The sequence below is a fragment of the Phyllobates terribilis genome, unplaced genomic scaffold (assembly GCF_046119375.1).
Source record: "Phyllobates terribilis strain yellow unplaced genomic scaffold, ASM4611937v1 Scaffold_15__1_contigs__length_34870131, whole genome shotgun sequence".
Lineage (NCBI taxonomy): Eukaryota > Metazoa > Chordata > Amphibia > Anura > Dendrobatidae > Phyllobates > Phyllobates terribilis.
The window spans coordinates 3,838,122-3,982,300 of NW_027362775.1; positions in this window are offsets into that span (position 1 = coordinate 3,838,122).

Below are 144,179 nucleotides of genomic sequence, written 5' to 3' on the forward strand. Positions count from 1 at the left end.
TGCGACCTTCAAGTCTCTTCCAAGGGGCATTTAAACCGTCTTGATAAGCTGCTGCGACCTGCATGTCTCTTCCAAGGGGCATTTAAACCATCTTTTTAAGCTACTGCGACCTGCAAGTCTCTTCCAAGGGGCATTTAAACCGTCTTGTTAAGCTACTGCGACCTGGCTGTCTCTTCCAAGGGGCATTTAAACCGTCTTGTTAAGCTACTTCGACCTGCACGTCTCTTCCAAGGGGCATTTAAACCTTCTTGTTAAGCTACTGCGACCTGCACGTTTCTTCCAAGGGGCATTTAAACCATCTTGTTAAGCTATTGTAACCTCCACCACTTTTCCAAGGGACATTTAAACCGTCTTGTTAAGCTACTGCGACCTGCTCGTCTCTTCCAAGGGGCCTTTAAACCGTCTTGTTAAGCTACTGTGACCTGCATGTCTCTTCCAAGGGGCATTTAAACCATCTTGTTAAGCTACTGCAACCTGCAAGTCTCTTCCAAGGGGCATTTAAACCGTCTTGATAAGCTGCTGCGACCTGCATGACTCTTCCAAGGGGCCTTTAAACCGTCTTGTTAAGCTACTGCGACCTGCATGTCTCTTCCAAGGGGCATTTAAACCATCTTGTTAAGCTACTGCGTCTGCATGTCTCTTCCAAGGGGCATTTAAATCGTCTTGTTAAGCTGCTGCGACCTGCATTTCTCTTCCAAGGGGCATTTAAACCATCGTGTAAGCTGCTGCGACCTCCACCGCTCTTCCAAGGGGCATTTAAACCGTCTTGTTAAGCTACTGCGACCTGCACGTCTCTTCCAAGGGGCATTTAAACCGTCTTGTTAAGCTACTTCTACTGCCACAGCTCTTCCATGGGTCATTTTAACCATCTTGTTAAGCTACTGCAACCTGCACGTCTCTTTCATCGGGCATTTAAACAGTCTTGTTAAGCTACTGCAACCTGCATGTCTCTTCCAAGGGGCATATAAACGGACTTGTTAAGCTACTGCGACTTGCACGTCTCTGCCAAGGGGCATTTACAATCATCTTGTTAAGCTGCTGCGACCTGCATGTCTCTTCCAAGGGGAAATTAAACCTTCTTGTTAAGCTACTGCTACCTCCACATCTCTTCCAAGGGGGCATTTAAACCGTCTTGTTAAGCTTCTGCGACCTGCACGTCTCTTCCAAGGGGCATTTAAACCGTCTTGTTAAGCTAATGCGACCTGCATGTCTCTTCCAAGGGGCATTTAATCCGTCTTGCTAAGCTACTGCGACCTGCACGTCTCTTCCAAGGGGCATTTAAACCGTCTTTTTAAGCTACTGCGACCTGCACGTCTCTTCCTAGGGGCATTTAAACCGCCTTGTTAAGCTACTGTAACCTCCACCGCTCTTCCAAGGGGCATTTAAACCGTCTTGTTAAGCTACTGCGACTTGCAAGTCTTTTCCAAGGGGCATTTAAACCGTCTTGTTAAGCTACTGCGACCTCCACCGCTCTTCCAAGGGGCATTTAATCCGTCTTTTTAAGCTACTGCGACCTGCACGTCTCTTTCAAGGGGCATTTAAACTGACTTGTTAAGCTACTGCGACCTCCAACGCTCTTCCAAGGGGCATTTAAACCATCTTGTTAAGCTACTGCGACCTGCACATCTCTTCCAAGGGGCATTTAAACCGTCTTGTTAAGCTACTGCGACTTGCACGTGTTTCCCAAGGGGCATTTAAACAGTTTTGTTAAGCTACTGTAACCTCCACCACTTTTCCAAGGGACATTTAAACCATCTTGTTACGCTACTGTGATCTGCACGTCTCTTTCAAGGAGCATTTAAACCATCTTGTCAAGCTACTGCGACCTGCATGTTTCTTCCAAGGGGCATTTAAACTGTCTTGTTAAGCTACTGAGGCCTGCACATCTCTTCGAAGGGGCATTTAAACCGTCTTGTTAAGCTGCTGCTACCTGCATTTCTCTTCCAAGGGGCATTTAAACAGTCTTTTTAAGCTACTGCGACCTCCACGTCTCTTCCAAGGGGCAATTTAACCATCTTGTTAAGCTTCTGCGACCTGCACGTCTCTTCCAAGGGGCATTTAAATCGTCTTGTTAAGCTAATGCGACCTGCACGTCTCTTCCAAGGGGCATTTAATCCGTCTTGTTAAGCTACTGCGACCTGCACTTCTCTTCCAAGGGGCATTTAAACCGTCTTGCTAAGCTACTGCGACCTGCACGTCTCTTCCAAGGGGCATTTTAACCGTCTTGTAAAGCTACTGTAAGCTCCACCACTTTTCCAAGGGGCATTTAAAACATCTTGATAAGGTACTGCGACCTGCACGTCTCTTCCAAGGGGCATTTAAACCGTCTTGTTAAGCTACTGCGACCTGCATGTCTCTTCCAAGGGGCATTTAAACTGCCTTGTTAAGCTACTGTGACCTGCATGTCTCTTCCAAGGGGCATTTAAACGGTCTTGTTAAGCTACTGCGACCAGCACGTCTCTTCCAAGGGGCATTTAAACTGTCTTGTTAAGCTACTGCGACCTTCAAGTCTCTTCCAAGGGGCATTTAAACCGTCTTGATAAGCTGCTGCGACCTGCATGTCTTTTCCAAGGGGCCTTTAAACCGTCTTGTTAAGCTACTGCGACCTGTATGTCTCTTCCAAGGGGCATTTAAACCCTCTTGTTAAGCTAATGTGACCTGCATGTCTCTTCCAAGGGGCATTTAAACCATCTTGTTAAGCTACTGCGAATTGCACGTCTTTTCCAAGGGGCATTTAATTCGTCTTGTTAAGATACTGTAACTTCCACCACTTTTCCAATGGGCATTTAAACCGTCTTGTTAAGCTACTGCGACCTGCACGTCTCTTCCAAGGGGCATTTAAACCGTATTGTTAAGCTACTGCGATCTGGATGTCTCTTCCAAGGGGCATTTAAACCGTCTTGTTAAGCTACTGTGACCTGCACGTTTCTACCAAGGGGCATTTAAACAGTCTTATTAAGCTACGGCGACCTGCTCGTCTCTTGCAAGGGGCATTTAAACCATCTTGTTAAGCTACTGCGACTTGCACGTCTTTTGCAAGGGGTCATTTAAACCGTCTTGTTAAGCTACTGCGATCTCCACCGCTCTTCCAAGGGGCATTTTAACCGTCTTGTTTAGCTACTGCGACCTGCGCGTCTCTTTCAAGGGGCATTTAAACTGACTTGTTAAGCTACTGCGACCTCCAATGCTCTTCCAAGGGGCATTTAAACCGTCTTCTTAAGCTACTGCGACCTGCATGTCTCTTCCAAGGGGCATTTAAACCGTCTTGTTAAGCTACTGCGACTTGCACGTGTTTCCCAAGGGGCATTTAAACAGTTTTTTTAAGCTACTGTAACCTCCACCACTTTTCCAAGGGACATTTAAACCATCTTGTTATGCTACTGTGACCTGGACGTCTCTTTCAAGGAGCATTTAAACCATCTTGTCAAGCTACTGCGACCTGCATGTGTCTTCCAAGGGGCATTTAAACTGTCTTGCTAAGCTACTGCGGCCTGCACATCTCTTCGAAGGGGCATTTAAACCGTCTTGTTCAGCTGCTGCGACCTGCATGTTTCTTCCAAGGGGCATTTAAACAGTCTTGTTAAGCTACTGCGACCTCCACCGCTCTTCCAAGGGGCATTTAAACCATCTTGTTAAGCTACTGCGACCTGTACGTCTCTTCCAAGGGGCATTTAAACCGTCTTGTTAAGCTGCTGCGACCTGCATATCTCTTCCAAGGTGCATTTAAACCGTCTTGTTAAGCTACTGCTACCTACACATCTCTTCCAAGGGGCATTTAAACCTTCTTATTAAGCTACTGCGACCTGCACGTCTCTTCCAAGGGGCATTTAAACCGTCTTGTTAAGCTATTGTAACCTCCACCACTTTTCCAAGGGACATTTAAACTGTCTTGTTAAGCTACTGTGACCTGCTCGTCTCTTCCAAGGGGCCTTTAAACCGTCTTGTTAAGCTACTGCGACCTGAATATCTCTTCCAAGGGGCATTTAAACCATCTTGTTAAGCTACTGCAACCTGCAAGTCTCTTCCAAGGGGCATTTAAACCGTCTTGATAAGCTGCTGCGACCTGCATGTCTCTTCCAAGGGGCCTTTAAACCGTCTTGTTAAGCTACTGCGACCTGCATGTCTCTAGCAACGGGCATTTAAACCATCTTGTTAAGCTACTGCGACCTGCATGTCTCTTCCAAGGGGCATTTAAACCGTATTGATAAGCTGCTGCGACCTGCATTTCTCTTCCAAGGGGCTTTTAAACCATCTTGTTAAGCTGCTGCGACCTCCACCGATCTTCCAAGAGGTATTTAAACCATCTTCTAAGCTGCTGCGACCTGCATGTCTCAGCCAAGGGGCATTTAAACCGTCTTGTTAAGCTACTGCGACCTCCACCGCTCTTCCAAGGGGCATTTAAACCGTCTTGTTAAGCTACTGCGACCTGCACGTCTCTTCCAAGGGGCATTTAAACCGTCTTGTTAAGCTACTGCTACTGCCACCGCTCTTCCAAGGGTCATTTTAACCGTCTTGTTAATCTACTGCGACCTGCACGTCTCTTTCAACGGGCATTTAAACAGTCTTGTTAAGCTACTGCAACCTGCATGTCTCTTCCAAGGGGCATATAAACGGACTTGTTAAGCTACTGCGACTTGCACGTCTCTTCCAAGGGGCATTTAAACCATCTTGTTAAGCTGCTGCGACCTGCATGTCTCTTCCAACGGCCATTTAAACCCTCTTGTTAAGCTACTGCGACCTGCACTTCTCTTCCAAGGGGCATTTAAACCGTCTTGTTAAGCTTCTGCGACCTGCACGTCTCTTCCAAGGGGCATTGAAATCGTCTTGTTAAGCTAATGCGACCTGCATGTCTCTTCCAAGGGGTCATTTAATCCGTCTTGCTAAGCTACTGCGACCTGCACGACTCTTCCAAGGGGCATTTAAACCGTCTTGTTATGCTACTGCGACCTGCACGTCTCTTCCAAGGGGCATTTAAACGGCCTTGTTAAGCTACTGTAACCTCCACCGCTCTTCCAAGGGGCATTTAAACCGTCTTGTTAAGCTACTGCGACTTGCACGTCTTTTCCAAGGGGCATTTAAACCGTCTTGTTAAGCTACTGCTACTGCCACCGCTCTTCCAAGGGTCATTTTAACCGTCTTGTTAATCTACTGCGACCTGCACGTCTCTTTCAACGGGCATTTAAACAGTCTTGTTAAGCTACTGCAACCTGCATGTCTCTTCCAAGGGGCATATAAACGGACTTGTTAAGCTACTGCGACTTGCACGTCTCTTCCAAGGGGCATTTAAACCATCTTGTTAAGCTGCTGCGACCTGCATGTCTCTTCCAACGGGCATTTAAACCCTCTTGTTAAGCTACTGCGACCTGCACTTCTCTTCCAAGGGGCATTTAAACCGTCTTGTTAAGCTTCTGCGACCTGCACGTCTCTTCCAAGGGGCATTGAAATCGTCTTGTTAAGCTAATGCGACCTGCATGTCTCTTCCAAGGGGTCATTTAATCCGTCTTGCTAAGCTACTGCGACCTGCACGACTCTTCCAAGGGGCATTTAAACCGTCTTGTTATGCTACTGCGACCTGCACGTCTCTTCCAAGGGGCATTTAAACGGCCTTGTTAAGCTACTGTAACCTCCACCGCTCTTCCAAGGGGCATTTAAACCGTCTTGTTAAGCTACTGCGACTTGCACGTCTTTTCCAAGGGGCATTTAAACCGTCTTGTTAAGCTACTGCGACCTCCACCGCTCTTCCAAGGGGCATTTAATCCGTCTTTTTAAGCTATTGCGACCTGCACGTCTCTTTCACGGGGCATTTAAACTGACTTGTTAAGCTACTGCGACCTCCAACGCTCTTCCAAGGGGCATTTAAACCATCTTGTTAAGCTACTGCGACCTGCACGTCTCTTCCAAGGGGCATTTAAACCGTCTTGTTAAGCTACTGCGACTTGCACGTGTTTCCCAAGGGGCATTTAAACAGATTTGTTAAGCTACTGTAACCTCCACCACTTTTCCAAGGGACATTTAAACCATCTTGTTACGCTACTGTGATCTGAACGTCTCTTTCAAGGAGCATTTAAACCATCTTGTCAAGCTACTGCGACCTGCATGTTTCTTCCAAGGGGCATTTAAACTGTCTTGTTAAGCTACTGCGACCTGCACATCTCTTCGAAGGGGCATTTAAACCGTCTTGTTAAGCTGCTGCGACCTGCATGTCTCCTCCAAGGGGCATATAAACAGTCTTGTTGAGCTACTGCGACCTCCACCGCTCTTCCAAGGGGCATTTAAACCATCTTGTTAAGCTACTGCGACCTGCAAGTCTCTTCCAAGGGGCATTTAAACCATCTTGTTAAGCTGCTGCGACCTGCATATCTCTTCCAAGGGGCATTTAAACCGTCTTGTTAAGCTACTGCGAACTCCACGTCTCTTCCAAGGGGCATTTAAACCATCTTGTTAAGCTACTGCGACCTGCACGTCTCTTCCAAGGGGCATTTAAATCGTCTTGCTAAGCTAATGCGACCTGCACGTCTCTTCCAAGGGGCATTTAATCCGTCTTGTTAAGCTACTGCGACCTGCACTTCTCTTCCAAGGGGCATTTAAACCGTCTTGTTAAGCTACTGCGACCTCCACCGCTCTTCCAAGGGGCATTTAAACCGTCTTGTTAAGCTACTGCGACTTGCACGTCTTTTCCAAGGGGCATTTAAACCATCTTGTTAAGCTACTGTAAGCTCCACCACTTTTCCAAGGGGCATTTAAACCGTCTTGTTAAGCTACTGTGACCTGCATTTCTCTTCCAAGGGGCATTTAAACGGTCTTGTTAAGCTACTGCGACCAGCACGTCTCTTCCAAGGGGCATTTAAACCGTCTTGTTAAGCTACTGCGACCTTCAAGTCTCTTCCAAGGGGCATTTAAACCGTCTTGATAAGCTGCTGCGACCTGCATGTCTCTTCCAAGGGGCATTTAAACCATCTTTTTAAGCTACTGCGACCTGCAAGTCTCTTCCAAGGGGCATTTAAACCGTCTTGTTAAGCTACTGCGACCTGGCTGTCTCTTCCAAGGGGCATTTAAACCGTCTTGTTAAGCTACTTCGACCTGCACGTCTCTTCCAAGGGGTATTTAAACCTTCTTGTTAAGCTACTGCGATCTGCACGTTTCTTCCAAGGGGCATTTAAACCATCTTGTTAAGCTATTGTAACCTCCACCACTTTTCCAAGGGACATTTAAACCGTCTTGTTAAGCTACTGCGACCTGCTCGTCTCTTCCAAGGGGCCTTTAAACCGTCTTGTTAAGCTACTGTGACCTGCATGTCTCTTCCAAGGGGCATTTAAACCATCTTGTTAAGCTACTGCAACCTGCAAGTCTCTTCCAAGGGGCATTTAAACCGTCTTGATAAGCTGCTGCGACCTGCATGACTCTTCCAAGGGGCCTTTAAACCGTCTTGTTAAGCTACTGCGACCTGCATGTCTCTTCCAAGGGGCATTTAAACCATCTTGTTAAGCTACTGCGTCTGCATGTCTCTTCCAAGGGGCATTTAAACCGTCTTGTTAAGCTGCTGCGACCTGCATTTCTCTTCCAAGGGGCATTTAAACCATCGTGTAAGCTGCTGCGACCTCCACCGCTCTTCCAAGAAGCATTTAAACCGTCTTGTTAAGCTGCTGCGACCTGCATGTCTCAGCCAAGGGGCATTTAAACCATCTTGTTAAGCTACTGCGACCTCCACCGCTCTTCCAAGGGGCATTTAAACCGTCTTGTTAAGCTACTGCGACCTGCACGTCTCTTCCAAGGGGCATTTAAACCGTCTTGTTAAGCTACTTCTACTGCCACAGCTCTTCCATGGGTCATTTTAACCATCTTGTTAAGCTACTGCGACCTGCACGTCTCTTTCATCGGGCATTTAAACAGTCTTGTTAAGCTACTGCAACCTGCATGTCTCTTCCAAGGGGCATATAAACGGACTTGTTAAGCTACTGCGACTTGCACGTCTCTGCCAAGGGGCATTTAAAACCATCTTGTTAAGCTGCTGCGACCTGCATGTCTCTTCCAAGGGGAAATTAAACCTTCTTGTTAAGCAACTGCTACCTCCACATCTCTTCCAAGGGGGCATTTAAACCGTCTTGTTAAGCTTCTGTGACCTGCACGTCTCTTCCAAGGGGCATTTAAACCGTCTTGTTAAGCTAATGCGACCTGCATGTCTCTTCCAAGGGGCATTTAAACCGTCTTGCTAAGCTACTGCGACCTGCACGTCTCTTCCAAGGGGCATTTAAACCGTCTTGTTAAGCTACTGCGACCTGCACGTCTCTTCCTAGGGGCATTTAAACCGCCTTGTTAAGCTACTGTAACCTCCACCGCACTTCCAAGGGGCATTTAAACCGTCTTGGTAAGCTACTGCGACTTGCAAGTCTTTTCCAAGGGGCATTTAAACCGTCTTGTTAAGCTACTGCGACCTCCACCGCTCTTCCAAGGGGCATTTAATCCGTCTTTTTAAGCTACTGCGACCTGCACGTCTCTTTCAAGGGGCATTTAAACTGACTTGTTAAGCTACTGCGACCTCCAACGCTCTTCCAAGGGGCATTTAAACCATCTTGTTAAGCTACTGCGACCTGCACATCTCTTCCAAGGGGCATTTAAACCGTCTTGTTAAGCTACTGCGACTTGCACGTGTTTCCCAAGGGGCATTTAAACAGTTTTGTTAAGCTACTGTAACCTCCACCACTTTTCCAAGGGACATTTAAACCATCTTGTTACGCTACTGTGATCTGCACGTCTCTTTCAAGGAGCATTTAAACCATCTTGTTAAGCTACTGCGACCTGCATGTTTCTTCCAAGGGGCATTTAAACTGTCTTGTTAAGCTACTGAGGCCTGCACATCTCTTCGAAGGGGCATTTAAACCGTCTTGTTAAGCTGCTGCGACCTGCATTTCTCTTCCAAGGGGCATTTAAACAGTCTTGTTAAGCTACTGCGACCTCCACGTCTCTTCCAAGGGGCAATTTAACCATCTTTTTAAGCTTCTGCGACCTGCACGTCTCTTCCAAGGGGCATTTAAATCGTCTTGTTAAGCTAATGCGACCTGCACTTCTCTTCCAAGGGGCATTTAAACCGTCTTGCTAAGCTACTGCGACCTGCACGTCTCTTCCAAGGGGCATTTTAACCGTCTTGTAAAGCTACTGTAAGCTCCACCACTTTTCCAAGGGGCATTTAAAACATCTTGATAAGGTACTGCGACCTGCACGTCTCTTCCAAGGGGCATTTAAACCGTCTTGTTAAGCTACTGCGACCTGCATGTCTCTTCCAAGGGGCATTTAAACTGCCTTGTTAAGCTACTGTGACCTGCATGTCTCTTCCAAGGGGCATTTAAACGGTCTTGTTAAGCTACTGCGACCAGCACGTCTCTTCCAAGGGGCATTTAAACTGTCTTGTTAAGCTACTGCGACCTTCAAGTCTCTTCCAAGGGGCATTTAAACCGTCTTGATAAGCTGCTGCGACCTGCATGTCTTTTCCAAGGGGCCTTTAAACCGTCTTGTTAAGCTACTGCGACCTGCATGTCTCTTCCAAGGGGCATTTAAACCATCTTTTTAAGCTACTGCGACCTGCAAGTCTCTTCCAAGGGGCATTTAAACCGTCTTGTTAAGCTACTGCGACCTGGATGTCTCTTCCAAGGGGCATTTAAACCGTCTTGTTAAGCTACTTCGACCTGCACGTCTCTTCCAAGGGGCACTTAAACCGTCATGTTAAGCTGCTGCGTTCTGCATGTGTCTTCCAAGGGGCATTTAAACCGTCTTGTTAAGCTACTGTGACCTCCACCGCTATTCCAAGGGGCATTTAATCCGTCTTTTTAAGGTACTGCGACCTGCACGTCTCTTCCAAGTGGCATTTAAACCATCTGGTTAAGCTACTGTGACCTGCACGTTTCTACCAAGGGGCATTTAAACAGTCTTATTAAGCTACTGCGACCTGCTCGTCTCTTGCAAGGGGCATTTAAACCGTCTTGTTAAGCTACTGTGACTTGCACGTCTTTTGCAAGGGGTCATTTAAACCGTCATGTTAAGCTACTGCGACCTCGAACGCTCTTTCAAGGGGCATTTTAACCGTCTTGTTTAGCTACTGCGACCTGCGCGTCTCTTTCAAGGGGCATTTAAACTGACTTGTTAAGCTTCTGCGACCTCCAACGCTCTTCTAAGGGGTATTTAAACCGTCTTGTTAAGCTACTGTAACCTCCACCACTTTTCCAAGGGGCATTTAAACCATCTTGTTAAGCTACTGTGACCTTCACGTCTCTTTCAAGGAGCATTTAAACCATCTTGTCAAGCTACTGCGACCTGCATGTTTCTTCCAAGGGTCATTTAAACTGTCTTGTTAAGCTACTGCGACCTGCACATCTCTTCCAAGGGGCATTTAAACCGTCTTGTTAAGCTGCTGCGACCTGCATGTCTCTTCCAACGGGCATTTAAACAGTCTTGTTAAACTACTGCGACCTCCACCGCTCTTCCAAGGGGCATTTAAACCATCTGGTTAAGCTATTGCGACCTGCACGTCTCTTCCAAGGGGCATTTAAACCTTCTCGTTAAGCTACTGCGAAGAGGACGTCTCTTCCAAGGGGCATTTAAACAGTCTTGTTAAGCTACTGCGACCTCCAACACTCTTCCAAGGGGCATTTAAACCGTCTTGTTAAGCTACTGCGACCTGCACGTCTCTTCCAATGGGCATTTAAACCGTCTTGTTAAGAAACTGCTACCGCCACTGCTCTTGCAAGGGGCATTTCAACCGTCTTGTTAAGCTACTGCAACCTGTATGTCTCTTGCAAGGGGCATTTAAACCGTCTTGTTAAGCTACTGCGACCTCCACGTCTCTTCCAAGGTGCATTTAAACCGTCTTGTTCAGCTACTGCGACCTGCACATCTCTTCCAAGGGGCATTTAAACCTTCTCGTTAAGCTACTGCGACCAGCACGTCTCTTCCAAGGGGCATTTAAACAGTCTTGTTAAGCTACTGCGACCTCCAACACTCTTCCAAGGGGCATTTAAACAGTCTTGTTAAGCTACTGCGACCTGCACGTCTCTTCCAATGGGCATTTAAACCGTCTTGTTAAGCTACTGCGACTGCGTGTCTCTTCCAAGGGGCATTTAAACCGTCTTGTTAAGCTACTGTGTCCTGCACGTCTGTTCCAAGGGGCATTTAAACCATCTTGTTAAGCTACTGCGACTTGCACGTCTTTTCCAAGGGGCATTTAATCCGTCTTGTTAAGATACTGTAACTTCCACCACTTTTCCAATGGGCATTTAAACCGTCTTGTTAAGCTACTGCGACCTGCACGTCTCTTCCAAGGGGCATTTAAACCGTCTTGTTAAGCTACTGCGACCTGGATGTCTCTTCCAAGGGGCATTTAAACCGTCTTGTTAAGCTACTTCGACCTGCACGTCTCTTCCAAGGGGCATTTAAACAGTCATGATAAGCTGCTGCGTTCTGCATGTCTCTTCCAAGGGGCATTTAAACCGTCTTGTTAAACTACTGCGACCTCCACCGTTCTTCCAAGGGGCATTTAAACCGTCTTTTTAAGCTACTGCGACCTGCACGTCTCTTCCAAGTGGCATTTAAACTGTCTTGTTAAGCTACTGTGACCTGCACGTTTCTACCAAGGGGCATTTAAACAGTCTTATTAAGCTACTGCGACCTGCTCGTCTCTTGCAAGGGGCATTTAAACCGTCTTGTTAAGCTACTGTGACTTGCACGTCTTTTGCAAGGGGTCATTTAAACCGTCATGTTAAGCTACTGCGATCTCCACCGCTCTTCCAATTGGCATTTTAACCGTCTTGTTTAGCTACTGCGACCTGCGCGTATCTTTCAAGGGGCATTTAAACTGACTTTTTAAGCTACTGCGACATCCAACGCTCTTCCAAGGGGCATTTAAACTGTCTTGTTAAGCTACTGCGACCTGCACGTCTCTTCCAAGGGGCATTTAAACCGTCTTGTTAAGCTACTGCGACCTGCATGTCTCTTCCAAGGAGCATTTAAACCGTCTTGTTAAGCTACTGTGACCTGCATTTCTCTTCCAAGGGGCATTTAAACCATCTTGTTAAGCTACTGCGACTTGGACGTCTTTTCCAAGGGGCATTTAATCCGTCTTGTTAAGATACTGTAACTTCCACAACTTTTCCAATGGGCATTTAAACCGTCTTGTTAAGCTACTGCGACCTGCACGTCTCTTCCAAGGGGCATTTAAACCGTCTTTTTAAGCTACTTCGACCTGCACGTCTCTTCCAAGGGGCATTTAAACAGTCATGTTAAGCTGCTGCGTTCTGCATGTCTCTTCCAAGGGGCATTTAAACCGTCTTGTTAAGCTACTGCGACCTACACCGCTCTTCCAAGGGGCATTTAAGCCGTCTTTTTAAGCTACTGCGACCTGCTCGTCTCTTCCAAGTGGCATTTAAACCATCTTGTTAAGCTACTGTGACCTGCACGTTTCTACCAAGGGGCATTTAAACAGTATTATTAAGCTACTGCGACCTGCTCGTCTCTTGCAAGGTGCATTTAAACCATCTTGTTAAGCTTTTGCGACCTGCCCGTCTCTTCCAAGTGGCATTTAAACCGTCTTATTAAGCTACTGCGACCTGCTCGTCTCTTGCAAGGGGCATTTAAACCGTCTTGTTAAGCTACTGCGACTTGCACGTCTTTTGCAAGGGGTCATTTAAACCGTCATGTTAAGCTACTGCGATCTCCACCGCTCTTCCAAGGGGCATTTAAACCGTCTTGTTAAGCTACTGCGACCGGCACGTCTCTTCCAAGGGGCATTTAAACCGTCTTGTTAAGCTACTGCGACCTGGATGTCTCTTCCAAGGGGCATTTAAACCGTCTTTTTAAGCTACTTCGACCTGCACGTCTCTTCCAAGGGGCATTTAAACAGTCATGTTAAGCTGCTGCGTTCTGCATGTCTCTTCCAAGGGGCATTTAAACCGTCTTGTTAAGCTACTGTGACCTGCACATCTCTTTCAAGGAGCATTTAAGCAGTCTTTTTAAGCTACTGCGACCTCCACCGTTCTTCCAAGGTGCATTTAAGCAGTCTTTTTAAGCTACTGCGACCTGCACGTCTCTTGCAAGGGGCATTTAAACCGTCTTTTTAAGCTACTGCGACTTGCACGTCTTTTGCAAGGGGTCACTTAAACCGTCTTGTTAAGCTACTGCCATCTCCACCGCTCTTCCAAGGGGCATTTTAACCGTCTTGTTTAGCTACTGCGACCTGCACGTCTCTTCCAAGGGGCATTTAAACCGTCTTGTTAAGCTACTGCGACTTGCACGTGTTTCCCAAGGGGCATATAAACAGTTTTGTTAAGCTACTGTAACCTCCACCACTTTTCCAAGGGGCATTTAAACCATCTTGTTAAGCTACTGTGACCTGCACATCTCTTTCAAGGAGCATTTAAACCATCTTGTCAAGCTACTGCGACCTGCATGTTTCTTCCAAGGGGCATTTAAACTGTCTTGTTAAGCTACTGCGACCTGCACATCTCTTCCAAGGGGCATTTAAACCGTCTTGTTAAGCTGCTGCGACCTGCATGTCTCTTCCAAGGGGCATTTAAACAGTCTTGTTAAGCTACTGCGACCTCCACCGCTCTTCCAAGGGTCATTTAAACCATCTTGTTAAGCTACTGCGACCTTCACGTCTCTTCCAAGGGGCATTTAAACCGTCTTGTTAAGCTGCTGCGTTCTGCATGTCTCTTCCAAGGGGCATTTAAACCGTCTTGTTAAGCTACTGCGACCTCCACCCCTCTTCCAAGGGGCATTTAAACCGTCTTTTTAAGCTACTGCGACCTGCACGTCTTTTGCAAGGGATCATTTAAACCGTCTTGTTAAGCTACTGCGACCTCCACGGCTCTTCCAAGAGGCTTTTTATCTGTCTTGTTTAGCTACTGCGATCTGCGCGTCTCTTTCAAGGGGCATTTAAACTGACTTGTTAAGCTACTGCGACCTCCAACGCTCTTCCAAGGGGCATTTAAACCGTCTTGTTGAGCTACTGCGACCTGCACGTCTCTTCTAAGGGGCATTTAAACCGTCTTGTTAAGCTACTGCGACTTGCACGTATTTCCCAAGGGGCATTTAAACAGTTTTATTAAGGTACTGTAACCTCCACCACTTTTCCAAGGGGCATTTAAACCATCTTGTTAAGCTACTGTGACCTGCGCGTCTCTTTCAAGGAGCATTTAAACCATCTTGTCAAGCACCTGCGACCTGCACATCTCTTCCAAGGGGCATTTAAACCGTCTTGTTAAGCTGCTCCGACCTGCATGTCTCTTCCAAGCGGCATTTAAACCATCTTGTTAAGCTACTGCGACCTGCACGTCTCTTCCAAGGGGCATTTAAACCCTCTTGTTAAGCTACTGCTACCGCCACTGCTCTTCCAAGGGGCATTTCAACCGTCTTGTTTAGCTACTGCAACCTTTATGTCTCTTTTAAGGGGCATTTAAACCATCTTGTTAAGCTACTGCGACCTCCACGTCTCTTCCAAGGTGCATTTAAATCGTCTTGTTAAGCTTCTGCGACCTGCACATCTCTTCCAAGGGGCATTTAAACCTTCTCGTTAAGCTACTGCGACCTGCACGTCTCTTCCAAGGGGCATTTAGACAGTCTTGTTAAGCTACTGCGACCTCCAACGCTCTTCCAAGGGGCATTTAAACCGTCTTGTTAAGCTACTGCAACCTGCACGTCTCTTCCAATGGGCATTTAAACCGTCTTTTTAAGCTACTGCGACCTGCATGTCTCTTCCAAGGGGCATTTAAACCGTCTTGAAATGCTACTGCGACTTGCACGTCTTTTCAAAGGGGCATTTAAACCGTCTTGTTAAGCTACTACGACTTGCACGTCTTTTGCAAGGGGTCATTTAAACCGTTTTGTTAAGCTACTGCGACCTCCACCGCTCTTCCAAGGGGCATTTTAACCGTCTTGTTAAGCTACTGCGTCCTGCGCGTCTTTTTCAAGGGGCATTTAAACTGACTTGTTAAGCTACTGCGACCTCCACTGCTCTTCCAAGGGGCATTTAATCCGTCTTGTTAAGCTACTGCGACCTGCACGTCTCTTCCAAGGGGCATTTTAACCGTCTTGTTAAGCTACTGCGACCTGCGCATCTCTTTCAAGGGGCATTTAAACTGACTTGTTAAGCTACTGCGACCTGCACGTCTCTTCCAATGTCATTTAAACGTCTTTTAAAGCTACTGCGACCTCCACCGCTCTTCTAAGGGGCATTTAAACCATCTGGTTAAGCTATTGCGACCTGCACGTCTCTTCCAAGGGGCATTTAAACCATCTTGTTAAGCTACTTCTACCGCCACTGCTCTTGCAAGGGGCATTTCAACCGTCTTGTTAAGCTACTGCAACCTGTATGTCTCTTGCAAGGGGCATTTAAACCGTCTTGTTAAGCTACTGCGACCTCCATGTCTCTTCCAAGGTGCATTTAAACCCTCTTGTTCAGCTGCTGCGACCTGCACATCTCTTCCAAGGGGCATTTAAACCTTCTCGTTAAGCTACTGCGACCAGCACGTCTCTTCCAAGGGGCATTTAAACAGTCTTGTTAAGCTACTGCGACCTCCAACGCTCTTCCAAGGGGCATTTAAACCGTCTTGTTAAGCAACTGCGACCTGCACGTCTCTTCCAATGGGCATTTAAACCGTCTTGTTAAGCTACTGCGACTGCGTGTCTCTTCCAAGGGGCATTTAAACCGTCTTGTTAAGCTACTGTGACGTGCACGTCTGTTCCAAGGGGCATTTAAACCATCTTGTTAAGCTACTGCGACTTGCACGTCTTTTCCAAGGGGCATTTAATCCGTCTTGTTAAGATACTGTAACTTCCACCACTTTTCCAATGGGCATTTAAACCGTCTTGTTAAGCTACTGCGACCTGCACGTCTCTTCCAAGGGGCATTTAAACCGTCTTGTTAAGCTACTGCGACCTGGATATCTCTTCCAAGGGGCATTTAAACCGTCGTGTTAAGCTACTTCGACCTGCACGTCTCTTCCAAGGGGCATTTAAACAGTCATGATAAGCTGCTGCGTTCTGCATGTCTCTTCCAAGGGGCATTTAAACCGTCTTGTTAAGCTACTGCGACCTCCACCGTTCTTCCAAGGGGCATTTAAACCGTCTTTTTAAGCTACTGCGACCTGCATGTCTCTTCCAAGAGGCATTTAAACTGTCTTGTTAAGCTACTGTGACCTGCACGTTTCTACCAAGGGGCATTTAAACAGTCTTATTAAGCTACTGCGACCTGCTCGTCTCTTGCAAGGGGCATTTAAACCGTCTTGTTAAGCTACTGCGACTTGCACGTCTTTTGCAAGGGGTCATTTAAACCGTCATGTTAAGCTACTGCGATCTCCACCGCTCTTCCAATTGGCATTTTAACCGTCTTGTTTAGCTACTGCGACCTGCGCGTATCTTTCAAGGGGCATTTAAACTGACTTTTTAAGCTACTGCGACATCCAACGCTCTTCCAAGGGGCATTTAAACCGTCTTGTTAAGCTACTGCGACTGCGTGTCTCTTCCAAGGGGCATTTAAACCGTCTTGTTAAGCTACTGTGACCTGCACGTCTGTTCCAAGGGGCATTTAAACCATCTTGTTAAGCTACTGCGACTTGCACGTCTTTTCCAAGGGGCATTTAATCCGTCTTGTTAAGATACTGTAACTTCCACCACTTTTCCAATGGGCATTTAAACCGTCTTGTTAAGCTACTGCGACCTGCACGTCTCTTCCAAGGGGCATTTAAACCGTCTTGTTAAGCTACTGCGACCTGGATATCTCTTCCAAGGGGCATTTAAACCGTCGTGTTAAGCTACTTCGACCTGCACGTCTCTTCCAAGGGGCATTTAAACAGTCATGATAAGCTGCTGCGTTCTGCATGTCTCTTCCAAGGGGCATTTAAACCGTCTTGTTAAGCTACTGCGACCTCCACCGTTCTTCCAAGGGGCATTTAAACCGTCTTTTTAAGCTACTGCGACCTGCATGTCTCTTCCAAGAGGCATTTAAACTGTCTTGTTAAGCTACTGTGACCTGCACGTTTCTACCAAGGGGCATTTAAACAGTCTTATTAAGCTACTGCGACCTGCTCGTCTCTTGCAAGGGGCATTTAAACCGTCTTGTTAAGCTACTGCGACTTGCACGTCTTTTGCAAGGGGTCATTTAAACCGTCATGTTAAGCTACTGCGATCTCCACCGCTCTTCCAATTGGCATTTTAACCGTCTTGTTTAGCTACTGCGACCTGCGCGTATCTTTCAAGGGGCATTTAAACTGACTTTTTAAGCTACTGCGACATCCAACGCTCTTCCAAGGGGCATTTAAACCGTCTTGTTAAGCTACTGCGACCTGCACGTCTCTTCCAAGGGGCATTTAAACCGTCTTGTTAAGCTACTGCGACCTGCATGTCTCTTCCAAGGGGCATTTAAACCGTCTTGTTAAGCTACTGTGACCTGCATTTCTCTTCCAAGGGGCATTTAAACCATCTTGTTAAGCTACTGCGACTTGCACGTCTTTTCCAAGGGGCATTTAATCCGTCTTGTTAAGATACTGTAACTTCCACCACTTTTCCAATGGGCATTTAAACCGTCTTGTTAAGCTACTGCGACCTGCACGTCTCTTCCAAGGGGCATTTAAACCGTCTTGTTAAGCTACTGCGACCTGGATGTCTCTTCCAAGGGGCATTTAAACCGTCTTGTTAAGCTACTTCGACCTGCACGTCTCTTCCAAGGGGCATTTAAACAGTCATGTTAAGCTGCTGCGTTCTGCATGTCTCTTCCATGGGGCATTTAAACCGTCTTGTTAAGCTACTGCGACCTCCACCGCTCTTCCAAGGGGCATTTAAGCCGTCTTTTTAAGCTACCGCGACCTGCTCGTCTCTTCCAAGTGGCATTTAAACCATCTTGTTAAGCTACTGTGACCTGCACATTTCTACCAAGGGGCATTTAAACAGTATTATTAAGCTACTGCGACCTGCTCGTCTCTTGCAAGGGGCATTTAAACCATCTTGTTAAGCTTTTGCGACCTGCACGTCTCTTCCAAGTGGCATTTAAACTGTTTTGTTAAGCTACTGTGACCTGCACGTTTCTACCAAGGGGCATTTAAACAGTCTTATTAAGCTACTGCGACCTGCTCGTCTCTTGCAAGGGGCATTTAAACCGTCTTGTTAAGCTACTGCGACTTGCACGTCTTTTGCAAGGGGTCATTTAAACCGTCATGTTAAGCTACTGAGATCTCCACCGCTCTTCCAAGGGGCATTTAAGCCGTCTTTTTAAGCTACTGCGACTTGCACGTCTCTTGCAAGGGGCATTTAAAGCGTCTTGTTAAGCTACTGCGACTTGCACGTCTTTTGCAAGGGGTCACTTAAACCGTCTTGTTAAGCTACTGCGACCTCCACGGCTCTTCCAAGAGGCATTTTAACTGTCTTGTTTAGCTACTGCGATCTGCGCGTCTCTTTCAAGGGGCATTTAAACTGACTTGTTAAGCTACTGCGACCTCCAACGCTCTTCCAAGGGGCATTTAAACCGTCTTGTTGAGCTACTGCGACCTGCACGTCTCTTCTAAGGGGCATTTAAACCGTCTTGTTAAGCTACTGCGACTTGCACGTATTTCCCAAGGGGCATTTAAACAGTTTTATTAAGCTACTGTAACCTCCACCACTTTTCCAAGGGGCATTTAAACCATCTTGTTAAGATACTGTGACCTACGCGTCTCTTTCAAGGAGCATTTAAACCATCTTGTCAAGCAACTGCGACCTGCACATCTCTTCCAAGGGGCATTTAAACCGTCTTGTTAAGCTACTGCGACCTGCACGTCTCTTCCAAGGGGCATTTAAACCCTCTTGTTAAGCTACTGCTACCGCCACTGCTCTTCCAAGGGGCATTTCAACCGTCTTGTTTAGCTACTGCAACCTTTATGTCTCTTGCAAGGGGCATTTAAACCATCTTGTTAAGCTACTGCGACCTCCACGTCTCTTCCAAGGTGCATTTAAATCGTCTTGTTAAGCTACGGCGACCTGCACATCTCTTCCAAGGGGCATTTAAACCTTCTCGTTAAGCTACTGCGACCTGCACGTCTCTTCCAAGGGGCATTTAGATAGTCTTGTTAAGCTACTGCGACCTCCAACGCTCTTCCAAGGGGCATTTAAACCGTCTTGTTAAGCTACTGCAACCTGCACGTCTCTTCCAATGGGCATTTAAACCGTCTTTTTAAGCTACTGCGACCTGCATGTCTCTTCCAAGGGGCATTTAAACCGTCTTGAAATGCTACTGCGACTTGCACGTCTTTTCAAAGGGGCATTTAAACCGTCTTGTTTAGCTACTGCGACTTGCACGTCTTTTGCAAGGGGTCATTTAAACCGTTTTGTTAAGCTACTGCGACCTCCACTGCTCTTCCAAGGGGCATTTTAACCGTCTTGTTAAGCTACTGCGTCCTGCACGTCTTTTTCAAGGGCCATTTAAACTGACTTGTTAAGCTACTGCGACCTCCACTGCTCTTCCAAGGGGCATTTAATCCGTCTTGTTAAGCTACTGCGACCTGCACGTCTCTTCCAAGGGGCATTTTAACCGTCTTGTTAAGCTACTGCGACCTGCGCATCTCTTTCAAGGGGCAATTAAACTGACTTGTTAAGCTACTGCGACCTGCACGTCTCTTCCAATGTCATTTAAACCGTCTTTTAAAGCTACTGCGACCTCCACCGCTCTTCTAAGGGGCATTTAAACCATCTTGTTAAGCTACTGCGACCTCCACCGCTCTTCCAAGGGGCATTTAAGACGTCTTTTTAAGCTACCGCGACCTGCTCGTCTCTTCCAAGTGGCATTTAAACCATCTTGTTAAGCTACTGTGACCTGCACGTTTCTACCAAGGGGCATTTAAACAGTATTATTAAGCTACTGCGACCTGCTCGTCTCTTGCAAGGGGCATTTAAACCATCTTGTTAAGCTTTTGCGACCTGCACGTCTCTTCCAAGTGGCATTTAAACTGTTTTGTTAAGCTACTGTGACCTGCACGTTTCTACCAAGGGGCATTTAAACAGTCTTATTAAGCTACTGCGACCTGCTCGTCTCTTGCAAGGGGCATTTAAACCGTCTTGTTAAGCTACTGCGACTTGCACGTCTTTTGCAAGGGGTCATTTAAACCGTCATGTTAAGCTACTGCGATCTCCACCGCTCTTCCAATTGGCATTTAAGCCGTCTTTTTAAGCTACTGCGACTTGCACGTCTCTTGCAAGGGGCATTTAAAGCGTCTTGTTAAGCTACTGCGACTTGCACGTCTTTTGCAAGGGGTCACTTAAACCGTCTTGTTAAGCTACTGCGATCTCCACCGCTCTTCCAAGGGGCATTTTAACCATCTTGTTTAGCTACTGCGACCTGCACGTCTCTTCCAAGGGGCATTTAAACCGTCTTGTTAAGCTACTGCGACTTGCACGTGTTTCCCAAGGGGCATATAAACAGTTTTGTTAAGCTACTGTAACCTCCACCACTTTTCCAAGGGGCATTTAAACCATCTTGTTAAGCTACTGTGACCTGCACGTCTCCTTCAAGGAGCATTTAAACCATCTTGTCAAGCTACTGCGACCTGCATGTTTCTTCCAAGGGGCATTTAAACTGTCTTGTTAAGCTACTGCGACCTGCACATCTCTTCCAAGGGGCATTTAAACCGTCTTGTTAAGCTGCTGCAACCTGCATGTCTCTTCCAAGGGGCATTTAAACAGTCTTGTTAAGCTACTGCGACCTCCACCGCTCTTCCAAGGGTCATTTAAACCATCTTGTTAAGCTACTGCGACCTTCACGTCTCTTCCAAGGGGCATTTAAACCGTCTTGTTAAGCTGCTGCGTTCTGCATGTCTCTTCCAAGGGGCATTTAAACCGTCTTGTTAAGCTACTGCGACCTCCACCGCTCTTCCAAGGGGCATTTAAACCGTCTTTTTAAGCTACTGCGACCTGCACGTCTCTTCCAAGTGGCACTTAAACCGTCTTGTTAAGCTACTGTGACCTGCACGTTTCTACCAAGGGGCATTTAAACAGTCTTATTAAGCTACTGCGACCTGCTCGTCTCTTGCAAGGGGCATTTAAACAGTCTTGTTAAGCTACTGCGACTTGCACGTCTTTTGCAAGGGATCATTTAAACCGTCTTGTTAAGCTACTGCGACCTCCACGGCTCTTCCAAGAGGCATTTTAACTGTCTTGTTTAGCTACTGCGATCTGCGCGTCTCTTTCAAGGGGCATTTAAACTGACTTGTTAAGCTACTGCGACCTCCAACGCTCTTCCAAGGGGCATTTAAACCGTCTTGTTGAGCTACTGCGACCTGCACGTCTCTTCTAAGGGGCATTTAAACCGTCTTGTTAAGCTACTGCGACTTGCACGTATTTCCCAAGGGGCATTTAAACAGTTTTATTAAGCAACTGTACCCTCCACCACTTTTCCAATGGGCATTTAAACCATCTTGTTAAGATACTGTGACCTGCGCGTCTCTTTCAAGGAGCATTTAAACCATCTTGTCAAGCAACTGCGACCTGCACATCTCTTCCAAGTGGCATTTAAACCGTCTTTTTAAGCTACTGCGACCTGCACGTCTCTTCCAAGGGGCATTTAAACCCTCTTGTTAAGCTACTGCTACCGCCACTGCTCTTCCAAGGGGCATTTCAACCGTCTTGTTTAGCTACTGCAACCTTTATGTCTCTTGCAAGGGGCATTTAAACCATCTTGTTAAGCTACTGCGACCTCCACGTCTCTTCCAAGGTGCATTTAAATCGTCTTGTTAAGCTACTGCGACCTGCACATCTCTTCCAAGGGGCATTAAAAACTTCTCTTTAAGCTACTGCGACCTGCACGTCTCTTCCAAGGGGCATTTAGATAGTCTTGTTAAGCTACTGCGACCTCCAACGCTCTTCCAAGGGGCATTTAAACCGTCTTGTTAAGCTACTGCAACCTGCACGTCTCTTCCAATGGGCATTTAAACCGTCTTTTTAAGCTACTGCGACCTGCATGTCTGTTCCAAGGGGCATTTAAACCGTCTTGAAATGCTACTGCGACTTGCACGTCTTTTCAAAGGGGCACTTAAACCGTCTTGTTTAGCTACTGCGACTTGCACGTCTTTTGCAAGGGGTCATTTAAACCGTTTTGTTAAGCTACTGCGACCTCCACCGATCTTCCAAGGGGCATTTAAGACGTCTTTTTAAGCTACCGCGACCTGCTCGTCTCTTCCAAGTGGCATTTAAACCATCTTGTTAAGCTACTGTGACCTGCACGTTTCTACCAAGGGGCATTTAAACAGTATTATTAAGCTACTGCGACCTGCTCGTCTCTTGCAAGGGGCATTTAAACCATCTTGTTAAGCTTTTGCGACCTGCACGTCTCTTCCAAGTGGCATTTAAACTGTTTTGTTAAGCTACTGTGACCTGCACGTTTCTACCAAGGGGCATTTAAACAGTCTTATTAAGCTACTGCGACCTGCTCGTCTCTTGCAAGGGGCATTTAAACCGTCTTGTTAAGCTACTGCGACTTGCACGTCTGTTGCAAGGGGTCATTTAAACCGTCATGTTAAGCTACTGCGATCTCCACCGCTCTTCCAAGGGGCATTTAAGCCGTCTTTTTAAGCTACTGCGACTTGCACGTCTCTTGCAAGGGGCATTTAAAGCGTCTTGTTAAGCTACTGCGACTTGCACGTCTTTTGCAAGGGGTCACTTAAACCGTCTTGTTAAGCTACTGCGATCTCCACCGCTCTTCCAAGGGGCATTTTAACCATCTTGTTTAGCTACTGCGACCTGCACGTCTCTTCCAAGGGGCATTTAAACCGTCTTGTTAAGCTACTGCGACTTGCACGTGTTTCCCAAGGGGCATATAAACAGTTTTGTTAAGCTACTGTAACCTCCACCACTTTTCCAAGGGGCATTTAAACCATCTTGTTAAGCTACTGTGACCTGCACGTCTCCTTCAAGGAGCATTTAAACCATCTTGTCAAGCTACTGCGACCTGCATGTTTCTTCCAAGGGGCATTTAAACTGTCTTGTTAAGCTACTGCGACCTGCACATCTCTTCCAAGGGGCATTTAAACCGTCTTGTTAAGCTGCTGCAACCTGCATGTCTCTTCCAAGGGGCATTTAAACAGTCTTGTTAAGCTACTGCGACCTCCACCGCTCTTCCAAGGGTCATTTAAACCATCTTGTTAAGCTACTGCGACCTTCACGTCTCTTCCAAGGGGCATTTAAACCGTCTTGTTAAGCTGCTGCGTTCTGCATGTCTCTTCCAAGGGGCATTTAAACCGTCTTGTTAAGCTACTGCGACCTCCACCGCTCTTCCAAGGGGCATTTAAACCGTCTTTTTAAGCTACTGCGACCTGCACGTCTCTTCCAAGTGGCACTTAAACCGTCTTGTTAAGCTACTGTGACCTGCACGTTTCTACCAAGGGGCATTTAAACAGTCTTATTAAGCTACTGCGACCTGCTCGTCTCTTGCAAGGGGCATTTAAACAGTCTTGTTAAGCTACTGCGACTTGCACGTCTTTTGCAAGGGATCATTTAAACCGTCTTGTTAAGCTACTGCGACCTCCACGGCTCTTCCAAGAGGCATTTTAACTGTCTTGTTTAGCTACTGCGATCTGCGCGTCTCTTTCAAGGGGCATTTAAACTGACTTGTTAAGCTACTGCGACCTCCAACGCTCTTCCAAGGGGCATTTAAACCGTCTTGTTGAGCTACTGCGACCTGCACGTCTCTTCTAAGGGGCATTTAAACCGTCTTGTTAAGCTACTGCGACTTGCACGTATTTCCCAAGGGGCATTTAAACAGTTTTATTAAGCAACTGTACCCTCCACCACTTTTCCAAGGGGCATTTAAACCATCTTGTTAAGATACTGTGACCTGCGCGTCTCTTTCAAGGAGCATTTAAACCATCTTGTCAAGCAACTGCGACCTGCACATCTCTTCCAAGGGGCATTTAAACCGTCTTTTTAAGCTACTGCGACCTGCACGTCTCTTCCAAGGGGCATTTAAACCCTCTTGTTAAGCTACTGCTACCGCCACTGCTCTTCCAAGGGGCATTTCAACCGTCTTGTTTAGCTACTGCAACCTTTATGTCTCTTGCAAGGGGCATTTAAACCATCTTGTTAAGCTACTGCGACCTCCACGTCTCTTCCAAGGTGCATTTAAATCGTCTTGTTAAGCTACTGCGACCTGCACATCTCTTCCAAGGGGCATTAAAAACTTCTCTTTAAGCTACTGCGACCTGCACGTCTCTTCCAAGGGGCATTTAGATAGTCTTGTTAAGCTACTGCGACCTCCAACGCTCTTCCAAGGGGCATTTAAACCGTCTTGTTAAGCTACTGCAACCTGCACGTCTCTTCCAATGGGCATTTAAACCGTCTTTTTAAGCTACTGCGACCTGCATGTCTGTTCCAAGGGGCATTTAAACCGTCTTGAAATGCTACTGCGACTTGCACGTCTTTTCAAAGGGGCACTTAAACCGTCTTGTTTAGCTACTGCGACTTGCACGTCTTTTGCAAGGGGTCATTTAAACCGTTTTGTTAAGCTACTGCGACCTCCACCGCTCTTCCAAGGGGCATTTTAACCATCTTGTTAAGCTACTGCGTCCTGCGCGTCTTTTTCAAGGGCCATTTAAACTGACTTGTTAAGCTACTGCGACCTCCACTGCTCTTCCAAGGGGCATTTAATCCGTCTTGTTAAGCTACTGCGACCTGCACGTCTCTTCCAAGGGGCATTTTAACCGTCTTGTTAAGCTACTGCGACCTGCGCATCTCTTTCAAGGGGCAATTAAACTGACTTGTTAAGCTACTGCGACCTGCACGTCTCTTCCAATGTCATTTAAACCGTCTTTTAAAGCTACTGCGACCTCCACCGCTCTTCTAAGGGGCATTTAAACCATCTTGTTAAGCTATTGCAACCTGCACGTCTCTTTCAAGGGGCATTTAAAACGTCTTGTTAATCTACTGCGACCTGCACGTCTATTCCAAGGGGCATTTAAACCGTCCTGTTAAGCTACTGCGACCTGCATGTCTCTTCCAAGGGGCATTTAAACCGTCTTGTTAAGCTACTGCGACCAGCAAGTCTCTTCCAAGGGGAATTTAAACCTTCTTGTTAAGCTACTGCTACCTCCACATCTCTTCCAAAGGAGCATTTTAACCGTCTTGTTAAGCTACTGCGACCTGCACGTCTCTTTCAACGGGCATTTAAACCATCTTGTTAAGCTACTGTAACCTCCACCTCTTTTCCAAGGGGCATTTAAACCGTCTTTTTAAGTTACTGCAACCTGCACGTCTCTTCCAAGGGGCATTTAAACCGTCTTGTTAAGCTACTGCGACCTGCAAGTCTATTCCAAGGGGCATTTAAAACGTCTTGATAAGCTGCTACGACCTGCATGTCTCTTCCAAGGGGCATTTAAACTGTCTTGCTAAGGTACTGCGACCTCCACCGCTCTTACAAGAGGCATTTAAACCGTCTTGTTAAGCTACTACGACCTGCACATCTCTTCCAAGGGGCATTTAAACCATCTTGTTAAGCTACTGCTACCTCCTCCGCTCTTCCAAGGGTCATTTAAACCGTCTTAATAAGCTACTGCGACCTGCATGTCTCTTCCAAGCTGCATTTAAACCATCTTGTTAAGCTACTGCGACCTGCACGTCTCTTCCAAGGGGCATTTAAACCGTATTGTTAAGCTGCTGCGACCTGCATGTCTCAACCAAGTGGCATTTAAACCGTCTTGTTAAGCTACTGAGACCTTTACCGCTCTTCTAAGGGGCATTTAAACCGTCTTGTTAAGCTACTACGACTTGCATCTCTCTTCCAAGAGGCATTTAAACCGTCTTGTTAAGCTACTGCGACCTGCACGTCTCTTCCAATGGGCATTTAAACCGTCTTGTTAAGCTACTGCTACCACCACCGCTCTTCCAAGGGGCATTTAAACCATCTTGTTAAGCTACTGAGACCTTTACCGCTCTTCTAAGGGGCATTTAAACCGTCTTGTTAAGCTACTACGACTTGCATCTCTCTTCCAAGAGGCATTTAAACCGTCTTGTTAAGCTACTGCGACCTGCACGTCTCTTCCAATGGGCATTTAAACCGTCTTGTTAAGCTACTGCTACCACCACCGCTCTTCCAAGGGGCATTTTAACCTTCTTCTTAAGCTACTGCGACCTGCACGTCTCTTTCAACGGGCATTTAAACCGTCTTGTTAAGCTACTGTAACGTCCACCTCTTTTCCAAGGGGCATTTAAACCATCTTGTTAAGCTACAGCAACCTGCACGTCTCTTTCAAGGGGCATTTAAACCGTCTTGTTAAGCTACTGCGACCTGCATGTCTCTTCCAAGGGGCATTTAAACGGTCTTGTTAAGCTACTGCGACGTGCACGTCTCTTCCAAGGGGCATTTAAACCGTCTTGTTAAGCTGCTGCGAACTGCATTTCTCTTCCAAGGGGCATTTAAACAGTCATGATAAGCTGCTGCGTTCTGCATGTCTCTTCCAAGGGGCATTTAAACCGTCTTGTTAAGCTACTGCGACCTCCACCGTTCTTCCAAGGGGCATTTAAACCGTCTTTTTAAGCTACTGCGACCTGCACGTCTCTTCCAAGTGGCATTTAAACTGTCTTGTTAAGCTACTGTGACCTGCACGTTTCTACCAAGGGGCATTTAAACAGTCTTATTAAGCTACTGCGACCTGCTCATCTCTTGCAAGGGGCATTTAAACCGTCTTGTTAAGCTACTGCGACTTGCACGTCTTTTGCAAGGGGTCATTTAAACCGTCATGTTAAGCTACTGCGATCTCCACCGCTCTTCCAATAGGCATTTTAACCGTCTTGTTTAGCTACTGCGACCTGCGCATATCTTTCAAGGGGCATTTAAACTGACTTGTTAAGCTACTGCGACATCCAACGCTCTTCCAAGGGGCATTTAAACCGTCTTGTTAAGCTACTGCGACCTGCAAGTCTCTTCCAAGGGGCATTTAAACCGTCTTGTTAAGCTACTGCGACCTGCATGTCTCTTCCAATGGGCATTTAAACCGTCTTGTTAAGCTACTGTGACCTGCATTTCTCTTCCAAGGGGCATTTAAACCATCTTGTTAAGCTACTGCGACTTGCACGTCTTTTCCAAGGGGCATTTAATCCGTCTTGTTAAGATACTGTAACTTCCACCACTTTTCCAATGGGCATTTAAACCGTCTTGTTAAGCTACTGCGACCTGCACGTCTCTTCCAAGGGGCATTTAAACTGTCTTATTAAGCTACTGCGACCTGGATGTCTCTTCCAAGGGGCATTTAAACCGTCTTGTTAAGCTACTTCGACCTGCACGTCTCTACCAAGGGGCATTTAAACAGTCATGTTAAGCTGCTGCGTTCTGCATGTCTCTTCCAAGGGGCATTTAAACCATCTTGTTAAGCTACTGCGACCTCCACCGCTCTTCCAAGGGGCATTTAAGCCGTCTTTTTAAGCTACTGCGACCTGCTCGTCTCTTCCAAGTGGCATTTAAACCATCTTGTTAAGCTACTGTGACCTGCACGTTTCTACCAAGGGGCATTTAAACAGTATTATTAAGCTACTGCGACCTGCTCGTCTCTTGCAAGGGGCATTTAAACCATCTTGTTAAGCTTTTGCGACCTGCACGTCTCTTCCAAGTGGCATTTAAACTGTTTTGTTAAGCTACTGTGACCTGCACGTTTCTACCAAGGGGCATTTAAACAGTCTTATTAAGCTACTGCGACCTGCTCGTCTCTTGCAAGGGGCATTTAAACCGTCTTGTTAAGCTACTGCGACTTGCACGTCTTTTGCAAGGGGTCATTTAAACTGTCATGTTAAGCTACTGCGATCTCCACCGCTCTTCCAAGGGGCATTTTAACCTTCTTGTTTAGCTACTGCGACCTGCGCGTCTCTTTCAAGGGGCATTTAAACTGACTTGTTAAGCTACTGCGACCTCCAACGCTCTTCCAAGGGGCATTTAAACCGTCTTGTTAAGCTACTGCGACCTGCACGTCTCTTCCAAGGGGCATTTAAACCGTCTTGTTAAGCTACTGCGACCTGCATGTCTCTTCTAAGGGGCATTAAAACCGTGTTGTTAAGGTACTGTGACCTGCATTTCTCTTCCAAGGGGCATTTAAACCATCTTGTTAAGCTACTGCGACTTGCACGTCTTTTCCAAGGGGCATTTAATCAGTCTTGTTAAGATACTGTAACTTCCACCACTTATCCAATGGGCATTTAAACCGTCTTGTTAAGCTACTGCGACCGGCACGTCTCTTCCAAGGGGCATTTAAACCGTCTTGTTAAGCTACTGCGACCTGGATGTCTCTTCCAAGGGGCATTTAAACCGTCTTGTTAAGCTACTTCGACCTGCACGTCTCTTCCAAGGGGCATTTAAACAGTCATGTTAAGCTGCTGCGTTCTGCATGTCTCTTCCAAGGGGCATTTAAACCGCCTTGTTAAGCTACTGCGACCTCCACCGTTCTTCCAAGGTGCATTTAAGCCGTCTTTTTAAGCTACTGCGACCTGCACGTCTCTTGCAAGGGGCATTTAAACCGTCTTGTTAAGCTACTGCGACTTGCACGTCTTTTGCAAGGGGTCACTTAAAACGTCTTGTTAAGCTACTGCGATCTCCACCGCCCTTCCAAGGGGCATTTTAACCGTCTTGTTTAGCTACTGCGACCTGCACGTCTCTTCCAAGGGGCATTTAAACCGTCTTGTTAAGCTACTGCGACTTGCACGTGTTTCCCAAGGGGCATATAAACAGTTTTGTTAAGCTACTGTAACCTCCACCACTTTTCCAAGGGGCATTTAAACCATCTTGTTAAGCTACGGTGACCTGCATGTCTCTTTCAAGGAGCATTTAAACCATCTTGTCAAGCTACTGCGACCTGCATGTTTCTTCCAAGGGGCATTTAAACTGTCTTGTTAAGCTACTGCGACCTGCACATCTCTTCCAAGGGGCATTTAAACCGTCTTGTTAAGCTGCTGCGACCTGCATGTCTCTTCCAAGGGGCATTTAAACAGTCTTGTTAAGCTACTGCGACCTCCACTGCTCTTCCAAGGGTCATTTAAACCATCTTGTTAAGCTACTGCGACCTTCACGTCTCTTCCCAGGGGCATTTAAACCGTCTTGTTAAGCTGCTGCGTTCTGCATGTCTCTTCCAAGGGGCATTTAAACCGTCTTGTTAAGCTACTGCGACCTCCACCGCTCTTCCAAGGGGCATTTAAACCGTCTTTTTAAGCTACTGCGACCTGCACGTCTCTTCCAAGTGGCACTTAAACCGTCTTGTTAAGCTACTGTGACCTGCACGTTTCTACCAAGGGGCATTTAAACAGTCTTATTAAGCTACTGCGACCTGCTCGTCTCTTGCAAGGGGCATTTAAACAGTCTTGTTAAGCTACTGCGACTTGCACGTCTTTTGCAAGGGATCATTTAAACCGTCTTGTTAAGCTACTGCGACCTCCACGGCTCTTCCAAGAGGCATTTTAACTGTCTTGTTTAGCTACTGCGATCTGCGCGTCTCTTTCAAGGGGCATTTAAACTGACTTGTTAAGCTACTGCGACCTCCAATGCTCTTCCAAGGGGCATTTAAACCGTCTTGTTGAGCTACTGCGACCTGCACGTCTCTTCTAAGGGGCATTTAAACCGTCTTGTTAAGCTACTGCGACTTGCACGTATTTCCCAAGGGGCATTTAAACAGTTTTATTAAGCTACTGTAACCTCCACCACTTTTCCAAGGGGCATTTAAACCATCTTGTTAAGCTACTGTGACCTGCGCGTCTCTTTCAAGGAGCATTTAAACCATCTTGTCAAGCAACTGCGACCTGCACATCTCTTCCAAGGGGCATTTAAACCGTCTTGTTAAGCTGCTGCGACCTGCATGTCTCTTCCAAGCGGCATTTAAACCATCTTGTTAAGCTACTGCGACCTGCACGTCTCTTCCAAGGGGCATTTAAACCCTTTTGTTAAGCTACTGCTACCGCCACTGCTCTTCCAAGGGGCATTTCAACTGTCTTGTTTAGCTACTGCAACCTGTATGTCTCTTGCAAGGGGCATTTAAACCATCTTGTTAAGCTACTGCGACCTCCACGTCTCTTCCAAGGTGCATTTAAATTGTCTTGTTAAGCTACTGCAACCTGCACATCTCTTCCAAGGGGCACTTAAACCTTCTCGTTAAGCTACTGCGACCTGCACGTCTCTTCCAAGGGGCATTTAGACAGTCTTGTTAAGCTACTGCGACCTCCAACGGTCTTCCAAGGGGCATTTAAACCGTCTTGTTAAGCTACTGCAACCTGCACGTCTCTTCCAATGGGCATTTAAACCGTTTTTTTAAGCTACTGCGACCTGCATGTCTCTTCCAAGGGGCATTTAAACCGTCTTGAAATGCTAGTGCGACTTGCACGTCTTTTCAAAGGGGCATTTAAACCGTCTTGTTAAGCTACTGCGACTTGCACGTCTTTTGCAAGGGGTCATTTAAACGTTTTGTTAAGCTACTGCGACCTCCACCGCTCTTCCAAGGGGCATTTTAACCGTCTTGTTAAGCTACTGCGTCCTGCGCGTCTTTTTCAAGGGGCATTTAAACTGACTTGTTAAGCTACTGCGACCTCCACTGCTCTTCCAAGGGGCATTTAATCCGTCTTCTTAAGCTACTGCGACCTGCACGTCTCTTCCAAGGGGCATTTTAACCGTCTTGTTAAGCTACTGCGACCTGCTCATCTCTTTCAAGGGGCATTTAAACTGACTTGTTAAGCTACTGCGACCTGCACGTCTCTTCCAATGTCATTTAAACCGTCTTTTAAAGCTACTGCGACCTCCACCGCTCTTCTAAGGGGCATTTAAACCATCTTGTTAAGCTATTGCGACCTGCACGTCTCTTTCAAGGGGCATTTAAAACGTCTTGTTAAGCTACTGCGACCTGCACGTCTATTCCAAGGGGCATTTAAACCGTCCTGTTAAGCTACTGCGACCTGCATGTCTCTTCCAAGGGGCATTTAAACCGTCTTGTTAAGCTACTGCGACCAGCAAGTCTCTTCCAATGGGAATTTAAACCTTCTTGTTAAGCTACTGCTACCTCCACATCTCTTCCAAGGGAGCATTTTAACCGTCTTGTTAAGCTACTGCGACCTGCACGTCTCTTTCAACGGGCATTTAAACCGTCTTGTTAAGCTACGGTAACCTCCACCTCTTTTCCAAGGGGCATTTAAACCGTCTTTTTAAGTTACTGCAACCTGCACGTCTCTTCCAAGGGGCATTTAAACCGTCTTGTTAAGCTACTGCGACCTGCAAGTCTATTCCAAAAGGCATTTAAAACGTCTTGATAAGCTGCTACGACCTGCATGTCTCTTCCAAGGGGCAATTAAACTGTCTTGTTAAGGTACTGCGACCTCCACCGCTCTTACAAGCGGCATTTAAACCGTCTTGTTAAGCTACTACGACCTGCACATCTCTTCCAAGGGGCATTTAAACCATCTTGTTAAGCTACTGCTACCTCCTCCGCTCTTCCAAGGGTCATTTAAACCGTCTTAATAAGCTACTGCGACCTGCATGTCTCTTCCAAGCTGCATTTAAACCATCTTGATAAGCTACTGCGACCTGCATGTCTCAACCAAGTGGCATTTAAACCGTCTTGGTAAGCTACTGCGACCTTCACCGCTCTTCCAAGGGGCATTTAAACAGTCTTGTTAAACTGCTGCGACCTGCACGTCTCTTCCAAGGGGCATTTAAACCGTCTTGTTAAGCTACTGCTACCGCCACCGCTCTTCCAAGGGGCATTTTAACCATCTTTTTCAGCTACTGCGACCTGCACGTCTCTTTCAACGGGCATTTAAACCGTCTTGTTAAGCTACTGCGCCTTGCACGTCTTTTCCAAGGGGCATTTAAACCATCTTGTTAAGCTACTGAGACCTTTACCGCTCTTCTAAGGGGCATTTAAACCGTCTTGTTAAGCTACCACGACTTGCATCTCTCTTCCAAGAGGCATTTAAACCGTCTTGTTAAGCTACTGCGACCTGCACGTCTCTTCCAATGGGCATTTAAACCGTCTTGTTAAGCTACTGCTACCACCACCGCTCTTCCAAGGGGCATTTTAACCTTCTTCTTAAGCTACTGCGACCTGCACGTCTCTTTCAACGGGCATTTAAACCGTCTTGTTTAGCTACTGTAACGTCCACCTCTTTTCCAAGGGGCATTTAACCATCTTGTTAAGCTACAGCAACCTGCACGTCTCTTTCAAGGGGCATTTAAACCGTCTTGTCAAGCTACTGCGACCTGCATGTCTCTTCCAAGGGGCATTTAAACGGTCTTGTTAAGCTACTGCGACGTGCACGTCTCTTCCAAGGGGCATTTAAACCGTCTTGTTAAGCTGCTGCGAACTGCATGTCTCTTCCAAGGGGCATTTAAACCGTCTTGTTAAGCTACTGTGACCTGCACGTCTCTTTCAACGAGCATTTAAACCATCTTGTTAAGCTACTGCAACCTGCATGTTTCTTCCAAGGGGCATTTAAACTGTCTTGTTAAGCTACTGCGACCTGCACATCTTTTTCAAGGGGCATTTAAACCATCTTGTTAAGCTGCTGCGACCTGCATGTCTCTTCCAAGGGGCATTTAAACAGTCTTTTTAAGCTACTGCGACCTCCACCGCTCTTCCAAGGGGCATTTAAACCATCTTGTTAAGCTACTGCGACCTGCACGTCTCTTCCAAGGGGCATTTAAACCCTCTTGTTAAGCTACTGCTACCGCCACTGCTCTTCCAAGGGGCATTTAAACCGTCTTGTTAAGCTACTGCGACCTGCATGTCTCTTTCAAGGGGCATTTAAACTGTCTTGTTAAGATACTGTGACCTCAACTGCTCTTCCAAGGGGCATTTAATCCGTCTTGTTAAGCTACTGCGACCTGCACTTCTCTTCCAAGGGGCATTTAAACCATCTTGTTAAGCTACTGAGACCTGCACGTTTCTTCCAAGGGCCATTTAAACCGTCTTGTTAAGCTACTGCGACCTCCACCGCTCTTCCAAGGGGCATTTAAACCGTCTTGTTTAGCTACTGCGACTTGCACGTCTTTTCCAAGGGGCATTTAAACCGTCTTGTTAAGCTATTGTAAGCTTTACCACTTTTCCAAAGGGCATTTAAAACGTCCTGTTAAGCTACTCCGACCTGCACGTCTCTTCCAAGGGGCATTTAAACCATCTTGTTAAGCTACTGCGACCTGCATGTCTCTTCCAAGGGGCATTTAAACGGTCTTGTTAAGCTACTGGGACCAGCACGTCTCTTCCAAGGGGCATTTAAACCGTCTTGTTAAGCTACTGCGACCTGCATGTCTCTTCCAAGGGGCATTTAAACCGTCTTGTTAAGCTACTGTGACCTGCATGTCTCTTCCAAGGGGCATTTAAACCATCTTGTTAAGCTACTGCGACTTGCACGTCTTTTCCAAGGGGCATTTAAACCGTCTTGTTAAGATACTGTAACTTCCACCACTTTTCCAATGGGCATTTAAACCGTCTTATTAAGCTACTGCGACGTGCACGTCTCTTCCAAGGGGCATTTAAACCGTCTTGTTAAGCTACTGCAACCTGGATGTCTCTTCCAAGGGGCATTTAAACCGTCTTGTTAAGCTACTTCGACCTGCACGTCTCTTCCAAGGGGCATTTAAACCGTAATGTTACGCTGCTGCGTTCTGCATGTCTCTTCCAAGGGGCACTTAAACTGTCTTGTTAAGCTACTGCGACCTCCACCGCTCTTCCAAGGGGCATTTAAACCGTCTTTTTAAGCTACTGCGACCTGCACGTCTCCTCCAAGTGGCACTTAAACCGTCTTGTTAAGCTACTGTGACCTGCACGTTTCTACCAAGGGGCATTTAAACAGTCTTATTAAGCTACTGCGACCTGCTCGTCTCTTGCAAGGGGCATTTAAACAGTCTTGTTAAGCTACTGCGACTTGCACATCTTTTGCAAGGGCTCATTTAAACCGTCTTGTTAAGCTACTGCGACCTCCACGGCTCTTCTAAGAGGCATTTTAACCGTCTTGTTTAGCTACTGCGACCTCCGCGTCTCTTTCAAGGGGCATTTAAACTGACTTGTTAAGCTACTGCGACCTCCAACGCTCTTCCAAGAGGCATTTAAACCGTCTTGTTAAGCTACTGCGACCTGCACGTCGCTTCTAAGGGGCATTTAAATCGTCTTGTTAAGCTACTGCGACTTGCACGTGTTTCCCAAGGGGCATTTAAACAGTTTTATTAAGCTACTGTAACCTCCACCACTTTTCCAAGGGGCATTTAAACCATCTTGTTAAGCTACTGTGACCTGCACGTCTCTTTCAAGGAGCATTTAAACCATCTTGTCAAGCAACTGCGACCTGCATGTTTCTTCCAAGGGGCATTTAAACTGTCTTGTTAAGCTACTGCGACCTGCACATCTCTTCCAAGGGGCATTTAAACCGTCTTGTTAAGCTGCTGCAACCTGCATGTCTCTTCCAAGGGGCATTTAAACAGTCTTGTTAAGCTACTGTGATCTCCACCGCTCTTCCAAGGGGCATTTAAACCATCTTGTTAAGCTACTGCGACCTGCACGTCTCTTCCAAGGGGCATTTAAACCCTCTTATTAAGCTACTGCTACCGCCACTGCTCTTCCAAGGGGCATTTCAACCGTCTTGTTTAGCTACTGCAACCTGTATGTCTCTTGCAAGGGGCATTTAAACCGTCTTGTTAAGCTACTGCGACCTCCACGTCTCTTCCAAGGTGCATTTAAACCGTCTTGTTAAGCTACTGCGACCTGCACATCTCTTCCAAGGGGCATTTAAACCTTCTCGTTAAGCTACTGCGACCTGCACGTCTCTTCCAAGGCGCATTTAGACAGTCTTGTTAAGCTACTGCGACCTCCAACGCTCTTCCAAGGGGCATTTAAACCGTCTTGTTAAGCTACTGCGACCTGCACGTCTCTTCCAATGGGCATTTAAACCGTCTTTTTAAGCTACTGCGACCTGCATGTCTCTTCCAAGGGGCATTTAAACCGTCTTGAAATGCTACTGCGACTTGCACGTCTTTTCAAAGGGGCATTTAAACCGTCTTGTTAAGCTACTGCGACTTGCACGTCTTTTGCAAGGGTCATTTAAACCGTTTTGTTAAGCTACTGCGACCTCCACCGCACTTCCAAGGGCATTTTAACCGTCTTGTTAAGCTACTGCGACCTGCGCGTCTCTTCCAATGTCATTTAAACCGTCTTTTAAAGCTACTGCGACCTCCACCGCTCTTCCAAGGGGCATTTAAACCATCTTGTTAAGCTATTGCGAAGTGCACGTCTTTGCCAAGGGGCATTTAAACCGTCTTGTTAAGCTACTGCGACCTGCACGTCTATTCCAAGGGGCATTTAAACCGTCCTGTTAAGCTACTGCGACCTGCATATCTCTTCCAAGGGGCATTTAAACCGTCTTGTTAAGCTACTGCGACCAGCAAGTCTCTTCCAAAGGGCATTTAAACCGTCTTGTTAAGCTACTGCTACCGCCACCGCTCTTCCAAGGGGGCATTTTAACCGTCTTGTTAAGCTACTGCGACCTGCACGTCTCTTTCAACGGGCATTTAAACCGTCTTGTTAAGCTACTGTAACCTCCACCTCTTTTCCAAGGGGCATTTATACCCTCTTTTTAAGCTACTGCAACCTGCACTTCTCTTCCAAGGGGCATTTAAACCGTCTTGTTAAGCTACTACGACCTGCAAGTCTCTTCCAAGGGGCATTTAAAACGTCTTGATAAGCTGCTACGACCTGCATGTCTCTTTCAAGGGGCATTTAAACTGTCTTGTTAAGGTACTGCGACCTCCACTGCTCTTACAAGTGGCATTTAAACCATCTTGTTAAGCTACTACAACCTGCACATCTCTTCCAAGGGGCATTTAAACCATCTTGTTAAGCTACTGCTACCTCCTCCGCTCTTCCAAGGGGCATTTAAACCGTCTTGTTAAGCTACTGCGACCTGCATGTCTCTTCCAAGCTGCATTTAAACCATCTTGTTAAGCTACTGCGACCTGCACGTCTCTTCCAAGGGGCATTTAAACCGTCTTTTTAAGCTGCTGCGACCTGCATGTCTCAACCAAGTGGCATTTAAACCGTCTTGGTAAGCTACTGCGACCTCCACCGCTCTTCCAAGGGGCATTTAAACAGTCTTGTTAAACTACTGCGACCTGCACGTTTCTTCCAAGGGGCATTTAAGCCGTCTTGTTAAGCTACTGCTACCGCCACCGCTCTTCCAAGGGGCATTTTAACCGTCTTTTTCAGCTACTGCGACCGGCACGTCTCTTTCAACGGGCATTTAAACCGTCTTGTTAAGCTACTGCGCCTTGCACGTCTTTTCCAAGGGGCATTTAAACCATCTTGTTAAGCTACTGAGACCTTTTCCGCTCTTCTAAGGGGCATTTAAACCGTCTTGTTAAGCTACTACGACTTGCATCTCTCTTCCAAGAGGCATTTAAACCGTCTTGTTAAGCTACTGCGACCTGCACGTCTCTTCCAATGGGCATTTAAACCGTCTTGTTAAGCTACTGCTACCCCCACCGCTCTTCCAAGGGGCATTTTAACCTTCTTGTTAAGCTACTGCGACCTGCACGTCTCTTTCTCCGGGCATTTAAACCGTCTTGTTAAGCTACTGTAACGTCCACCTCTTTTCCAAGGGGCATTTAAACCATCTTGTTAAGCTACAGCAACCTGCACGTCTCTTTCAAGGGGCATTTAAACCGTCTTGTTAAGCTACTGCGACCTGCATGTCTCTTCCAAGGGGCATTTAAACGGTCTTGCTAAGCTACTGCGACGTGCACGTCTCTTCCTAGGGGCATTTAAACCGTCTTGTTAAGCTGCTGCGAACTGCATGTCTATTCCAAGGGGCATTTAAACCGTCTTGTTAAGCTACAGCGAACTCCACGTCTCTTCCAAGGGGCATTTAAACCATCCTGTTAAGCTTCTGCGACCTGCACGTCTCTTCCAAGGGGCATTTAAATCGTCTTGTTAAGCTAATGTGACCTGCACGTCTCTTCCAAGGGGCATTTAATCCGTCTTGTTAAGCTACTGCGACCTGCACTTCTCTTCCAAGGGGCATTTAAACCGTCTTGTTAAGCTACTGCGACCTCCACCGCTCTTCCAAGGGGCATTTAAACCGTCTTGTTAAGCTACTGTAAGCTCCACCACTTTTCCAATGGGCATTTAAAATGTCTTGTTAAGCTACTGCGACCTGCACGTCTCTTCCAAGGGGCATTTAAACCATCTTGTTAAGCTACTGCGACCTGCATGTCTCTTCCAAGGGGCATTTAAACGGTCTTGTTAAGCTACTGCGACCAGCACGTCTCTTCCAAGGGGCATTTAATCCGTCTTGTTAAGCTACTGCGACCTGCATGTCTCTTCCAAGGGGCATTTAAACTGTCTTGTTAAGCTACTGTGACCTGCATGTCTCTTCCAAGGGGCATTTATACCATCTTGTTAAGCTACTGCGACTTGCACGTCTTTTCCAATGGGCATTTAAACCGTCTTGTTAAGATACTGTAACTTCTAACACTTTTCCAATGGGCATTTAAACCGTCTTGTTAAGCTACTGCGACCTGCACGTCTCTTCCAAGAGGCATTTAAACCGTCTTGTTAAGCTACTGCGACCTGGATGTCTCTTCCAAGGGGCTTTTAAACCGTCTTGTTAAGCTACTTCGACCTGCACGTCTCTTCCAAGGGGCATTTAAACCGTCTTGTTAAGCTGCTGCGTCCTGCATGTCTCTTCCAAGGGGCATTTAAACCGTCTTGTTAAGCTACTGCGACCTCCACCGCTCTTCCAAGGGGCATTTAAACCGTCTTTTTAAGCTACTGCGACCTGAACGTCTCTTCCAAGTGGCATTTAAACCGTCTTGTTAAGCTACTGTGACCTGCACGTTTCTACCAAGGGGCATTTACAAAGTCTTATTAAGCTACTGCGACCTGCTCGTCTCTTGCAAGGGGCATTTAAACAGTCTTGTTAAGCTACTGCGACTTGCACGTCTTTTGCAAGGGGCATTTAAACTGTCTTGTTAAGCTACTGCGACCTGCACATCTCTTTCAAGGGGCATTTAAACCATCTTGTTAAGCTGCTGCGACCTGCATGTCTCTTCCAAGGGGCATTTAAACAGTCTTGTTAAGCTACTGCGACCTCCACCGCTCTTCCAAGGGGCATTTAAACCATCTTGTTAAGCTACTGCGACCTGCACGTCTCTTCCAAGGGGCATTTAAACCCTCTTGTTAAGCTACTGCTACCGCCACTGCTCCTCCAAGGGGCATTTAAACCGTCTTGTTAAGCTACTGCGACCTGCATGTCTCTTTCAAGGGGCATTTAAACTGTCTTGTTAAGCTACTGTGACCTCAACTGCTCTTCCAAGGGGCTTTTAAACCGTCTTTTTAAGCTACTGCGACCTGCACGTCTCTTCTACGGGGCATTTAAACCGTCTTATTAAGCTACTGCGACCTGCACGTCTCTTCCAATGTCATTTAAACAGTCTTTTAAAGCTACTGCGACCTCCACTGCTCTTCCAAGGGGCATTTAAACCGTCTTGTTAAGCTACTGCGACCTGCACGTCTCTTCCAAGAGGCATTTAAACCGTTTTGTTAAGCTACTGCGACCTTTACCGCTCTTAAAAGGGGCATTTAAACCGTCTTGTTAAGCTACTGCGACCTGAACGTCTCTTCCCAGGGACATTTTAACCGTCTTGTTAAGCTACTGCGACATGCACGTCTCTTTCAACGGGCATTTAAACCGTCTTGTTAAACTACTGTAACCTCCACCTCTTTCCCAAGGGGCATTTAAACGGTCTTGTTAAGCTACTGCAACCTGCACGCCTCTTCCAAGGGGCATTTAAACCGTTTTGTTAAGCTACTGCGACCTGCATGCCTCTTCCAAGGGGCATTTAAACCGTCTTGTTAAGCTACAGCGAACTCCACGTCTCTTCCAAGGGGCATTTAAACCATCCTGTTAAGCTTCTGCGACCTGCACGTCTCTTCCAAGGGGCATTTAAATCGTCTTGTTAAGCTAATGTGACCTGCACGTCTCTTCCAAGGGGCATTTAATCCGTCTTGTTAAGCTACTGCGACCTGCACTTCTCTTCCAAGGGGCATTTAAACCGTCTTGTTAAGCTACTGCGACCTCCACCTCTCTTCCAAGGGGCATTTAAACCGTCTTGTTAAGCTACTGTAAGCTCCACCACTTTTCCAATGGGCATTTAAAACGTCTTGTTAAGCTACTGCGACCTGCACGTCTCTTCCAAGGGGCATTTAAACCATCTTGTTAAGCTACTGCGACCTGCATGTCTCTTCCAAGGGGCATTTAAACTGTCTTGTTAAGCTACTGTGACCTGCATGTCTCTTCCAAGGGGCATTTATACCATCTTGTTAAGCTACTGCGACTTGCACGTCTTTTCCAATGGGCATTTAAACCGTCTTGTTAAGATACTGTAACTTCTAACACTTTTCCAAGGGGCATTTAAACCGTCTTGTTAAGCTACTGTAAGCTCCACCACTTTTCCAATGGGCATTTAAAACGTCTTGTTAAGCTACTGCGACCTGCACGTCTCTTCCAAGGGGCATTTAAACCATCTTGTTCAGCTACTTCGACCTGCATGTCTCTTCCAAGGGGCATTTAAACGGTCTTGTTAAGCTACTGCGACCAGCACGTCTCTTCCAAGGGGCATTTAAACCGTCTTGTTAAGCTACTGCGACCTGCATGTCTCTTCCAAGGGGCATTTAAACTGTCTTGTTAAGCTACTGTGACCTGCATGTCTCTTCCAAGGGGCATTTATACCATCTTGTTAACCTACTGCGACTTGCACGTCTTTTCCAATGGGCATTTAAACCGTCTTGTTAAGATACTGTAACTTCTAACACTTTTCCAATGGGCATTTAAACCGTCTTGTTAAGCTACTGCGACCTGCACGTCTCTTCCAAGAGGCATTTAAACCGTCTTGTTAAACTACTGCGACCTGGATGTCTCTTCCATGGGGCTTTTAAACCGTCTTGTTAAGCTACTTCGACCTGCACGTCTCTTCCAAGGGGCATTTAAACCGTCTTGTTAAGCTGCTGCGTCCTGCATGTCTCTTCCAAGGGGCATTTAAACCGTCTTGTTAAGCTACTGCGACCTCCACCGTTCTTCCAAGGGGCATTTAAACCGTCTTTTTAAGCTACTGCGACCTGAACGTCTCTTCCAAGTGGCATTTAAACCGTCTTGTTAAGCTACTGTGACCTGCACGTTTCTACCAAGGGGCATTTACAAAGTCTTATTAAGCTACTGCGACCTGCTCGTCTCTTGCAAGGGGCATTTAAACAGTCTTGTTAAGCTACTGCGACTTGCACGTCTTTTGCAAGGGGCATTTAAACTGTCTTGTTAAGCTACTGCGACCTGCACATCTCTTTCAAGGGGCATTTAAACCATGTTGTTAAGCTGCTGCGACCTGCATGTCTCTTCCAAGGGGCATTTAAACAGTCTTGTTAAGCTACTGCGACCTCCACCGCTCTTCCAAGGGGCATTTAAACCATCTTGTTAAGCTACTGCGACCTGCACGTCTCTTCCAAGGGGCATTTAAACCCTCTTGTTAAGCTACTGCTACCGCCACTGCTCTTCCAAGGGGCATTTAAACCGTCTTGTTAAGCTACTGCGACCTGCATGTCTCTTTCAAGGGGCATTTAAACTGTCTTGTTAAGCTACTGTGACCTCAACTGCTCTTCCAAGGGGCTTTTAAACCGTCTTTTTAAGCTACTGCGACCTGCACGTCTCTTCTACGGGGCATTTAAACCGTCTTATTAAGCTACTGCGACCTGCACGTCTCTTCCAATGTCATTTAAACAGTCTTTTAAAGCTACTGCGACCTCCACTGCTCTTCCAAGGGGCATTTAAACCGTCTTGTTAAGCTACTGCGACCTGCACGTCTCTTCCAAGAGGCATTTAAACCGTTTTGTTAAGCTACTGCGACCTTTACCGCTCTTAAAAGGGGCATTTAAACCGTCTTGTTAAGCTACTGCGACCTGAACGTCTCTTCCCAGGGACATTTTAACCGTCTTGTTAAGCTACTGCGACATGCACGTCTCTTTCAACGGGCATTTAAACCGTCTTGTTAAACTACTGTAACCTCCACCTCTTTCCCAAGGGGCATTTAAACGGTCTTGTTAAGCTACTGCAACCTGCACGCCTCTTCCAAGGGGCATTTAAACCGTTTTGTTAAGCTACTGCGACCTGCATGCCTCTTCCAAGGGGCATTTAAACCGTCTTGTTAAGCTACAGCGAACTCCACGTCTCTTCCAAGGGGCATTTAAACCATCCTGTTAAGCTTCTGCGACCTGCACGTCTCTTCCAAGGGGCATTTAAATCGTCTTGTTAAGCTAATGTGACCTCCACCTCTCTTCCAAGGGGCATTTAATCCGTCTTGTTAAGCTACTGCGACCTGCACGTCTCTTCCAAGGGGCATTTAAACCATCTTGTTAAGCTACTGCGACCTGCATGTCTCTTCCAAGGGGCATTTAAACTGTCTTGTTAAGCTACTGTGACCTGCATGTCTCTTCCAAGGGGCATTTATACCATCTTGTTAAGCTACTGCGACTTGCACGTCTTTTCCAATGGGCATTTAAACCGTCTTGTTAAGATACTGTAACTTCTAACACTTTTCCAATGGGCATTTAAACCGTCTTGTTAAGCTACTGCGACCTGCACGTCTCTTCCAAGAGGCATTTAAACCATCTTGTTAAGCTACTGCGACCTGGATGTCTCTTCCAAGGGGCTTTTAAACCGTCTTGTTAAGCTACTTCGACCTGCACGTCTCTTCCAAGGGGCATTTAAACCGTCTTGTTAAGCTGCTGCGTCCTGCATGTCTCTTCCAAGGGGCATTTAAACCGTGTTGTTAAGCTACTGCGACCTCCACCGCTCTTCCAAGGGGCATTTAAACCGTCTTTTTAAGCTACTGCGACCTGAACGTCTCTTCCAAGTGGCATTTAAACCATCTTGTTAAGCTACTGTGACCTGCACGTTTCTACCAAGGGGCATTTACAAAGTCTTATTAAGCTACTGCGACCTGCTCGTCTCTTGCAAGGGGCATTTAAACAGTCTTGTTAAGCTACTGCGACTTGCACGTCTTTTGCAAGGGGCATTTAAACTGTCTTGTTAAGCTACTGCGACCTGCACATCTCTTTCAAGGGGCATTTAAACCATCTTGTTAAGCTGCTGCGACCTGCATGTCTCTTCCAAGGGGCATTTAAACAGTCTTGTTAAGCTACTGCGACCTCCACCGCTCTTCCAAGGGGCATTTAAACCATCTTGTTAAGCTACTGCGACTTGCACGTCTCTTCCAAGGGGCATTTAAACACTCTTGTTAAGCTACTGCTACCGCCACTGCTCTTCCAAGGGGCATTTAAACCGTCTTGTTAAGCTACTGCGACCTGCATGTCTCTTTCAAGGGGCATTTAAACTGTCTTGTTAAGCTACTGTGACCTCAACCGCTCTTCCAAGGGGCTTTTAAACCGTCTTTTTAAGCTACTGCGACCTGCACGTCTCTTCTAAGGGGCATTTAAACCGTCTTATTAAGCTACTGCGACCTGCACGTCTCTTCCAATGTCATTTAAACAGTCTTTTAAAGCTACTGCGACCTCCACTGCTCTTCCAAGGGGCATTTAAACCGTCTTGTTAAGCTACTGCGACCTGCACGTCTCTTCCAAGAGGCATTTAAACCGTTTTGTTAAGCTACTGCGACCTTTACCGCTCTTAAAAGGGGCATTTAAACCGTCTTGTTAAGCTACTGCGACCTGCACGTCTCTTCCCAGGGGCATTTTAACCGTCTTGTTAAGCTACTGCGACATGCACGTCTCTTTCAACGGGCATTTAAACCGTCTTGTTAACCTACTGTAACCTCCACCTCTTTCCCAAGGGGCATTTAAACGGTCTTGTTAAGCTACTGCAACCTGCACGCCTCTTCCAAGGGGTATTTAAACCGTCTTGTTAAGCTGCTGCGACATGCATGCCTCTTCCAAGGTGCATTTAAACCATCTTGTTAAGCTACTGCGACCTGCACATCTCTTCCAAGGGGCATTTAAACCTTCTTTTTAAGCTACCGCGTATTGCACCTCTCTTCCAAAGGACATTTAAACAGTCTTGTTAAGCTACTGCGACCTCCACCGCTCTTCCAAGGGGCATTTAAACCGTCTTGTTAAGCTACGGCGACCTGCATGTCTCTTCCAATGGGCATTTAAACCGTCTTGTTAAGCTACTGCTACCGCCACCGCACTTCCAAGGGGCTTTTTAATCGTCTTGTTAAGCTACTGCGACCTGCATGTCTCTTTCAAGGGGCATTTAAACTGTCTTGTTAAGTTACTGCGACCGCCACCGCTCTACCAAGGGGCATTTAAACTGTCTAGTTAAGCTACTGCGACCTGCATGTCTCTTCCAAGGGACATTTAAATCGTCTTGAAAAGCTACTGCGACCTGCACGTCTCTTCCAAGGGGCATTTAAACCGTCTTGTTAAGCTACTGCGACATGCACGTCTTTTCCAAGGGACATGTAAACCGCCTTGTTAAGCTACTGTAACCTCCACCACTTTTCCAAGGGGCATTGAAACCATCTTGTTGAGCTACTGCAACCTGCATGTCTCTACCAAGTGGCATTTAAACCATCTTGTTAAGCTACGGCGACTTGCACGTCTTTTCCAAGGGGCATTTAAACCGTCTTGTTAAGCTATTGTAGCCTCCACCACTTTTCCAAGGGACATTTAAACCGTCTTGTTAAGCTACTGCGAGCTGCTCGTCTCTTCCAAGGGGCATTTAAACCGTCTTGTTAAGCTACTGCGACCTGCATGTCTCTTCCAAGGGGCATTTAAACCATCTTGTTAAGCTACTGCGACCTGCAAGTCTCTTCCAAGGGGCATTTAAAACGTCTCGAAAAGCTGCTGCGAAATGCATGTCTCTTCCAAGGGGCATTTAAACCGTCTTGTTAAGCTACTGCGACCTCCAACGCTCTTCCAAGAGGCATTTAAACCGTCTTGTTAAGCTGCTGCGACCTGCATGTCTCAGCAAAGGGGCATTTAAACCGTCTTGTTAAGCTACTGCGACCTCCACCGCTCTTCCAAGGGGCATTTAAAGCATCTTGTTAAGCTACTGCGACCTGCACGTCTCTTCCAAGGTGCATTTAAACGGTCTTGTTAAGCTTCTGCTACTGCCACCGCTCTTCCAAGGGGCATTTTAACCGTCTTGTTAAGCTACTGCGACCTGCACGTCTCTTTCAACGGGCATTTAAACCGTCTTGTTAAGCTACTGCGCCTTGCAAGTCTTTTCCAAGGGGCATTTAAACCGTCTTGTTAAGCTACTGCGACCTTTACCGCTCTTCCAAGGGGCATTTAAACCGTCTTGTTAAGCTACTGTGACCTGCATGTCTCTTCCAAGGGGCATTTAAACCATCTTGTTAAGCTACTGCTACTGCCACCGCTCTTCCAAGGGGCATTTTAACCGTCTTGTTAAGCTACTGCGACATGCACGTCTCTTTCAACGGGCATTTAAACGGTCTTGTTAAGCTACTGCGACTTGCACGTCTTTTCCAAGGGGCATTTAAACCGTCTTGTTAAGCTTCTGCGACGTTTACCGCTCTTCCAAGGGGCATTTAAACCGTCTTGTTAAGCTACTGCGACCTGCATGTCTCTTCCAAGGGGCATTTAAACCATCTTGTTAAGCTACTGCGACCTGCACGTCTCTTCCAAGGGGCATTTTAACCGTCTTGTTAAGCTACTGCTACCGCCACCGCTCTTCCAAGGGGCAATTTAACCGTCTTGTTAAGATACTGCGACGTGCACGTATCTTTCAACGGGCATTTAAACCGTCTTGTTAAGCTACTGTAACCTCCACCTCTTTTCCAAGGGGCATTTAAACCGTCTTGTTAAGCTACTGCAACCTGCACGTCTCTTCCAAGGGGCATTTAAACCGTCTTGTTAAGCTACTGCGACCTGCAAGTCTCTTCCAAGGGGCATTTAAACCGTCTTGATAAGCTGCTGCGACCTGCATATCTCTTCCAAGGGGCACTTAAACTGTCTTGTTAAGCTACTGCGACCTCCACCGCTCTTCCAAGGGGCATTTAAACCGTCTTGTTAAGCTACTACGACCTGCACGTCTCTTCGAAGGGGCATTTAAACCATCTTGTTAAGCTACTGCTACCGCCACCGCTCTTTCAAGAGGCATTTTAACCGTCTTGTTAAGCTACTGCGACCTGCACATCTGTTTCAAGGGGCATTTAATCCGTCTTGTTAAGCTACTGCGACTAGTACGTCTTTTCCAAAGGGCATTTAAACCATCTTGTTAAGCTGCTGCGACCTCCTCCGCTCTTCCAAGGGGCATTTAAACCATCTTGTTAAGCTACTGCGACCTGCATGTCTCTTCCAAGGGGCATTTAAACCGTCTTGTTAAGCTGCTGTGACCTGCATGTCTCAACCAAGGGGCATTTAAACCGTCTTGTTAAGCTACTGCGACCTCCACTGCTCTTCCAAGGAGCATTTATACTGTCTTGTGAAGCTACTGCGACCTGCACGTCTCTTCCAAGGGGCATTTAAACCGTCTTGTTAAGCTAATGTTACCGCCACCGCTCTTCCAAGGGGCATTTTAAACGTCTTGTTAAGCTACTACAACCTGCACGTCTCTTTCAACGGGCATTTAAACAGTCTTGTTAAGCTACTGCGCCTTGCACGTCTTTTCCAAGGGGCATTTAAACATTCTTGTTAAGGTACTGCGACCTTTACTGCTCTTCCAAGGGGCATTTAGACCGTCTTGTTAAGCTACTGCGACCTGCATGTCTCTTCCAAGGGGCATTTAAACCGTCTTGTTAAGCTACTGCGACCTGCACGTCTCTTCCAAGGGGCATTTAAACTGTCTTGTTAAGCTACTGCTACCGCCACCGCTCTTCCAAGGGGCATTTTAACAGTCTTGTTAAGCTATTGCGACCTGCATGTCTCTTCCAAGGGGCATTTAAACCGTCTTGTTAAGCTACTGCGACCTGCATGTCTCTTCCAAGGGGCATTTAAACCATCTTGTTAAGCTACTGCGACCTGCACGTCTCTTCCAAGGTGCATTTTAACCGTCTTGTTAAGCTACTGCTACCGCCACCGCTCTTCCAAGGGGCAATTTAACCGTCTTGTTAAGATACTGCGACGTGCACGTCCCTTTCAACGGGCATTTAAACCGTCTTGCTAAGCTACTGTAACCTCCATCTCTTTTCCAAGGGGCATTTAAACCGTCTTGTTAAGCTACTGCAACCTGCACGTCTCTTCCAAGGGGCATTTAAAACGTCTTTTTAAGCTACTGCGACCTGCAAGTCTCTTCCAAGGGACATTTAAACCGTCTTGATAAGCTGCTGCGACCTGCACATCTCTTCCAAGGGGCACTTAAACTGTCTTGTTAAGCTACTGCGACCTCCACCGCTTTTCCAAGGGGCATTTAAACCGTCTTGTTAAGCTACTACGACCTGCACATCTCTTCCAAGGAGCATTTAAACCATCTTGTTAAGTTACTGCTACCGCCACCGCTCTTTCAAGAGGCATTTTAACCGTCTTGTTATGCTACTGCGACCTGCACATCTGTTTCAAGGGGCATTTAATCCGTCTTGTTAAGCTACTGCGACCTGCATGTCTCTTCCAAGGGGCATTTAAACCATCTTGTTAAGCTACTGCGACCTGCACGTCTCTTCCAAGTGGCATTTAAACCGTCTTGTTAAGCTGCTGCGACCTGCATGTCTCAACCAAGGGGCATTTAAACCGTCTTGTTAAGCTACTGCGACCTCCACTGCTCTTCCAAAGAGCATTTATACTGTCTTGTTAACCTACTGCGACCTGCACGTCTCTTCCAAGGGGCATTTAAACCGTCTTGTTAAGCTACTGTTACCGCCACCGCTCTTCCAAGGGGCATTTTAAACGTCTTGTTAAGCTACTGCAACCTGCACGTCTCTTTCAACGGGCATTTAAACAGTCTTGTTAAGCTACTGCGCCTTGCACATCTTTTCCAAGGGGCATTTAAACCTTCTTGTTAAGCTACTGCGACCTTTACCGCTCTTCCAAGGGGCATTTAAACCGTCTTGTTAAGCTACTGCGACCTGCATGTCTCTTCCAAGGGGCATTTAAACCGTCTTGTTAAGCTACTGCGACCTGCACGTCTCTTCCAAGGGGCATTTAAACCGTCTTGTTAAGCTACTGCTACCGCCACCGCTCTTCCAAGGGGCATTTTAACAGTCTTGTTAAGCTATTGCGACCTGCATGTCTCTTCCAAGGGGCATTTAAACCGTCTTGTTAAGCTACTGCGACCTGCATGTCTCTTCCAAGGGGCATTTAAACCGTCTTGTTAAGCTACTGCTACCGCCACCGTTCTTCCAAGGGGCATTTAAACCGTCTTGTTAAGCTCCTGCTACCTGCATGTCTCTTCCAAGGGCCATTTAAACCGTCTTGTTAAGCTACTGCGGCCTGCACGTCTCTTCCAAGGGGCATTTAAACCGTCTTGTTAAGCTACTGCTACCGCCACCGCTCTTCCAAGGGGCATTTTAATCGTCTTGTTAAGCTACTGCGACGTGTACGTCTCTTTCAACGGGCATTTAAACCGTCTTGTTAAGCTACTGTAACCTCCACCTCTTTTCCAAGCGGCATTTAAACCATCTTCTTAAGCTACTGCAACCTGCACGTCTCTTCCAAGTGGCATTTAAACCGTCTTGTTAAGCTACTGCGACCTGCAAGTCTCTTCCAAGGGGCATTTAAACAGTCTTGATAAGCTGATGCGACCTGCACGTCTCTTCCAAGGGGCATTTAAACCGTCTTGTTAAGCTACTGCGACCTCCACCGCTCTTCCAAGGGGCATTTAAACCGTCTTGTTAAGCTACTGCGACTTGCACGTCTTTTCCAAGGGGCATTTAAACCGTCTTGTTAAGCTACTGTAAGCTCCACCACTTTTCCAAGGGGCATTTAAACCGTCTTGTTAAGCTACTGTGACCTGCATGTCTCTTCCAAGGTGCATTTAAACGGTCTTGCTAAGCTACTGCGACCAGCACGTCTCTTCCAAGGGGCATTTAAACCGTCTTGTTAAGCTACTGCGACCTTCAAGTCTCTTCCAAGGGGCATTTAAACCGTCTTGATAAGCTGCTGCGACCTGCATGTCTCTTCCAAGGGGCATTTAAACCATCTTTTTAAGCTACTGCGACCTGCAAGTCTCTTCCAAGGGGCATTTAAACCGTCTTGTTAAGCTACTGCGACCTGGCTGTCTCTTCCAAGGGGCATTTAAAGCGTCTTTTTAAGCTACTTCGACCTGCACGTCTCTTCCAAGGGGCATTTAAACCTTCTTGTTAAGCTACTGCGACCTGCACGTCTCTTCCATGGGGCATTTAAACCATCTTGTTAAGCTATTGTAACCTCCACCACTTTTCCAAGGGACATTTAAACCGTCTTGTTAAGCTACTGCGACCTGCTCGTCTCTTCCAAGGGGCCTTTAAACCGTCTTGTTAAGCTACTGTGACCTGCATGTCTCTTCCAAGGGGCATTTAAACCATCTTGTTAAGCTACTGCAACCTGCAAGTCTCTTCCAAGGGGCATTTAAACCGTCTTGATAAGCTGCTGCGACATGCATGACTCTTCCAAGGGGCCTTTAAACCGTCTTGTTAAGCTACTGCGACCTGCATGACTCTTCCAAGGGGCATTTAAACCATCTTGTTAAGCTACTGCGACCTGCATGTCTCTTCCAAGGGGCATTTAAACCGTCTTGTTAAGCTGCTGCGACCTGCATTTCTCTTCCAAGGGGCATTTAAACCATCGTGTAAGCTGCTGCGACCTCCACCGCTCTTCCAAGAAGCATTTAAACCGTCTTGTTAAGCTGCTGCGACCTGCATGTCTCAGCCAAGGGGCATTTAAACCGTCTTGTTAAGCTACTGCGACCTCCACCGCTCTTCCAAGGGGCATTTAAACCGTCTTGTTAAGCTACTGCGACCTGCACGTCTCTTCCAAGGGGCATTTAAACCGTCTTGTTAAGCTACTTCTACTGCCACAGCTCTTCCATGGGTCATTTTAACCATCTTGTTAAGCTACTGCGACCAGCACGTCTCTTTCATCGGGCATTTAAACAGTCTTGTTAAGCTACTGCAACCTGCATGTCTCTTCCAAGGGGCTTATAAACGGACTTGTTAAGCTACTGCGACTTGCACGTCTCTGCCAAGGGGCATTTAAAACCATCTTGTTAAGCTGCTGCGACCTGCATGTCTCTTCCAAGGGTTAATTAAACCTTCTTGTTAAGCTACTGCTACCTCCACATCTCTTCCAAGGGGGCATTTAAACCGTCTTGTTAAGCTTCTGCGACCTGCACGTCTCTTCCAAGGGGCATTTAAATCGTCTTGTTAAGCTAATGCGACCTGCATGTCTCTTCCAAGGGGCATTTAATCCGTCTTGCTAAGCTACTGCGACCTGCACGTCTCTTCCAAGGGGCATTTAAACCGTCTTGTTAAGCTACTGCGACCTGCACATCTCTTCCTAGGGGCATTTAAACCGCCTTGTTAAGCTACTGTAACCTCCACCGCTCTTCCAAGGGGCATTTAAACCGTCTTGTTAAGCTACTGCGACTTGCAAGTCTTTTCCAAGGGGCATTTAAACCGTCTTGTTAAGCTACTGCGACCTCCACCGCTCTTCCAAGGGGCATTTAATCCGTCTTTTTAAGCTACTGCGACCTGCACGTCTCTTTCAAGGGGCATTTAAACTGACTTGTTAAGCTTCTGCGACCTCCAACGCTCTTCCAATGGGCATTTAAACCATCTTGTTAAGCTACTGCGACTTGCACGTGTTTCCCAAGGGGCATTTAAACAGTTTTGTTAAGCTACTGTAACCTCCACCACTTTTCCAAGGGACATTTAAACCATCTTGTTACGCTACTGTGATCTGCACGTCTCTTTCAAGGAGCATTTAAACCATCTTGTCAAGCTACTGCGACCTGCATGTTTCTTCCAAGGGGCATTTAAACTGTCTTGTTAAGCTACTGAGGCCTGCACATCTCTTCGAAGGGGCATTTAAACCGTCTTGTTAAGCTGCTGCGACCTGCATTTCTCTTCCAAGGGGCATTTAAACAGTCTTGTTAAGCTACTGCGACCTCCACGTCTCTTCCAAGGGGCATTTTAACCATCTTGTTAAGCTTCTGCGACCTGCACGTCTCTTCCAAGGGGCATTTAAATCGTCTTGTTAAGCTAATGCGACCTGCACGTCTCTTCCAAGGGGCATTTAATCCGTCTTGTTAAGCTACTGCGACCTGCACTTCTCTTCCAAGGGGTATTTAAACCGTCTTGTTAAGCTACTGCGACCTGCACGTCTCTTCCAAGGGGCATTTAAACCGTCTTGTTAAGCTACTGCGACCTCCACCGCTCTTCCAAGGGGCATTTAAACCGTCTTGTTAAGCTACTGCATCTTGCACGTCTTTTCCAAGGGGCATTTAAACCGTCTTGTTAAGCTACTGTAAGCTCCACCACTTTTCCAAGGGGCATTTAAAACATCTTGATAAGCTACTGCGACCTACACGTCTCTTCCAAGGGGCATTTAAACCGTCTTGTTAAGCTACTGCGACCTGCATGTCTCTTCCAAGGGGCATTTAAACTGCCTTGTTAAGCTACTGAGACCTGCATGTCTCTTCCAAGGGGCATTTAAACGGTCTTGTTAAGCTACTGCGACCAGCACGTCTCTTCCAAGGGGCATTTAAACTGTCTTGTTAAGCTACTGCGACCTTCAAGTCTCTTCCAAGGGGCATTTAAACCGTCTTGATAAGCTACTGCGACCTGCATGTCTCTTCCAAGGGGCATTTAAACCATCTTTTTAAGCTACTGCGACCTGCAAGTCTCTTCCAAGGGGCATTTAAAACGTCTTGTTAAGCTACTGCGACCTGGATATCTCTTCCAAGGGGCATTTAAACCGTCTTGTTAAGCTACTTCGACCTGCACGTCTCTTCCAAGGGGCACTTAAACCGTCATGTTAAGCTGCTGCGTTCTGCATGTGTCTTCCAAGGGGCATTTAAACCGTCTTGTTAAGCTACTGTGACCTCCACCGCTATTCCAAGGGGCATTTAATCCGTCTTTTTAAGCTACTGCGACCTGCACGTCTCTTCCAAGTGGCATTTAAACCGTCTGGTTAAGCTACTGTGACCTGCACGTTTCTACCAAGGGGCATTTAAACAGTCTTATTAAGCTACTGCGACCTGCTCGTCTCTTGCAAGGGGCATTTAAACCGTCTTGTTAAGCTACTGTGACTTGCACGTCTTTTGCAAGGGTTCATTTAAACCGTCATGTTAAGCTACTGCGACCTCCACCGCTCTTCCAAGGGGCATTTTAACCGTCTTGTTTAGCTACTGCGACCTGCGCGTCTCTTTCAAGGGGCATTTAAACTGACTTGTTAAGCTACTGCGACCTCCAACTCTCTTCTAAGGGGCATTTAAACCGTCTTGTTAAGCTACTGTAACCTCCACCACTTTTCCAAGGGGCATTTAAACCATCTTGTTAAGCTACTGTGACCTTCACGTCTCTTTCAAGGAGCATTTAAACCATCTTGTCAAGCTACTGCGACCTGCATGTTTCTTCCAAGGGTCATTTAAACTGTCTTGTTAAGCTACTGCGACCTGCACATCTCTTCCAAGGGGCATTTAAACCGTCTTGTTAAGCTGCTGCGACCTGCATGTCTCTTCCAACGGGCATTTAAACAGTCTTGTTAAGCTACTGCGACCTCCACCGCTCTTCCAAGGGGCATTTAAACCATCTGGTTAAGCTATTGAGACCTGCACGTCTCTTCCAAGGGGCATTTAAACCATCTTGTTAAGCTACTGCTACCGCCACTGCTCTTGCAAGGGGCATTTCAACCGTCTTGTTAAGCTTCTGCAACCTGTATGTCTCTTGCAAGGGGCATTTAAACCGTCTTGTTAAGCTACTGCGACCTCCACGTCTCTTCCAAGGTGCATTTAAACCGTCTTGTTCAGCTACTGCGACCTGCACATCTTTTCCAAGGGGCATTTAAACCTTCGCGTTAAGCTACTGTGACCCGCACGTCTCTTCCAAGGGGCATTTAGACAGTCTTGTTAAGCTACTGCAACCTCCAACGCTCTTCCAAGGGGCATTTAAACCGTCTTGTTAAGCTACTGCGACCTGCACGTCTCTTCCAATGGGCATTTAAACCGTCTTGTTAAGCTACTGCGACTGCTTGTCTCTTCCAAGGGGCATTTAAACCGTCTTGTTAAGCTACTGTGACCTGCACGTCTCTTCCAAGGGGCATTTAAACAATCTTGTTAAGCTACTTCGACTTGCACGTCTTTTCCAAGGGGCATTTAATCGGTCTTGTTAAGATACTGTAACTTCCACCACTTTTCCAATGGGCATTTAAACCGTCTTGTTAAGCTACTGCGACCTGCACGTCTCTTCCAAGGGGCATTTAAACCGTCTTGTTAAGCTACTGCGACCTGGATGTCTCTTCCAAGGGGCATTTAAACCGTCTTGTTAAGCTACTTCGACCTGCACGTCTTTTCCAAGTGGCATTTAAACTGTTTTGTTAAGCTACTGTGACCTGCACGTTTCTACCAAGGGGCATTTAAACAGTCTTATTAAGCTACTGCGACCTGCTCGTCTCTTGCAAGGGGCATTTAAACCGTCTTGTTAAGCTACTGCGACTTGCACGTCTTTTGCAAGGGGTCATTTAAACCGTCATGTTAAGCTACTGCGATCTCCACCGCTCTTCCAAGGGGCATTTAAACCGTCTTGTTAAGCTACTGCGACCTCCACCGTTCTTCCAAGGTGCATTTAAGCCGTCTTTTTAAGCTACTGCGACCTGCACGTCTCTTGCAAGGGGCATTTAAACCGTCTTGTTAAGCTACTGCGACTTGCACGTCTTTTGCAAGGGGTCACTTAAACCGTCTTGTTAACTACTGCGATCTCCACAGCTCTTCCAAGGGGCATTTTAACCGTCTTGTTTAGCTACTGCGACCTGCACGTCTCTTCCAAGGGGCATTTAAACCGTCTTGTTAAGCTACTGCGACTTGCACGTGTTTCCCAAGGGGCATTTAAACAGTTTTGTTAAGCTACTGTAACCTCCACCACTTTTCCAAGGGGCATTTAAACCATCTTGTTAAGCTACTGTGACCTGCACGTCTCTTTCAAGGAGCATTTAAACCATCTTGTCAAGCTACTGCGACCTGCATGTTTCTTCCAAGGGGCATTTAAACTGTCATGTTAAGCTACTGCGACCTGCACATCTCTTCCAAGGGGCATTTAAACCGTCTTGTTAAGCTACTGCGACCTTCACGTCTCTTCCAAGGGGCATTTAAACCGTCTTGTTAAGCTGCTGCGTTCTGCATGTCTCTTCCAAGGGGCATTTAAACTGTCTTATTAAGCTACTGCGACCTGCTCGCCTCTTGCAAGGGGCATTTAAACAGTCTTGTTAAGCTACTGCGACTTGCACGTCTTTTGCAAAGGATCATTTAAACCGTCTTGTTAAGCTACTGCGACCTCCACGGCTCTTCCAAGAGGCATTTTAACTGTCTTGTTTAGCTACTGAGATCTGCGCGTCTCTTTCAAGGGGCATTTAAACTGACTTGTTAAGCTACTGCGACCTCCAACGCTCTTCCAAGGGGCATTTAAACCGTCTTGTTGAGCTACTGCGACCTGCACGTCTCTTCTAAGTGGCATTTAAACCGTCTTGTTAAGCTACTGCGACTTGCACGTATTTCCCAAGGGGCATTTAAACAGTTTTATTAAGCTACTGTAACCTCCACCACTTTTCCAAGGGGCATTTAAACCATCTTGTTAAGCTACTGTGACCTGCGCGTCTCTTTCTAGGAGCATTTAAACCATCTTGTCAAGCAACTGCGACCTGCACATCTCTTCCAAGGGGCATTTAAACCGTCTTGTTAAGCTGCTGCGACCTGCATGTCTCTTCCAAGCGGCATTTAAACCATCTTGTTAAGCTACTGCGACCTGCACGTCTCTTCCAAGGGGCATTTAAACCCTCTTGTTAAGCTACTGCTACCGCCACTGCTCTTCCAAGGGGCATTTCAACCGTCTTGTTTAGCTACTGCAACCTGTATGTCTCTTGCAAGGGGCATTTAAACCATCTTGTTAAGCTACTGTGACCTCCACGTCTCTTCCAAGGTGCATTTAAATCGTCTTGTTAAGCTACTGCGACCTGCACATCTCTTCCAAGGGGCATTTAAACCTTCTCGTTAAGCTACTGCGACCTGCACGTCTCTTCCAAGGGGCATTTAGACAGTCTTGTTAAGCTACTGCGACCTCCAACGCTCTTCCAAGGGGCATTTAAACCGTCTTGTTAAGCTACTGCAACCTGCACGTCTCTTCCAATGGGCATTTAAACCGTCTTTTTAAGCTACTGCGACCTGCATGTCTCTTCCAAGTGGCATTTAAACCGTCTTGAAATGCTACTGCGACTTGCACGTCTTTTCAAAGGGGCATTTAAACCGTCTTGTTAAGCTACTGCGACTTGCACGTCTTTTGCAAGGGGTCATTTAAACAGTTTTGTTAAGCTACTGCGACCTCCACCACTCTTCCAAGGGGCATTTTAACCGTCTTGTTAAGCTACTGCGTCCTGCGCTTCTTTTTCAAGGGGCATTTAAACTGACTTGTTAAGCTACTGCAACCTCCACTGCTCTTCCAAGGGGCATTTAATCCGTCTTGTTAAGCTACTGCGACCTGCACGTCTCTTCCAAGGGGCATTTTATCCGTCTTGTTAAGCTACTGCGACCTGCGCATCTCTTTCAAGGGGCATTTAAACTGACTTGTTAAGCTACTGCGACCTGCACGTCTCTTCCAATGTCATTTAAACCGTCTTTTAAAGCTACTGCGACCTCCACCGCTCTTCTAAGGGGCATTTAAACCATGTTGTTAAGCTATTGCGACCTGCACGTCTCTTTCAAGGGGCATTTAAAACGTCTTGTTAAGCTACTGCGACCTGCACGTCTATTCCAAGGGGCATTTAAACCGTCCTGTTAAGCTACTGCAACCTGCATGTCTCTTCCAAGGGGCATTTAAACCGTCTTGTTAAGCTACTGCGACCTCCACATCTCTTCCAAGGGAGCATTTTAACCGTCTTGTTAAGCTACTGCGACCTGCACGTCTCTTTCAACGGGCATTTAAACCGTCTTGTTAAGCTACTGTAACCTCCACCTCTTTTCCAAGGGGCATTTAAACCGTCTTTTTAAGTTACTGCAACCTGCACGTCTCTTTCAAGGGGCATTTAAACCGTCTTGTTAAGCTACTGCGACCTGCAAGTCTATTCCAAGGGGCATTTAAAATGTCTTGATAAGCTGCTACGACCTGCATGTCTCTTCCAAGGGGCATTTAAACTGTCTTGTTAAGGTACTGCGACCTCCACCGCTCTTACAAGCGGCATTTAAACCGTCTTGTTAAGCTACTACGACCTGCACATCTCTTCCAAGGGGCATTTAAACCATCTTGTTAAGCTACTGCTACCTCCTCCGCTCTTCCAAGGGTCATTTAAACCGTCTTAATAAGCTACTGCGACCTGCATGTCTCTTCCAAGCTGCATTTAAACCATCTTGTTAAGCTACTGCGACCTGCACGTCTCTTCCAAGGGGCATTTAAACCGTCTTGTTAAGCTGCTGCGACCTGCATGTCTCAACCAAGTGGCATTTAAACCGTCTTGGTAAGCTACTGCGACCTTCACCGCTCTTCCAAGGGGCATTTAAACAGTCTTGTTAAACTACTGCGACCTGCACGTCTCTTCCAAGGGGCATTTAAACCGTCTTGTTAAGCTACTGCTACCGCCACCGCTCTTCCAAGGGGCATTTTAACCGTCTTTTTCAGCTACTGTGACCTGCACGTCTCTTTCAACGGACATTTAAACCGTCTTGTTAAGCTACTGCGCCTTGCACGTCTTTTCCAAGGGGCATTTAAACCATCTTGTTAAGCTACTGAGACCTTTACCGCTCTTCTAAGGGGCATTTAAACCGTCTTGTTAAGCTACTACGACTTGCATCTCTCTTCCAAGAGGCATTTAAACCGTCTTGTTAAGCTACTGCGACCTGCACGTCTCTTCCAATGGGCATTTAAACCGTCTTGTTAAGCTACTGCTACCACCACCGCTCTTCCAAGGGGCATTTTAACCTTCTTCTTAAGCTACTGCGACCTGCACGTCTCTTTCAACGGGCATTTAAACCGTCTTGTTAAGCTACTGTTACGTCCACCTCTTTTCCAAGGGGCATTTAAACCATCTTGTTCAGCTACAGCAACCTGCACGTCTCTTTCAAGGGGCACTTAAACCGTCTTGTTAAGCTACTGTGACCTGCATGTCTCTTCCAAGGGGCATTTAAACGGTCTTGTTAAGCAACTGCGACGTGCACGTCTCTTCCAAGGGGCATTTAAACCGTCTTGTTAAGCTGCTGCGAACTGCATGTCTCTTCCAAGGGGCATTTGAGCCATCTTGTTAAGCTACAGCGAACTCCACATTTCTTCCAAGGTGCATTTAAACCGTCTTGTTAAGCTACTGCGACCTCCACCGCTCTTCCAAGGGGCATTTTAACCGTCTCCTTAAGCTACTGCGAAATGCGCGTCTCTTTCAATGGGCATTTAAACTGACTTGTTAAGCTACTGCGACCTCCATCGCTCTTCCAAGGGGCATTTAAACCGTCTTGTTAAGCTACTGTGACCTGCACGTCTCTTTCAACGAGCATTTAAACCATCTTGTTAAGCTACTGCAACCTGCATGTTTCTTCCAAGGGGCATTTAAACTGTCTTGTTAAGCTACTGCGACCTGCACATCTTTTTCAAGGGGCATTTAAACCATCTTGTTAAGCTGCTGCGACCTGCATGTCTCTTCCAAGGGGCATTTAAACAGTCTTTTTAAGCTACTGCGACCTCCACCGCTCTTCCAAGGGGCATTTAAACCATCTTGTTAAGCTACTGCGACCTGCACGTCTCTTCCAAGGGGCATTTAAACCCTCTTGTTAAGCTACTGCTACCGCCCTGCTCTTCCAAGGGGCATTTAAACCGTCTTGTTAAGCTACTGCGACCTGCATGTCTCTTTCAAGGGGCATTTAAACTGTCTTGTTAAGATACTGTGACCTCAACCGCTCTTCCAAGGGGCATTTAATCCGTCTTGTTAAGCTACTGCGACCTGCACTTCTCTTCCAAGGGGCATTTAAACCGTCTTGTTAAGCTACTGAGACCTGCATGTCTCTTTCAAGGGGCATTTAAACCGTCTTGTTAAGCTACTGCGACCTCCACCGCTCTTCCAAGGGGCATTTAAACCGTCTTGTTTAGCTACTGCGACTTGCACGTCTTTTCCAAGGGGCATTTAAACCGTCTTGTTAAGCTACTGTAAGCTTTACCACTTATCCAAAGGGCATTTAAAACGTCCTGTTAAGCTACTGCGACCTGCACGTCTCTTCCAAGGGGCATTTAAACCATCTTGTTAAGCTACTGCAACCTGCATGTCTCTTCCAAGGGGCATTTAAACGATCTTGTTAAGCTACTGGGACCAGCAGGTCTCTTCCAAGGGGCATTTAAAACGTCTTGTTAAGCTACTGCGACCTGCATGTCTCTTCCAAGGGGCATTTAAACCGTCTTGTTAAGCTACTGTGACCTGCATGTCTCTTCCAAGGGGCATTTAAACCATCTTGTTAAGCTACTGCGACTTGCACGTCTTTTCCAAGGGGCATTTAAACCGTCTTGTTAAGATATTGTAACTTCCACCACTTTTCCAATGGGCATTTAAACCGTCTTATTAAGCTACTGCGACGTGCACGTCTCTTCCAAGGGGCATTTAAACCGTCTTGTTAAGCTACTGCGACCTGGATGTCTCTTCCAAGGGGCATTTAAACCGTCTTGCTAAGCTACTTCGACCTGCACGTCTCTTCCAAGGGGCATTTAAACCGTAATGTTACGCTGCTGCGTTCTGCATGTCTCTTCCAAGGGGCACTTAAACCATCTTGTTAAGCTACTGCGACCTCCACCGCTCTTCCAAGGGGCATTTAAACCGTCTTTTTAAGCTACTGTGACCTGCACGTCTTTTCCAAGTGGCACTTAAACCGTCTTGTTAAGCTACTGTGACCTGCACGTTTCTACCAAGGGGCATTTAAACAGTCTTATTAAGCTACTGCGAACTGCTCGTCTCTTGCAAGGGGCATTTAAACAGCCTTGTCAAGCTACTGCGACTTGCACGTCTTTTGCAAGGGCTCATTTAAACCGTCTTGTTAAGCTACTGCGACCTCCACGGCTCTTCCAAGAGGCATTTTAACCGTCTTGTTTAGCTACTGTGACCTGCGCGTCTCTTTCAAGGGGCATTTAAACTGACTTGTTAAGCTACTGCGACCTCCAACGCTCTTCCAAGGGGCATTTAAACCGTCTTGTTAAGCTACTGCGACCTGCACGTCTCTTCTAAGGGGCATTTAAATCGTCTTGTTAAGCTACTGCGACTTGCACGTGTTTCCCAAGGGGCAATTAAACAGTTTTATTAAGCTACTGTAACCTCCACCACTTTTCCAAGGGGCATTTAAACCATCTTGTTAAGCTACTGTGACCTGCACGTCTCTTTCAAGGAGCATTTAAACCATCTTGTCAAGCAACTGCGACCTGCATGTTTCTTCCAAGGGGTATTTAAACTGTCTTGTTAAGCTACTGCGACCGGCACATCTCTTCCAAGGGGCATTTAAACCGTCTTGTTAAGCTGCTGCGACCTGCATGTCTCTTCCAAGGGGCATTTAAACAGTCTTGTTAAGCTACTGCGATCTCCACCGCTCTTCCAAGGGGCATTTAAACCATCTTGTTAAGCTACTGCGACCTGCACGTCTCTTCCAAGGGGCATTTAAACCCTCTTATTAAGCTACTGCTACCGCCACTGCTCTTCCAAGGGGCATTTCAACCGTCTTGTTTAGCTACTGCAACCTGTATGTCTTTTGCAAGGGGCATTTAAACCGTCTTGTTAAGCTACTGCGACCTCCACGTCTCTTCCAAGGTGCATTTAAACCGTCTTGTTAAGCTACTGCGACCTGCACATCTCTTCCAAGGGGCATTTAAACCTTCTCGTTAAGCTACTGCGACCTGCACGTCTCTTCCAAGGCGCATTTAGACAGTCTTGTTAAGCTACTGCGACCTCCAACGCTCTTCCAAGGGGCATTTAAACCGTCTTGTTAAGCTACTGCGACCTGCACGTCTCTTCCAATGGGCATTTAAACCATCTTTTTAAGCTACTGCGACCTGCATGTCTCTTCCAAGGGGCATTTAAACCGTCTTGAAATGCTACTGCGACTTGCACGTCTTTTCAAAGGGGCATTTAAACCGTCTTGTTAAGCTACTGCGACTTGCACGTCTTTTGCAAGGGGTCATTTAAACCGTTTTGTTAAGCTACTGCGACCTCCACCGCACTTCCAAGGGGCATTTTAACCGTCTTGTTAAGCTACTGCGACCTGCACGTCTCTTCCAATGTCATTTAAACCGTCTTTTAAAGCTACTGCGACCTCCACCGCTCTTCCAAGGGGCATTTAAACCATCTTGTTAAGCTATTGCGACCTGCACGTCTTTGCCAAGGGGCATTTAAACCGTCTTGTTAAGCTACTGCGACCTGCACGTCTATTCCAAGGGGCATTTAAACCGTCCTTTTAAGCTACTTCGACCTGCATGTCTCTTCCAAGGGGCATTTAAACCGTCTTGTTAAGCTACTGCGACCAGCAAGTCTCTTCCAAAGGGCATTTAAACCGTCTTGTTAAGCTACTGCTACCGCCACCGCTCTTCCAAGGGGGCATTTTAACCGTCTTGTTAAGCTACTGCGACCTGCACGTCTCTTTCAACGGGCATTTAAACCGTCTTGTTAAGCTACTGTAACCTCCACCTTATTTCCAAGGGGCATTTAAACCGTCTTGTTAAGCTACTGCAACCTGCACTTCTCTTCCAAGGGGCATTTAAACCGTCTTGTTAAGCTACTACGAAGTGCAAGTCTCTTCCATGGGGCATTTAAAACGTCTTGATAAGCTGCTACGACCTGCATGTCTCTTCCAAGTGGTATTTAAACTGTCTTTTTAAGGTACTGCGACCTCCACTGCTCTTACAAGTGGCATTTAAACCATCTTGTTAAGCTACTACGACCTGCACATCTCTTCCAAGGGGCATTTAAACCATCTTGTTAAGCTACTGCTACCTCCTCCGCTCTTCCAAGGGGCATTTAAAGCGTCTTAATAAGCTACTGCGACCTGCATGTCTCTTCCAAGCTGCATTTAAACCATCTTGTTAAGCTACTGCGACCTGCACGTCTCTTCCAAGGGGCATTTAAACCATCTTGTTAAGCTGCTGCGACCTGCATGTCTCAACCAAGCGGCATTTAAACCGTCTTGGTAAGCTACTGCGACCTCCACCGCTCTTCCAAGGGGCATTTAAACAGTCTTGTTAAACTACTGCGACCTGCACGTTTCTTCCAAGGGGCATTTAAGCCGTCTTGTTAAGCTACTGCTACCGCCACCGCTCTTCCAAGGGGCATTTTAACCGTCTTTTTCAGCTACTGCGACCGGCACGTCTCTTTCAACTTGCATTTAAACCGTCTTGTTAAGCTACTGCGCCTTGCACGTCTTTTCCAAGGGGCATTTAAACCATCTTGTTAAGCTACTGAGACCTTTTCCGCTCTTCTAAGGGGCATTTAAACCGTCTTGTTAAGCTACTACGACTTGCATCTCTCTTCCAAGAGGCATTTAAACCGTCTTGTTAAGCTACTGCGACCTGCACGTCTCTTCCAATGGGCATTTAAACCGTCTTGTTAAGCTACTGCTACCCCCACCGCTCTTCCAAGGGGCATTTTAACCTTCTTGTTAAGCTACTGCGACCTGCACGTCTCTTTCTACGGGCATTTAAACCGTCTTGTTAAGCTACTGTAACGTCCACCTCTTTTCCAAGGGGCATTTAAACCATCTTGTTAAGCTACAGCAACCTGCACGTCTCTTTCAAGGGACATTTAAACCGTCTTGTTAAGCTACTGCGACCTGCATGTCTCTTCCAAGGGGCATTTAAACGGTCTTGTTAAGCTACTGCGACGTGCACGTCTCTTCCAAGGGGCATTTAAACCGTCTTGTTAAGCTGCTGCGAACTGCATGTCTCTTCCAAGGGGCATTTAAACCGTCTTGTTAAGCTACAGCGAACTCCACGTCTCTTCCAAGGGGCATTTAAACCATCCTGTTAAGCTTCTGCGACCTGCACGTCTCTTCCAAGGGGCATTTAAATCGTCTTGTTAAGCTAATGTGACCTGCACGTCTCTTCCAAGGGGCATTTAATCCGTCTTGTTAAGCTACTGCGACCTGCACTTCTCTTCCAAGGGGCATTTAAACCGTCTTGTTAAGCTACTGCGACCTCCACCGCTCTTCCAAGGGGCATTTTAACCGTCTTGTTAAGCTACTGTAAGCTCCACCACTTTTCCAATCGGCATTTAAAACGTCTTGTTAAGCTACTGCGACCTGCACGTCTCTTCCAAGGGGCATTTAAACCATCTTGTTAAGCTACTGCGACCTGCATGTCTCTTCCAAGGGGCATTTAAACGGTCTTGTTAAGCTACTGCGACCAGCACGTCTCTTCCAAGGGGCATTTAAACCGTCTTGTTAAGCTACTGCGACCTGCATGTCTCTTCCAAGGGGCATTTAAACTGTCTTGTTAAGCTACTGTGACCTGCATGTCTCTTCCAAGGGGCATTTATACCATCTTGTTAAGCTACTGCGACTTGCACGTCTTTTCCAATGGGCATTTAAACCGTCTTGTTAAGATACTGTAACTTCTAACACTTTTCCAATGGGCATTTAAACCGTCTTGTTAAGCTACTGCGACCTGCACGTCTCTTCCAAGAGGCATTTAAACCGTCTTGTTAAGCTACTGCGACCTGGATGTCTCTTCCAAGGGGCTTTTAAACCGTCTTGTTAAGCTACTTCGACCTGCACGTCTCTTCCAAGGGGCATTTAAACCGTCTTGTTAAGCTGCTGCGTCCTGCATGTCTCTTCCAAGGGGCATTTAAACCGTCTTGTTAAGCTACTGCGACCTCCACCGCTCTTCCAAGGGGCATTTAAACCGTCTTTTTAAGCTACTGCAACCTGAACGTCTCTTCCAAGTGGCATTTAAACCGTCTTGTTAAGCTACTGTGACCTGCACGTTTCTACCAAGGGGCATTTACAAAGTCTTATTAAGCTACTGCGACCTGCTCGTCTCTTGCAAGGGGCATTTAAACAGTCTTGTTAAGCTACTGCGACTTGCACGTCTTTTGCAAGGGGCATTTAAACTGTCTTGTTAAGCTACTGCGACCTGCACATCTCTTTCAAGGGGCATTTAAACCATCTTGTTAAGCTGCTGCGACCTGCATGTCTCTTCCAAGGGGCATTTAAACAGTCTTGTTAAGCTACTGCGACCTCCACCGCTCTTCCAAGGGGCATTTAAACCATCTTGTTAAGCTACTGCGACCTGCACGTCTCTTCCAAGGGGCATTTAAACCCTCTTGTTAAGCTACTGCTACCGCCACTGCTCTTCCAAGGGGCATTTAAACCGTCTTGTTAAGCTACTGCGACCTGCATGTCTCTTTCAAGGGGCATTTAAACTGTCTTGTTAAGCTACTGTGACCTCAACCGCTCTTCCAAGGGGCTTTTAAACCATCTTTTTAAGCTACTGCGACCTGCACGTCTCTTCTACGGGGCATTTAAACCGTCTTATTAAGCTACTGCGACCTGCATGTCTCTTCCAATGTCATTTAAACAGTCTTTTAAAGCTACTGCGACCTCCACTGCTCTTCCAAGGGCATTTAAACCGTCTTGTTAAGCTACTGCGACCTGCACGTCTCTTCCAAGAGGCATTTAAACCGTTTTGTTAAGCTACTGCGACCTTTACCGCTCTTAAAAGGGGCATTTAAACCGTCTTGTTAAGCTACTGCGACCTGCACGTCTCTTCCCAGGGGCATTTTAACCGTCTTGTTAAGCTACTGCGACATGCACGTCTCTTTCAACGGGCATTTAAACCGTCTTGTTAAACTACTGTAACCTCCACCTCTTTCCCAAGGGGCATTTAAACGGTCTTGTTAAGCTACTGCAACCTGCACGCCTCTTCCAAGGGGCATTTAAACCGTCTTGTTAAGCTACTGCGACCTGCATGCCTCTTCCAAGGGGCATTTAAACCGTCTTGTTAAGCTACAGCGAACTCCACGTCTCTTCCAAGGGGCATTTAAACCATCCTGTTAAGCTTCTGCGACCTGTACGTCTCTTCCAAGGGGCATTTAAATCGTCTTGTTAAGCTAATGTGACCTGCACATTTCTTGCAAGGGGCATTTAATCTGTCTTGTTAAGCTACTGCGACCTGCACTTCTCTTCCAAGGGGCATTTAAACCGTCTTGTTAAGCTACTGCGACCTCCACCGCTCTTCCAAGGGGCATTTAAACCGTCTTGTTAAGCTACTGTAAGCTCCACCACTTTTCCAATGGGCATTTAAAACGTCTTGTTAAGCTACTGCGACCTGCACGTCTCTTCCAAGGGGCATTTAAACCATCTTGTTAAGCTACTGCGACCTGCATGTCTCTTCCAAGGGGCATTTAAACGGTCTTGTTAAGCTACTGTGACCAGCACGTCTCTTTCAAGGGGCATTTAAACCGTCTTGTTAAGCTACTGCGACCTGCATGTCTCTTCCAAGGGGCATTTAAACTGTCTTGTTAAGCTACTGTGACCTGCATGTCTCTTCCAAGGGGCATTTATACCATCTTGTTAAGCTACTGCGACTTGCACGTCTTTTCCAATGGGCATTTAAACCGTCTTCTTAAGATACTGTAACTTCTAACACTTTTCCAATGGGCATTTAAACCGTCTTGTTAAGTTACTGCGACCTGCACGTCTCTTCCAAGAGGCATTTAAACCGTCTTGTTAAGCTACTGCGACCTGGATGTCTCTTCCAAGGGGCTTTTAAACCGTCTTTTTAAGCTACTTCGACCTGCACGTCTCTTCCAAGGGGCATTTAAACCGTCTTGTTAAGTTGCTGCGTCCTGCATGTCTCTTCCAAGGGGCATTTAAACCGTCTTGTTAAGCTACTGCGACCTCCACCGCTCTTCCAAGGGGCATTTAAACCGTCTTTTTAAGCTACTGCGACCTGAACGTCTCTTCCAAGTGGCATTTAAACCGTCTTGTTAAGCTACTGTGACCTGCACGTTTCTACCAAGGGGCATTTACAAAGTCTTATTAAGCTACTGCGACCTGCTCGTCTCTTGCAAGGGGCATTTAAACAGTCTTGTTAAGCTACTGCGACTTGCACGTCTTTTGCAAGGGGCATTTAAACTGTCTTGTTAAGCTACTGCGACCTGCACATCTCTTTCAAGGGGCATTTAAACCATCTTGTTAAGCTGCTGCGACCTGCATGTCTCTTCCAAGGGGCATTTAAACAGTCTTGTTAAGCTACTGCGACCTCCACCGCTCTTCCAAGGGGCATTTAAACCATCTTGTTAAGCTACTGCGACCTGCACGTCTCTTCCAAGGGGCATTTAAACCCTCTTGTTAAGCTACTGCTACCGCCACTGCTCTTCCAAGGGGCATTTAAACCGTCTTGTTAAGCTACTGCGACCTGCATGTCTCTTTCAAGGGGCATTTAAACTGTCTTGTTAAGCTACTGTGACCTCAACCGCTCTTCCAAGGGGCTTTTAAACCATCTTTTTAAGCTACTGCGACCTGCACGTCTCTTCTACGGGGCATTTAAACCGTCTTATTAAGCTACTGCGACCTGCACGTCTCTTCCAATGTCATTTAAACAGTCTTTTAAAGCTACTGCGACCTCCACTGCTCTTCCAAGGGGCATTTAAACTGTCTTGTTAAGCTACTGCGACCTGCACGTCTCTTCCAAGAGGCATTTAAACCGTTTTGTTAAGCTACTGCGACCTTTACCGCTCTTAAAAGGGGCATTTAAACCGTCTTGTTAAGCTACTGCGACCTGCACGTCTCTTCCCAGGGGCATTTTAACCGTCTTGTTAAGCTACTGCGACATGCACGTCTCTTTCAACGGGCATTTAAACCGTCTTTTTAAACTACTGTAACCTCCACCTCTTTCCCAAGGGGCATTTAAACGGTCTTGTTAAGCTACTGCAACCTGCACGCCTCTTCCAAGGGGCATTTAAACCGTCTTGTTAAGCTACTGCGACCTGCATGCCTCTTCCAAGGGGCATTTAAACCGTCTTGTTAAGCTACAGCGAACTCCACGTCTCTTCCAAGGGGCATTTAAACCATCCTGTTAAGCTTCTGCGACTTGCACGTCTCTTCCAAGGGGCATTTAAATCGTCTTGTTAAGCTAATGTGACCTGCACATCTCTTGCAAGGGGCATTTAATCCGTCTTGTTAAGCTACTGCGACCTGCACTTCTCTTCCAAGGGGCATTTAAACCGTCTTGTTAAGCTACTGCGACCTCCACCGCTCTTCCAAGGGGCATTTAAACCGTCTTGTTAAGCTACTGTAAGCTCCACCACTTTTCCAATGGGCATTTAAAACGTCTTGTTAAGCTACTGCGACCTGCACGTCTCTTCCAAGGGGCATTTAAACCATCTTGTTAAGCTACTGCGACCAGCACGTCTCTTTCAAGGGGCATTTAAACCGTCTTGTTAAGCTACTGCGACCTGCATGTCTCTTCCAAGGGGCATTTAAACTGTCTTGTTAAGCTACTGTGACCTGCATGTCTCTTCCAAGGGGCATTTATACCATCTTGTTAAGCTACTGCGACTTGCACGTCTTTTCCAATGGGCATTTAAACCGTCTTGTTAAGATACTGTAACTTCTAACACTTTTCCAATGGGCATTTAAACCGTCTTGTTAAGTTACTGCGACCTGCACATCTCTTCCAAGAGGCATTTAAACCGTCTTGTTAAGCTACTGCGACCTGGATGTCTCTTCCAAGGGGCTTTTAAACCGTCTTGTTAAGCTACTTCGACCTGCACGTCTCTTCCAAGGGGCATTTAAACCGTCTTGTTAAGCTGCTGCGTCCTGCATGTCTCTTCCAAGGGGCATTTAAACTGTCTTGTTAAGCTACTGCGACCTCCACCGCTCTTCCAAGGGGCATTTAAACCGTCTTTTTAAGCTACTGCGACCTGAACGTCTCTTCCAAGTGGCATTTAAACCGTCTTGTTAAGCTACTGTGACCTGCACGTTTCTACCAAGGGGCATTTACAAAGTCTTATTAAGCTACTGCGACCTGCTCGTCTCTTGCAAGGGGCATTTAAACAGTCTTGTTAAGCTACTGCGACTTGCACGTCTTTTGCAAGGGGCATTTAAACTGTCTTGTTAAGCTACTGCGACCTGCACATCTCTTTCAAGGGGCATTTAAACCATCTTGTTAAGCTGCTGCGACCTGCATGTCTCTTCCAAGGGGCATTTAAACAGTCTTGTTAAGCTACTGCGACCTCCACCGCTCTTCCAAGGGGCATTTAAACCATCTTGTTAAGCTACTGCGACCTGCACGTCTCTTCCATGGGGCATTTAAACACTCTTGTTAAGCTACTGCTACCGCCACTGCTCTTCCAAGGGGCATTTAAACCGTCTTGTTAAGCTACTGCGACCTGCATGTCTCTTTCAAGGGGCATTTAAACTGTCTTGTTAAGATACTGTGACCTCAACCGCTCTTCCAAGGGGCATTTAATCCGTCTTGTTAAGCTACTGCGACCTGCACTTCTCTTCCAAGGGGCATTTAAACCGTCTTGTTAAGCTACTGAGACCTGCATGTCTCTTTCAAGGGGCATTTAAACCGTCTTGTTAAGCTACTGCGACCTCCACCGCTCTTCCAAGGGGCATTTAAACCGTCTTGTTTAGCTACTGCGACTTGCACGTCTTTTCCAAGGGGCATTTAAACCGTCTTGTTAAGCTACTGTAAGCTTTACCACTTATCCAAAGGGCATTTAAAACGTCCTGTTAAGCTACTGCGACCTGCACGTCTCTTCCAAGGGGCATTTAAACCATCTTGTTAAGCTACTGCAACCTGCATGTCTCTTCCAAGGGGCATTTAAACGATCTTGTTAAGCTACTGGGACCAGCAGGTCTCTTCCAAGGGGCATTTAAAACGTCTTGTTAAGCTACTGCGACCTGCATGTCTCTTCCAAGGGGCATTTAAACCGTCTTGTTAAGCTACTGTGACCTGCATGTCTCTTCCAAGGGGCATTTAAACCATCTTGTTAAGCTACTGCGACTTGCACGTCTTTTCCAAGGGGCATTTAAACCGTCTTGTTAAGATATTGTAACTTCCACCACTTTTCCAATGGGCATTTAAACCGTCTTATTAAGCTACTGCGACGTGCACGTCTCTTCCAAGGGGCATTTAAACCGTCTTGTTAAGCTACTGCGACCTGGATGTCTCTTCCAAGGGGCATTTAAACCGTCTTGTTAAGCTACTTCGACCTGCACGTCTCTTCCAAGGGGCATTTAAACCGTAATGTTACGCTGCTGCGTTCTGCATGTCTCTTCCAAGGGGCACTTAAACCGTCTTGTTAAGCTACTGCGACCTCCACCGCTCTTCCAAGGGGCATTTAAACCGTCTTTTTAAGCTACTGTGACCTGCACGTCTTTTCCAAGTGGCACTTAAACCGTCTTGTTAAGCTACTGTGACCTGCACGTTTCTACCAAGGGGCATTTAAACAGTCTTATTAAGCTACTGCGAACTGCTCGTCTCTTGCAAGGGGCATTTAAACAGCCTTGTCAAGCTACTGCGACTTGCACGTCTTTTGCAAGGGCTCATTTAAACCGTCTTGTTAAGCTACTGCGACCTCCACGGCTCTTCCAAGAGGCATTTTAACCGTCTTGTTTAGCTACTGTGACCTGCGCGTCTCTTTCAAGGGGCATTTAAACTGACTTGTTAAGCTACTGCGACCTCCAACGCTCTTCCAAGGGGCATTTAAACCGTCTTGTTAAGCTACTGCGACCTGCACGTCTCTTCTAAGGGGCATTTAAATCGTCTTGTTAAGCTACTGCGACTTGCACGTGTTTCCCAAGGGGCAATTAAACAGTTTTATTAAGCTACTGTAACCTCCACCACTTTTCCAAGGGGCATTTAAACCATCTTGTTAAGCTACTGTGACCTGCACGTCTCTTTCAAGGAGCATTTAAACCATCTTGTCAAGCAACTGCGACCTGCATGTTTCTTCCAAGGGGTATTTAAACTGTCTTGTTAAGCTACTGCGACCGGCACATCTCTTCCAAGGGGCATTTAAACCGTCTTGTTAAGCTGCTGCGACCTGCATGTCTCTTCCAAGGGACATTTAAACAGTCTTGTTAAGCTACTGCGATCTCCACCGCTCTTCCAAGGGGCATTTAAACCATCTTGTTAAGCTACTGCGACCTGCACGTCTCTTCCAAGGGGCATTTAAACCCTCTTATTAAGCTACTGCTACCGCCACTGCTCTTCCAAGGGGCATTTCAACCGTCTTGTTTAGCTACTGCAACCTGTATGTCTTTTGCAAGGGGCATTTAAACCGTCTTGTTAAGCTACTGCGACCTCCACGTCTCTTCCAAGGTGCATTTAAACCGTCTTGTTAAGCTACTGCGACCTGCACATCTCTTCCAAGGGGCATTTAAACCTTCTCGTTAAGCTACTGCGACCTGCACGTCTCTTCCAAGGCGCATTTAGACAGTCTTGTTAAGCTACTGCGACCTCCAACGCTCTTCCAAGGGGCATTTAAACCGTCTTGTTAAGCTACTGCGACCTGCACGTCTCTTCCAATGGGCATTTAAACCATCTTTTTAAGCTACTGCGACCTGCATGTCTCTTCCAAGGGGCATTTAAACCGTCTTGAAATGCTACTGCGACTTGCACGTCTTTTCAAAGGGGCATTTAAACCGTCTTGTTAAGCTACTGCGACTTGCACGTCTTTTGCAAGGGGTCATTTAAACCGTTTTGTTAAGCTACTGCGACCTCCACCGCACTTCCAAGGGGCATTTTAACCGTCTTGTTAAGCTACTGCGACCTGCACGTCTCTTCCAATGTCATTTAAACCGTCTTTTAAAGCTACTGCGACCTCCACCGCTCTTCCAAGGGGCATTTAAACCATCTTGTTAAGCTATTGCGACCTGCACGTCTTTGCCAAGGGGCATTTAAACCGTCTTGTTAAGCTACTGCGACCTGCACGTCTATTCCAAGGGGCATTTAAACCGTCCTTTTAAGCTACTTCGACCTGCATGTCTCTTCCAAGGGGCATTTAAACCGTCTTGTTAAGCTACTGCGACCAGCAAGTCTCTTCCAAAGGGCATTTAAACCGTCTTGTTAAGCTACTGCTACCGCCACCGCTCTTCCAAGGGGGCATTTTAACCGTCTTGTTAAGCTACTGCGACCTGCACGTCTCTTTCAACGGGCATTTAAACCGTCTTGTTAAGCTACTGTAACCTCCACCTTATTTCCAAGGGGCATTTAAACCGTCTTGTTAAGCTACTGCAACCTGCACTTCTCTTCCAAGGGGCATTTAAACCGTCTTGTTAAGCTACTACGACCTGCAAGTCTCTTCCATGGGGCATTTAAAACGTCTTGATAAGCTGCTACGACCTGCATGTCTCTTCCAAGTGGTATTTAAACTGTCTTTTTAAGGTACTGCGACCTCCACTGCTCTTACAAGTGGCATTTAAACCATCTTGTTAAGCTACTACGACCTGCACATCTCTTCCAAGGGGCATTTAAACCATCTTGTTAAGCTACTGCTACCTCCTCCGCTCTTCCAAGGGGCATTTAAAGCGTCTTAATAAGCTACTGCGACCTGCATGTCTCTTCCAAGCTGCATTTAAACCATCTTGTTAAGCTACTGCGACCTGCACGTCTCTTCCAAGGGGCATTTAAACCATCTTGTTAAGCTGCTGCGACCTGCATGTCTCAACCAAGCGGCATTTAAACCGTCTTGGTAAGCTACTGCGACCTCCACCGCTCTTCCAAGGGGCATTTAAACAGTCTTGTTAAACTACTGCGACCTGCACGTTTCTTCCAAGGGGCATTTAAGCCGTCTTGTTAAGCTACTGCTACCGCCACCGCTCTTCCAAGGGGCATTTTAACCGTCTTTTTCAGCTACTGCGACCGGCACGTCTCTTTCAACTTGCATTTAAACCGTCTTGTTAAGCTACTGCGCCTTGCACGTCTTTTCCAAGGGGCATTTAAACCATCTTGTTAAGCTACTGAGACCTTTTCCGCTCTTCTAAGGGGCATTTAAACCGTCTTGTTAAGCTACTACGACTTGCATCTCTCTTCCAAGAGGCATTTAAACCGTCTTGTTAAGCTACTGCGACCTGCACGTCTCTTCCAATGGGCATTTAAACCGTCTTGTTAAGCTACTGCTACCCCCACCGCTCTTCCAAGGGGCATTTTAACCTTCTTGTTAAGCTACTGCGACCTGCACGTCTCTTTCTACGGGCATTTAAACCGTCTTGTTAAGCTACTGTAACGTCCACCTCTTTTCCAAGGGGCATTTAAACCATCTTGTTAAGCTACAGCAACCTGCACGTCTCTTTCAAGGGACATTTAAACCGTCTTGTTAAGCTACTGCGACCTGCATGTCTCTTCCAAGGGGCATTTAAACGGTCTTGTTAAGCTACTGCGACGTGCACGTCTCTTCCAAGGGGCATTTAAACCGTCTTGTTAAGCTGCTGCGAACTGCATGTCTCTTCCAAGGGGCATTTAAACCGTCTTGTTAAGCTACAGCGAACTCCACGTCTCTTCCAAGGGGCATTTAAACCATCCTGTTAAGCTTCTGCGACCTGCACGTCTCTTCCAAGGGGCATTTAAATCGTCTTGTTAAGCTAATGTGACCTGCACGTCTCTTCCAAGGGGCATTTAATCCGTCTTGTTAAGCTACTGCGACCTGCACTTCTCTTCCAAGGGGCATTTAAACCGTCTTGTTAAGCTACTGCGACCTCCACCGCTCTTCCAAGGGGCATTTTAACCGTCTTGTTAAGCTACTGTAAGCTCCACCACTTTTCCAATCGGCATTTAAAACGTCTTGTTAAGCTACTGCGACCTGCACGTCTCTTCCAAGGGGCATTTAAACCATCTTGTTAAGCTACTGCGACCTGCATGTCTCTTCCAAGGGGCATTTAAACGGTCTTGTTAAGCTACTGCGACCAGCACGTCTCTTCCAAGGGGCATTTAAACCGTCTTGTTAAGCTACTGCGACCTGCATGTCTCTTCCAAGGGGCATTTAAACTGTCTTGTTAAGCTACTGTGACCTGCATGTCTCTTCCAAGGGGCATTTATACCATCTTGTTAAGCTACTGCGACTTGCACGTCTTTTCCAATGGGCATTTAAACCGTCTTGTTAAGATACTGTAACTTCTAACACTTTTCCAATGGGCATTTAAACCGTCTTGTTAAGCTACTGCGACCTGCACGTCTCTTCCAAGAGGCATTTAAACCGTCTTGTTAAGCTACTGCGACCTGGATGTCTCTTCCAAGGGGCTTTTAAACCGTCTTGTTAAGCTACTTCGACCTGCACGTCTCTTCCAAGGGGCATTTAAACCGTCTTGTTAAGCTGCTGCGTCCTGCATGTCTCTTCCAAGGGGCATTTAAACCGTCTTGTTAAGCTACTGCGACCTCCACCGCTCTTCCAAGGGGCATTTAAACCGTCTTTTTAAGCTACTGCAACCTGAACGTCTCTTCCAAGTGGCATTTAAACCGTCTTGTTAAGCTACTGTGACCTGCACGTTTCTACCAAGGGGCATTTACAAAGTCTTATTAAGCTACTGCGACCTGCTCGTCTCTTGCAAGGGGCATTTAAACAGTCTTGTTAAGCTACTGCGACTTGCACGTCTTTTGCAAGGGGCATTTAAACTGTCTTGTTAAGCTACTGCGACCTGCACATCTCTTTCAAGGGGCATTTAAACCATCTTGTTAAGCTGCTGCGACCTGCATGTCTCTTCCAAGGGGCATTTAAACAGTCTTGTTAAGCTACTGCGACCTCCACCGCTCTTCCAAGGGGCATTTAAACCATCTTGTTAAGCTACTGCGACCTGCACGTCTCTTCCAAGGGGCATTTAAACCCTCTTGTTAAGCTACTGCTACCGCCACTGCTCTTCCAAGGGGCATTTAAACCGTCTTGTTAAGCTACTGCGACCTGCATGTCTCTTTCAAGGGGCATTTAAACTGTCTTGTTAAGCTACTGTGACCTCAACCGCTCTTCCAAGGGGCTTTTAAACCATCTTTTTAAGCTACTGCGACCTGCACGTCTCTTCTACGGGGCATTTAAACCGTCTTATTAAGCTACTGCGACCTGCATGTCTCTTCCAATGTCATTTAAACAGTCTTTTAAAGCTACTGCGACCTCCACTGCTCTTCCAAGGGCATTTAAACCGTCTTGTTAAGCTACTGCGACCTGCACGTCTCTTCCAAGAGGCATTTAAACCGTTTTGTTAAGCTACTGCGACCTTTACCGCTCTTAAAAGGGGCATTTAAACCGTCTTGTTAAGCTACTGCGACCTGCACGTCTCTTCCCAGGGGCATTTTAACCGTCTTGTTAAGCTACTGCGACATGCACGTCTCTTTCAACGGGCATTTAAACCGTCTTGTTAAACTACTGTAACCTCCACCTCTTTCCCAAGGGGCATTTAAACGGTCTTGTTAAGCTACTGCAACCTGCACGCCTCTTCCAAGGGGCATTTAAACCGTCTTGTTAAGCTACTGCGACCTGCATGCCTCTTCCAAGGGGCATTTAAACCGTCTTGTTAAGCTACAGCGAACTCCACGTCTCTTCCAAGGGGCATTTAAACCATCCTGTTAAGCTTCTGCGACCTGTACGTCTCTTCCAAGGGGCATTTAAATCGTCTTGTTAAGCTAATGTGACCTGCACATCTCTTGCAAGGGGCATTTAATCTGTCTTGTTAAGCTACTGCGACCTGCACTTCTCTTCCAAGGGGCATTTAAACCGTCTTGTTAAGCTACTGCGACCTCCACCGCTCTTCCAAGGGGCATTTAAACCGTCTTGTTAAGCTACTGTAAGCTCCACCACTTTTCCAATGGGCATTTAAAACGTCTTGTTAAGCTACTGCGACCTGCACGTCTCTTCCAAGGGGCATTTAAACCATCTTGTTAAGCTACTGCGACCTGCATGTCTCTTCCAAGGGGCATTTAAACGGTCTTGTTAAGCTACTGTGACCAGCACGTCTCTTTCAAGGGGCATTTAAACCGTCTTGTTAAGCTACTGCGACCTGCATGTCTCTTCCAAGGGGCATTTAAACTGTCTTGTTAAGCTACTGTGACCTGCATGTCTCTTCCAAGGGGCATTTATACCATCTTGTTAAGCTACTGCGACTTGCACGTCTTTTCCAATGGGCATTTAAACCGTCTTCTTAAGATACTGTAACTTCTAACACTTTTCCAATGGGCATTTAAACCGTCTTGTTAAGTTACTGCGACCTGCACGTCTCTTCCAAGAGGCATTTAAACCGTCTTGTTAAGCTACTGCGACCTGGATGTCTCTTCCAAGGGGCTTTTAAACCGTCTTGTTAAGCTACTTCGACCTGCACGTCTCTTCCAAGGGGCATTTAAACCGTCTTGTTAAGTTGCTGCGTCCTGCATGTCTCTTCCAAGGGGCATTTAAACCGTCTTGTTAAGCTACTGCGACCTCCACCGCTCTTCCAAGGGGCATTTAAACCGTCTTTTTAAGCTACTGCGACCTGAACGTCTCTTCCAAGTGGCATTTAAACCGTCTTGTTAAGCTACTGTGACCTGCACGTTTCTACCAAGGGGCATTTACAAAGTCTTATTAAGCTACTGCGACCTGCTCGTCTCTTGCAAGGGGCATTTAAACAGTCTTGTTAAGCTACTGCGACTTGCACGTCTTTTGCAAGGGGCATTTAAACTGTCTTGTTAAGCTACTGCGACCTGCACATCTCTTTCAAGGGGCATTTAAACCATCTTGTTAAGCTGCTGCGACCTGCATGTCTCTTCCAAGGGGCATTTAAACAGTCTTGTTAAGCTACTGCGACCTCCACCGCTCTTCCAAGGGGCATTTAAACCATCTTGTTAAGCTACTGCGACCTGCACGTCTCTTCCAAGGGGCATTTAAACCCTCTTGTTAAGCTACTGCTACCGCCACTGCTCTTCCAAGGGGCATTTAAACCGTCTTGTTAAGCTACTGCGACCTGCATGTCTCTTTCAAGGGGCATTTAAACTGTCTTGTTAAGCTACTGTGACCTCAACCGCTCTTCCAAGGGGCTTTTAAACCATCTTTTTAAGCTACTGCGACCTGCACGTCTCTTCTACGGGGCATTTAAACCGTCTTATTAAGCTACTGCGACCTGCACGTCTCTTCCAATGTCATTTAAACAGTCTTTTAAAGCTACTGCGACCTCCACTGCTCTTCCAAGGGGCATTTAAACCGTCTTGTTAAGCTACTGCGACCTGCACGTCTCTTCCAAGAGGCATTTAAACCGTTTTGTTAAGCTACTGCGACCTTTACCGCTCTTAAAAGGGGCATTTAAACCGTCTTGTTAAGCTACTGCGACCTGCACGTCTCTTCCCAGGGGCATTTTAACCGTCTTGTTAAGCTACTGCGACATGCACGTCTCTTTCAACGGGCATTTAAACCGTCTTTTTAAACTACTGTAACCTCCACCTCTTTCCCAAGGGGCATTTAAACGGTCTTGTTAAGCTACTGCAACCTGCACGCCTCTTCCAAGGGGCATTTAAACCGTCTTGTTAAGCTACTGCGACCTGCATGCCTCTTCCAAGGGGCATTTAAACCGTCTTGTTAAGCTACAGCGAACTCCACGTCTCTTCCAAGGGGCATTTAAACCATCCTGTTAAGCTTCTGCGACCTGCACGTCTCTTCCAAGGGGCATTTAAATCGTCTTGTTAAGCTAATGTGACCTGCACATCTCTTGCAAGGGGCATTTAATCCGTCTTGTTAAGCTACTGCGACCTGCACTTCTCTTCCAAGGGGCATTTAAACCGTCTTGTTAAGCTACTGCGACCTCCACCGCTCTTCCAAGGGGCATTTAAACCGTCTTGTTAAGCTACTGTAAGCTCCACCACTTTTCCAATGGGCATTTAAAACGTCTTGTTAAGCTACTGCGACCTGCACGTCTCTTCCAAGGGGCATTTAAACCATCTTGTTAAGCTACTGCGACCAGCACGTCTCTTTCAAGGGGCATTTAAACCGTCTTGTTAAGCTACTGCGACCTGCATGTCTCTTCCAAGGGGCATTTAAACTGTCTTGTTAAGCTACTGTGACCTGCATGTCTCTTCCAAGGGGCATTTATACCATCTTGTTAAGCTACTGCGACTTGCACGTCTTTTCCAATGGGCATTTAAACCGTCTTGTTAAGATACTGTAACTTCTAACACTTTTCCAATGGGCATTTAAACCGTCTTGTTAAGTTACTGCGACCTGCACATCTCTTCCAAGAGGCATTTAAACCGTCTTGTTAAGCTACTGCGACCTGGATGTCTCTTCCAAGGGGCTTTTAAACCGTCTTGTTAAGCTACTTCGACCTGCACGTCTCTTCCAAGGGGCATTTAAACCGTCTTGTTAAGCTGCTGCGTCCTGCATGTCTCTTCCAAGGGGCATTTAAACTGTCTTGTTAAGCTACTGCGACCTCCACCGCTCTTCCAAGGGGCATTTAAACCGTCTTTTTAAGCTACTGCGACCTGAACGTCTCTTCCAAGTGGCATTTAAACCGTCTTGTTAAGCTACTGTGACCTGCACGTTTCTACCAAGGGGCATTTACAAAGTCTTATTAAGCTACTGCGACCTGCTCGTCTCTTGCAAGGGGCATTTAAACAGTCTTGTTAAGCTACTGCGACTTGCACGTCTTTTGCAAGGGGCATTTAAACTGTCTTGTTAAGCTACTGCGACCTGCACATCTCTTTCAAGGGGCATTTAAACCATCTTGTTAAGCTGCTGCGACCTGCATGTCTCTTCCAAGGGGCATTTAAACAGTCTTGTTAAGCTACTGCGACCTCCACCGCTCTTCCAAGGGGCATTTAAACCATCTTGTTAAGCTACTGCGACCTGCACGTCTCTTCCATGGGGCATTTAAACACTCTTGTTAAGCTACTGCTACCGCCACTGCTCTTCCAAGGGGCATTTAAACCGTCTTGTTAAGCTACTGCGACCTGCATGTCTTATTCAAGGGGCATTTAAACTGTCTTGTTAAGCTACTGCGCCTTGCACGTCTTTTCCAAGGGGCATTTAAACCTTCTTGTTAAGCTACTGCGACCTTTATCGCTCTTCCAAGGGGCATTTAAACCGTCTTGTTAAGCTACTGCGACCTGCATGTCTCTTCCAAGGGGCATTTAAACCGTCTTGTTAAGCTACTGCGACCTGCACTTCACTTCCAAGGGGCATTTAAACCGTCTTGTTAAGCTACTGCTACTGCCACCGCTCTTCCAAGGGGCATTTTAACAGTCTTGTTAAGCTATTGCGACCTGCATGTCTCTTCCAAGGGGCATTTAAACCGTCTTGTTAAGCTACTGCGACCTGCATGTCTCTTCCAAGGGGCATTTAAACCGTCTTGTTAAGCTACTGCTACCGCCACCGTTCTTCCAAGGGGCATTTAAACCGTCTTGTTAAGCTCCTGCTACCTGCATGTCTCTTCCAAGGGGCATTTAAACCGTCTTGTTAAGCTACTGCGGCCTGCACGTCTCTTCCAAGGGGCATTTAAACCGTCTTGTTAAGCTACTGCTACCGCCACCGCTCTTCCAAGGGGCATTTTAATTGTCTTGTTAAGCTACTGCGACGTGCACGTCTCTTTCAACGGGCATTTAAACCATCTTGTTAAGCTACTGTAACCTCCACCTCTTTTCCAAGCGGCATTTAAACGATCTTCTTAAGCTACTGCAACCTGCACGTCTCTTCCAAGGGGCATTTAAACCGTCTTGTTAAGCTACTGCGACCTGCACGTCTCTTTCAAGGGGCATTTAATCCTTGTTGTTAAGCTACTGCGACTTGTACGTCTTTTCCAAGGGGAATTTAAACCATCTTGTTAAGCTACTGCGACCTGCATGTCTCTTCCAAGGGGCATTTAAACCATCTTGTTAAGCTACTGCGACCTGCACGTCTCTTCCAATGGGCATTTAAACCGTCTTGCTAAGCTGCTGCGACCTGCATGTCTCAACCAAGGGGCATTTAAACCGTCTTGTTAAGCTACTGCGTCCCCCACCGCTCTTCCAAGGGGCATTTATACTGTCTTGTTAAGCTACTGCTACCTGCACGTCTCTTCCAAGGGGCATTTAAACCGTCTTGTTAAGCTACTGCTACCGCCACCGCTCTTTCAAGGGGCATTTTAAACGTCTTGTTAAGCTACTGCGACCTGCACGTCTCTTTCAACGGGCATTTAAAGCGTCTTGTTAAGCTACTGCGCCTTGCACGTCTTTTCCAAGGGGCATTTAAACCGTCTTGTTAAGCTACTGCGACCTGCATGTCTCTTCCAAGGGGCATTTAAACCATCTTGTTAAGCTACTGCGACCTGCAAGTCTCTTCCAAGGGGCATTTAAACCGTCTGGAAAAGCTGCTGCGAAATGCATGTCTCTTCCAAGGGGCATTTAAACCGTCTTTTTAAGCTACTGCGACCTCCACCGCTCTTCCAAGAGGCATTTAAACCGTCTTGTTAAGCTGCTGCGACTTGCATGTCTCAGCAAAGGGGCATTTAAACCGTCTTGTTAAGCAACTGCGACCTCCACCGCTCTTCCAAGGGGCATTTAAACCATCTTGTTAAGCTACTGCGACCTGCAAGTCTCTTCCAAGGGGCATTTAAACCGTCTTGTTAAGCTTCTGCTACTGCCACCGCTCTTCCAAGGGGCATTTTAACCGTCTTGTTAAGCTACTGCGACCTGCAGGTCTCTTTCAACAGGCATTTAAACCGTCTTGTTAAGCTACTGCGCCTTGCACGTCTTTTCCAAGGGGCATTTAAACCATCTTGTTAAGCTACTGTGACCTTTACCGCTCTTCCAAGGGGCATTTAAACCGTCTTGTTAAGCTACTGTGACCTGCATGTCTCTTCCAAGGGGCATTTAAACCGTCTTGTTAAGCTACTGCTACTGCCACCGCTCTTCCAAGGGGCATTTTAACCGTCTTGTTAAGCTACTGCGACCTGCACATCTCTTTCAAGGGGCATTTAAACCGTCTTGTTAAGCTACTGCGACTTGCACGTCTTTTCCAAGGGGCATTTAAACCATCTTGTTAAGCTACTGCGACGTTTACCGCTCTTCCAAGGGGCATTTAAACCGTCTTGTTAAGCTACTGCGACCTGCATGTCTCTTCCAAGGGGCATTTAAACCATCTTGTTAAGCTACTGCGACCTGCACGTCTCTTCCAAGGGGCATTTTAACCGTCTTGTTAAGATACTGCTACCGCCACCGCTCTTCCAAGGGGCATTTTAACCGTCTTGTTAAGATACTGCGACGTGCACGTCTCTTTCAACGGGCATTTAAACCGTCTTGTTATGCTACTGCAACCTGCACGTCTCTTCCAAGGGGCATTTAAACCGTCTTGTTAAGCTACTGCGACCTGCAAGTCTCTTCCAAGGGGCATTTAAACCGTCTTGATAAGCTGCTGCGACCTGCACGTCTCTTCCAAGGGGCATTTAAACTGTCTTGTTATGCTACTGCGACCTCCACCGCTCTTCCAAGGGGCATTTAAACCATCTTGTTAAGCTACTACGACCTGCACGTCTCTTCCAAGGGGCATTTAAACCATCTTGTTAAGCTACTGCTACCGCCACCGCTCTTTCAAGGGGCATTTTAACCGTCTTGTTAAGCTACTGCGACCTGCACATCTGTTTCAAGGGGCATTTAATCCGTCTTGTTAAGCTACTGCGACTTGTACGTCTTTTCCAAGGGGCATTTAAACCATCTTGTTAAGCTTCTGCGACCTTCTCCGCTCTTCCAAGGGGCATTTAAACCGTCTTGTTAAGCTACTGCGACCTGCATGTCTCTTCCAAGGGGCTTTTAAACCATCTTGTTAAGCTACTGCGACCTGCACGTCTCTTCCAAGGGGCATTTAAACCGTCTTGTTCAGCTGCTGCGACCTGCATGTCTCAACCAGGGGGCATTTAAACCGTCTTGTTAAGCTACTGCGACCTCCACCGCTCTTCCAAGGGGCATTTAAACCGTCTTGTTAAGCTACTGCTACCGCCAACGCTCTTCCAATGGGCATTTTAAACGTCTTGTTAAGCTACTGCGACCTGCACGTCTCTTTCAACGGGCATTTAAACAGTCTTGTTAAGCTACTGCGACTTGCACGTCTTTTCCAAGGGGCATTTAAACCATCTTGTTAAGCTACTGCGACCTTTACCGCTCTTCCAAGAGGCATTTAAACCGTCTTGTTAAGCTACTGCATATAATCAAATAGAGACCAAGCTCAACTATGGTAAAGAAGGGTGCCAGGAATACAACAAATGCATCCGTATAAATAAAGATTCCGGCACACCAAATAATATAGAAAAGTCTCAAATAGGTGATGAAATAATAGATGCTTTATTTCTCCAATATCAACTGGTTCAAATTGTGGACAGTATACAGTTGCCCGCCCAACGTTTCAACCCCAACGGGGTTTTCCTCAGGGGCATCAGAGTCGCTTAAAAACCAGAAAATAAACAAAAATAAAGACATAAGTGTGATACAATATATTCGACAATACAATGAGAAATATACATCAAAAAAGGTATATGTGGATGGAACAAGACAAGGGGGAAAAAAAGAAGAGAGGGGCAATAGGGGGGGGGGGGAGGGGGGAAAAGGAAGTAGGGCAAAGCAAGGGGTGGATGGGGGGGGGGAAAAGGGGAGAATAACAGAAGAGGAGGAAAAAAGGAAAAAAAGGAAGCGATGTATATACATACAAAACAAAGGGGCAGATCGGTGTAAAAACAGGGAAAAGAATGCCTAGTTGCTATGCACTGTATGGTATCTGGGAGAATATCCCAGTGGCTGCAGAGAAGCTCAGGAATAATCACAAAAAAAGAGAACCAGTAGTAGAAGTGGTGGGGGAAATAATGAGCCGGCGATAGAAGCTGTGGACAAATAGTAAGGGAAAAAATGAGATACCAGTAACTGGATAAAACTAGTGTCTAATAAGAAATGGACTTGCCTTTAGAGAAAAAGAAGGTCAGTATACAGTAACCATAAGTAACCGAGGGGATATGCCTGCGGGGTATGGTAGGTGGACCTAAGAGCAAAGAGAAGGGGGTAAATACCAGAGGGTATATAGACGGACCAACGGGAAAAACGGGCCAGCGCTCTTTAACGCCGCCAACGCTCTTGACACTACACCACCACCGGCAAGACACACTTCCTGTATTACACTTAGGTAAGAGCCCTCCTGGCCCGTTTTTCCCGTTGGTCCGTCTATATACCCTCTGGTATTTACCCCCTTCTCTTTGCTCTTAGGTCCACCTACCATACCCCGCAGGCATATCCCCTCGGTTACTTATGGTTACTGTATACTGACCTTCTTTTTCTCTAAAGGCAAGTCCATTTCTTATTAGACACTAGTTTTATCCAGTTACTGGTATCTCATTTTTTCCCTTACTATTTGTCCACAGCTTCTATCGCCGGCTCATTATTTCCCCCACCACTTCTACTACTGGTTCTCTTTTTTTGTGATTATTCCTGAGCTTCTCTGCAGCCACTGGGATATTCTCCCAGATACCATACAGTGCATAGCAACTAGGTATTCTTTTCCCTGTTTTTACACCGATCTGCCCCTTTGTTTTGTATGTATATACATCGCTTCCTTTTTTCCTTTTTTCCTCCTCTTCTGTTATTCTCCCCTTTCCCCCCCCATCCACCCCTTGCTTTGCCCTACTTCCTTTTCCCCCCTCCCCCCCCCTATTGCCCCTCTCTTCTTTTTTTCCCCCTTGTCTTGTTCCATCCACATATACCTTTTTTGATGTATATTTCTCATTGTATTGTCGAATATATTGTATCACACTTATGTCTTTATTTTTGTTTATTTTCTGGTTTTTAAGCGACTCTGATGCCCCTGAGGAAAACCCCGTTGGGGTTGAAACGTTGGGCGGGCAACTGTATACTGTCCACAATTTGAACCAGTTGATATTGGAGAAATAAAGCATCTATTATTTCATCACCTATTTGAGACTTTTCTATATTATTTGGTGTGCCGGAATCTTTATTTATACGGATGCATTTGTTGTATTCCTCGCACCCTTCTTTACCATAGTTGAGCTTGGTCTCTGTTTGATTATATACTTGGATTTAGTTGTTACCAAGGCTCCTAATTAATACCCCCATGTCGTTTAACACATTTGCCTACAATGAGGAAGATACCATAGCCATTCTATCAAAAATTGATAGAAATACCTTCCTTCACTCGTCTATTGAGGACAACAAGACACGAGATTATGAAAAGGAAAGAAAAAGACTAGTTGCTCTGGACCTTCACTTTTCCACCCTTGCTGAGTACCACCGTGTCAAAAGGATCCCTAGAGGACTTAGAGTGAATCTTCAACGCACTCTATTTTCTGATAACGCCGACTTCTGCAACAAGTTTGAAAGCATACTTAACAAATGCTCCATGGACTTGATCTTACTGACCATTGAATCTATACAAAAGGAGATTACAGAACTGGAAGGGAGAATCATCTCCCTAGAAGATCAACTAATTAATACCATTTCCACTGAACAATTTGAGGGCCTTAAAAAGAAGACGACTGACATTTTACTCTCTTATAAAAAGACACTACAAGACCGCAAATTACTTAAGTTTAAGCGAGACGAGGAAGACTATTTATCCGACAGGGTATATAGATGGCGATCAAGTCACACCGCATATGGCTCCCGCTTCTATTCATCCTCCGGCAGCGACAGCGAGTATACATCCCAACGTCCCAGACGTTTTTTTGGGGCACGACAACCCCGACGCGCCAAACGCGGCGGGGCCTTAGGGGTTCAACCCGCAGAGTCTACCAGATTCCTAACCACTATTCCACCTCCTGTTCCCCCACAGGTGCAGCCCGAGAGAATGACCCTCCGATCGCAGGTAGGCCCGACAACCTCGTATACAACATTTCCTCACAAATCCTTACCCCCACAGAGATTGGACTATTACAGAGGGGATTGTCTTTTTGCCCAACCCCGTCCTTCGACCCATTCACCCTAGACCTCGAACTGAGACGCTTTTTTCGGAATCTGAGACTTAGGGTACATTTCTCCATCAATGACGATCACCTGACACCTTCCTCTACTGTACCACAGAATCCTGAACAGTTATCACTGAAGGAACTTGGACTGAGGCTACCTTCACGCTTTAACCCCCCAAAAACATACCACCCAGTGGAAACTTATATTTCACTAGTCAATAAGGACATTGAAATACTCAAGACAAAAATACACCATAACGAATACCCCTTATATACCAACCTTACTAGGGAGGAAAAACAGAGCCTTAATTCCCTATCCACTAATAACCGGATCATGATTAAGCCAACGGATAAAGGGGGCGCCATAGTGGTCATGGACCGCTCCTACTACGTGAATGAGATAGAGGGACAGCTTAATGACGAACAAGTATACACCAAGGTCACTACTAACCCTACACATCACATTAGTCGACTTATACGGAATAGAATAGAATCACTATTGAGCCGTGGCACTATCGATCAGAAACTAGCGGAATATCTCATCAACACTCATCCGGTCACCCCAGTATTCTATACATTGCCCAAAATTCACAAAAACTTACTACACCCTCCAGGACGCCCCATTGTGGCATCTACAGACTCACTATTGTCCCCTTTAGCCAAAACTGTAGAAAAGATCTTGACACCATTACTATCGATCATTCCGTCCTATATCAAGGACTCCTCTGATTTTCTGTCACAACTTCACCATCTGGACACCATTCCCCCTGGATGTATCCTTGTCACACTTGATGTGAATAGCCTATATACATCGATTGACCATACGCTTGGCTTGCAGGCACTACAATGGTTCCTGGACAAATATAGTGGATATCCCCAATCACGGATAGATCTCTGTAGGGATCTAGCGGACATTATCCTTAATAACAACTTTTTCCTCTTTGGGGACAAATATTACATCCAGAAACGAGGGACAGCTATGGGGTCCAATATGGCCCCACCATATGCTAATATCTTCATGGCACACTTCGAACACCAGTATGTGCCTTTGAATACCTTCACGGATATAAAAATGTGGAAACGCTACATTGATGACGTTTTCGTCATCTGGGACAACACTGAGATTAAACTTAGAGAATTTGTCAACTACCTTAACAATTGTACCCCTCAAATTTCCTTTACCATGAATCATGACCATCATCGCATTAACTTCCTGGATATTACCATCATCAAGGAAGAAGGGGGTCACTTCACAACGGATCTATTTGTTAAACCTACAGACCGTAACAGTCTACTTCACTATAACAGTTGCCATCCCCGACATATCAAAAATTCCCTACCCATTTCACAACACACCAGAGTCAGTAGAATTGTTTCGGATCCATCTTCACGCACCCTACGACACATGGAAATGGGACAAAAATTCATTAACAGAGGTTACCCATCCTCCGCGGCTTTCCCTCCACTTACCCCCCGACAGCAGATACCCAAGACGAACCGCATGACCTTTGTTAACACCTACCATCCCTATCAGACCCTAATCCGTGATATCCTGAGGACTCATTGGCCAATACTGAGCAACTCATACCCTAAGATCCCGGACTTTCAAGGGCCAGTCATGGTATGCAATAAAAGACCTCCTAACCTTAGGAACAAACTTGTACGGGCCGACATTGGGAGTTTTAACCCTAGGACATACCAGACGACATTATCTACACCACCCTTAGGCAATTTCTCATGTCTAGGTTGCCGTCAATGTTCCAACATAACCCGAGGTAGTTCATTTACACACCCTCTGACAGGCAAAAGGTTCCCGGTTAAGGGTTACTTTACGTGTGATTCTTCATTTGTAGTGCATTTGATCAAGTGTCCATGCGGTCTAGGATATGTGGGGGAAACAACACAGCACATCAGAGATAGGATTAGCAAACATAAGTCTACTATTCGCTGTAAGTATAATTTGTTACCAATCCCTAACCATTTCCTTGCCCATCATCACTCTATTGCACAACTACGCTACCAGGTGATTGATCATGTCCCACCAGGCAGGAGAGGGGGTAACAGGATCCAGAGGCTCAAAGAAAGGGAGGCCTTCTGGATCTTCACCCTTAAGACATTAGAACCTCATGGCCTCAACCGGGAATATGAGGTTCATATTTGAGATACCTTCTCTTTTGTAAGCTTTCCAGTGCTGATCCTTTGTTCTTCCTGATGTTCACACAGGTAGATTACGTGAAATGCGGATTGCTCATTTTTATCGCTTTGTTCTGTATTCCTTATATTATGTTTCTACTTCCTTCACAGACCCTACATATTTGAACCGGATATATCCTTTTTGTCACCATATATAATTATTTCCATGTTACATTGTATTATTTATCATACTGTGGATGTTATATTACATGCACTCTGTATAACAACTATTTTCCCTGCCTTTCTCCTTATTTTTTGGATGTGTGTATATTTTTCTATATATATATTCCTTCTCCCTACCCCCCCTCCCCCTCTTTTTCTCCTTTTCCCTACATGCACTGTCATTTCTTCACTGTATATGCTTCCCCTGCCTTTTCCCTCTTTATTATTATTTTTTTATATATTATTTTGTTATTATTATTTATTTTTTCATATTCTTGTTTTGTCCCTTCTCTTCACACAGTCATAGCCCTTTTCTTCTCTCCTCTTCTCCCGTTTGCTTCCCCTCCATCCATACTACCCCTATCCATTTGTAGCTACCGCTCCCCCTGTTTCTCATCTCTTCATTTTGGCTCCCTTATGTCTTTTTTACAATTCCCGCGCACGCGCCGCTGGACTTTCTTTTTTCTTAGTATTTCTCTCCCTTTGGGCCGCGCGCATGCGCGGTCATGCGTTCCACGCCACCGGAAGCTGCGTTCCATTTACCGGAAGTTGCGTCACCGCCTTCCGGATACAGGAAGTCACACAGCGCTCTTTAACGCCGCCAACGCTCTTGACACTACACCACCACCGGCAAGACACACTTCCTGTATTACACTTAGGTAAGAGCCCTCCTGGCCCGTTTTTCCCGTTGGTCCGTCTATATACCCTCTGGTATTTACCCCCTTCTCTTTGCTCTTAGGTCCACCTACCATACCCCGCAGGCATATCCCCTCGGTTACTTATGGTTACTGTATACTGACCTTCTTTTTCCCTAAAGGCAAGTCCATTTCTTATTAGACACTAGTTTTATCCAGTTACTGGTATCTCATTTTTTCCCTTACTATTTGTCCACAGCTTCTATCGCCGGCTCATTATTTCCCCCACCACTTCTACTACTGGTTCTCTTTTTTTGTGATTATTCATGAGCTTCTCTGCAGCCACTGGGATATTCTCCCAGATACCATACAGTGCATAGCAACTAGGTATTCTTTTCCCTGTTTTTACACCGATCTGCCCCTTTGTTTTGTATGTATATACATCGCTTCCTTTTTTCCTTTTTTCCTCCTCTTCTGTTATTCTCCCCTTTCCCCCCCCATCCACCCCTTGCTTTGCCCTACTTCCTTTTCCCCCCTCCCCCCCCTATTGCCCCTCTCTTCTTTTTTTCCCCCTTGTCTTGTTCCATCCACATATACCTTTTTTGATGTATATTTCTCATTGTATTGTCGAATATATTGTATCACACTTATGTCTTTATTTTTGTTTATTTTCTGGTTTTTAAGCGACTCTGATGCCCCTGAGGAAAACCCCGTTGGGGTTGAAACGTTGGGCGAGCAACTGTATACTGTCCACAATTTGAACCAGTTGATATTGGAGAAATAAAGCATCTATTATTTCATCACCTATTTGAGACTTTTCTATATTATTTGGTGTGCCGGAATCTTTATTTATACGGTTGTTAAGCTACTGCGACCTGCACGTCTCTTCCAAGGGGCATTTAAACCGTCTTGTTAAGCTACTGCGACCTGCACGTCTCTTCCAAGGGGCATTTAAACCGTCTTGTTAAGCTACTGCTACCGCCACCGCTCTTCCAAGGGGCATTTTAACAGTCTTGTTAAGCTACTGCGACCTGCATGTCTCTTCCAAGGGGCATTTAAACCGTCTTTTTAAGCTATTGCAACCTGCACGTCTCTTCCAAGGGGCATTTAAACCGTCTTGTTAAGCTACTGCTACCGCCACCGTTCTTCCAAGGGGCATTTAAACCGTCTTGTTAAGCTACTGCGACCTGCATGTCTCTTCCAAGCGGCATTTAAACCGTCTTGTTAAGCTACTGCGGCCTGCACGTCTCTTCCAAGGGGAATTTAAACCGTCTTCTTAAGCTACTGCTACCGCCACCGCTCTTCCAAGGGGCATTTTAATCGTCTTGTTAAGCTACTGCGACGTGCACGTCTCTTTCAACGGGCATTTAAACCGTCTTGTTAAGCTACTGTAACATCCACCTCTTTTCCAAGGGGCATTTAAACAGTCTTCTTAAGCTACTGCAACCTGCACTTCTCTTCCAAGGGGCATTTAAACTGTCTTGTTAAGCTACTGCTACCGCCACCGTTCTTCCAAGGGGCATTTAAACCGTCTTGTTAAGCTACTGCAACCTGCACGTCTCTTCCAAGGGGCATTTAAACTGTCTTGTTAAGCTACTGCGACCTTTACCGTTCTTACGTGGGGCATTTAAACCGTCTTGTTAAGCTACTGCGACCTGCATGTCTCATCCAAATGGCATTTAAACCGTCTTGTTAAGCTACTGCGGCCTGCACGTCCCTTCCAATGGGCATTTAAACCGTCTTGTTAAGCTACTGCTACAGCCACCGCTCTTCCAAGGGGCATTTTAAACGTCTTGTTAAGCTACTGCGACCTGCACGTCTCTTTCACCGGGCATTTAAACAGTCTTGTTAAGCTACTGCGCCTTGCACGTCTTTTCCAAGGGGTATTTAAACCATCTTGTTAAGCTACTGCGACCTGCATGTCTCTTCCAAGGGGCATTTAAACCGTCTTGTTAAGCTACTGCGGCCTGCACGTCTCTTCCAAGGGGCATTTAAACCGTCTTGTTAAGCTACTGCGGCCTGCACGTCTCTTCCAAGGGGCATTTAAACCGTCTTGTTAAGCTACTGCTACCGCCACCGCTCTTCCAAGGGGCATTTTAATCGTCTTGTTAATCTACTGCGACGTGCACGTCTCTTTCAACGGGCATTTAAACCGTCTTGTTAAGCTACTGTAACCTCCACCTCTTTTCCAAGGGGCATTAAAACCGTCTTCTTAAGCTACTGCAATTTGCACGTCTCTTACAAGGGGCATTTAAACCGTCTTGTTAAGCTACTGCCACCGCCACCGCTCTTACAAGGGGCATTTTAACAGTCATGTTAAGCTACTGCGACCTGCATGTCTCTTCCAAGGGGCATTTAAACCGTCTTTTTAAGCTACTGCGACCTTCACGTCTCTTCCAAGGGGCATTTAAACCATCTTGTTAAGCTACTGCTACCGCCACCGTTCTTCCAAGGGGCATTTAAACCATCTTGTTAAGCTACTGCTACCGCCACCGTTCTTCCAAGGGGCATTTAAACCGTCTTGTTAAGCTACTGCAACCTGCACGTCTCTTCCAAGGGGCATTTAAACTGTCTTGTTAAGCTACTGCGACCTTTACCGTTCTTACATGGGGCATTTAAACCGTCTTGTTAAGCTACTGCGACCTGCATGTCTCTTCCAAATGGCATTTAAACCGTCTTGTTAAGCTACTGCGGCCTGCACGTCCCTTCCAATGGGCATTTAAACCGTCTTGTTAAGCTACTGCTACAGCCACCGCTCTTCCAAGGGGCATTTTAAACGTCTTGTTAAGCTACTGCGACCTGCACGTCTCTTTCACCGGGCATTTAAACAGTCTTGTTAAGCTACTGCGCCTTGCACGTCTTTTCCAAGGGGTATTTAAACCATCTTGTTAAGCTACTGCGACCTGCATGTCTCTTCCAAGGGGCATTTAAACCGTCTTGTTAAGCTACTGCGACCTGCACGTCTCTTCCAAAGGTCATTTAAACCGTCTTGTTAAGCTACTGCTACCGCCACCGCTCTACCAAGGGGCATTTTAACAGTCTTGTTAAGCTACTGCGACCTGCATGTCTCTTCCAAGGGGCATTTAAACCGTCTTGTTAAGCTACTGCGACCTGCACGTCTCTTCCAAGGGGCATTTAAACCGTCTTGTTAAGCTACTGCTACCGCCACCGTTCTTCCAAGGGGCATTTAAACCGTCTTGTTAAGCTACTGCAACCTGCACGTCTCTTCCAAGGGGCATTTAAACCGTCTTGTTAAGCTACTGCGACCTTTACCGTTCTTCCAAGGGGCATTTAAACCGTCTTGTTAAGCTACTGCGACCTGCATGTCTCTTCCAAGGGGCATTTAAACCGTCTTGTTAAGCTACTGCGGCCTGCACGTCTCTTCCAAGGGGCATTTAAACCGTCTTGTTAAGCTACTGCTACCGCCACCGCTCTTCCAAGGGGCATTTTAATCGTCTTGTTAATCTACTGCGACGTGCACGTCTCTTTCAACGGGCATTTAAACCGTCTTGTTAAGCTACTGTAACCTCCACCTCTTTTCCAAGGGGCATTAAAACCGTCTTCTTAAGCTACTGCAATTTGCACGTCTCTTCCAAGGGGCATTTAAACCGTCTTGTTAAGCTACTGCCACCGCCACCGCTCTTACAAGGGGCATTTTAACAGTCATGTTAAGCTACTGCGACCTGCATGTCTCTTCCAAGGGGCATTTAAACCGTCTTTTTAAGCTACTGCGACCTTCACGTCTCTTCCAAGGGGCATTTAAACCATCTTGTTAAGCTACTGCTACCGCCACCGTTCTTCCAAGGGGCATTTAAACCGTCTTGTTAAGCTACTGCAACCTGCATGTCTCTTCCAAGGGGCATTTAAACCGTCTTGTTAAGCTACTGCGACCTTTACCGTTCTTCCAAGGGGCATTTAAACCGTCTTGTTAAGCTACTGCGACCTGCATGTCTCTTCCATGGGGCATTTAAACCGTCTTGTTAAGCTGCTGCGACCTGCATGTCTCAACCAAGGGGCATTTAAACCGTCTTGTTAAGCTACTGCGACCTCCACTTCTCTTCCAAAGAGCATTTATACTGTCTTGTTAAGCTACTGCGACCTGCACGTCTCTTCCAAGGGGCATTTAAACCGTCTTGTTAAGCTACTGTTACCGCCACCGCTCTTCCAAGGGGCATTTTAAACGTCTTGTTAAGCTACTGCAACCTGCACGTCTCTTTCAACGGGCATTTAAACAGTCTTGTTAAGCTACTGCGCCTTGCACGTCTTTTCCAAGGGGCATTTAAACCTTCTTGTTAAGCTACTGCGACCTTTACCGCTCTTCCAAGGGGCATTTAAACCGTCTTGTTAAGCTACTGCGACCTGCATGTCTCTTCCAAGGGGCATTTAAACCGTCTTGTTAAGCTACTGCGACCTGCACGTCTCTTCCAAGGGGCATTTAAACCGTCTTGTTAAGCTACTGCTACCGCCACCGCTCTTCCAAGGGGCATTTTAACAGTCTTGTTAAGCTATTGCGACCTGCATGTCTCTTCCAAGGGGCATTTAAACCGTCTTGTTAAGCTACTGCGACCTGCATGTCTCTTCCAAGGGGCATTTAAACCGTCTTGTTAAGCTACTGCTACCGCCACCGTTCTTCCAAGGGGCATTTAAACAGTCTTGTTAAGCTCCTGCTACCTGCATGTCTCTTCCAAGGGGCATTTAAACCGTCTTGTTAAGCTACTGCGGCCTGCACGTCTCTTCAAAGGGGCATTTAAACCGTCTTGTTAAGCTACTGCTACCGCCACCGCTCTTCCAAGGGGCATTTTAATTGTCTTGTTAAGCTACTGCGACGTGCACGTCTCTTTCAACGGGCATTTAAACCGTCTTGTTAAGCTACTGTAACCTCCACCTCTTTTCCAAGCGGCATTTAAACCATCTTCTTAAGCTACTGCAACCTGCACGTCTCTTCCAAGGGGCATTTAAACCGTCTTGTTAAGCTACTGCGACCTGCACGTCTCTTTCAAGGGGCATTTAATCCTTGTTGTTAAGCTACTGCGACTTGTACGTCTTTTCCAAGGGGAATTTAAACCATCTTGTTAAGCTACTGCGACCTGCATGTCTCTTCCAAGGGGCATTTAAACCATCTTGTTAAGCTACTGCGACCTGCACGTCTCTTCCAATGGGCATTTAAACCGTTTTGCTAAGCTGCTGCGACCTGCATGTCTCAACCAAGGGGCATTTAAACCGTCTTGATAAGCTACTGCGACCCCCACCGCTCTTCCAAGGGGCATTTATACTGTCTTGTTAAGCTACTGCTACCTGCACGTCTCTTCCAAGGGGCATTTAAACCGTCTTGTTAAGCTACTGCTACCGCCACCGCTCTTCCAAGGGGCATTTTAAACGTCTTGTTAAGCTACTGCGACTTGCACGTCTCTTTCAACGGGCATTTAAAGCGTCTTGTTAAGCTACTGCGCCTTGCACTTCTTTTCCAAGGGGCATTTAAACCGTCTTGTTAAGCTACTGTAACCTCCCCCACTTTTCCAAGGGGCATTTAAACCGTTTTGTTAAGCTACGGCGACTTGCACGTCTTTTCCAAGGGGCATTTAAACCGTCTTGTTAAGCTACTGCGACCTGCACGTCTCTTCCAAGGGGCATTTAAACCATCTTGTTAAGCTACTGCGACCTGCACGTCTCTTCCAAGGGGCATTTAAACCGTCTGGAAAAGCTGCTGCGAAATGCATGTCTCTTCCAAGGGGCATTTAAACCGTCTTTTTAAGCTACTGCGACCTCCACCGCTCTTCCAAGAGGCATTTAAACCGTCTTGTTAAGCTGCTGCGACTTGCATGTCTCAGCAAAGGGGCATTTAAACCGTCTTGATAAGCTACTGCGACCTCCACCGCTCTTCCAAGGGGCATTTAAACCATCTTGTTAAGCTACTGCGACCTGCACGTCTCTTCCAAGGGGCATTTAAACCGTCTTGTTAAGCTTCTGCTACTGCCACCGCTCTTCCAAGGGGCATTTTAACCGTCTTGTTAAGCTACTGCGACCTGCAGGTCTCTTTCAACGGGCATTTAAACCGTCTTGTTAAGCTACTGCGCCTTGCACGTCTTTTCCAAGGGGCATTTAAACCATCTTGTTAAGCTACTGTGACCTTTACCGCTCTTCCAAGGGGCATTTAAACCGTCTTGTTAAGCTACTGTGACCTGCATGTCTCTTCCAAGGGGCATTTAAACCGTCTTGTTAAGCTACTGCTACTGCCACCGCTCTTCCAAGGGGCATTTTAACCGTCTTGTTAAGCTACTGCGACCTGCACATCTCTTTCAAGGGGCATTTAAACCGTCTTGTTAAGCTACTGCGACTTGCACGTCTTTTCCAAGGGGCATTTAAACCGTCTTGTTAAGCTACTGCGACGTTTACCGCTCTTCCAAGGGGCATTTTAAACCGTCTTGTTAAGCTACTGCGACCTGCATGTCTCTTCCAAGGGGCATTTAAACCATCTTGTTAAGCTACTGCGACCTGCACGTCTCTTCCAAGGGGCATTTTAACCGTCTTGTTAAGATACTGCTACCGCCACCGCTCTTCCAAGGGGCATTTTAACCGTCTTGTTAAGATACTGCGACGTGCACGTCTCTTTCAACGGGCATTTAAACCGTCTTGTTATGCTACTGCAACCTGCACGTCTCTTCCAAGGGGCATTTAAACCGTCTTGTTAAGCTACTGCAACCTGCAAGTCTCTTCCAAGGGGCATTTAAACCGTCTTGATAAGCTGCTGCGACCTGCACGTCTATTCCAAGGGGCATTTAAACTGTCTTGTTAAGCTACTGCGACCTCCACCGCTCTTCCAAGGGGCATTTAAACCGTCTTGTTAAGCTACTACGACCTGCACGTCTCTTCCAAGGGGCATTTAAACCATCTTGTTAAGCTACTGCTACCGCCACCGCTCTTTCAAGGGGCATTTTAACCGTCTTTTTAAGCTACTGCGACCTGCACATCTGTTTCAAGGGGCATTTAATCCATCTTGTTAAGCTACTGCGACTTGTACGTCTTTTCCAAGGGCATTTAAACCATCTTGTTAAGCTGCTGCGACCTTCTCCGCTCTTCCAAGGGGCGTTTAAACCGTCTTGTTAAGCTACTGCGACCTGCATGTCTCTTCCAAGGGGCTTTTAAACCATCTTGTTAAGCTACTGCGACCTGCACGTCTCTTCCAAGGGGCATTTAAACCGTCTTGTTCAGCTGCTGCGACCTGCATGTCTCAACCAGGGGGCATTTAAACCGTCTTGTTAAGCTACTGCGACCTCCACCGCTCTTCCAAGGGGCATTTTAATCGTCTTGTTAAGCTACTGCGACGTGCACGTCTCTTTCAACTGGCATTTAAACCGTCTTGTTAAGCTACTGTAACATCCACCTCTTTTCCAAGGGGCATTTAAACAGTCTTCTTAAGCTACTGCAACCTGCACTTCTCTTCCAAGGGGCATTTAAAACGTCTTGTTAAGCTACTGCGACCAGCACGTCTCTTTCAAGGGGCATTTAATCCATGTTGTTAAGCTACTGCGACTTGTACGTCTTTTCCAAGGGGCATTTAAACCATCTTGTTAAGCTACTGCGACCTGCATGTCTCCTCCAAGGGGCATTTAAACCATCTTGATAAGCTACTGCGACCTGCACGTCTCTTCCAAGGGGCATTTAAACCGTCTTGCTAAGCTGCTGCGACCTGCATGTCTCAACCAAGGGGCATTTAAACCGTCTTGTTAAGCTACTGCGACCCCCACCGCTCTTCCAAGGGGCATTTATACTGTCTTGTTAAGCTACTGCGACCTGCACGTCTCTTCCAAGGGGCATTTAAACCGTCTTGTTATGCTACTGCTACCGCCAACGCTCTTCCAATGGGCATTTTAAAGGTCTTGTTAAGCTACTGCGACCTGCACGTCTCTTTCAACGGGCATTTAAACAGTCTTGTTAAGCTACTGCGCCTTGCACGTCTTTTCCAAGGGGCATTTAAACCATCTTGTTAAGCTACTGCGACCTTTACCGCTCTTCCAAGAGGCATTTAAACCGTCTTGTTAAGCTACTGCGACCTGCATGTCTCTTCCAAGGGGCATTTAAAGCGTCTTGTTAAGCTACTGCGACCTGCACGTCTCTTCCAAGGGGCATTTTAACAGTCTTGTTAAGCTACTGCGACCTGCATGTCTCTTCCAAGGGGCATTTAAACCGTCTTGTTAAGCTACTGCGACCTGCATGTCACTTCCAAGGGGCATTTAAACCGTCTTGTTAAGCTACTGCTACCGCCACCGTTCTTCCAAGGGGCATTTAAACCGTCTTTTTAAGCTATTGCAACCTGCACGTCTCTTCCAAGGGGCATTTAAACCGTCTTGTTAAGCTACTGCGACCTTTACCGTTCTTCCAAGGGGCATTTAAACCGTCTTGTTAAGCTACTGCGACCTGCATGTCTCTTCCAAGGGGCATTTAAACCGTCTTGTTAAGCTACTGCGGCCTGCACGTCTCTTCCAAGGGGAATTTAAACCGTCTTCTTAAGCTACTGCTACTGCCACCGCTCTTCCAAGGGGCATTTTAATCGTCTTGTTAAGCTACTGCGACGTGCACGTCTCTTTCAACGGGCATTTAAACCGTCTTGTTAAGCTACTGTAACATCCACCTCTTTTCCAAGGGGCATTTAAACAGTCTTCTTAAGCTACTGCAACCTGCACTTCTCTTCCAAGGGGCATTTAAAACGTCTTGTTAAGCTACTGCGACCTGCACGTCTCTTTCAAGGGGCATTTAATCCATGTTGTTAAGCTACTGCGACTTGTACGTCTTTTCCAAGGGGCATTTAAACCATCTTGTTAAGCTACTGCGACCTGCATGTCTCCTCCAAGGGGCATTTAAACCATCTTGATAAGCTACTGCGACCTGCACGTCTCTTCCAAGGGGCATTTAAACCGTCTTGCTAAGCTGCTGCGACCTGCATGTCTCAACCAAGGGGCATTTAAACCGTCTTGTTAAGCTACTGCGACCCCCACCGCTCTTCCAAGGGGCATTTATACTGTCTTGTTAAGCTACTGCGACCTGCACGTCTCTTCCAAGGGGCATTTAAACCGTCTTGTTAAGCTACTGCTAACGCCACCGCTCTTCCAAGGGGCATTTTAAACGTCTTGTTAAGCTACTGCGACCTGCACGTCTCTTTCACCGGGCATTTAAAGCGTCTTGTTAAGCTACTGCGCCTTGCACGTCTTTTCCAAGGGGCATTTAAACCGTCTTGTTAAGCTACTGCGACCTGCATGTCTCTTCCAAGGGGCATTTAAACCGTCTTGTTATGCTACTGCGACCTGCACGTCTCTTCCAAGGGGCATTTAAATCGTCTTGCTAAGCTACTGCTACCGCCTCCGCTCTTCCAAGGGGCATTTTAACAGTCTTGTTAAGCTACTGCGACCTGCATGTCTCTTCCAAGGGGCATTTAAACCGTCTTGTTAAGCTACTGCGACCTCCACCGCTCTTCCAAGGAGCATTTATACTGTCTTGTTAAGCTACTGCGACCTGCACGTCTCTTCCAAGGGGCATTTAAACCGTCTTGTTAAGCTACTGCTACCGCCACCGTTCTTCCAAGGGGCATTTAAACCGTCTTGTTAAGCTACTGCAACCTGCACGTCTCTTCCAAGGGGCATTTAAACCGTCTTGTTAAGCTACTGCGACCTTTACCGTTCTTCCATTTGGCATTTAAACCGTCTTGTTAAGCTACTGCGACCTGCATGTCTCTTCCAAATGGCATTTAAACCGTCTTGTTAAGCTACTGCGGCCTGCACGTCCCTTCCAATGAGCATTTAAACCGTCTTGTTAAGCTACTGCTACAGCCACCGCTCTTCCAAGGGGCATTTTAAACGTCTTGGTAAGCTACTGCGACCTGCACGTCTCTTTCACCGGTCATTTAAACAGTCTTGTTAAGCTACTGCGCCTTGCACGTCTTTTCCAAGGGGCATTTAAACCGTCTTGTTAAGCTACTGCGACCTTTACCGTTCTTCCAAGGGGCATTTAAACCATCTTGTTAAGCTACTGCGACCTGCATGTCTCTTCCAAGGGGCATTTAAACCGTCTTGTTAAGCTACTGCGACCTGCACGTCTCTTCCAAAGGTCATTTAAACCGTCTTGTTAAGCTACTGCTACCGCCACCGCTCTACCAAGGGGCATTTTAACAGTCTTGTTAAGCTACTGCGACCTGCACGTCTCTTTCACCGGGCATTTAAAGCGTCTTGTTAAGCTACTGCGCCTTGCACGTCTTTTCCAAGGGGCATTTAAACCGTCTTGTTAAGCTACTGCGACCTGCATGTCTCTTCCAAGGGGCATTTAAACCGTCTTGTTATGCTACTGCGACCTGCACGTCTCTTCCAAGGGGCATTTAAATCGTCTTGTTAAGCTACTGCTACCGCCTCCGCTCTTCCAAGGGGCATTTTAACAGTCTTGTTAAGCTACTGCGACCTGCATGTCTCTTCCAAGGGGCATTTAAACCGTCTTGTTAAGCTACTGCGACCTCCACCGCTCTTCCAAGGAGCATTTATACTGTCTTGTTAAGCTACTGCGACCTGCACGTCTCTTCCAAGGGGCATTTAAACCGTCTTGTTAAGCTACTGCTACCGCCACCGTTCTTCCAAGGGGCATTTAAACCGTCTTGTTAAGCTACTGCAACCTGCACGTCTCTTCCAAGGGGCATTTAAACCGTCTTGTTAAGCTACTGCGACCTTTACCGTTCTTCCATTTGGCATTTAAACCGTCTTGTTAAGCTACTGCGACCTGCATGTCTCTTCCAAATGGCATTTAAACCGTCTTGTTAAGCTACTGCGGCCTGCACGTCCCTTCCAATGAGCATTTAAACCGTCTTGTTAAGCTACTGCTACAGCCACCGCTCTTCCAAGGGGCATTTTAAACGTCTTGGTAAGCTACTGCGACCTGCACGTCTCTTTCACCGGTCATTTAAACAGTCTTGTTAAGCTACTGCGCCTTGCACGTCTTTTCCAAGGGGCATTTAAACCGTCTTGTTAAGCTACTGCGACCTTTACCGTTCTTCCAAGGGGCATTTAAACCATCTTGTTAAGCTACTGCGACCTGCATGTCTCTTCCAAGGGGCATTTAAACCGTCTTGTTAAGCTACTGCGACCTGCACGTCTCTTCCAAAGGTCATTTAAACCGTCTTGTTAAGCTACTGCTACCGCCACCGCTCTACCAAGGGGCATTTTAACAGTCTTGTTAAGCTACTGCGACCTGCATGTCTCTTCCAAGGGGCATTTAAACCGTCTTGTTAAGCTACTGCGACCTGCACGTCTCTTCCAAGGGGCATTTAAACCGTCTTGTTAAGCTACTGCTACCGCCACCGTTCTTCCAAGGGGCATTTAAACCGTCTTGTTAAGCTACTGCAACCTGCAGGTCTCTTCCAAGGGGCATTTAAACCGTCTTGCTAAGCTACTGCGACCTTTACCGTTCTTCCAAGGGGCATTTAAACCGTCTTGTTAAGCTACTGCGACCTGCATGTCTCTTCCAAGGGGCATTTAAACCGTCTTGTTAAGCTACTGCGGCCTGCACGTCTCTTCCAAGGGGCATTTAAACCATCTTGTTAAGCTACTGCTACCGCCACCGCTCTTCCAAGGGGCATTTTAATCGTCTTGTTAAGCTACTGCGACGTGCATGTCTCTTTCAACGTGCATTTAAACCGTCTTGTTAAGCTACTGTAACCTCCACCTCTTTTCCAAGGGGCATTAAAACCGTCTTCTTAAGCTACTGCAATTTGCACGTCTCTTCCAAGGGGCATTTAAACCGTCTTGTTAAGCTACTGCCACCGCCACCGCTCTTACAAGGGGCATTTTAACAGTCATGTTAAGCTACTGCGACCTGCATGTCTCTTCCAAGGGGCATTTAAACCGTCTTTTTAAGCTACTGCGACCTTCACGTCTCTTCCAAGGGGCATTTAAACCATCTTGTTAAGCTACTGCTACCGCCACCGTTCTTCCAAGGGGCATTTAAACCGTCTTGTTAAGCTACTGCAACCTGCACGTCTCTTCCAAGGGGCATTTAAACCGTCTTGTTAAGCTACTGCGACCTTTACCGTTCTTCCAAGGGGCATTTAAACCGTCTTGTTAAGCTACTGCGACCTGCATGTCTCTTCCAAGGGGCATTTAAGCCGTCTTGTTAAGCTACTGCGGCCTGCATGTCTCTTCCAAGGGGCATTTAAACCGTCTTGTTAAGCTACTGCTACCGCCACCGCTCTTCCAAGGGGCATTTTAATCGTCTTGTTATGCTACTGCGACATGCACGTCTCTTTCAACGGGCATTTAAACCGTCTTGTTAAGCTACTGTAACCTCCACCTCTTTTCCAAGAGGCATTTAAACCATCTTCTTAAGCTACTGCAACCTGCACGTCTCTTCCAAGGGGCATTTAAACCATCTTATTAAGCTCCTGCGCCTTGCACGTCTTTTCCAAGGGGCATTTAAACCGTCTTGTTAAGCTACTGCGACCTGCATGTCTCTTCCAAGGGGCATTTAAACCATCTTGTTAAGCTACTGCGACCTGCAAGTCTCTTCCAAGGGGCATTTAAACCGTCTGGAAAAGCTGCTGCGAAATGCATGTCTCTTCCTAGGGGCATTTAAACAGTCTTGTTAAGCTACTGCGACCTCCACCGCTCTTCCAAGGGGCATTTAAACCGTCTTGTTAAGCTTCTGCTACTGCCACCGCTCTTCCAAGGGGCATTTTAACCGTCTTGTTAAGCTACTGCGACCTGCACGTCTCTTTCAACGGGCATTTAAACCGTCTTGTTAAGCTACTGCGCCTTGCACGTCTTATCCAAGGGGCATTTAAACCGTCTTGTTAAGCTACTGCGACCTTTACCGCTCTTCCAAGGGCATTTAAACCGTCTTGTTAAGCTACTGTGACCTGCATGTCTCTTCCAAGGGGCAGTTTAACCGTCTTGTTAAGCTACTGCTACTGCCACCGCTCTTCCAAGGGGCATTTTAACCGTCTTGTTAAGCTACTGCGACCTGCACGTCTCTTTCAAGGGGCATTTAAACCGTCTTGTTAAGCTACTGCGACGTTTACCGCTCTTCCAAGGGGCATTTAAACCGTCTATTTAAGCTACTACGACCTGCATATCTCTTCCAAGGGGCATTTAAACCATCTTGTTAAGCTACTGCGACCTGCACGTCTCTTCCAAGGGGCATTTTAACCGTCTTGTTAAGCTACTGCTACCGCCACCGCTTTTCCAAGGGGCATTTTAACCGTCTTGTTAAGATACTGCGACGTGCACGTCTCTTTCAGTGGGCATTTAAACCGTCTTGTTAAGCTACTGTAACCTCCACCTCTTTTCCAAGGGGCATTTAAACAGTCTTGTTAAGCTACTGCAACCTGCACGTCTCTTCCAAGGGGCATTTAAACCGTCTTGTTAAGTCACTGCGACCTGCAAGTCTCTTCCAAGGGGCATTTAAACCGTCTTGATAAGCTGCTGCGACCTGCACGTCTCTTCCAAGGGGCATTTAAACTGTCTTGTTAAGCTACTGCGACCTCCACCGCTCTTCCAAGGGGCATTTAAACCGTCTTGTTAAGCTACTATGACCTGCACGTCTCTTCCAAGGGGCATTTAAACCATCTTGTTAAGCTACTGCTACCGCCACCGCTCTTTCAAGGGGCATTTTAACCGTCATGTTAAGCTACTGCGACCTGCACATCTGTTTCAAGGGTCATTTAATCCGTCTTGTTAAGCTACTGCGACTTGTACGTCTTTTCCAAGGGGCATTTAAACCGTCTTGTTAAGCTACTGCGACCTGCACATCTTTTTCAAGGGGCATTTAATCCGTCTTGTTAAGCTACTGCGACCTGCATGTCTCTTCCAAGGGGCATTTAAACCATCTTGTTAAGCTACCTCGACCTGCACGTCTCTTCCAAGGGGCATTTAAACCGTCTTGTTAAGCTGCTGCGACCTGCATGTCTCAACCAAGAGGCATTTAAACCGTCTTGTTAAGCTACTGCGACCTCCACTGCTCTTCCAAGGAGCATTTATACTGTCTTGTTAAGCTACTGCGACCTGCACGTCTCTTCCAAGGGGCATTTAAACCGTCTTGTTAAGCTACTGCTACCGCCACCGCTCTTGCAAGGGGCATTTTAAACGTCTTGTTAAGCTACTGCGACCTGCACGTCTCTTTCAACGGGCATTTAAACCGTCTTGTTAAGCTACTGCGCCTTGCATGTCTTTTCCAAGGGGCATTTAAACCGTCTTGTTAAGCTACTGCGACCTTTACTGCTCTTCCAAGGGGCATTTAAACCGTCTTGTTAAGCTACTGCGACCTGCATGTCTCTTCCAAGGGGCATTTAAACAGTCTTGATAAGCTACTGCGACCTGCACGTCTCTTCCAAGGGGCATTTAAACCGTCTTGTTAAGCTACTGCTACCGCCACCGCTCTTCCAAGGGGCATTTTAACAGTCTTGTTAAGCTACTGCGATCTGCATGTCTCTTCCAAGGGGTATTTAAACCGTCTTGTTAAGTTTCTGCGACCTGCATGTCTCTTCCAAGGGGCATTAAAACCTTCTTGTTAAGCTACTGCTACCGCCACCATTCTTCCAAGGGGCATTTAAACCGTCTTGTTAAGCTACTGCAACCTGCACGTCTCTTCCAAGGGACATTTAAACCGTCTTTTTAAGCTACTGCGACCTTTACCGTTCTTCCAAGGGGCATTTAAACCATCTTGTTAAGCTACTGCGACCTGCATGTCTCTTCCAAGGGGCATTTAAACCGTCTTGTTAAGCTACTGCGGCCTGCACGTCTCTTCCAAGGGGCATTTAAACCGTCTTCTTAAGCTACTGCTACCGCCACCGCTCTTCCAAGGGGCATTTTAATCGTCTTGTTAAACTACTGCGACATGCACGTCTCTTTCAACCGGCATTTAAACCGTCTTGTTAAGCTACTGTAACCTCCACCTCTTTTCCAAGGGGCATTTAAACCGCCTTCTTAAGCTACTGCAACCTGCACGTCTCTTCCAAGGGGCATTTAAACCGTCTTGTTAAGCTACTGCGACCTGCACGTCTCTTTCAAGGGGCATTTAATCCGTGTTGTTAAGCTACTGCGACTTGTACGTCTTTTCCAAGGGGCATTTAAACCATCTTGTTAAGCTACTGTGAGCTGCATGTCTCTTGCAAGGGGCATTTAAACCGTCTTGCTAAGCTGCTGCGAACTGCATGTCTCAACCAAGGGGCATTTAAACCATCTTGTTAAGCTACTGCGACCCCCACCGCTCTTCCAAGGGGCATTTATAGTGTCTTGTTAAACTACTGCGACCTGCACGTCTCTTCCAAGGGGCATTTAAACCGTCTTCTTAAGCTACTGCTACCGCCACCGCTCTTCCAAGGGGCATTTTAAACGTCTTGTTAAGCTACTGCGACCTGCATGTCTCTTTCAACGGGCATTTAAAGCGTCTTGTTAAGCTACTGCGCCTTGCACGTCTTTTCCAAGGGGCATTTACACCGTCTTGTTAAGCTACTGCGACCTGCATGTCTCTTCCAAGAGTCATTTAAACCGTCTTGTTAATCTGCTGCGACCTGCACGTCTCTTCAAAGGGGCATTTAAACCGTCTTGTTAAGCTACTGCTACCGACTCCGCTCTTCCAAGGGGCATTTTAACAGTCTTGTTAAGCTACTGCGACCTGCATGTCTCTTCCAAGGGGAATTTAAACCGTCTTTTTAAGCTACTGCGACCTCCACCGCTCTTCCATGGAGCATTTATACTGCCTTGTTAAGCTACTGCGACCTGCACGTCTCTTCCAATGGGCATTTAAACCGTCTTGTTAAGCTACTGCGACCTGCACATCTGTTTCAAGGGTCATTTAATCCGTCTTGTTAAGCTACTGCGACTTGTACGTCTTTTCCAAGGGGCATTTAAACCGTCTTGTTAAGCTACTGCGACCTGCACGTCTCTTCCAAGGGGCATTTAAACCGTCTTGATAAGCTGCTGCGACCTGCATGTCTCAACCAAGGGGCATTTAAACCGTCTTGTTAAGCTACTGCGACCTCCACCGCTCTTCCAAGGAGAATTTATACTGTCTTGTTAAGCTACTGCGACCTGCACGTCTCTTCCAAGGGGCATTTAAACCGTCTTGTTAAGCTACTGCTACCGCCACCGCTTTTCCAAGGGGCATTTTAAACGTCTTGTTAAGCTACTGCGACCTGCACGTCTCTTTCAACGGGCATTTAAAGCGTCTTGTTAAGCTACTGCGCCTTGCACGTCTTTTCCAAGGGGCATTTAAACCGTGTTGTTAAGCTACTGCGACCTTCATGTCTCTTCCAAGGGGCATTTAAACCATCTTGTTAAGCTACTGCGACCTGCAAGTCTCTTCCAAGGGGCATTTAAACCGTCTGGAAAAGCTGCTGCGAAATGCATGTCTCTTCCAAGGGGCATTTAAACCGTCTTTTTAAGCTACTGCGACCTCCACCGCTCTTCCAAGAGGCATTTAAACCGTCTTGTTAAGCTGCTGCGACTTGCATGTCTCCGCAAAGGGGCATTTAAACCGTCTTGTTAAGCTACTGCTACCTCCACCGCTCTTCCAAGGGGCATTTAAACCATCTTGTTAAGCTACTGTGACCTGCACGTCTCTTCCAAGGGGCATTTAAACCGTCTTGTTAAGCTTCTGCTACTGCCACCGCTCTTCCAAGGGGCATTTTAACCGTCTTGTTAAGCTACTGCGACCTGCAGGTCTCTTTCAACGGGCATTTAAACCGTCTTGTTAAGCTACTGCGCCTTGCACTTCTTTTCCAAGGGGCATTTAAACCATCTTGTTAAGCTACTGTGACCTTTACCGCTCTTCCAAGGGGCATTTAAACCGTCTTGTTAAGCTACTGTGACCTGCATGTCTCTTCCAAGGGGCATTTAAACCGTCTTGTTAAGCTACTGCTACTGCCACCGCTCTTCCAAGGGGCATTTTAACCGTCTTGTTAAGCTACTGCGACCTGCACATCTCTTTCAAGGGGCATTTAAACCGTCTTGTTAAGCTACTGCGACTTGCACGTCTTTTCCAAGGGGCATTTAAACCGTCTTGTTAAGCTACTGCGACGTTTACCGCTCTTCCAAGGGGCATTTAAACCGTCTTGTTAAGCTACTGCGACCTGCATGTCTCTTCCAAGGGGCATTTAAACCATCTTGTTAAGCTACTGCGACCTGCACGTCTCTTCCAAGGGGCATTTTAACCGTCTTGTTAAGATACTGCTACCGCCACCGCTGTTCCAAGGGGCATTTTAACCGTCTTGTTAAGATACTGCGACGTGCACGTCTCTTTCAACGGGCATTTAAACCGTCTTGTTATGCTACTGCAACCTGCACGTCTCTTCCAAGGGGCATTTAAACCGTCTTGTTAAGCTACTGCGACCTGCAAGTCTCTTCCAAGGGGCATTTAAACCGTCTTGATAAGCTGCTGCGACCTGCACTTCTCTTCCAAGGGGCATTTAAACTGTCTTGTTAAGCTACTGCGACCTCCACTGCTCTTCCAAGGGGCATTTAAACCATCTTGTTAAGCTACTACGACCTGCACGTCTCTTCCAAGGGGCATTTAAACCATCTTGTTAAGCTACTGCTACCGCCACCGCTCTTTCAAGGGGCATTTTAACCGTCTTGTTAAGCTACTGCGACCTGCACATCTGTTTCAAGGGGCATTTAATCCGTCTTGTTAAGCTACTGCGACTTGTACGTCTTTTCCAAGGGGCATTTAAACCATCTTGTTAAGCTGCTGCGACCTGCACTTCTCTTCCAAGGGGCATTTAAACTGTCTTGTTAAGCTACTGCGACCTCCACTGCTCTTCCAAGGGGCATTTAAACCATCTTGTTAAGCTACTACGACCTGCACGTCTCTTCCAAGGGGCATTTAAACCATCTTGTTAAGCTACTGCTACCGCCACCGCTCTTTCAAGGGGCATTTTAACCGTCTTGTTAAGCTACTGCGACCTGCACATCTGTTTCAAGGGGCATTTAATCCGTCTTGTTAAGCTACTGCGACTTGTACGTGTTTTCCAAGGGGCATTTAAACCATCTTGTTAAGCTGCTGCGACCTTCTCCGCTCTTCCAAGGGGCGTTTAAACCGTCTTGTTAAGCTACTGCGACCTGCATGTCTCTTCCAAGGGGCTTTTAAACCATCTTGTTAAGCTACTGCGACCTGCACGTCTCTTCCAAGGGGCATTTAAACCGTCTTGTTCAGCTGCTGCGACCTGCATGTCTCAACCAGGGGGCATTTAAACCGTCTTGTTAAGCTACTGCGACCTCCACCGCTCTTCCAAGGGGAATTTAAACCGTCTTGTTAAGCTACTGTTACCGCCAACGCTCTTCCAATGGGCATTTTAAACGTCTTGTTAAGCTACTGCGACATGCACGTCTCTTTCAAGGGGCATTTAAACAGTCTTGTTAAGCTACTGCGCCTTGCACGTCTTTTCCAAGGGGCATTTAAACCATCTTGTTAAGCTACTGCGACCTTTACCGCTCTTCCAAGAGGCATTTAAACCGTCTTGTTAAGCTTCTGCGACCTGCATGTCTCTTCCAAGGGGCATTTAAACCGTCTTGTTAAGCTACTGCGACCTGCACGTCTCTTCCAAGGGGCATTTAAACCGTCTTGTTAAGCTACTGCTACCGCCACCGCTCTTCCAAGGGGCATTTTAACAGTCTTGTTAAGCTACTGCGACCTGCATGTCTCTTCCAAGGGGCATTTAAACCGTCTTGTTAAGCTACTGCGACCTGCATGTCTCTTCCAAGGGGCATTTAAACCGTCTTGTTAAGCTACTGCTACCGCCACCGTTCTTCCAAGGGGCATTTAAACCGTCTTTTTAAGCTATTGCAACCTGCACGTCTCTTCCAAGGGGCATTTAAACCGTCTTGTTAAGCTAATGCGACCTTTACCGTTCTTCCAAGGGGCATTTAAACCGTCTTGTTAAGCTACTGCGACCTGCATGTCTCTTCCAAGGGGCATTTAAACCGTCTTGTTAAGCTACTGCGGCCTGCACGTCTCTTCCAAGGGGAATTTAAACCGTCTTCTTAAGCTACTGCTACCGCCACCGCTCTTCCAAGGGGCATTTTAATCGTCTTGTTAAGCTACTGCGACGTGCACGTCTCTTTCAACGGGCATTTAAACCGTCTTGTTAAGCTACTGTAACATCCACCTCTTTTCCAAGGGGCATTTAAACAGTCTTCTTAAGCTACTGCAACCTGCACTTCTCTTCCAAGGGGCATTTAAAACGTCTTGTTAAGCTACTGCGACCTGCACGTCTCTTTCAAGGGGCATTTAATCCATGTTGTTAAGCTACTGCGACTTGTACGTCTTTTCCAAGGGGCATTTAAACCATCTTGTTAAGCTACTGCGACCTGCATGTCTCCTCCAAGGGGCATTTAAACCATCTTGATAAGCTACTGCGACCTGCACGTCTCTTCCAAGGGGCATTTAAACCGTCTTGCTAAGCTGCTGCGACCTGCATGTCTCAACCAAGGGGCATTTAAACCGTCTTGTTAAGCTACTGCGACCCCCACCGCTCTTCCAAGGGGCATTTATACTGTCTTGTTAAGCTACTGCGACCTGCACGTCTCTTCCAAGGGGCATTTAAACCGTCTTGTTAAGCTACTGCTAACGCCACCGCTCTTCCAAGGGGCATTTTAAACGTCTTGTTAAGCTACTGCGACCTGCACGTCTCTTTCACCGGGCATTTAAAGCGTCTTGTTAAGCTACTGCGACCTTTACCGTTCTTCCAAGGGGCATTTAAACCATCTTGTTAAGCTACTGCGACCTGCATGTCTCTTCCAAGGGGCATTTAAACCGTCTTGTTAAGCTACTGCGGCCTGCACGTCTCTTCCAAGGGGCATTTAAACCGTCTTCTTAAGCTACTGCTACCGCCACCGCTCTTCCAAGGGGCATTTTAATCGTCTTGTTAAACTACTGCGACATGCACGTCTCTTTCAACCGGCATTTAAACCGTCTTGTTAAGCTACTGTAACCTCCACCTCTTTTCCAAGGGGCATTTAAACCGCCTTCTTAAGCTACTGCAACCTGCACGTCTCTTCCAAGGGGCATTTAAACCGTCTTGTTAAGCTACTGCGACCTGCACGTCTCTTTCAAGGGGCATTTAATCCGTGTTGTTAAGCTACTGCGACTTGTACGTCTTTTCCAAGGGGCATTTAAACCATCTTGTTAAGCTACTGTGAGCTGCATGTCTCTTGCAAGGGGCATTTAAACCGTCTTGCTAAGCTGCTGCGAACTGCATGTCTCAACCAAGGGGCATTTAAACCATCTTGTTAAGCTACTGCGACCCCCACCGCTCTTCCAAGGGGCATTTATAGTGTCTTGTTAAACTACTGCGACCTGCACGTCTCTTCCAAGGGGCATTTAAACCGTCTTCTTAAGCTACTGCTACCGCCACCGCTCTTCCAAGGGGCATTTTAAACGTCTTGTTAAGCTACTGCGACCTGCATGTCTCTTTCAACGGGCATTTAAAGCGTCTTGTTAAGCTACTGCGCCTTGCACGTCTTTTCCAAGGGGCATTTACACCGTCTTGTTAAGCTACTGCTACCTGCATGTCTCTTCCAAGAGTCATTTAAACCGTCTTGTTAATCTGCTGCGACCTGCACGTCTCTTCAAAGGGGCATTTAAACCGTCTTGTTAAGCTACTGCTACCGACTCCGCTCTTCCAAGGGGCATTTTAACAGTCTTGTTAAGCTACTGCGACCTGCATGTCTCTTCCAAGGGGAATTTAAACCGTCTTTTTAAGCTACTGCGACCTCCACCGCTCTTCCATGGAGCATTTATACTGCCTTGTTAAGCTACTGCGACCTGCACGTCTCTTCCAATGGGCATTTAAACCGTCTTGTTAAGCTACTGCGACCTGCACATCTGTTTCAAGGGTCATTTAATCCGTCTTGTTAAGCTACTGCGACTTGTACGTCTTTTCCAAGGGGCATTTAAACCGTCTTGTTAAGCTACTGCGACCTGCACGTCTCTTCCAAGGGGCATTTAAACCGTCTTGATAAGCTGCTGCGACCTGCATGTCTCAACCAAGGGGCATTTAAACCGTCTTGTTAAGCTACTGCGACCTCCACCGCTCTTCCAAGGAGAATTTATACTGTCTTGTTAAGCTACTGCGACCTGCACGTCTCTTCCAAGGGGCATTTAAACCGTCTTGTTAAGCTACTGCTACCGCCACCGCTTTTCCAAGGGGCATTTTAAACGTCTTGTTAAGCTACTGCGACCTGCACGTCTCTTTCAACGGGCATTTAAAGCGTCTTGTTAAGCTACTGCGCCTTGCACGTCTTTTCCAAGGGGCATTTAAACCGTGTTGTTAAGCTACTGCGACCTTCATGTCTCTTCCAAGGGGCATTTAAACCATCTTGTTAAGCTACTGCGACCTGCAAGTCTCTTCCAAGGGGCATTTAAACCGTCTGGAAAAGCTGCTGCGAAATGCATGTCTCTTCCAAGGGGCATTTAAACCGTCTTTTTAAGCTACTGCGACCTCCACCGCTCTTCCAAGAGGCATTTAAACCGTCTTGTTAAGCTGCTGCGACTTGCATGTCTCCGCAAAGGGGCATTTAAACCGTCTTGTTAAGCTACTGCTACCTCCACCGCTCTTCCAAGGGGCATTTAAACCATCTTGTTAAGCTACTGTGACCTGCACGTCTCTTCCAAGGGGCATTTAAACCGTCTTGTTAAGCTTCTGCTACTGCCACCGCTCTTCCAAGGGGCATTTTAACCGTCTTGTTAAGCTACTGCGACCTGCAGGTCTCTTTCAACGGGCATTTAAACCGTCTTGTTAAGCTACTGCGCCTTGCACTTCTTTTCCAAGGGGCATTTAAACCATCTTGTTAAGCTACTGTGACCTTTACCGCTCTTCCAAGGGGCATTTAAACCGTCTTGTTAAGCTACTGTGACCTGCATGTCTCTTCCAAGGGGCATTTAAACCGTCTTGTTAAGCTACTGCTACTGCCACCGCTCTTCCAAGGGGCATTTTAACCGTCTTGTTAAGCTACTGCGACCTGCACATCTCTTTCAAGGGGCATTTAAACCGTCTTGTTAAGCTACTGCGACTTGCACGTCTTTTCCAAGGGGCATTTAAACCGTCTTGTTAAGCTACTGCGACGTTTACCGCTCTTCCAAGGGGCATTTAAACCGTCTTGTTAAGCTACTGCGACCTGCATGTCTCTTCCAAGGGGCATTTAAACCATCTTGTTAAGCTACTGCGACCTGCACGTCTCTTCCAAGGGGCATTTTAACCGTCTTGTTAAGATACTGCTACCGCCACCGCTGTTCCAAGGGGCATTTTAACCGTCTTGTTAAGATACTGCGACGTGCACGTCTCTTTCAACGGGCATTTAAACCGTCTTGTTATGCTACTGCAACCTGCACGTCTCTTCCAAGGGGCATTTAAACCGTCTTGTTAAGCTACTGCGACCTGCAAGTCTCTTCCAAGGGGCATTTAAACCGTCTTGATAAGCTGCTGCGACCTGCACTTCTCTTCCAAGGGGCATTTAAACTGTCTTGTTAAGCTACTGCGACCTCCACTGCTCTTCCAAGGGGCATTTAAACCATCTTGTTAAGCTACTACGACCTGCACGTCTCTTCCAAGGGGCATTTAAACCATCTTGTTAAGCTACTGCTACCGCCACCGCTCTTTCAAGGGGCATTTTAACCGTCTTGTTAAGCTACTGCGACCTGCACATCTGTTTCAAGGGGCATTTAATCCGTCTTGTTAAGCTACTGCGACTTGTACGTCTTTTCCAAGGGGCATTTAAACCATCTTGTTAAGCTGCTGCGACCTGCACTTCTCTTCCAAGGGGCATTTAAACTGTCTTGTTAAGCTACTGCGACCTCCACTGCTCTTCCAAGGGGCATTTAAACCATCTTGTTAAGCTACTACGACCTGCACGTCTCTTCCAAGGGGCATTTAAACCATCTTGTTAAGCTACTGCTACCGCCACCGCTCTTTCAAGGGGCATTTTAACCGTCTTGTTAAGCTACTGCGACCTGCACATCTGTTTCAAGGGGCATTTAATCCGTCTTGTTAAGCTACTGCGACTTGTACGTGTTTTCCAAGGGGCATTTAAACCATCTTGTTAAGCTGCTGCGACCTTCTCCGCTCTTCCAAGGGGCGTTTAAACCGTCTTGTTAAGCTACTGCGACCTGCATGTCTCTTCCAAGGGGCTTTTAAACCATCTTGTTAAGCTACTGCGACCTGCACGTCTCTTCCAAGGGGCATTTAAACCGTCTTGTTCAGCTGCTGCGACCTGCATGTCTCAACCAGGGGGCATTTAAACCGTCTTGTTAAGCTACTGCGACCTCCACCGCTCTTCCAAGGGGAATTTAAACCGTCTTGTTAAGCTACTGTTACCGCCAACGCTCTTCCAATGGGCATTTTAAACGTCTTGTTAAGCTACTGCGACATGCACGTCTCTTTCAAGGGGCATTTAAACAGTCTTGTTAAGCTACTGCGCCTTGCACGTCTTTTCCAAGGGGCATTTAAACCATCTTGTTAAGCTACTGCGACCTTTACCGCTCTTCCAAGAGGCATTTAAACCGTCTTGTTAAGCTTCTGCGACCTGCATGTCTCTTCCAAGGGGCATTTAAACCGTCTTGTTAAGCTACTGCGACCTGCACGTCTCTTCCAAGGGGCATTTAAACCGTCTTGTTAAGCTACTGCTACCGCCACCGCTCTTCCAAGGGGCATTTTAACAGTCTTGTTAAGCTACTGCGACCTGCATGTCTCTTCCAAGGGGCATTTAAACCGTCTTGTTAAGCTACTGCGACCTGCATGTCTCTTCCAAGGGGCATTTAAACCGTCTTGTTAAGCTACTGCTACCGCCACCGTTCTTCCAAGGGGCATTTAAACCGTCTTTTTAAGCTATTGCAACCTGCACGTCTCTTCCAAGGGGCATTTAAACCGTCTTGTTAAGCTAATGCGACCTTTACCGTTCTTCCAAGGGGCATTTAAACCGTCTTGTTAAGCTACTGCGACCTGCATGTCTCTTCCAAGGGGCATTTAAACCGTCTTGTTAAGCTACTGCGGCCTGCACGTCTCTTCCAAGGGGAATTTAAACCGTCTTCTTAAGCTACTGCTACCGCCACCGCTCTTCCAAGGGGCATTTTAATCGTCTTGTTAAGCTACTGCGACGTGCACGTCTCTTTCAACGGGCATTTAAACCGTCTTGTTAAGCTACTGTAACATCCACCTCTTTTCCAAGGGGCATTTAAACAGTCTTCTTAAGCTACTGCAACCTGCACTTCTCTTCCAAGGGGCATTTAAAACGTCTTGTTAAGCTACTGCGACCTGCACGTCTCTTTCAAGGGGCATTTAATCCATGTTGTTAAGCTACTGCGACTTGTACGTCTTTTCCAAGGGGCATTTAAACCATCTTGTTAAGCTACTGCGACCTGCATGTCTCCTCCAAGGGGCATTTAAACCATCTTGATAAGCTACTGCGACCTGCACGTCTCTTCCAAGGGGCATTTAAACCGTCTTGCTAAGCTGCTGCGACCTGCATGTCTCAACCAAGGGGCATTTAAACCGTCTTGTTAAGCTACTGCGACCCCCACCGCTCTTCCAAGGGGCATTTATACTGTCTTGTTAAGCTACTGCGACCTGCACGTCTCTTCCAAGGGGCATTTAAACCGTCTTGTTAAGCTACTGCTAACGCCACCGCTCTTCCAAGGGGCATTTTAAACGTCTTGTTAAGCTACTGCGACCTGCACGTCTCTTTCACCGGGCATTTAAAGCGTCTTGTTAAGCTACTGCGCCTTGCACGTCTTTTCCAAGGGGCATTTAAACCGTCTTGTTAAGCTACTGCGACCTGCATGTCTCTTCCAAGGGGCATTTAAACCGTCTTGTTAAGCTACTGCGACCTTCACTTCTCTTCCATGGGGCATTTAAACCGTCTTGTTAAGCTACTGCTACCGCCTCCGCTCTTCCAAGGGGCATTTTAACAGTCTTGTTAAGCTACTGCGACCTGCATGTCTCTTCCAAGGGGCATTTAAACCGTCTTGTTAAGCTACTGCGACCTCCACCGCTCTTCCAAGGAGCATTTATACTGTCTTGTTAAGCTACTGCGACCTGCACGTCTCTTCCAAGGGGCATTTAAACCGTCTTGTTAAGCTACTGCTACCGCCACCGTTCTTCCAAGGGGCATTTAAACCGTCTTGTTAAGCTACTGCAACCTGCACGTCTCTTCCAAGGGGCATTTAAACCGTCTTGTTAAGCTACTGCGACCTTTACCGTTCTTCCATGGGGCATTTAAACCGTCTTGTTAAGCTACTGCGACCTGCATGTCTCTTCCAAATGGCATTTAAACCGTCTTGTTAAGCTACTGCGGCCTGCACGTCCCTTCCAATGGGCATTTAAACCGTCTTGTTAAGCTACTGCTACAGCCACCGCTCTTCCAAGGGGCATTTTAAACGTCTTGTTAAGCTACTGCGACCTGCACGTCTCTTTCACCGGGCATTTAAACAGTCTTGTTAAGCTACTGCGCCTTGCACGTCTTTTCCAAGGGGCATTTAAACCGTCTTGTTAAGCTACTGCGACCTTTACCGTTCTTCCAAGGGGCATTTAAACCATCTTGTTAAGCTACTGCGACCTGCATGTCTCTTCCAAGGGGCATTTAAACCGTCTTGTTAAGCTACTGCGACCTGCACGTCTCTTCCAAAGGTCATTTAAACCATCTTGTTAAGCTACTGCTACCGCCACCGCTCTACCAAGGGGCATTTTAACAGTCTTGTTAAGCTACTGCGACCTGCATGTCTCTTCCAAGGGGCATTTAAACTGTCTTGTTAAGCTACTGCGACCTGCACGTCTCTTCCAAGGGGCATTTAAACCGTCTTGGTAAGCTACTGCTACCGCCACCGTTCTTCCAAGGGGCATTTAAACCGTCTTGTTAAGCTACTGCAACCTGCACGTCTCTTCCAAGGGGCATTTAAACCGTCTTGTTAAGCTACTGCGACCTTTACCGTTCTTCCATGGGGCATTTAAACCGTCTTGTTAAGCTACTGCGACCTGCATGTCTCTTCCAAGGGGCATTTAAACCGTCTTGTTAAGCTACTGCGACCTTCACTTCTCTTCCATGGGGCATTTAAACCGTCTTGTTAAGCTACTGCTACCGCCTCCGCTCTTCCAAGGGGCATTTTAACAGTCTTGTTAAGCTACTGCGACCTGCATGTCTCTTCCAAGGGGCATTTAAACCGTCTTGTTAAGCTACTGCGACCTCCACCGCTCTTCCAAGGAGCATTTATACTGTCTTGTTAAGCTACTGCGACCTGCACGTCTCTTCCAAGGGGCATTTAAACCGTCTTGTTAAGCTACTGCTACCGCCACCGTTCTTCCAAGGGGCATTTAAACCGTCTTGTTAAGCTACTGCAACCTGCACGTCTCTTCCAAGGGGCATTTAAACCGTCTTGTTAAGCTACTGCGACCTTTACCGTTCTTCCATGGGGCATTTAAACCGTCTTGTTAAGCTACTGCGACCTGCATGTCTCTTCCAAATGGCATTTAGACCGTCTTGTTAAGCTACTGCGGCCTGCACGTCCCTTCCAATGGGCATTTAAACCGTCTTGTTAAGCTACTGCTACAGCCACCGCTCTTCCAAAGGGCATTTTAAACGTCTTGTTAAGCTACTGCGACCTGCACGTCTCTTTCACCGGGCATTTAAACAGTCTTGTTAAGCTACTGCGCCTTGCACGTCTTTTCCAAGGGGCATTTAAACCGTCTTGTTAAGCTACTGCGACCTTTACCGTTCTTCCAAGGGGCATTTAAACCATCTTGTTAAGCTACTGCGACCTGCATGTCTCTTCCAAGGGGCATTTAAACCGTCTTGTTAAGCTACTGCGACCTGCACGTCTCTTCCAAAGGTCATTTAAACCATCTTGTTAAGCTACTGCTACCGCCACCGCTCTACCAAGGGGCATTTTAACAGTCTTGTTAAGCTACTGCGACCTGCATGTCTCTTCCAAGGGGCATTTAAACTGTCTTGTTAAGCTACTGCGACCTGCACGTCTCTTCCAAGGGGCATTTAAACCGTCTTGGTAAGCTACTGCTACCGCCACCGTTCTTCCAAGGGGCATTTAAACCGTCTTGTTAAGCTACTGCAACCTGCACGTCTCTTCCAAGGGGCATTTAAACCGTCTTGTTAAGCTACTGCGAAATTTACCGTTCTTCCAAGGGGCATTTAAACCGTCTTGTTAAGCTACTGCGACCTGCATGTCTCTTCCAAGGGGCATTTAAACCGTCTTGTTAAGCTACTGCGACCTGCACGTCTCTTCCAAGGGGCATTTAAACCGTCTTGTTAAGCTACTGCTACCGCCACCGCTCTTCCAAGGGGCATTTTAATCGTCTTGTTAAGCTACTGCGACGTGCACGTCTCTTTCAACGGGCATTTAAACCGTCTTGTTAAGCTACTGTAACCTCCACCTCTTTTCCAAGGGGCATTAAAACCGTTTTCTAAAGCTAATGCAATTTGCACGTCTCTTCCAAGGGGCATTTAAACCGTCTTGTTAAGCTACTGCCACCGCCACCGCTCTTACAAGGGGCATTTTAACAGTCATGTTAAGCTACTACGACCTGCATGTCTCTTCCAAGGGGCATTTAAACCGTCTTTTTAAGCTACTGCGACCTTCACGTCTCTTCCAAGGGGCATTTAAACCATATTGTTAAGCTACTGCTACCGCCACCGTTCTTCCAAGGGGCATTTAAACCGTCTTGTTAAGCTACTGCAACCTGCACGTCTCTTCCAAGGGGCATTTAAACCGTCTTGTTAAGCTACTGCGACCTTTACCGTTCTTCCAAGGGGCATTTAAACCGTCTTGTTAAGCTACTGCGACCTGCATGTCTCTTCCAAGCGGCATTTAAACCGTCTTGTTAAGCTACTGCGACCTGCATGTCTCTTCCAAGGGGCATTTAAACCGTCTTGTTAAGCTACTGCTACCGCCACCGTTCTTCCAAGGGGCATTTAAACCGTCTTTTTAAGCTATTGCAACCTGCACGTCTCTTCCAAGGGGCATTTAAACCGTCTTGTTAAGCTAATGCGACCTTTACCGTTCTTCCAAGGGACATTTAAACCGTCTTGTTAAGCTACTGCGACCTGCATGTCTCTTCCAAGGGGCATTTAAACCGTCTTGTTAAGCTACTGCGGCCTGCACGTCTCTTCCAAGGGGAATTTAAACCGTCTTCTTAAGCTACTGCTACCGCCACCGCTCTTCCAAGGGGCATTTTAATCGTCTTGTTAAGCTACTGCGACGTGCACATCTCTTTCAACGGGCATTTAAACCGTCTTTTTAAGCTACTGTAACATCCACCTCTTTTCCAAGGGGCATTTAAACAGTCTTCTTAAGCTACTGCAACCTGCACTTCTCTTCCAAGGGGCATTTAAAACGTCTTGTTAAGCTACTGCGACCTGCACGTCTCTTTCAAGGGGCATTTAATCCATGTTGTTAAGCTACTGCGACTTGTACGTCTTTTCCAAGGGGCATTTAAACCATCTTGTTAAGCTACTGCGACCTGCATGTCTCCTCCAAGGGGCATTTAAACCATCTTGATAAGCTACTGCGACCTGCACGTCTCTTCCAAGGGGCATTTAAACCGTCTTGCTAAGCTGCTGCGACCTGCATGTCTCAACCAAGGGGCATTTAAACCGTCTTGTTAAGCTACTGCGACCCCCACTGCTCTTCCAAGGGGCATTTATACTGTCTTGTTAAGCTACTGCGACCTGCACGTCTCTTCCAAGGGGCATTTAAACCGTCTTGTTAAGCTACTGCTAACGCCACCGCTCTTCCAAGGGGCATTTTAAACGTCTTGTTAAGCTACTGCGACCTGCACGTCTCTTTCACCGGGCATTTAAAGCATCTTGTTAAGCTACTGCGCCTTGCACGTCTTTTCCAAGGGGCATTTAAACCGTCTTGTTAAGCTACTGCGACCTGCATGTCTCTTCCAAGGGGCATTTAAACCGTCTTGTTAAGCTACTGCGACCTTCACTTCTCTTCCATGGGGCATTTAAACCGTCTTGTTAAGCTACTGCTACCGCCTCCGCTCTTCCAAGGGGCATTTTAACAGTCTTGTTAAGCTACTGCGACCTGCATGTCTCTTCCAAGGGGCATTTAAACCGTCTTGTTAAGCTACTGCGACCTCCACCGCTCTTCCAAGGAGCATTTATACTGTCTTGTTAAGCTACTGCGACCGGCACGTCTCTTCCAAGGGGCATTTAAACCGTCTTGTTAAGCTACTGCTACCGCCACCGTTCTTCCAAGGGGCATTTAAACCGTCTTGTTAAGCTACTGCAACCTGCACGTCTCTTCCAAGGGGCATTTAAACCGTCTTGTTAAGCTACTGCGACCTTTACCGTTCTTCCATGGGGCATTTAAACCGTCTTGTTAAGTTACTGCGACCTGCATGTCTCTTCCAAATGGCATTTAAACCGTCTTGTTAAGCTACTGCGGCCTGCACGTCCCTTCCAATGGGCATTTAAACCGTCTTGTTAAGCTACTGCTACAGCCACCGCTCTTCCAAGGGGCATTTTAAACGTCTTGTTAAGCTACTGCGACCTGCACGTCTCTTTCACCGGGCATTTAAACAGTCTTGTTAAGCTACTGCGCCTTGCACGTCTTTTCCAAGGGGCATTTAAACCGTCTTGTTAAGCTACTGCGACCTTTACCGTTCTTCCAAGGGGCATTTAAACCATCTTGTTAAGCTACTGCGACCTGCATGTCTCTTCCAAGGGGCATTTAAACCGTCTTGTTAAGCTACTGCGACCTGCACGTCTCTTCCAAAGGTCATTTAAACCATCTTGTTAAGCTACTGCTACCGCCACCGCTCTACCAAGGGGCATTTTAACAGTCTTGTTAAGCTACTGCGACCTGCATGTCTCTTCCAAGGGGCATTTAAACCGTCTTGTTAAGCTACTGCGACCTGCACGTCTCTTCCAAGGGGCATTTAAACCGTCTTGTTAAGCTACTGCTACCGCCACCGTTCTTCCAAGGGTCATTTAAACCGTCTTGTTAAGCTACTGCAACCTGCACGTCTCTTCCAAGGGGCATTTAAACCGTCTTGTTAAGCTACTGCGACCTTTACCGTTCTTCCAAGGGGCATTTAAACCGTCTTGTTAAGCTACTGCGACCTGCATGTCTCTTCCAAGGGGCATTTAAACCGTCTTGTTAAGCTACTGCTGCCTGCACGTCTCTTCCAAGGGGCATTTAAACCGTCTTGTTAAGCTACTGCTACCGCCACCGCTCTTCCAAGGGGCATTTTAATCGTCTTGTTAAGCTACTGCGACGTGCACGTCTCTTTCAACGGGCATTTAAACCGTCTTGTTAAGCTACTGTAACCTCCACCTCTTTTCCAAGGGGCATTAAAACCGTCTTCTAAAGCTAATGCAATTTGCACGTCTCTTCCAAGGGGCATTTAAACCGTCTTGTTAAGCTACTGCCACCGCCACCGCTCTTACAAGGGGCATTTTAACAGTCATGTTAAGCTACTACGACCTGCATGTCTCTTCCAAGGGGCATTTAAACCGTCTTTTTAAGCTACTGCGACCTTCACGTCTCTTCCAAGGGGCATTTAAACCATATTGTTAAGCTACTGCTACCGCCACCGTTCTTCCAAGGGGCATTTAAACCGTCTTGTTAAGCTACTGCAACCTGCACGTCTCTTCCAAGGGGCATTTAAACCGTCTTGTTAAGCTACTGCGACCTTTACCGTTCTTCCAAGGGGCATTTAAACCGTCTTGTTAAGCTACTGCGACCTGCATGTCTCTTCCAAGCGGCATTTAAACCGTCTTGTTAAGCTACTGCGGCCTGCATGTCTCTTCCAAGGGGCATTTAAACCGTCTTGTTAAGCTACTGCTACTGCCACCGCTCTTCCAAGGGGCATTTTAATCGTCTTGTTATGCTACTGCGACATGCACGTCTCTTTCAACGGGCATTTAAACCGTCTTGTTAAGCTACTGTAACCTCCACCTCTTTTCCAAGAGGCATTTAAACCATCTTCTTAAGCTACTGCAACCTGCACGTCTATTCCAAGGGGCATTTAAACCGTCTTGTTAAGCTACTGCGCCTTGCACGTCTTTTCCAAGGGGCATTTAAACCGTCTTGTTAAGCTACTGCGACCTGCATGTCTCTTCCAAGGGGCATTTAAACCATCTTGTTAAGCTACTGCGACCTGCAAGTCTCTTCCAAGGGGCATTTAAACCGTCTGGAAAAGCTGCTGCGAAATGCATGTCTCTTCCTAGGGGCATTTAAACAGTCTTGTTAAGCTACTGCGACCTCCACCGCTCTTCCAAGGGGCATTTAAACCATCTTGTTAAGCTACTGCGACCTGCACGTCTCTTCCAAGGGGCATTTAAACCGTCTTGTTAAGCTTCTGCTACTGCCACCGCTCTTCCAAGGGGCATTTTAACCGTCTTGTTAAGCTACTGCGACCTGCACGTCTCTTTCAACGGGCATTTAAACCGTCTTGTTAAGCTACTGCGCCTTGCACGTCTTATCCAAGGGGCATTTAAACCGTCTTGTTAAGCTACTGCGAAATTTACCGCTCTTCCAAGGGCATTTAAACCGTCTTGTTAAGCTACTGTGACCTGCATGTCTCTTCCAAGGGGCATTTAAACCGTCTTGTTAAGCTACTGCTACTGCCACCGCTCTTCCAAGGGGCATTTTAACCGTCTTGTTAAGCTACTGCGACCTGCACGTCTCTTTCAAGGGGCATTTAAACCGTCTTGTTAAGCTACTGCGACTTGCACGTCTTTTCCAAGGGGCATTTAAACCGTCTTGTTAAGCTACTGCGACGTTTACCGCTCTTCCAAGAGGCATTTAAACCGTCTTGTTAAGCTACTGCGACCTGCATGTCTCTTCCAAGGGGCATTTAAACCATCTTGTTAAGCTACTGCGACCTGCACGTCTCTTCCAAGGGGCATTTTAACCGTCTTGTTAAGCTACTGCTACCGCCACCGCTTTTCCATGGGGCATTTTAACCGTCTTGTTAAGATACTGCGACGTGCATGTCTCTTTCAGCGGGCATTTAAACCGTCTTGTTAAGCTACTGTAACCTCCACCTCTTTTCCAAGGGGCATTTAAACCGTCTTGTTAAGCTACTGCAACCTGCACGTCTCTTCCAAGGGGCATTTAAACCGTCTTGTTAAGTCACTGCGACCTGCAAGTCTCTTCCAAGGGGCATTTAAACCGTCTTGATAAGCTGCTGCGACCTGCACGTCTCTTCCAAGGGGCATTTAAACTGTCTTGTTAAGCTACTGCGACCTCCACCGCTCTTCCAAGGGGCATTTAAACCGTCTTGTTAAGCTACTATGACCTGCACGTCTCTTCCAAGGGGCATTTAAACCATCTTGTTAAGCTACTGCTACCGCCACCGCTCTTTCAAGGGGCATTTTAACCGTCTTGTTAAGCTACTGCGACCTGCACATCTGTTTCAAGGGGCATTTAATCCGTCTTGTTAAGCTACTGCGACCTGCATGTCTCTTCCAAGGGGCATTTAAACCATCTTATTAAGCTACTGCGACCTGCACGTCTCTTCCAAGGGGCATTTAAACCGTCTTGTTAAGCTGCTGCGACCTGCATGTCTCAACCAAGAGGCATTTAAACCGTCTTGTTAAGCTACTGCGACCTCCACTGCTCTTCCAAGGAGCATTTATACTGTCTTGTTAAGCTACTGCGACCTGCACGTCTCTTCCAAGGGGCATTTAAACCGTCTTGTTAAGCTACTGCTACCGCCACCGCTCTTCCAAGGGGCATTTTAAACGTCTTGTTAAGCTACTGCGACCTGCACATCTCTTTCAACGGGCATTTAAACAGTCTTGTTAAGCTACTGCGCCTTGCATGTCTTTTCCAAGGGGCATTTAAACCGTCTTGTTAAGCTACTGCGACCTTTACCGCTCTTCCAAGGGGCATTTAAACCGTCTTGTTAAGCTACTGCGACCTGCATGTCTCTTCCAAGGGGCATTTAAACAGTCTTGTTAAGCTACTGCGACCTGCACGTCTCTTCCAAGGGGCATTTAAACCGTCTTGTTAAGCTACTGCTACCGCCACCGCTCTTCCAAGGGGCATTTTAACAGTCTTGTTAAGCTACTGCGATCTGCATGTCTCTTCCAAGGGGCATTTAAACCGTCTTGTTAAGTTTCTGCGACCTGCATGTCTCTTCCAAGGGGCATTAAAACCTTCTTGTTAAGCTACTGCTACCGCCACCATTCTTCCAAGGTGCATTTAAACCGTCTTGTTAAGCTACTGCAACCTGCACGTCTCTTCCAAGGGACATTTAAACCGTCTTTTTAAGCTACTGCGACCTTTACCGTTCTTCCAAGGGGCATTTAAACCATCTTGTTAAGCTACTGCGACCTGCATGTCTCTTCCAAGGGGCATTTAGACCGTCTTGTTAAGCTACTGCGGCCTGCACGTCTCTTCCAAGGGGCATTTAAACCGTCTTCTTAAGCTACTGCTACCGCCACCGCTCTTCCAAGGGGCATTTTAATCGTCTTGTTAAGCTACTGCGACATGCACGTCTCTTTCAACCGGCATTTAAACCGTCTTGTTAAGCTACTGTAACCTCCACCTCTTTTCCAAGGGGCATTTAAACCGCCTTCTTAAGCTACTGCAACCTGCACGTCTCTTCCAAGGGGCATTTAAACCGTCTTGTTAAGCTACTGCGACCTGCACGTCTCTTTCAAGGGGCATTTAATCCGTGTTGTTAAGCTACTGCGACTTGTACGTCTTTTCCAAGGGGCATTTAAACCATCTTGTTAAGCTACTGTGACCTGCATGTCTCTTGCAAGGGGCATTTAAACCATCTTGTTAAGCTACTGCGACCTGCACGTCTCTTCCAAGGGGCATTTAAACCGTCTTGCTAAGCTGCTGCGACCTGCATGTCTCAACCAAGGGGCATTTAAACCATCTTGTTAAGCTACTGCGACCCCCACCGCTCTTCCAAGGGGCATTTATAGTGTCTTGTTAAGCTACTGCGACCTGCACGTCTCTTCCAAGGGGCATTTAAACCGTCTTGTTAAGCTACTGCTACCGCCACCGCTCTTCCAAGGGGCATTTTAACAGTCTTGTTAAGCTACTGCGATCTGCATGTCTCTTCCAAGGGGCATTTAAACCGTCTTGTTAAGTTTCTGCGACCTGCATGTCTCTTCCAAGGGGCATTAAAACCTTCTTGTTAAGCTACTGCTACCGCCACCATTCTTCCAAGGGGCATTTAAACCGTCTTGTTAAGCTACTGCAACCTGCACGTCTCTTCCAAGGGACATTTAAACCGTCTTTTTAAGCTACTGCGACCTTTACCGTTCTTCCAAGGGGCATTTAAACCATCTTGTTAAGCTACTTTGACCTGCATGTCTCTTCCAAGGGGCATTGAAACCGTCTTGTTAAGCTACTGCGGCCTGCACGTCTCTTCCAAGGGGCATTTAAACCGTCTTCTTAAGCTACTGCTACCGCCACCGCTCTTCTAAGGGGCATTTTAATCGTCTTGTTAAGCTACTGCGACATGCACGTCTCTTTCAACCGGCATTTAAACCGTCTTGTTAAGCTACTGTAACCTCCACCTCTTTTCCAAGGGGCATTTAAACCGCCTTCTTAAGCTACTGCAACCTGCACGTCTCTTCCAAGGGGCATTTAAACCGTCTTGTTAAGCTACTACGACCTGCACGTCTCTTTCAAGGGGCATTTAATCCGTGTTGTTAAGCTACTGCGACTTGTACGTCTTTTCCAAGGGGCATTTAAACCATCTTGTTAAGCTACTGTGACCTGCATGTCTCTTGCAAGGGGCATTTAAACCATCTTGTTAAGCTACTGCGACCTGCACGTCTCTTCCAAGGGGCATTTAAACCGTCTTGCTAAGCTGCTGCGACCTGCATGTCTCAACCAAGGGGCATTTAAACCATCTTGTTAAGCTACTGCGACCCCCACCGCTCTTCCAAGGGGCATTTATAGTGTCTTGTTAAGCTACTGCGACCTGCAAGTCTCTTCCAAGGGGCATTTAAACCGTCTTCTTAAGCTACTGCTACCGCCACCGCTCTTCCAAGGGGCATTTTAAACGTCTTGTTAAGCTACTGCGACCTGCATGTCTCTTTCAACGGGCATTTAAAGCGTCTTGTTAAGCTACTGCGCCTTGCACGTCTTTTCCAAGGGGTATTTACACCGTCTTGTTAAGCTACTGCGACCTGCACGTCTCTTCAAAGGGGCATTTAAACCATCTTGTTAAGCTACTGCTACCGCCTCCGCTCTTCCAAGGGGCATTTTAACAGTCTTGTTAAGCTACTGCGACCTGCATGTCTCTTCCAAGGGGAATTTAAACCGTCTTGTTAAGCTACTGCGACCTCCAACGCTCTTCCATGGAGCATTTATTCTGTCTTGTTAAGCTACTGCGACCTGCACGTCTCTTCCAATGGGCTTTTAAACCGTCTTGTTAAGCTACTGCGACCTGCACATCTGTTTCAAGGGTCATTTAATCCGTCTTGTTAAGCTACTGCGACTTGTACGTCTTTTCCAAGGGGCATTTAAACCGTCTTGTTAAGCTACTGCGACCTGCACATCTGTTTCAAGGGGCATTTAATCCGTCTTGTTAAGCTACTGCGACCTGCATGTCTCTTCCAAGGGGCATTTAAACCATCTTGTTAAGCTACTGCGACCTGCACGTCTCTTCCAAGGGGCATTTAAACCGTCTTGATAAGCTGCTGCGACCTGCATGTCTCAACCAAGGGGCATTTAAACCGTCTTGTTAAGCTACTGCGACCTCCACCGCTCTTCCAAGGAGAATTTATACTGTCTTGTTAAGCTACTGCGACCTGCACGTCTCTTCCAAGGGGCATTTAAACCGTCTTGTTAAGCTACTGCTACCGCCACCGCTCTTCCAAGGGGCATTTTAAACGTCTTGTTAAGCTACTGCGACCTGCACGTCTCTTTCAACGGGCATTTAAACAGTCTTGTTAAGCTACTGCGCCTTGCATGTCTTTTCCAAGGGGCATTTAAACCGTCTTGTTAAGCTACTGCGACCTTTACCGCTCTTCCAAGGGGCATTTAAACCGTCTTGTTAAGCTACTGCGACCTGCATGTCTCTTCCAAGGGGCATTTAAACAGTCTTGTTAAGCTACTGCCACCTGCACGTCTCTTCCAAGGGACATTTAAACCGTCTTGTTAAGCTACTGCTACCGCCACCATTCTTCCAAGGGGCATTTAAACCGTCTTGTTAAGCTACTGCAACCTGCACGTCTCTTCCAAGGGACATTTAAACCGTCTTTTTAAGCTACTGCGACCTTTACCGTTCTTCCAAGGGGCATTTAAACCATCTTGTTAAGCTACTGCGACCTGCATGTCTCTTCCAAGGGGCATTTAAACCGTCTTGTTAAGCTACTGCGGCCTGCACGTCTCTTCCAAGGGGCATTTAAACCGTCTTCTTAAGCTACTGCTACCGCCACCGCTCTTCCAAGGGGCATTTAAACCATCTTGTTAAGCTACTGCGACCTGCATGTCTCTTCCAAGGGGAATTTAAACCGTCTTGTTAAGCTACTGCGACCTGCACGTCTCTTCCAAGGGGCATTTAAACCATCTTGTTATGCTACTGCTACCGCCACCGCTCTTCCAAGGGGCATTTTAACAGTCTTGTTAAGCTGCTGCGACCTGCACGTCTCTCCCAAGGGGCATTTAAACCATCTTGTTATGCTACTGCTACCGCCACCGCTCTTCCAAGGGGCATTTTAACAGTCTTGTTAAGCTACTGCAACCTGCACGTCTCTTCCAGGGGCATTTAAACCGTCTTGTTAAGCTACTGCGACCTTTACCGTTCTTCCAAGTGGCATTTAAACCGTCTTGTTAAGCTACTGCGACCTGCATGTCTCTTCCAAGGGGCATTTAAACCGTCTTGTTAAGCTACTGCGGCCTGCACGTCTCTTCCAAGGGGCATTTAAACCGTCTTGTTAAGCTACTGCTACCGCCACCGCTCTTCCAAGGGGCATTTTTATCGTCTTGTTAATCTACTGCGACGTGCACGTCTCGTTCAACGGGCATTTAAACCGTCTTGTTAAGCTACTGTAACCTCCACCTCTTTTCCAAGGGGCATTTAAACCGTCTTCTTAAGCTACTGCAACCTGCACGTCTCTTCCAAGGGGCATTTAAACCGTCTTGTTATGCTACTGCGACCTGCACGTCTCTTTCAAGGAGCATTTAATCCATGTTGTTAAGCTACTGCGACTTGTACGTCTTTTCCAAGGGACATTTAAACCATCTTGTTAAGCTACTGTGACCTGCATGTCTCTTGCAAGGGGCATTTAAACCATCTTGTTAAGCTACTGCGACCTGCACGTCTCTTCCAAGGGGCATTTAAACCGTCTTGCTAAGCTGCTGCGACCTGCATGTCTCAACCAAGGGGCATTTAAACCATCTTGTTAAGCTACTGCGACCCCCACCGCTCTTCCAAGGGGCATTTATAGTGTCTTGTTAAGCTACTGCGACCTGCACGTCTCTTCCAAGGGGCATTTAAACCGTCTTGTTAAGCTACTGCTACCGCCACCGCTCTTCCAAGGGGTATTTTAACAGTCTTGTTAAGCTACTGCGATCTGCATGTCTCTTCCAAGGGGCATTTAAACCGTCTTGTTAAGTTTCTGCGACCTGCATGTCTCTTCCAAGGGGCATTAAAACCTTCTTGTTAAGCTACTGCTACCGCCACCATTCTTCCAAGGGGCATTTAAACCGTCTTGTTAAGCTACTGCAACCTGCACGTCTCTTCCAAGGGACATTTAAACCGTCTTTTTAAGCTACTGCGACCTTTACCGTTCTTCCAAGGGGCATTTAAACCATCTTGTTAAGCTACTGCGACCTGCATGTCTCTTCCAAGGGGCATTTAAACCGTCTTGTTAAGCTACTGCGGCCTGCACGTCTCTTCCAAGGGGCATTTAAACCGTCTTCTTAAGCTACTGCTACCGCCACCGCTCTTCCAAGGGGCATTTTAATCGTCTTGTTAAGCTACTGCGACATGCACGTCTCTTTCAACCGGCATTTAAACCGTCTTGTTGAGCTACTGTAACCTCCACCTCTTTTCCAAGGGACATTTAAACCGCCTTCTTAAGCTACTGCAACCTGCACGTCTCTTCCAAGGGGCATTTAAACCGTCTTGTTAAGCTACTGCGACCTGCACGTCTCTTTCAAGGGGCATTTAATCCGTGTTGTTAAGCTACTGCGACTTGTACGTCTTTTCCAAGGGGCATTTAAACCATCTTGTTAAGCTACTGTGACCTGCATGTCTCTTGCAAGGGGTATTTAAACCATCTTGTTAAGCTACTGCGACCTGCACGTCTCTTCCAAGGGGCATTTAAACCGTCTTGCTAAGCTGCTGCGACCTGCATGTCTCAACCAAGGGGCATTTAAACCATCTTGTTAAGCTACTGCGACCCCCACCGCTCTTCCAAGGGGCATTTATAGTGTCTTGTTAATCTACTGCGACCTGCACGTCTCTTCCAAGGGGCATTTAAACCGTCTTCTTAAGCTACTGCTACCGCCACCGCTCTTCCAAGGGGCATTTTAAACGTCTTGTTAAGCTACTGTGACCTGCATGTCTCTTTCAACGGGCATTTAAAGCGTCTTGTTAAGCTACTGCGCCTTGCACGTCTTTTCCAAGGGGCATTTACGCCGTCTTGTTAAGCTACTGCGACCTGCATGTCTCTTCCAAGGGTCATTTAAACCGTCTTGTTAATCTGCTGCGACCTGCACGTCTCTTCAAAGGGGCATTTAAACTGTCTTGTTAAGCTACTGCTACCGCCTCCGCTCTTCCAAGGGGCATTTTAACAGTCTTGTTAAGCTACTGCGACCTGCATGTCTCTTCCAAGGGGAATTTAAACCGTCTTGTTAAGCTACTGCGACCTCCACCGCTCTTCCATGGAGCATTTATACTGTCTTGTTAAGCTACTGCGACCTGCACGTCTCTTCCAATGGGCATTTAAACCGTCTTGTTAAGCTACTGCGACCTGCACATCTGTTTCAAGGGTCATTTAATCCATCTTGTTAAGCTACTGCGACTTGTACGTCTTTTCCAAGGGGCATTTAAACCGTCTTGTTAAGCTACTGCGACCTGCACATCTGTTTCAAGGGGCATTTAATCCGTCTTGTTAAGCTACTGCGACCTGCATGTCTCTTCCAAGGGGCATTTAAACCATCTTGTTAAGCTACTGAGACCTGCACGTCTCTTCCAAGGGGCATTTAAACCGTCTTGATAAGCTGCTGCGACCTGCATGTCTCAACCAAGGGGCATTTAAACCGTCTTGTTAAGCTACTGCGACCTCCACCGCTCTTCCAAGGAGAATTTATACTGTCTTGTTAAGCTACTGCGACCTGCACGTCTCTTCCAAGGGGCATTTAAACCGTCTTGTTAAGCTACTGCTACCGCCACCGCTCTTCCAAGGGGCATTTTAAACGTCTTGTTAAGCTACTGCGACCTGCACGTCTCTTTCAACGGGCATTTAAACAGTCTTGTTAAGCTACTGCGCCTTGCATGTCTTTTCCAAGGGGCATTTAAACCGTCTTGTTAAGCTACTGCGACCTTTACCGCTCTTCCAAGGGGCATTTAAACCGTCTTGTTAAGCTACTGCGACCTGCATGTCTCTTCCAAGGGGCATTTAAACAGTCTTGTTAAGCTACTGCCACCTGCACGTCTCTTCCAAGGGACATTTAAACCGTCTTGTTAAGCTACCGCTACCGCCACCATTCTTCCAAGGGGCATTTAAACCATCTTGTTAAGCTACTGCAACCTGCACGTCTCTTCCAAGGGACATTTAAACCGTCTTGTTAAGCTACTGCGACCTTTACCGTTCTTCCAAGGGGCATTTAAACCATCTTGTTAAGCTACTGCGACCTGCATGTCTCTTCCAAGGGGCATTTAAACCGTCTTGTTAAGCTACTGCGGCCTGCACGTCTCTTTCAACGGGCATTTAAACCATCTTGTTAAGCTACTGTAACCTCCACCTCTTTTCCAAGGGGCATTTAAACCGTCTTCTTAAGCTACTGCAACCTGCACGTCTCTTCCAAGGGGCATTTAAACCGTCTTGTTAAGCTACTGCGACCTGCACGTCTCTTTCAAGGGGCATTTAATCCGTGTTGTTAAGCTACTGCGACTTGTACGTCTTTTCCAAGTGGCATTTAAACCATCTTGTTAAGCTACTGCGACCTGCATGTCTCTTCCAAGGGGCATTTAAACCATCTTGTTAAGCTACTGCGACCTGCACGTCTCTTCCAAGGGGCATTTAAACCGTCTTGCTAAGCTGCTGCGACCTGCATGTCTCAACCAAGGGGCATTTAAACCGTCTTGTTAAGCTACTGCGACCCCCACCGCTCTTCCAAGGGGCATTTATACTGTCTTGTTAAGCTACTGCGACCTGCACGTCTCTTCCAAGGGGCATTTAAACCGTCTTGTTAAGCTACTGCTACCGCCACCGCTCTTCCAAGGGGCATTTTAAACGTCTTGTTAAGCTACTGTGACCTGCATGTCTCTTTCAACGGGCATTTAAAGCGTCTTGTTAAGCTACTGCGCCTTGCACGTCTTTTCCAAGGGGTATTTACACCGTCTTGTTAAGCTACTGCGACCTGCATGTCTCTTCCAAGGGGCATTTAAACCGTCTTGTTAAGCTACTGCGACCTCCACCGCTCTTCCAAGGAGCATTTATACTGTCTTGTTAAGCTACTGCAACCTGCACGTCTCTTCCAATGGGCATTTAAACCGTCTTGTTAAGCTACTGCGACCTTTACCGCTCTTCCAAGGGGCATTTAAACCATCTTGTTAAGCTACTGCGACCTGCATGTCTCTACCAAGGGAAATTTAAACCGTCTTGTTAAGCTACTGCGACCTGCACGTCTCTTCCAAGGGGCATTTAAACCATCTTGTTATGCTACTGCTACCGCCACCGCTCTTCCAAGGGGCATTTTAACAGTCTTGTTAAGCTACTGCAACCTGCACGTCTCTTCCAGGGGCATTTAAACCGTCTTGTTAAGCTACTGCGACCTTTACCGTTCTTCCAAGTGGCATTTAAACCGTCTTGTTAAGCTACTGCGACCTGCATGTCTCTTCCAAGGGGCATTTAAACCGTCTTGTTAAGCTACTGCGGCCTGCACGTCTCTTCCAAGGGGCATTTAAACCGTCTTGTTAAGCTACTGCTACCGCCACCGCTCTTCCAAGGGGCATTTTAATCGTCTTGTTAATCTACTGCGACGTGCACGTCTCGTTCAACGGGCATTTAAACCGTCTTGTTAAGCTACTGTAACCTCCACCTCTTTTCCAAGGGGCATTTAAACCGTCTTCTTAAGCTACTGCAACCTGCACGTCTCTTCCAAGGGGCATTTAAACCGTCTTGTTATGCTACTGCGACCTGCACGTCTCTTTCAAGGGGCATTTAATCCGTGTTGTTAAGCTACTGCGCCTTGTACGTCTTTTCCAAGGGGCATTTAAACCATCTTGTTAAGCTACTGTGACCTGCATGTCTCTTGCAAGGGGCATTTAAACCATCTTGTTAAGCTACTGCGACCTGCACGTCTCTTCCAAGGGGCATTTAAACCGTCTTGCTAAGCTGCTGCGACCTGCATGTCTCAACCAAGGGGCATTTAAACCATCTTGTTAAGCTACTGCGACCCCCACCGCTCTTCCAAGGGGCATTTATAGTGTCTTGTTAAGCTACTGCGACCTGCACGTCTCTTCCAAGGGGCATTTAAACCGTCTTGTTAAGCTACTGCTACCGCCACCGCTCTTCCAAGGGGCATTTTAACAGTCTTGTTAAGCTACTGCGATCTGCATGTCTCTTCCAAGGGGCATTTAAACCGTCTTGTTAAGTTTCTGCGACCTGCATGTCTCTTCCAAGGGGCATTAAAACCTTCTTGTTAAGCTACTGCTACCGCCACCATTCTTCCAAGGGGCATTTAAACCGTCTTGTTAAGCTACTGCAACCTGCACGTCTCTTCCAAGGGACATTTAAACCGTCTTTTTAAGCTACTGCGACCTTTACCGTTCTTCCAAGGGGCATTTAAACCATCTTGTTAAGCTACTGCGACCTGCATGTCTCTTCCAAGGGGCATTTAAACCGTCTTGTTAAGCTACTGCGGCCTGCACGTCTCTTCCAAGGGGCATTTAAACCGTCTTCTTAAGCTACTGCTACCGCCACCGCTCTTCCAAGGGGCATTTAAACTGTCTTGTTAAGCTACTGTAACCTCCACCTCTTTTCCAAGGGGCATTTAAACCGTCTTGTTAAGCTACTGCAACCTGCACGTCTCTTGCAAGGGGCATTTAAACCGTCTTGCTAAGCTGCTGCGACCTGCATGTCTCAACCAAGGGGCATTTAAACCGTCTTGTGAAGCTACTGCGAGCCCCACCGCTCTTCCAAGGGTCATTTACACTGTCTTTTTAAGCTACTGCGACCTGCACGTCTCTTCCAAGGGGCATTTAAACCGTCTTGTTAAGCTACTGCTACCGCCACCGCTCTTCCAAGGGGCATTTTAAACGTCTTGTTAAGCTACTGCGACCTGCACGTCTCTTTCAACAGGCATTTAAATAGTCTTGTTAAGCTACTGCGCCTTGCACGTCTTTTCCAAGGGGCATTTAAACCGTCTTGTTAAGCTACTGCGACCTGCATGTCTCTTCCAAGGGGCATTTAAACCATCTTGTTAAGCTACTGCGACCTGCATGTCTCTTCCAAGGGGCATTTAAACCGTCTTGTTAAGCTAATGCTACCACCACCGCTCTTCCAAGGGGCATTTTAAACGTCTTGTTAAGCTACTGCGACCTGCACGTCTCTTTCAACGGGCATTTAAACAGTCTTATTAAGCTACTGCGCCTTGCACGTCTTTTCCAAGGGGCATTTAAACCGTCTTGTTAAGCTACTGCGACCTTTACCGCTCTTCCAAGGGGCATTTAAACCATCTTGTTAAGCTACTGCGACCGGCATGTCTCTTCCAAGGGGTATTTAAACCGCCTTTTTAAGCTACTGCGACCTGCACGTCTCTTCCAAGGGGTATTTAAACTGTCTTGTTAAGCTACTGCTTACGCCACCGCTCTTCCAAGGGGCATTTTAACAGTCTTGTTAAGCTACTGCGACCTGCATGTCTCTTCCAAGGGGCATTTAAACCATCTTGTTAAGCTACTGCTACCGCCACCGTTCTTCCAAGGGGCATTTAAACCGTCTTGTTAAGCTACTGCAACATGCACGTCTCTTCCAGGGGCATTTAAACCGTCTTGTTAAGCTACTGCGACCTTTACCGTTCTTCCAAGGGGCATTTAAAGCGTCTTGTTAAGCTACTGCGACCTGCATGTCTCTTCCAAGGGGCATTTAAACCATCTTGTTAAGCTACTGCGACCTGCATGTCTCTTCCAAGGGGCATTTAAACCGTCTTGTTAAGCTACTGCGACCTGCACGTCTCTTCCAAGGGGCATTTTAACCGTCTTGTTAAGCTACTGATACCGCCACCGCTCTTCCAAGGGGCATTTTAACCGTCTTGTTAAGCTACTGCGACTTGCACGTCTCTTTCAACGGGCATTTAAACTGTCTTGTTAAGCTACTGTAACCTCCACCTCTTTTCCAAGGGGCATTTAAACCGTCTTGTTAAGCTACTGCAACCTGCACTTTTCTTCCAAGGGGCATTTAAACCGTCTTGTTAAGCTACTGCGAACTGCAAGTCTCTTCCAAGGGGCATGTGAACCGTCTTGTTAAGCTACTGTGACCTGCATGTCTCTTCCAAGGGGCATTTAAACCGTCTTGTTAAGCTACTGCTACTGCCACCGCTCTTCCAAGGGGCATTTTAACCGTCTTGTTAAGCTACTGCGACGTGCATGTCTCTTTCAACGGGCATTTAAACTGTCTTGTTAAGCTACTGTAACCTCCACCTCTTTTCCAAGGGGCATTTAAACCATCTTGTTAAGCTACTGCAACCTGCACTTTTCTTCCAAGGGGCATGTGAACCGTTTTGTTAAGCTTCTGCGACCTTCACGTCTCTTTCAACGGGCATTTAAACCATCTTGTTAAGCTACTGCGACTTGCACGTCTTTTCCAAGGGGCATTTAAACCGTCTTGTTAAGCTACTGCGACGTTTACCGCTCTTCCAAGGGGCATGTAAACCGTCTTGTTAAGCTACTGCGACCTGCATGTCTCATCCAAGGGGCATTTAAACCGTCTTGTTAAGCTACTGCGACCTGCATGTCTCATCCAAGGGGCATTTAAACCGTCTTGTTAAGCTACTGCTACCGTCACCGCTCTTCCAAGGGGCATTTTATCCGTCTTGTTAAGATACTGCGACGTGCACGTCTCTTTCAACGGGCATTTAAACCGTCTTGTTAAGCAACTGTAACCTCCACCTCTTTTCCAAGGGGCATTTAAACCGTCTTGTTAAGCTACTGCAACCTGCACCTCTCTTCCAAGGGGCCTTTAAACCGTCTTGTTAAGCTACTGCGACCTGCAAGTCTCTTCCAAGGGACATTTAAACCATCTTGATAAGCTGCTGCGACCTGCACGTCTCTCCCAAGGGGCATTTAAACTGTCTTGTTAAGCTACTGCGACCTCCACCGCTCTTCCAAGGGGCATTTAAACCGTCTTGTTAAGCTACTACGACCTGCACGTCTCTTCCAAGCGGCATGTAAACCATCTTGTTAAGCTACTGCTACCGCCACCGATCTTTCAAGGGGCATTTTAACCGTCTTGTTAAGCTACTGCAACCTGCACCTCTCTTCCAAGGGGCCTTTAAACCGTCTTGTTAAGCTACTGCGACCTGCACATCTGTTTCAAGGGGCATTTAATCCGTCTTGTTAAGCTACTGCGACTTGTACGTCTTTTCCAAGGGGCATTTAAACCATCTTGTTAAGCTACTGCGACCTGCACGTCTCTTCCAAGAGGCATTTAAACCGTCTTGTTAAGCTGCTGCGACCTGCATGTCTCAACCAAGGGGCATTAAAACCGTCTTGTTAAGCTGCTGCGACCTCCTCCGCTCTTCCAGGGGCATTTAAACCGTCTTGTTAAGCTTCTGCGACCTGCATGTCTCTTCCAAGGGGCATTTAAACCATCTTGTTAAGCTACTGCGACCTGCACGTCTCTTCCAAGAGGCATTTAAACCGTCTTGTTAAGCTGCTGCGACCTGCATGTCTCAACCAAGGGGCATTAAAACCGTCTTGTTAAGCTACTGCGACCTCCACCGCTCTTCCAAGGAGCATTTATACTGTCTTGTTAAGCTACTGCGACCTGCATGTCTCTTCCAAGGGGCATTTAAACCGTCTTGTTAAGCTACTGCGACCTGCACGTCTCTTCCAAGGGGCATTTAAACCGTCTTGTTAAGCTACTGCTACCGCCACCGCTCTTCCAAGGGGCATTTTAACCGTCTTCTTAAGCTACTGCGACGTGCACGTCTCTTTCAACGGGCATTTTAACCGTCTTGTTAAGCTACTGTAACCTCCACCTCTTTTCCAAGGGGCATTTAAACCGTCTTGTTAAGCTACTGCAACCTGCACTTTTCTTCCAAGTGGCATTTAAACCGTCTTGTTAAGCTACTGCGAACTGCAAGTCTCTTCCAAGGGGCATGTAAACCGTCTTGTTAAGCTACTGTGACCTGCATGTCTCTTCCAAGGGGCATTTAAACCGTCTTGTTAAGCTACTGCTACTGCCACCGCTCTTCCAAGGGGCATTTTAACCGTCTTGTTAAGCTACTGCGACCTGCACGTCTCTTTCAACGGGCATTTAAACCGTCTTGTTAAGCTACTGCGACTTGCACGTCTTTTCCAAGGGGCATTTAAACCGTCTTGTTAAGCTACTGAGACGTTTACCGCTCTTCCAAGGGGCATTTAAACCGTCTTGTTAAGCTACTGCGACCTGCATGTCTCTTCCAAGGGGCATTTAAACCATCTTGTTAAGCTACTGCGACCTGCACGTCTCTTCCAAGGGGCATTTTAACCCTCTTGTTAAGCTACTGCTACCGTCACCGCTCTTCCAAGGGGCATTTTAACCGTCTTGTTAAGATACTGCGACGTGCACATCTGTTTCAAGGGGCATTTAATCCGTCTTGTTAAGCTACTGCGACTTGAACGTCTTTTCCAAGGGGCATTTAAACCATCTTGTTAAGCTGCTGCGACCTCCTCCACTCTTCCAAGGGGCATTTAAACCGTCTTGTTAAGCTACTGCGACCTGCATGTCTCTTCCAAGGGGCATTTAAACCATCTTGTTAAGCTACTGCGACCTGCACGTCTCTTCCAAGGGGCATTTAAACCGTCTTGTTAAGCTGCTGCGACCTGCATGTCTCAACCAAGGGGCATTCAAACCGTCTTGTTAAGCTACTGCGACCTCCACCGCTCTTCCAAGGAGCATTTATACTGTCTTTTTAAGCTACTGCGACCTGCACGTCTCTTCCAAGGGGCATTTAAACCATCTTGTTAAGCTACTGCTACCGCCACCGCTCTTGCAAGGGGCATTTTAAACGTCTTGTTAAGCTACTGCGACCTGCACGTCTCTTTCAACGGGCATTTAAACAGTCTTGTTAAGCTACTGCGCCTTGCACGTCTTTTCCAAGGGGTATTTAAACCGTCTTGTTAAGCTACTGCGACCTTTACCGCTCTTCCAAGGGGCATTTAAACCGTCTTGTTAAGCTACTGCGACCTGCATGTCTGTTCCAAGGGGCATTTAAACCGTCTTGTTAAGCTACTGCGACCTGCACGTCTCTTCCAAGGGGCATTTAAATCGTCTTGTTAAGCTACTGCTACCGCCAACGCTCTTCCAAGGGGCATTTTAACAGTCTTGTTAAGCTACTGCGACCTGCATGTCTCTTCCAAGGGGCATTTAAACCGTCTTGTTAAGCTACTGCGAACTGCATGTCTCTTCCAAGGGGCATTTAAACCGTCTTGTTAAGCTACTGCTACCGCCACCATTCTTCCAAGGGGCATTTAAACCGTCTTGTTAAGCTACTGCAACCTGCACGTCTCTTCCAAGGGGCATTTCAACCGTCTTGTTAAGCTACTGCGACCTTTGCCGTTGTTCCAAGGGGCATTTAAACCATCTTGTTAAGCTACTGCGACCTGCATGTCTCTTCCAAGGGGCATTTAAACCGTCTTGTTAAGCTACTGCGACCTGCACGTCTCTTCCAAGGGGCATTTAAACCGTCTTCTTAAGCTACTGCTACCGCCACCGCTCTTCCAAGGGGCATTTTAATCGTCTTGTTAAGCTACTGCGACGTGCACGTCTCTTTCATCGGGCATTTAAACCGTCTTGTTAAGCTACTGTAACCTCCACCTCTTTTCCAAGGGGCATTTAAACCGTCTTCTTAAGCTACTGCAACCTGCACGTCTCTTCCAAGGGGCATTTAAACCGTCTTGTTAAGCTACTGCGACCTGCACGTCTCTTTCAAGGGGCATTTAATCCGTGTTGTTAATCTACTGCGACTTGTACGTCTTTTCCAAGGGGCATTTAAACCATCTTTTTAAGCTACTGCGACCTGCATGTCTCTTCCAAGGGGCATTTAAACCATCTTGTTAAGCTACTGCGACCTGCACGTCTCTTCCAAGGGGCATTTAAACCGTCTTGCTAAGCTGCTGCGACCTGCATGTCTCAACCAAGGGGCATTTAAACCGTCTTGTTAAGCTACTGCGACCCCCACCGCTATTCCAAGGGGCATTTATACTGTCTTGTTAAGCTACTGCGACCTGCACGTCTCTTCCAAGGGGCATTTAAACCGTCTTGTTAAGCTACTGCTACCGCCACCGCTCTTCCAAGGGGCATTTTAAACGTCTTGTTAAGCTACTGCGACCTGCACGTCTCTTTCAACGGTCATTTAAAGTGTCTTGTTAAGCTACTGCGCCTTGCACGTCTTTTCCAAGGGGCATTTAAACCGTCTTGTTAAGCTACTGCGACCTGCATGTCTCTTCCAAGGGGCATTTAAACCGTCTTGTTAAGCTACTGCGACCTGCACGTCTCTTCCATGGGTCATTTAAACCGTCTTGTTAAGCTACTGCTACCGCCTCCGCTCTTCCAAGGTGCATTTTAACAGTCTTGTTAAGCTACTGCGACCTGCATGTCTCTTCCAAAGGGAATTTAAACCGTCTTGTTAAGCTACTGCGACCTCCACCGCTCTTTCAAGGAGCATTTATACTGTCTTGTTAAGCTACTGCGACCTGCACGTCTCTTCCAAGGGGCATTTAAACCGTCTTGTTAAGCTACTGCTACCGCCACCGCTCTTCCAAGGGGCATTTTAAACGTCTTGTTAAGCTACTGCGACCTGCACGTCTCTTTCAACGGGCATTTAAACAGTCTTGTTAAGCTGCTGCTCCTTGCACGTCTTTTCCAAGGGGCTTTTAAACCGTCTTGTTAAGCTACTGCGACCTTTACCGCTCTTCCAAGGGGCATTTAAACCATCTTGTTAAGCTACTGCGACCTGCATGTCTCTTCCAAGGGGCATTTAAACCGTCTTGTTAAGCTACTGCGACCTGCACGTCTCTTCCAAGGGGCATTTAAACCGTCTTGTTAAGCTACTGCTACCGCCACCGCTCTTCCAAGGGGCATTTTAACAGTCTTGTTAAGCTACTGCGACCTGCATGTCTCTTCCAAATGGCATTTAAACCGTCTTGTTAAGCTACTGCGACCTGCACGTCTCTTCCAAGGGGCATTTAAACCGTCTTGTTAAGCTACTGCTACCGCCACCGCTCTTCCAAGGGGCATTTAAACCGTCTTGTTAAGCTGCTGTAACCTCCACCTCTTTTCCAAGGGGCATTTAAACTGTCTTGTTAAGCTACTGCAACCTGCACGTCTCTTGCAAGGGGCATTTAAACCGTCTTGCTAAGCTGCTGCGACCTGCATGTCTCAACCAAGGGGCATTTAAACCATCTTGTTAAGCTACTGCGACCCCCACCGCTCTTCCAAGGGGCATTTATACTTTCTTGTTAAGCTACTGCGACCTGCACGTCTCTTCCAAGGGGCATTTAAACCGTCTTGTTAAGCTACTGCGACCTCCACCGCTCTTCCAAGGGGCATTTAAACCGTCTTGTTAAGCTACTACGACCTGCACGTCTCTTCCAAGGGGCATTTAAACTATCTTGTTAAGCTACTGCTACCGCCACCGCTCTTTCAAGGGGCATTTTAACCGTCTTGTTAAGCTACTGCGACCTGCACATCTGTTTCAAGGGGCATTTAATCTGTCTTGTTAAGCTACTGCGACTTGTACGTCTTTTCCAAGGGGCATTTAAACCATCTTGTTAAGCTGCTGCGACCTCCTCCGCTCTTCCAAGGGGCATTTAAACCGTCTTGTTAAGCTACTGCGACCTGCATGTCTCTTCCAAGGGGCATTTAAATCGTCTTGTTAAGCTACTGCGACCTCCACCGCTCTTCCAAGGAGCATTTATACTGTCTTGTTAAGCTACTGCGACTTGCATGTCTCTTCCAAGGGGCATTTAAACCGTCTTGTTAAGCTACTGCGACCTGCACGTCTCTTCCAAGGGGCATTTAAACCGTCTTGTTAAGCTACTGCTACCGCCACCGCTCTTCCAAGGGGCATTTTAACCGTCTGGTTAAGCTACTGCGACGTGCACGTCTCTTTCAACGGGCGTATAAACCGTCTTGTTAAGCTACTGTAACCTCCACCTCTTTTCCAAGGGGCATTTAAACCGTCTTGTTAAGCTACTGCAACCTGCACTTTTCTTCCAAGGGGCATTTAAACCATCTTGTTAAGCTACTGCGAACTGCAAGTCTCTTCCAAGGGGCATGTAAACCCTCTTGTTAAGCTACTGTGACCTGCATGTCTCTTCCAAGGGGCATTTAAACCGTCTTGTTAAGCTACTGCTACAGCCACCGCTCTTCCAAGGGGCATTTTAACCGTATTGTTAAGCTACTGCGACCTGCACGTCTCTTTCAACGGGCATGTAAACCGTCTTGTTAAGCTACTGCGACTTGCACGTCTTTTCCAAGGGGCATTTAAACCGTCTTGTTAAGCTACTGCAACGTTTACCGCTCTTCCAAGGGGCATTTAAACCGTCTTGTTAAGCTACTGCGACCTGCATGTCTCTTCCAAGGGGCATTTAAACCATCTTGTTAAGCTACTGCGACATGCACGTCTCTTCCAAGGGGCATTTTAACCGTCTTGTTAAGCTACTGCTACCGTCACCGCTCTTCCAAGGGGCATTTTAACCGTCTTGTTAAGATACTGCGACGTGCACGTCTCTTTCAACGGGCATTTAAACCGTCTTGTTAAGCTACTGTAACCTCCACCTCTTTTCCAAGGGGCATTTAAACCGTCTTGTTAAGCTACTGCAACCTGCACGTCTTTTCCAAGGGGCATTTAAACCGTCTTGAGAAGCTACTGCGACCTTTACCGCTCTTCCAAGGGGCATTTAAACCGTCTTGTTAAGCTACTGCGACCTGCATGTCTCTTCCAAGGGGCATTTAAACCGTCTTGTTAAGCTACTGCGACCTGCACGTCTCTTTCAACAGGCATTTAAACCGTCTTGTTAAGCTACTGAACCTTGCACGTCTTTTCCAAGGGACATTTAAACCGTCTTGTTAAGCTACTGCGACCTTTACCGCTCTTCCAAGGGGCATTTAAACCATCTTGTTAAGCTACTGCGACCTGCATGTCTCTTCCAAGGGGCATTTAAACCGTCTTGTTAAGCTACTGCGACCTGCATGTCTCTTCCAAGGGGCATTTAAACCGTCTTGTTAAGCTACTGCTACCGCCACCGCTCTTCCAAGGGGCATTTTAACCGTCTTGTTAAGCTACTGCGACGTGCACGTCTCTTTCAACGGGCATTTAAACCGTCTTGTTAAGCTACTGTAACCTCCACCTCTTTTCCAAGGGGCATTTAAACCGTCTTGTTAAGCTACTGCAACCTGCACTTTTCTTCCAAGGGGCATTTAAACCGTCTTGTTAAGCTACTGCGAACTGCAAGTCTCTTCCAAGGGGCATTTAAATCTTCTTGTTAAGCTACTGTGACCTGCATGTCTCTTCCAAGGGGCATTTAAACCGTCTTATTAAGCTACTGCTACTGCCACCGCTCTTCCAAGGGGCATTTTAACCGTCTTGTTAAGCTACTGCGACCTGCACTTCTCTTTCAATCGGCATTTAAACCGTCTTGTTAAGCTACTGCGACTTGCACATCTTTTCCAAGGGGCATTTAAACCGTCTTGTTAAGCTACTGCGACGTTTACCGCTCTTCCAAGGGGCATTTAAACCGTCTTGTTAAGCTACTGCGACCTGCATGTCTCTTCCAAGGGGCATTTTAACCGTCTTGTTAAGCTTCTGCTACCGTCACCGCTCTTCCAAGGGGCATTTTAGCCGTCTTGTTAAGATACTGCGACGTGCACGTCTCTTTCAACGGGCATTTAAACCGTCTTGTTAAGCTATTGCGACTTGTACGTCTTTTCCAAGGGGCATTTAAACCATCTTGTTAAGCTGCTGCGACCTCCTCCGCTCTTCCAAGGGGCATTTAAACCGTCTTGGTAAGCTACTGCGACCTGCATGTCTCTTCCAAGGGGCATTTAAACCATCTTGTTAAGCTACTGCGACCTGCACGTCTCTTCCAAGGGGCATTTAAACCGTCTTGTTAAGCTGCTGCGACCTGCATGTCTCAACCAAGAGGCATTTAAACCGTCTTGTTAAGCTACTGCGACCTCCACCGCTCTTCCAAGAAGCATTTATACTGTCTTGTTAAGCTACTGCGACCTGCACGTCTCTTCCAAGGGGCATTTAAACCGTCTTGTTAAGCTACTGTTACCGCCACCGCTCTTCCAAGGGGCATTTTAAACGTCTTGTTAAGCTACTGCGACCTGCACGTCTCTTTCAACGGGCATTTAAACAGTCTTGTTAAGCTACTGCGCCTTCCACGTCTTTTCCAAGGGGCATTTAAACCGTCTTGTTAAGCTACTGCGACCTTTACCGCTCTTCCAAGGGGCATTTAAACCGTCTTGTTAAGCTACTGCGACCTGCATGTCTCTTCCAAGGGGCATTTAAACCGTCTTGTTAAACTGCTGCGACCTGCATGTCTCTTCCAAGGGGCATTTAAACCGTCTTGTTAAGCTACTGCGACCTGCACGTCTCTTTCAACAGGCATTTAAATCGTCTTGTTAAGCTACTGCACCTTGCACGTCTTTTCCAAGGGACATTTAAACCGTCTTGTTAAGCTACTGCGACCTTTACCGCTCTTCCAAGGGGCATTTAAACCATCTTGTTAAGCTACTGAGACCTGCATGTCTCTTCCAAGGGGCATTTAAATCGTCTTGTTAAGCTACTGCGACCTGCACGTCTCTTCCAAGGGGCATTTAAACCGTCTTGTTAAGCTATTGCTACCGCCACCGCTCTTCCAAGGGGCATTTTAACAGTCTTGTTAAGCTACTGCGACCTGCATGTCTCTTCCAAGGGGCATTTAAACCGTCTTGTTAAGCTACTGCGACCTGCATGTCTCTTCCAAGGGGCATTCAAACCATCTTGTTAAGCTACTGCTACCGCCACCATTCTTCCAAGGGGCATTTAAACCGTCTTGTTAAGCTACTGCAACCTGCACGTCTCTTCCAAGGGGCATTTAAACCGTCTTGTTAAGCTACTGCGGCCTGCACGTCTCTTCCAAGGGGCATTTAAACCGTCTTCTTAAGCTACTGCTACCACCACCGCTCTTCCAAGGGGCATTTTAATCGTCTTGTTAAGCTACTGCGATGTGCACGTCTCTTTCAACGGGCATTTAAACCGTCTTGTTAAGCTACTGCGACCTGCACGTCTCTTTCAAGGGGCATTTAATCCGTGCTGTTAAGCTACTGCGACTTGTACGTCTTTTCCAAGGGGCATTTAAACCATCTTGTTAAGCTACTGCGACCTGCATGTCTCTTCCAAGGGGCATTTAAACCATCTTGTTAAGCTACTGCGACCTGCACGTCTCATCCAAGGGGTATTTAAACCGTCTTGCTAAGCTGCTGCGACCTGCATGTCTCAACCAAGGGGCATTTAAACCTTCTTGTTAAGCTACTGCGACCCCCACCGCTCTTCCAAGGGGCATTTATACTGTCTTGTTAAGCTACTGCGACCTGCACGTCTCTTCCAAGGGGCATTTAAACCGTCTTGTTAAGCTACTGCTACCGCCACCGCTCTTCCAAGGGGCATTTTAAACGTCTTGTTAAGCTACTGCGACCTGCACGTCTCTTTCAACGGGCATTTAAAGTGTCTTGTTAAGCTACAGCGCCTTGCACGTCTTTTCCAAGGGGCATTTAAACCGTCTTGTTAAGCTACTGCGACCTGCATGTCTCTTCCAAGGGGCATTTAAACCGTCTTGTTAAGCTACTGCGACCTGCACGTCTCTTCCTAGGGGCATTTAAACCGTCTTGTTAAGCTACTGCTACCGCCTCCGCTCTTCCAAGGGGCGTTTTAACAGTCTTGTTAAGCTACTGCGACCTGCATGTCTCTTCCAAGGCATATTTAAACCGTCTTGTTAAGCTACTGCGACCTCCACCGCTCTTCCAAGGAGCATTTATACTGTCTTGTTAAGCTACTGCAACCTGCACGTCTCTTCCAAGGGGCATTTAAACCATCTTGTTAAGCTACTGCTACCGCCACCGCTCTTCCAAGGGGCATTTTAAACGTCTTGTTAAGCTACTGCGACCTGCACGTCTCTTCCAAGGGGCATTTAAACCGTCTTGTTAAGCTACTGCGACCTGCACGTCTCTTCCAAGGGGCACTTAAACCGTCTTGTTAGCTACTGCTACCGCCACCGCTCTTCCAAGGGGCATTTTAACAGTCTTGTTAAGCTACTGCGACCTGCATGTCTCTTCCAAGGGGCATTTAAACCGTCTTGTTAAGCTACTGCGACCTGCACGTCTCTTCCAAGGGGCATTTAAACCGTCTTGCTAAGCTACTGATACCGCCACCGTTCTTCCAAGGGGCATTTAAACCGTCTTGTTAAGCTACTGCAACCTGCACGTCTCTTCCAAGGGGCATTTAAACCGTCTTGTTAAGCTACTGCGACCTTTACCGTTCTTCCAAGGAGCATTTAAACCATCTTGTTAAGCTACTGCGACCTGCATGTCTCTTCCAAGGGGCATTTAAACCGTCTTGTTAAGCTACTGCGGCCTGCACGTCTCTTCCAAGGGGCATTTAAACCGTCTTCTTAAGCTACTGCTACCACCACCGCTCTTCCAATGGGCATTTTAATCTTCTTGTTAAGCTACTGCGACGTGCACGTCTCTTTCAACGGGCATTTAAACCGTCTTGTTAAGCTACTGCGACCTGCACGTCTCTTTCAAGGGGCATTTAATCCGTGCTGTTAAGCTACTGCGACTTGTACGTCTTTCCAAGGGGCATTTAAACCATCTTGTTAAGCTACTGCGACCTGAATGTCTCTTCCAAGGGGCATTTAAACCATCTTGTTAAGCTACTGCGACCTGCACGTCTCTTCCAAGGGGCATTTAAACCGTCTTGCTAAGCTGCTGCGACCTGCATGTCTCAACCAAGGGGCATTTAAACCTTCTTATTAAGCTACTGCGACCCCCACCGCTCTTCCAAGGGGCATTTATACTGTCTTGTTAAGCTACTGCGACCTGCACGTCTATTCCAAGGGGCATTTAAGCCGTCTTGTGAAGCTACTGCTACCGCCACCGCTCTTCCAAGGGGCATTTTAAATGTCTTGTTAAGCTACTGCGACCTGCACGTCTCTTTCAACGGGCATTTAAAGTGTCTTGTTAAGCTACAGCGCCTTGCACGTCTTTTCCAAGGGGCATTTAAACCGTCTTGTTAAGCTACTGCGACCTGCATGTCTCTTCCAAGGGGCATTTAAACCGTCTTGTTAAGCTACTGCGACCTGCACGTCTCTTCCAAGGGGCATTTAAACCGTCTTGTTAAGCTACTGCTACCGCCTCCGCTCTTCCAAGGGGCGTTTTAACAGTCTTGTTAAGCTACTGCGACCTGCATGTCTCTTCCAAGGCATATTTAAACCGTCTTGTTAAGCTACTGCGACCTCCTCCGCTCTTCCAAGGAGCATTTATACTGTCTTGTTAAGCTACTGCAACCTGCACGTCTCTTCCAAGGGGCATTTAAACCATCTTGTTAAGCTACTGCTACTGCCACCGCTCTTCCAAGGGGCATTTTAAACGTCTTGTTAAGCTACTGCGACCTGCACGTCTCTTCCAAGGGGCATTTAAACCGTCTTGTTAAGCTACTGCGACCTGCACGACTCTTCCAAGGGGCACTTAAACCGTCTTGTTAGCTACTGCTACCGCCACCGCTCTTCCAAGGGGCATTTTAACAGTCTTGTTAAGCTACTGCGACCTGCATGTCTCTTCCAAGGGGCATTTAAACCGTCTTGTTAAGCTACTGCGACCTGCACGTCTCTTCCAAGGGGCATTTAAACCGTCTTGTTAAGCTACTGATACCGCCACCGCTCTTCCAAGGGGCATTTTAACAGTCTTGTTAAGCTACTGCGACCTGCACGTCTCTTTCAAGGGGCATTTAAACCGTCTTGTTAAGCTACTGCTACCGCCACCGCTCTTCCAAGGGGCATTTAAACCGTCTTGTTAAGCTACTGTAACCTCCACTTCTTTTCCAAGGGGCATTTAAACCGTCTTGTTAAGCTACTGCAACCTGCACGTCTCTTGCAAGGGGCATTTAAACCGTCTTGTTAAGCTACTGCGACCTGCATGTCTCTTCCAAGGGGCATTTAAACAGTCTTGTTAAGCTACTGCAACCTGCACGTCTCTTCCAAGGGGCATTTAAACAGTCTTGTTAAGCTACTGCGACCTGCATGTCTCTTCCAAGGGGCATTTAAACCGTCTTGCTAAGCTACTGCGGCCTGCACGTCTCTTCCAAGGGGCATTTAAACCGTCTTGTTAAGCTACTGCTACCGCCACCGCTCTTCCAAGGGGCATTTTAATCGTCTTGTTAAGCTACTGCGACGTGCACGTCTCTTTCAACGGGCATTTAAACCGTCTTGTTAAGCTGCTGTAACCTCCACCTCTTTTCCAAGGGGCATTTAAACCGTCTTCTTAAGCTACTGCAACCTGCACGTCTCTTCCAAGGGGCATTTAAACCGTCTTGTTAAGCTACTGCGACCTGCACGTCTCTTTCAAGGGGCATTTAATCCGTGTTGTTAAGCTACTGCGCCTTGCACGTCTTTTCCAAGGGGCATTTAAACCGTCTTGTTAAGCTACTGCGACCTTTACCGCTCTTCCAAGGGGCATTTAAACCGTCTTGTTAAGCTACTGCGACCTGCATGTCTCTTCCAAGGGGCATTTAAACCGTCTTGTTAAGCTACTGCGACCTGCACGTCTCTTTCAACGGGCATTTAAACCGTCTTGTTAAGCTACTGCACCTTGCACGTCTTTTCCAAGGGACATTTAAACCGTCTTGTTAAGCTACTGCGACCTTTACCGCTCTTCCAAGGGGCATTTAAACCATCTTGTTAAGCTACTGCGACCTGCATGTCTCTTCCAAGGGGCATTTAAACCGTCTTGTTAAGCTACTGCGACCTGCACGTCTCTTCCAAGGGGCATTTAAACCGCCTTGTTAAGCTACTGCTACCGCCACCGCTCTTCCAAGGGGCATTTTAACCGTCTTGTTAAGCTACTGCGACGTGCACGTCTCTTTCAACGGGCATTTAAACCATCTTGTTAAGCTACTGCAACCTGCACTTTTCTTCCAAGGGGCATTTAAACCGTCTTGTTAAGCTACTGCGAACTGCAAGTCTCTTCCAAGGGGCATTTAAACCGTCTTGATAAGGTGCTGCGACCTGCACGTCTCTTCCAAGGGGCATTTAAACTGTGTTGTTAAGCTACTGCGACCTCCACCGCTCTTCCAAGGGGCATTTAAACCATCTTGTTAAGCTACTACGACCTGCACGTCTCTTCCAAGGGGCATTTAAACCATCTTGTTAAGCTACTGCTACCGCCACCGCTCTTCCAAGGGGCATTTTAACCATCTTGTTAAGCTACTGCGACCTGCACGTCTCTTTCAAGGGGCATTTAATCCGTGTTGTTAAGCTACTGCGACTTGTACGTCTTTTCCAAGGGGCATTTAAACCATCTTGTTAAGCTACTGCGAACTGCATGTCTCTTCCAAGGGGCATTTAAACCGTCTTGCTAAGCTGCTGTGACCTGCATGTCTCAACCAAGGGGCATTTAAACCGTCTTGCTAAGCTACTGCGACCCCCACCGCTCTTCCAAGGGGCATTTATACTGTCTTATTAAGCTACTGCGACCTGCACGTCTCTTCCAAGGGGCATTTAAACCGTCTTGTTAAGCTACTGCTACCGCCACCGCTCTTCCAAGGGGCATTTAAAGCGTCTTGTTAAGCTACTGCGACCTGCACATCTCTTTCAACGGGCATTTAAAGCATCTTGTTAAGCTACTGCGCCTTGCACGTTTTTTCCAAGGGGCATTGAAACCGTCTTGTTAAGCTACTGCGACCTTTACTGCTCTTCCAAGGGGCATTTAAACCGTCTTGTTAAGCTACTGCGACCTGCATGTCTCTTCCAAGGGGCATTTAAACCGTCTTGTTAAGCTACTGCGACCTGCACGTCTCTTCCAAGGGGCATTTAAACCGTCTTGTTAAGCTACTGCTACCGCCACCGCTCTTCCAAGGGGCATTTTAACAGTCTTGTTAAGCTACTGCGACCTGCATGTCTCTTCCAAGGGGCATTTAAACAGTCTTTTTAAGCTACTGCGACCTGCACGTCTTTTCCAAGGGGCATTTAAACCGTCTTGTTAAGCTACTGCTACCGCCACCGCTCTTCCAAGGGGCATTTAAACCGTCTTGTTAAGATACTGTAACCTCCACCTCTTTTCCAAGGGGCATTTAAACCGTCTTGTTAAGCTACTGCAACCTGCACGTCTCTTGCAAGTGGCATTTAAACTGTCTTGCTAAGCTGCTGCGACCTGCATGTCTCAACCAAGGGGCATTTAAACCGTCTTGTTAAGCTACTGCGACCCCCACCGCTCTTCCAAGGGGCATTTATACTGTCCTGTTAAGCTACTGCGACCTGCACGTCTCTTCCAAGGGGCATTTAAATCGTCTTGTTAAGCTACTGCTACCGCCACCGCTCTTCCAAGGGGCATTTTAAACGTCTTGTTAAGCTACTGCGACCTGCACGTCTCTTTCAACGGGCATTAAAAGCGTCTTGTTAAGCTACTGCGCCTTGCACGTCTTTTCCAAGGGGCATTTAAACCGTCTTGTTAAGCTACTGCGCCTTGCACGTCTTTTCCAAGGGGCATTTAAACCATCTTGTTAAGCTACTGCGACCTGCATGTCTCTTCCAAGGGGCATTTAAACCGTCTTGTTAAGCTACTACGACCTGCACGTCTCTTCCAAGTGGCATTTAAACCGTCTTGTTAAGCTACTGCTACCGCCACTGCTCTTCCAAGGGGCATTTTAACAGTCTTGTTAAGCTACTGCGACCTGCATGTCTCTTCCAAGGGGCATTTAAACCGTCTTGTTAAGCTACTGCGACCTGCACGTCTCTTCCAAGGGGCATTTAAACCGTCTTGTTAAGCTACTGCTACCGCCACCGTTCTTCCAAGGGGCATTTAAACCGTCTTGTTAAGCTACTGCAACCTGCACGTCTCTTCCAAGGGGCATTTAAACCGTCTTGTTAAGCTACTGCGACCTTTACCGTTCTTCCAAGGGGCATTTAAACCGTCTTGTTAAGCTACTGCGACCTGCATGTCTCTTCCAAGGGGCATTTAAACCGTCTTGTTAAGCTACTGCGGCCTGCACGTCTCTTCCAAGGGGCATTTCAACCGTCTTGTTAAGCTACTGCTACCGCCACCGCTCTTCCAAGGGGTATTTTAATCGTCTTGTTAAGCTACTGCGACGTGCACGTCTCTTTCAATGGGCATTTAAACCGTCTTGTTAAGCTACTGTAACCTCCACCTCTTTTCCAAGGGGCATTTAAACCGTCTTCTTAAGCTACTGCAACCTGCACGTCTCTTCCAAGGGGCATTTAAACCGTCTTGTTAAACTACTGCGACCTGCACGTCTCTTTCAAGGGGCATTTAATCCGTGTTGTTAAGCTACTGCGACTTGTACGTCTTTTCCAAGGGGCATTTAAACCATCTTGTTAAGCTACTGCGACCTGCATGTCTCTTCCAAGGGGCATTTAAACCATCTTGTTAAGCTACTGCGACCTGCACTTCTCTTTCAAGGGGCATTTAAACCGTCTTGCTAAGCTGCTGCGACCTGCATGTCTCAACTAAGGGGCATTTAAACCGTCTTGTTAAGCTACTGCGACCCCCACCGCTCTTCCAAGGGGCATTTAAACCGTCTTGTTAAGCTACTGCTACCGCC